The following is a 144,179-nucleotide window of genomic DNA, read 5'->3' as shown; positions in this document are numbered from 1 at the left end:
GACCTCTGAGGTAATATAAAGGAAGTCATGTTACAAGGGGAAAGGGAATAGGGTAAGAGAAATGAAATAGACAGAAAATCATTGTATACATGTATGACATTGTCAGAGATATTGTCATTAAAAAATAAAGAACAACAAATAATAATATCTGGAAAGCTAAATATAGATAACTGGACTATAAACAACACTGTCTAACAAATGTTAGATTAAATTAAAAAGGCACAGTTTTATAAGGCCTTCTCAGAGCCCTGATGTTAACTGGCATTATAAATCTATAAGGGAGTAATGTAGTATAGCCTAGAATTATCATCTTTCCAGGATTATTATTCAATGAATATACATTGCAACATGCTCAGTTAGAATTCAGAAAAAAAAAGTCTGCTTAGGGAATCTAGGCAGAAGATTAAGAGAGCCAAGCTAATGAATTCTGGGCTTTCTTTGTAGAATTCAGAAAATCAAATCAGTAAGGGGAGCCAATGTTTGCCTGTGTAAATTGATTCATTATAGTGTGTATTCAAAACATAGCATTGGTCAATTGGGAGTCATTCTCATTGTAAAGCTTCCTAGCCAGAGGACAACGGAGAGAACTTGCCAATATGCCCATTGTTCAAAAGATTATGAGCCAACATTCTAGATGTGGGTGGGACAATGTGTTTTGGAGACTATAAACAGGAAGCTAAGCCTGAAGGCCTGGCTCAACAGAATTGTTTTCTTATGCCTCTGTGTTTCAACCTATTTCACTTCTACATTTATGTCATGATAACCTAATAAATAAGTACAATGTAGGATATGAGATTTTGCTAGTTCCGTAGATAAAACACACTCTATAGAAACCCATCATTGTAACATTTATTATTTTTCTTCTGTACCACTGGGTTGTCAATAAAAGCAGAACAAATGAGTACTAGCCTTTGATATATTTTACCACAGTATAAGAATGATCAAATTTGTAGGTTAAAGAGGTTAAAGGCAATCATTTTAGGTTTCAAGAACACTCTAAGACAAAAGGACTTGTAAAGATGCCTGAGTCCTTAAAGCAAAGATGTGAGTTGCTTTGCTCACATTTCAAACAAAACTTGGAAAATTAAATTGATTTAAAGAGGAATTGTTTTCTTCCCAGGAGGATCTATTTGCACAGCGTCTTCTTTCATTGCTCTTACACTCTGTGAGTCATCAGGAAGTAACGAGAAGTTACACAAGAACACAGAGTCCTCCTGGGGTTTGGAAACAAATGGCTCTGAAACTGCAGAGTTGAGCCTACCCAGAGGATGATGTACACAGGCATTCAGTGGAAGAGGGGTTGGATCAGTGCAATTAGATGTAAGCATTGCACCTGTGGAATCTGGAACACGATGTTGCATCGGGAAGGACGAGCCAGAGTGGGTGGTTTTTCATCAATTTCAAAGCCTTGCTCTCTTCCTTCATCATGTGGAGAATGTTAGGACGTTAACTCCACTTGCAGGTAATCAGCTATTGAAATAAGCTGTTTCTGCACCTCACAAATGTATTGAGTGCCTAATATCTGTCTGTCTCTGTGGTAACTGTGAGGAGCATTAGGTGGGAATCTGGCTTCTTTAAAATATAAGTCAAATTCATAGAAGCAAGAATGTCTAGATAAGCACATGTGAGTAAGATTATACCTCCAGTACTCAGGGGAGAAAATGGTGGGTTCCAAATATGGTAAGGACCAGCATACCTCTCTGTGCATAACACTGAGCAGAGTTGGGAGTTGATAGAAGTCTTCACTGAGAAAAGTACCCAGTAGGGGCGCTACCAGTAACCTGTCTATTATGATATGTCTAATAATACACTGTTTATGATGAGTTTCGTCTGTCATCATGGAACAAGGCTGTCATCCTCAGATATTTAAAGAGATGACAAAATATTTTAGGCAATATAAAGAAAATATGAACAAAGATAATAGTCACTTCAAGCAAGATAGATGCTTTCTGAATAGGATTCTGGTCTCTCAGGAAATAGGGCCAACTGGCATGTGGCACTTCATAACATAAAAAGACCTTCTGTTTTTCAAAAGAAACTGTTAATTGAATAAAGACAGAGACTACGACAAGCTCCATATCTGACAGAGGATGAATGTCTCAAATATGCAAAGAACTCAAAGCCAAACATCTGTAAAACAACATAATTAAAACAACCAATTGCTGAACAATAACAAAAAAAACCCTGAACACAGAGTTCTCAAAACAAGAAATACAAATGTCTAAATAAATACTTTTAAAAGTGCTTAACATCCCTATCAATCATGAAAATGCAAATTAAGACTACTTTGAAATTGCATCCCATCTCAGTTAGAATGGCTAGCATCAAGTGTTAGGAAGGCTGTAAGGAAAAAGGAATGGTTTTCACTGTTGGTAGAGGTATAGACAGTGTAAACAGATACAACCACTGTGCAAATCAATACAGAAAACCTGCAAAAAAAAGCTAGCAATAGAACTGTCACTGTCTAAGATTCCATCTAAAATAAGCTACACCCTACTTCAGAGATACCAGCAGATTCTTATTTGCTGATTCTCTATGCAGTACCCAGGAAATGGAACCAGCCGCTATGTCCATCAGCTGATGAATGCACAATGAGGATATGGTACATTCACAGAGAAATTTATTGACATGCAAAGAACAATGAAATCATGAATTTTAAATAAAAACTGATAGAACTTGAAAATAATGTGCCAAGTGAATAATTTGCCAAGCCTAGAAAGACAAATGTGACATGTTCTCTCTTACTTGCGGATCTCAGATATGAATTCTTAAAATATTGTATGTAAGTTGTACAAGCAGAGACTAGTAAAGTAGTAAATTAACCATTAGATACAGAGATTGGGGAAGCCCCCAATGGAAGGAAGATAATAATAAAGGTTATATAAAAGTCCAAAGCAGGAACACTAATAAAGGTGTGGGGTTGTTTCAGTTGGCAGGAAAATAAAAGAATTTTGAAAGGGGGATTTATGAGGAATAATGAGCATTAAAAACATAAAGAAAAAAATATGAGCATATTAAAATTGTACTTGAAAGGGAGATTTAAGGGAAGTGTGTTGCACTGGTAGATGATAGTACTTCCAGAATTTCTAAGTTATTAAGCCAAAATCTCAGTGCCAACTGTGAGATTCCTCTGTACTAGTTGTTAATCAGGGAGGCTTTAGAGTACCACAAAGAAATGCAGATTAATGCTATTGCCTTTAGTAACTACCAAAATTTGGACATAGGGCCGATTGCTGAAGATAACAAGCATTGTAACAGAACAAGCAGAAACCCTCCCTGATGAATAGATTTCATAGTGCTCAAGGTGAAGTACAGGTTGTTGGAGAGAAAAGGCACCAACAGTCTTACCTAGATGTGAAAAATAAAAAATTTTTTAGGCAATATGTTCCCACGGCTGCAATAGTGGCATGAATATTGAGGGTAACTAACTACTTTCTCATTGGATCTGAGACCTGCTCCACAAGATACATTTCATGTCCAGCACTGTACACCTGCTGAACCCCAGTGGTGGTCATAAAATTCATAGGTCACAGAGGGGAACCAGTTACCACTGTTATTAGTTTTCAGAGATAAGATTCTTATGGTAGGTGGAAAGTGACAGTTAATAAAAAGATTCATAACTGGTCAGTCCTGAGAATAAGCGACCGTGGAGTGTTCATGCTAAATGGGACATCTGTATCACTGCATCCAAAGCTAGGGGAACATCATAGAACACACGGCTAGATGCTGAATGGGAAGTGTGCCATAGAAGACATCTTTCGCGGGTAACTTTCTTTGCCTTCCAGAATTGTTACCAGCATGAATGATTCCAAGAAGAGGCTAACATTCAGAAATCACAAAGAACTTAAAGAAGTATAATACCGCTGGTATAAAATCGTCAATTAGCAAAGATGCTAATGAATTGAATAGACCTTAAAAAATGGAAAACACGCCGGGCGGTGGTGGCGCATGCCTTTAATCCCAGCACTCGGGAGGCAGAGGCAGGCGGATCTCTGTGAGTTTGAGGCCAGCCTGGTTTACAAGAGCTAGTTCCAGGACAGGCTCTAAAAAAAAAAAAGCTGCAGAGAAACCCTGTCTCGAAAAACAAAAAACAAAAAACAAAAAAAAAAAAGGAAAACAAATGGATGACAACTGTTTTAAGGGTGGTTAATATCCATAGTCATAATAGATAATTCTGGTAGATATGACATAATAGTTTCAGTTATGAATTCACAGAAGCTTTAGTTGCAGTTACACAAGACAAGTGCTGGCAATGTTTCATCCCATGTGGAAGACAGAGCCATGAGCCCCTACTCCTCCCTGGAGGACTATGATAGCTAATGGATGCTGCAAGAGGAGTGACGTGTTTTTCAGCGGTATAGTCAGTAACTAGTTACCCATATTCCAGTAAGTAGCCTTCCATACTTAGTATGCGTTTGAGTGAAACTGTCAAAGGACTTAAAAGTGATAAACTTGGCAGGTAAGCACTTAGAGAGTTTGGTTGATGCAAGTTCAAGTAAATATAGTAAGGAATATAATTAGCAGGGTTTTGTAGTAGGTTAGATATGGGAAGTGAGGAAAAGGTTTAACATACCAGGGTTCTAGAATGGGCTAATATTTCAGTGATACTTGATCCACTGAGCTAGAAAACAAAAATGTGGTAAAGATAAGAAGTTCTCCTTGATGTATATAATCATGGTACATGGGTGTTAAATAATGCACTGATGATTAAATATTCTAGCATAGGGGTAAATCCTGGCATTGCCACTAAAAATCCAGAACCAGATATTATTAACTACTAAGATAAGACTAAAAGAAAAGGAATAGAAATACCTCCAAGAAGTTTCCACATGCATGGAATGAAGATATAGTTAAGAAATTAATGGAAGTTGCATTTAAGGAGACAAAAACTAAAAACCCAAACTTCAAAGAAGCTGACAGTGACCTTAAAGGTAGCCATGTGGAAGCCAATAAGAAAACCAATCATACAAGTAGTAAAAGAGATGGTGGCTGTTGACTGAGATGAACCTAGCATACAGGATACAGCATGAGAGATATGATTAACAGCACCCCAATCAGCAGGAAGTAGTCTAGAGAACTACACCCATATTTCCAAATATTGTTTATAAATGTTTGTTTACATTGAAAGGGAGATATAATATAGAGATGAATATTTGACATTGGTATGGCTTTTGGTTTATTGATACAAATTTAAGGTCAATTTTGTTATACTGAGTATATGTAGTTCTGATCTTGATTAAGTATTGTGTTTGAGAGTTCATTTAAAAGTGTAATATAGGTTAATAGAGAGTCATCTATAATAGTCAAGCTTGGAGTCATGTTAGTTAGATTTTCCAGATATATAGAGATATATTTTACTTAGATAGGTATTCTCAAACCTTTCAAAGACTACAGAGTATGGCATTTAAATATTTTAAAAACTTAGAACTTAGGTAATATCATATCTTTCTTGAGTCTTTGATGGGGTTGAAGAATTTATAGTTATAAATATAGTTTTACTTAGTTATGATAAAATATAAAGTAGATATGAATATTGTAACTGTAATTCTTACTTGATAACTGTTTTGTAGTATGTAATTTTACTGTATTAAAGTTAAAACCTTCCTTTTTATTTAAACACAAAAAGGGAGGTGATGTGGGATTCCCCCCTTAATGCTGTGAATATAATTGGTTATAAAGAAACTTTCTTAAGCCTATGATAGGACAGAATTTAGGTAGGTGGAGGGAAGAGGGAAACTAAACTGAATGCTGGGAGAAAGGATACTGAGTCAGGGAGTGTCCATGGAGTCACAGCCAGGAACAGATGCCAGAACTTTAGCCAGTAAGCCACAGCACATGGTATACACATATTAATAGAAATGCGTTAAATTAAAATGCAGGAGTTAGCCAAGAAGAGGCTAGAGCTAATGGGCCAAGCAATGATTTAATTAATACAGTTTCCATGTGGTTATTTCTGGGCTGAGCTGCCGAGCAGCCTGAAACCAACAAGTTGCCTTCTTAAAACAGGTGGTGGGCAGCTGAGGAGAGGAAGCCCGAAAAGGCCAGTTCCTATAGCCATACTGATGTATTTCTTGCATATCACCATAGAACTTCCACCTGGCGATAGATGAAGAAAATGACTGAGCCCCACATTGGAGCACCGGACTGAGCTCCTAAGGTCCTGATGAGGAGCAGAAGGAGGGAGAACATGAGAAAGAAAGTCAGGACCATGAGGGGTACGTTCACCCATGGAGACGGTGGGACAGAACTAACGGGAGATCACCAACTCCAGTTGGAATGGGACTGATGGAACATGAGACCAAACCGGACTCTGAATATGGCCGACGGTGGAGGCTGACTGAGAAGCCAAGGACAATGGCGCTGGGCTTTGATTCTTCTGCATGGATGGGCTCTGTGGGAGCCTTGTCAGCTTGGTTGATCACCTTCCTGGACCTGGGGGAAGTTGGGAGGACCTTGGTCTTAACATAGAGTAGGGAACCCTGATGGCTCCTTGGCCTGGAGAGGGAAGGGGGGTTATAGGTGGAGGGGAAGGGAGGGAAGGGGGAGGAGGAGAGGAAGAGATGAAAAATTTTAAATATAAAAAAATAAACCATGAAAAAGCAGGTGGTCAGAAATATATGTTACAGATACCTAGATAATATTAAATAATTACTTATTAAAATTAATTGCCAGGTAGTCAGCCATTGTTGCTGACCAATCCTCAAAGTGATGCAGCATAAGATTGTGAATCTTGTTAATTTTAGATTGCTGGAAGAGGATCTGCTTTAGCTTGAACTCATGTGAGGTCACTCAAATATTCTCTGTAATTTCTTATCTTCTTATGGAGATGATAACCTACAATTTTCAGCAAATGTTGGACAGTAAAAAGAGCTTTCAGTATATCAGGTGGAAATAGGCTTTACATTTAGGTAAAATTATATATACTGTCAATCAAGTTGTCTATGACATTTCCTAAGATTTGCTGAATGGCTTTGCCAGTATTGTCTAATATAACTCACTTACTAAGGTATGTTTTTAGAACTATCTTCCATTTCCTGCCTCCAAACTCTCCTATATAGTCCTCATTGCCTTCTTTCAAAATCTTGCCCTCTTGTTTTTCATTAATTGCTGTTGAATATACACAGCCACACCTATTATATGTAAAACATATAATATGTATACATATTACATATAATACACATGCAACCTACATTCTACCCAACTATGATGCCTATGAACTACAACAATAAGCCAGACTATCATGATAATTCTGATGATACAATAATGGCACATATACCTTTGTAATAAGCAACAGCATTCTAATTTGATTTAAGACCCACTCAGCAAGAAAAGAATCATACTCAGTATGATAAACCTAGTCAACTACTCAGATCTAGTGAAATTAGGAATAGAACATGCTTAAATATCTATTTTACCCAACAAGAGATCCACTAATTATATGTAGCTACTTCAAATATACTTAGTATGTGTTTCGATTTTTAAATTATAAGAATTAGATGGCTATATTAATATAACTTATATTTAATTATCATAATTTTCACAATTTGTTCATCTTAATCTTTCTAGATAACCTTTTGTGCAATTCAGTCTGTTAGGTACCCTTTCTCAAAGTTCTTTTGAATGGGACTTGTAACCACACCCCATTGTTGATCTTCTTTCTGAGTCCAAGTTTCTATCATTTAGAGAATTAATCTTCACTCCTAGACTTTGTCTAAGTTAAAGACTCTTCTATTAGGAGAGATGAAAGACATGAATCAAACATTTTACAGACAATATGTTCCATTAAAATTAGGCCCATAATTTGCTTTAGTGTTTTCCTAAACTTCTTTCAGTTTTTTAAAGTTTCTAATAAGAGTAACAGAAATGATAATATGCTTTCAGCATTTTGTCTAGAGTTCAACATCCTACCTAATTCATGTTCTACTTCTTCAGTGTCTATCATTTTGTTATAGACAGCTGTTTTGCTGGTTATGAACTCACAGCGAGTTATTAAGTGTCTAATATGATAATTCCACACATTCAGTTACCTACTTTTATAACAGCTAGTAGTTCAAATAGCAAAATTTATTTTCATAAATTATATTTTTGCTATTAAATAGTTGAGGTTGGTCAGGTTCAACTAGTATATGATCACTAAGCGTAGGTATGTGTTTAATGGTATTTTCTAGATGAGCAGCCTAGTCCAGAAATATTATTCTAATGTAAAGTCAAGGTTACAAGAAGAGAAACCCAATATCATAGAATTTTTAAAGGTTCATTTTTACTTGTTACCTTATAATACTACATCATCAACAACATAATAAACTTCATAGCCAGACAGAGCCAATAGGCAGAGAAACACAGTTCTCATTAGTAACAGGACTCCACAATTATTGAAAAAGTGTATGTCAATAGGTTGGTAAAGAATAAAGATTGTTATTTTGTTACTATCTAACACAGTAAATGGCATTAGAAAAACAAGTTGGATAACAATGGAAGTAAACAGCTAATAAGTGGCTGTCCAGAAAATTGGAAGCTAAAAAATGTAGACAGAAATGCTTTATAGACTATTACTGGGGGTAGGAAGGAAAACAGGACATATTTTGTAATTCCTGTTGTCTATTTTTTTACTTATTGGGGGGTGGGACATGAGTTGTGGAAATTTATCTTTCCTGCCACCCCAGGTTCCAAAGATCACACTCAGATTATGAACCTAAAGAGCAAGTACTTTTTCCACAGATTCTTTGTGGTAGCTTTAAAACCAGCATTTCAAAGTTTTTTTTTTTTTGTAAATGCCTCAGAAAGTACTTTTCCTGTTATTTCTAAACTGCCTCTATCAAGAAAAAGCTTGCCACCTTTACTGGTTATAATAAACATATTCTAAGAAATCTCTTTGTCACATAGTGTGTGAAATCATATATGAAGCAACTTAGGAGTCAGAGAAAGAATTCTGCTTGTGTGTCTCTGGTAGAACCCAGAATTCTTTTTACGTAATAATGACCATACAAGTAAGAACCTTCCTTCACTCAGAAAACAGCATGTAATCTTTGGATTCAATAATAAAGCCCATCAAAAATGGGGTTTTACATAAAACAAAACTGAGACTACTTATCTGTATAATTTAGGCTTTGGGGTATTTCCAAGTTGACTTGAAGAACATAATTAATTCTTTCACTTTTAGAAAGTTTTTCCCTTATTGGAATATTCTATTGTTTTCATAATTGGCTGAAGGTTGGTTAGGGTATATTTATGATGATCTGTGGACCTTATATATAGGACTATTATGGTTATGAAATTTTTTTCAGAGTCTACACTGGAAAGAACCATTCCTGGAACACAGAATTATTTTATTCTTACAAGAGACTGATAAATCATTAAAAGTATGTTTAAACAAACAACAGATCACATTAAATTTAATAGAATTGCTTGTAACTGATGGTAACAGATAACTCAGGTTAACATTGGATTTGTTAGAGAAATAGTATATCAGATGAAAATTAGAAAATAGTTTCTAGTTTGATTTTATGCTGAATGGTATGAATCCAGAAGTGGCAGAAAAAAGGAAGAGAGAGAGGGGGACAGACAAACAGAGAGGCAGAATCTCATCATACATAAGAACAGAATTGAACAGGGAGATACCAAGGTGGATTGCAGGAAATCAGAGCTTTGATTGCTTCTTATTATCAATTATTCACATATTATAGATAATTAATGATGAGTAACAATATTAATGAGCTAAACACTAGAAAGAAATTGCAAATCTAAAGCTGATGGATGTGTGAACTAGTTTGAAGCTGACAAACTAGATCACCGCAACCATGCTCAGATTTGATGGTAACACTTGTTTTCAGGGCTTTTTTTATGATTATCTATCCAGGTAGACAAAGACTTTTTTTTCTCTTTTGAGACAGGGTTTCTCTGCAGCTTTGGAACCAGTCTGGGAACTAACTCTTGTAGACCAGGCTAGCCTAAAACTCCCAGATATTCGCCTGCCTCTGACACCTGAGTGCTGGGATTAAAGGTGTGAGCCACCACCGCCCGGCAGAAAAAGAAATGTTTAAGATTACTAATCTATAATGTCAACGTTTTTTATGAATATATGAACATATTTATTTATAGTCAAAGCCTATAGTAGGGCCTAAGAAAGGAGAATAAGATGAGAATGAGGTCAATACTTTTTAATACTATGAAAAATAAAATATAAGAACCCATCAAAATTGCTTACCAAATGCAAGCTCTTTTCATATTCACATTAATGTCTACATGGGATTCAGCCAATGGAATGTTTAATATTAATTCTATTTCTTAAGAGGGCTATGGATATTTTATAAGGAAATAATACAAGTGTAAATATGCCACCTATAGTTGATACTGTTTTTGCCTGCAAGGTGGAATTTAGTGCCAGCTGTCATGAGCTGCCTTCATTTCTGAGAAACAAGAGAGACATCTTCCCCAGTTCTCGTCATACTCTGCATGTATTGTCATCTAACGTCAAATCCAACTGGGGCCTTATTATTAGCACGCCCCATGCTTTGGTTTTGCTTTTTATGCTAATTTATTCCAAGGCTTCTTGTTTGTCATCTTTTCAAAATGGATAATTTCTAGTAGCCCAACAGGTTTAAGGGCAAATGGAGAAAAAATAGGTCATCACATGAGTCTCAAAACACCCAAAGTGGTCAGAGAGTGATTACAATTGCCCCGTGGTTGCCAATTTAAGCACAACACAGTGATCTTCCTTGGCATGAGTGCATTGAACATTTATGGATGTGCTATTATTAGGCAACCCAAAGGCCCTTGAAAGTTTATCTATGTTCATTTTTCCATAGACATAAATTAATTTATAGGTTTTGTGAAGCTGATAAAAAAAATTACCAAGTCATTCACCAATGGGTCTACAACTACCTGATCCGAATACTAGAGTACATGTTTAATGAGTCAAAAGAGGACATATTTTGTATTTACAGACGTGACTACTGAAAGCATCAGGATTAATTATTCTCAGTATCTAACCAATGTTTATTAAATATACATCATAGTAATTAGCGAGTCATTCAGACTCCCATCCCACAGATTTGCATTCAACAACAACAAAAAGGAAATAAGATTGCTGCCCTTTTGTTATTTAGTTGAAAATATGAGATCATTATGGAAGTGTGTCACACAGTCTGACTAACTGTAGCTACTTGATTTGTAAATAGGAACTGGAGGAATAATGCTGTATTAGTTAGGATTCTCTATAGGAACTAAATGGATAGCATCAGCATATATTACAAGAGGGTTTATTAGATTGGATTACAGAATAAAGTCTTAGTAGTATAACAGTGCCTGACTCACACTGGAAAGGCAGGGAACTAATTAGTTAGTTGCTAAATTCAAAAAAGGCTCATTGTCTCAGCAGTCCCAGTGTGGCACCAAAAGTCTAAAGGATTCTTGGATACCTTTGAGTCTTCAGTCCATGTTGGATTCCAGAATAAGCTTGTTGTAATATCACTGAAGGAATTTGCAGTGGTAGCAGTAAGCCAGATAAACTTAGCAGCAATCCTGAAGGCCAAGCAAACAATAAAAGCAAAGCTTTCTTTCTTCCATCTCCTTTCATCTGGGTCTTTACCAGGAGGTGCCACCATATTTGATGTGAGTCCTGCCATGTCAGTTAATAATTAAGATAACCCCTTATAATCAAGCCCACAGGCTAACATGAACTAGATAATTCTTCCTTAGGACCCCTTTTCTGGATGATTCTTCCTTGTGTCAAACTGACAGTTAAAATCTATCATCATACATAAATAGTATTGCTAGAATTTTACTTCCTAGAATCCAGGGTTCAAAGCATATGATTTTCACAATTGTCATTTTTGAATTTGTGCTAATGTTAGTAATTGGTCCCTGGATTTAATAACTAACAGTGGCATTATCTCAGCCAACTTGACTCAAGTTTTGAGTACGCCATTTCCTAAATGAAAAATTTGGAAGTTTTTTTTTTCCCCCTGAGCTTTGGTTTCCTCATCTTCAAAACATAGATAATAGTAAAGACCTGACTTATTGAGTTCCTCTAAGGAAAATTGAAGTATTTCTTGCCTTAAATATTTATGAATTCTGTGGGGAAATAGATGAAGCTGGGAACAGTAATTCTGAATGAAGTAACCCAGACCCAGAAACTGGCAAAAAGAAAAGCATGTTTTTTTTTTTTTTTCCATTTCATGGTGTTAGCTTTGAAACTTGAGATATGTAAGATCTACTAGTAATAAATAAAGAGAAAAGGAAGTTAGTAATGGGCCATGGAGGAAGGGCTGGCATGTGAAGTGGGGATATAACACACAGGTGTAAAAACTTAAAGGGGGAATAGTGGAACAGGAAAGGGCTCAATTAGAATTAGGAATTGGAGCACAGGGCAGAAGAGGGATGAAGGAAGAATTACTAACACTAAAAACCCTTTTTAAAAACCACATAAAAACATACAACTTTAAAAGCTTCTATATAACAAGTTTAAGTAACTTACCCTATAACAGGAATAAAATGTCCCTTGGATAACAAATACCTAGGCTAACATAAAAAAGTGCAGTGCCTGACTGCCTGGGGCAAGGTAGGCCTTTGTCTGAGAGCTGCTTGGCCTGCAAGGGGACCTGAAAGTCTGCAGGAGGATCCATCATTCTTTGGGGACACCAAACACCTCCGCGCTCCTTTTGAAGGAAGAGATGGGCAGGCGCCAATGCAGGAGCTCCTCCAACAACATGAAAGGCAACATGACATCACCACAAGCCAGACATCCCGAAACAACAAGAATTGAACACCCTACCCCAGAAGATATAGAAGAAACTGACCTTAAACAGTACTTTATGAAAATAATAGAGGACCTTAAACAGGAGGTAAAAAACTGCCATAAAGAAATGGAGATGACAAACAAAAAGGTAGACGAAATAAATAAATCTCTCAAAGATACCCAAGAAAAACAAGAAAAAGCAATCAAACAGGTAAGGGAAACAGTACAAGACCTGATAAATGAAATGGAGGTATTGAAGAAAACACAATCTGAGGGACGACTGGAAATGGAAACTCTGAGTAAACGAACAGAAACTTCAGAGACAAGTATTTCCAACCGAATACAAGAGATGGAAGAAAGAATCTCGGACTCTGAAGATACTATAGAGGAAATAAACTCACAGATTAAAGAACTAAACAAATCTAACAAATTCTTAACACAAAACATTCAGGAAATCTGGGACACCATGAAAAGACCAAACCTAAGAATAATTGGGGTAGAAGAAGGAGAAGAATTACAACTCAAAGGCCCAGAAAACATATTCAACAAAATTATAGAAGAAAACTTCCCCAACCTAAAGAAGGATGTTCCTATGAAGGTACAAGAAGCCTACAGAACACCAAATAGACTGGATCAAAAGAAAGCATCCCCACGCCATATAATAATCAAAACACAAAACATACAGAATAAAGAACAGATATTAAGAGCTGCAAAGGAAAAAGGTCAAGTAACATATAAAAGGAAACCTATCAGAATTACACCTGATTTCTCAATGGAAACCATGAAAGCCAGAAGAGCTTGGATAGATGTGCTACAGACACTTAGGGAACATGGATGCAAGCCTAGACTATTATACCCAGCAAAGCTTGCATTCACCATTGATGGAGAAAACAAGATATTCCAGGACAAAAACAGATTTAAACAATACGCAGCCACAAATCCAGCCTTGCAGAAAGTAATAGAAGGAAAATCACAAACCAAGGAGTCCAACAACGCCGACAATAACTCAGGCATCTAGCGACCCTTCACCAGCACAACTAGAAGAAGGGAAACACACAAACTCTACTACTAAAAATGACTGAAGTTAACAACCACTGGTCATTAATATCACTTAATATCAATGGACTCAATTCACCTATAAAAAGGCACAGGCTAAGAGACTGGATACGAAAACAGAATCCAACATTTTGCTGTTTACAAGAAACACACCTCAACCACAAAGACAGACATCTACTCAGAGTAAAGGGTTGGGAAAAGGTTTATCAAGCAAATGGCCCTAAGAAACAAGCGGGTGTGGCCATACTAATTTCCAACAAAGTTGACTTCAAACTAAAATCAATCAGAAGAGATGGAAAGGGACACTTTATACTCATAACAGGAAAAATCCATCAGAATGAAGTCTCAATCCTGAATATCTATGCCCCTAATATAAAAGCTCCCACTTATGTAAAAGAAACACTTCTAGAACTCAAGGCAGCCATCAAACCACACACACTAATAGTTGGAGACTTCAACACTCCTCTCTCACCAATGGACAGGTCAATCAGACAGAAACCTAACAGAGAATTGAAAGACTTAATGGAGGTAATGAACCAAATGGACTTAACAGACATCTATAGAACATTCCACCCAAATAGGAAAGAATATACCTTCTTCTCTGCGGCTCATGGAACCCTTTCGAAAATTGACCATATACTTGGTAACAAAGCAAACTTCCACAGTTACAAAAAAATATTAGTAACCACCTGTGTCTTATCGGATCACCATGGATTAAAATTAGAATTCAATAACAATGCTACCCCCAGAAAACCCACAAACTCATGGAAACTGAACAGTCAACTACTGACCCACACCTGGGTCAAGGAAGAAATAAAGAAAGAAATTAAAGTCTTTCTTGAATTTAATGAAAACAAAGACACAACATACTCAAACCTATGGGACACAATGAAAGCAGTGATAAGAGGAAAGTTCATAGCACTAGGTGCCCACTTAAAGAAAACGGTGACTTAACAGCACACCTGAAAGCTCTGGAAAAAAAAGAAGCAGACTCACCTAGGAGAAGTAGAAGACTGGAAATAATCAAATTGAGGGCAGAAATCAACAAAATAGAAACACAGAAAACAATCCAAAGAATCAATGAAACAAGAAGCTGGTTCTTGGAGAAAATCAACAAGATTGACAAACCCTTAGCCAAACTAATCAAACGGCAGAGGGAGAACACGCAAATTAACAAGATCAGAAATGAAAAGGGGGACATAACCACAGACACAGAGGAAATTCAGAAAATCATTAGATCTTACTACAAAAGCCTATATGCCACAAAATTGGAAAATGTAAAAGAAATGGACATTTTTTTAGATAAATACCATATACTAAAGTTAAACCAGGACCAGGTAAATGTTCTAAATCGTCCTGTTAGTCGCGAAGAATTAGAAACTGTTATCAGAAACCTCCCTACCAAAAAGAGCCCAGGACCAGATGGTTTCAATGCGGAATTCTACCAGAACTTCCAAGAAGACCTAATACCTATACTCCTTAAGGTATTTCATAATATAGAAACACAAGAGTCACTGCCAAATTCCTTCTATGAAGCTACAGTTACCCTGATACCTAAACCACACAAAGACTCAACCAAGAAAGAGAATTACAGGCCAATCTCACTCATGAACATTGACGCAAAAATTCTCAATAAAATACTGGCAAACCGAATCCAAGAACACATTAGAAAAATTATCCATTACGATCAAGTAGGCTTCATCCCAGAGATGCAGGGCTGGTTCAACATACGAAAATCTATTAATGTAATCCATCATATAAACAAACTGAAGGAAAAAAAACCATATGGTCATCTCATTAGATGCTGAAAAAGCATTTGACAAAATTCAGCACCCTTTTATGATAAAGGTCTTGGAGAGATTAGGGATACAAGGGTCATTCCTAAATATAATAAAAGCTATTTACAGCAAGCCGACAGCTAACATCAAATTAAACGGAGAGAAACTCAAGGCTATCCCACTTAATTCAGGAACACGACAAGGCTGTCCACTCTCTCCTTATCTCTTCAATATAGTGCTTGAAGTTCTAGCAATAGCAATAAGACAACATAAGGGAATCAAGGGGATTCAATTTGGAAAGGAAGAAGTTAAACTTTCATTATTTGCAGATGATATGATAGTATACATAAGCGACCCCAAAAACTCCACCAAAGAACTCCTACAGCTGATAAACTCCTTCAGTAACGTGGCAGGATACAAGATCAACTCCCAAAAATCAGTCGCCCTCCTATACACAAAGGATAAGGAAGCAGAGAGGGAAATCAGAGAAGTTTCACCTTTCACAATAGCCACAAATAGCATAAGATATCTGGGAGTATCGCTAACCAAGGAAGTGAAGGATTTATTTGACAAGAACTTTAAGTCTTTGAAGAAAGAAATTGAAGAGGATACCAGAAAATGGAAGGATCTCCCCTGCTCGTGGATTGGGAGGATCAACATAGTAAAAATGGCAATTCTACCAAAAGCAATCTATAGATTCAATGCAATCCCAATCAAGGTCCCATTAAAATTCTTCACAGAGATTGAGAGGACAATAATCAACTTTATATGGAAAAACAAGAAACCCAGGATAGCCAAAAAAATCTTATACAATAAAGGTTCTTCTGGAGGCATTACCATCCCTGACTTCAAACTCTATTACAAAGCTACAGTATTGAAAACGGCTTGGTATTGGCATAAAAACAGAGAAGTTGACCAATGGAATCGTATAGAAGACCCGGATCTTAAACCACAAACCTATGAACACCTGATTTTTGATAAAGGAGCCAAAAGTACACAATGGAAGAAAGAGGGCATCTTCAACAAATGGTGCTGGCATAACTGGATGTCAACCTGTAGAAGAATGAAAGTAGATCCATATCTATCACCATGCACAAAACTCAAGTCCAAATGGATTAAAGACCTCAATATTAATTTGAACACATTGAGCTTGATAGAGGAGAAAGTGGGAAGTACTCTACAACAAATGGGCACAGGGAACCGTTTCCTATGCATAACCCCAGCTGCACAGACTTTAAGGGCAACATTGAATAAATGGGACCTCCTGAAGTTGAGCAGCTTCTGTAAAGCAAAGGACATTGTCACTAAGACACAAAGGCAGCCTACTGACTGGGAAAAGATCTTCACCAACCCTGCAACTGACAAAGGTCTGATCTCTAAAATATATAAGGAACTCAAGAGACTAGACGGTAAAATGCCAATTAACCCAATTAAAAAATGGGGCGCTGAACTGAACAGAGAATTCTCAACAGAAGAAGTTCGAATGGCCAAAAGACACTTAAGGTCATGCTCAACCTCCCTAGCTATCAGGGAAATGCAAATCAAAACAACTTTGAGATATCATCTTACACCTGTCAGATTGGCTAAAATCCAAAACACCAATAATAACCTTTGCTGGAGAGGTTGTGGGGTAAGGGGCACACTCATCCATTGCTGGTGGGAATGCAAACTTGTGCAACCACTTTGGAAAGCAGTGTGGCGGTTTCTCAGGAAATTCGGGATCAACCTACCCCAGGACCCAGCAATTCCACTATTGGGAATCTACCCAAGAGATGCCCAATCATACAACAAAAGCATATGCTCATCTATGTTCATAGCAGCATTATTTGTAATAGCCAGATCCTGGAGACAGCCTAGATGCCCTTCAGTGGAAGAATGGATGAAGAAACTGTGGAATATATACATGCTAGAATACTACTCAGCGGTAAAAAACAATGACATCTTGAATTTTGCAGGCAAATGGATGGAAATAGAAAACACTATTCTGAGTGAGGTAACCCAGACCCATAAAGATGAACATGGGATGTACTCACTCATATTCGGTTTCTAGCCATAATTAAAGGACATCGAGCCTATAAATTTGGGATCCTTGAGAAGATAATAAGAAGGTGAACTCCCAAAAAAGATATAGTAATCCTCCTGGATATTGGAAGTAGACACGATCGCCAGGCAAAATTGGGAACTTGAGGGTTGGGCAAGACTGGGCCAAGGGAAGATGGGGAGAGAAAAGTGTGAAGGGGAGAGCGGGGGGAGCTCGGAGGAATGGGGTGCTTGGGATATAGGAAGGGTGGATATGAGAGCAGGGAAGCATATATCTTAATTTAAGGAGCTACCTGAGGGTTGTCAAGAGACTTGACCCTAGAGGGGTTCCCAGGTTTCCAGGGAGATGCCCCCAGTTAGTTCCTTGGGCAGCTGAGGAGAGGGAGCCTGAAAAGGCCAGTTCCTATAGCCATACTGATGAATTTCTTGCATATCACCATAGAACCTCCACCTGACGATAGATGAAGAAAATGACAGAGCCCCACCTTGGAGCACCGGACTGAGCTTCCAAGGTCCTGATGAGGAGCAGAAGGAGAGAGAACATGAGAAAGAAAGTCAGGACCGTGAGGGAACCTCCAGCTGGCGACAGATGGGGAAGGTGACTGAGCCCCACATTGGAGCACTGGACTGAGCTCCCAAGGTCCCGATGAGGAGCAGAAGGAGCGAGAACATGAGGGAGAAAGTCAGGAACGAGAGGGGTGCGTTCACTCATGGAAACGGTGGGACAGAACTAATGGGAGATCACCAACTCCAGTTGGAATGGGACTGATGGATCATGCGACCAAACCCGTCTCTCTGAGTGTGGCCAACAGCGGGGACTGACTGAGAAGCAAAGGACAATGGCTCTGGGCTCTGATTGTTCTTCATGGATGGGCTCTGTGGGAGCCTTCTCAGCTTGGTCGATCACCTTCCTGGACCTGGGGGGAGTTGGGAGGACCTTGGTCTTAGCATAGAGTGGGGAACCCTGATGGCTCCTTGGCCTTGAGAGGGAGGGAGGGGAGGTATGGGTGGAGGGGAGGGGAGGGAAGGGGGACAAAGAGGGGAGGGAAGGGGGAGAAGGAAGGGAGGGAGGGGGGAGGAGGAGGGAAGGAGATGGAAATTTTTAAATATAAAAAAAAAAAATAAACCATGAGAAAAAAAAAAGTGCAGTGCCAAGAATGGTTTATCTTTTTAAATTTTTGATCTGGGAGGTCCCACGGACTCCTAAATGTTACAGGCTATTGCCAATGCTATTGGTCATTTCCCCAGACTTGGCAATAAGATTCTACTGCTGAAAACAACATATACATGAGTCACAGAACATGGAGAAATCAAGTTGGTACTGACCTGACAGTACCACCCTCTACTGGCTTTCTACATGGCTTTCTTAGTATAGAGGTGCTATGTACATCACTAGAGGAAAAACATTTTCATGAATATTAACCAGATTTGAACTCTGAGAGTTACTGACCGAGAAAGACATGCCAACAGGAGCAGTAGTGGCATGAAAATCGAAAGAGTAAACAACCTCTTTCTAAATTGGATAAAAGTTTTGTTCCACAAGATGAAAACCACATCTTACATCATTATCAGGACCAAAATAATTGTTGTGGCTATGCTGGTCATAATTCCTAGGAGATAACCAATTACTAACATTCTTTTAAACAAACATAATATTAACCTACTCTTTAAGAATAAATACTATATCTACAGATCATTTCATCTCTCAAGCCCTATCAGAGAAGCTTCTACTTGCAGTAGTGAGAGATTTGCACAGAGACCTACAACTGGTCAAGATGCAGAAAATAAAAGATTGAGAAATTATTTTACTTAGATGGGAAATCAGTTATGCATCTTCTTGAAGGCTCAAGAATTATTGTAGAGTGGAATCAGAAAGTAGAATATCCAGTGGTGGAAGATGATTCCTAAAAGACTGAGCTTCCTGACAAAGTGGGGAAGTGTAGCCATAACAGCATATGCAAATCCTTCACAAGCTCCACACAGACAAAATCCCAGCATGGGCTTAAAGAGCAAACATAAGATCCATTCACCCCAGTTGATGAGTTGTTTGTAATTGAGAGGGATGGTCAGGTTTCTGCTTGTAGCCCCCGTTTTATCAACCAAGCTCCAGGAGACCACACATCTAAGAATATATGGGCAGCAAAACTTGATCTCCATGGCTTTAAATCAAAGAAAGAAGTAACAATGGGAAGGGATGAAAGAGAGGGTGAATCTGTGGGGAGTTGGGGAGGGCTGTGTGAATATGATAAAAATACAGTGTACAAATTCTCAAAGAAGTGGGGAAAACATTGAGAAATGTGCCTGACATATTAGAATCTCTATGAGATGACAGCTTCTTTTATGAGTACTTGGTTCCCAAATCCAGCATTCTTTGTACTGAGTAATGTTTGAACAGATATAATAATGAAAAAAGAATATGAGAAAACCAGGCATGAATTGATATTACATTAGACAAAATTAAAAATAGTACCAGGGATGCAAGGTGGATTACATTCTAGAATTACCTTGAAAGTAGGTAGGAAGGACTTACTGGTTTCTATTGTAATTTGGATATAGCATTGGAAAGGGTAGTGGTTAGGATCCCTTCAAGCAGATGCAGTTGTTTCCTGGAAGGGATGAGGACAAACGGACCTAAGAATTTTGTTTCAGGAATATTACAATCGTTGTATATGTAAGCATTTCCAATGGAGAAGATACATTTGCTATAGGAGCTTATAGTCAAAGAACAGTCTAGAGAGCAGATACAAATCTTGGAGCTGTCTTCTAATAGATAGTAATTTTATATCACAGAACGGCACACTCATGAAACCAAACTACATGAAAGAGAATAGCTGATTGAGATTTTACAAAAGATAAATTAGAAAGAATGAGATAGCCCACTTGTAGGATTTAAGGGTTCACTTGTGAAAATTTTGCAAGTTGAAGCTGAATGTCAAGATCAGAAATGGTAATTTAGCATAACTTCATGACCACTGAAGTCTATTTGCATTGGTAAGAACTCTTAAGTCATAATGGCCTGCTGGAGAGTAATTATTAGCCAGATCAGGTTGGTGATGTGTGCCTCACATACTGAAAGCAGATGAAGATGTGATAGGAAATGATTTTCCCAGGTACCTTGCCATGATTAACATGGATGCCTTATTCAATCAGAATCTACTTGTGGGACTCACCAACGAAGGGTTCTGCACCAAAGGGAAAGATAAAGATGGATAGACTACACACCCTTGATCTTCATAAACCTGAGATTCTGGCCATGCAATTAAACATACAATAGAAGAGTTCTACAGTTTGTGCATACGTTAAAACTACAGATTTTACTCTTACAAAACCTAAGAGTCTAGGAGGGCTACTGATTTTTTTGAGTTGATCCAGTATCCCGCCACATCACTGAAGGTGTTTATCAGCTGTAGGAGTTCTTTGGAAGAGTTTTTGGGGTCACTGATGTACACAATCATATCATCTGCAAATAACAAAAGTTACTTTTATCAATTAAATTAATTTCTTGTCCATATATCAGCATTTTATGAGAGTGGTTAGGAGTCATCAGAACTGCATGTCTAATAACTTCTAAAAGTATAATGCAAGAGTTTATGAGGGTATATTGAACCCCCACATGTAGCAGCTCGATTAAATAAAAACAAACAACAACAACAACAACAACAAATACTAGCTAAGGAAACTCTCTAGCTGCCTGATAGGAGGCCCTCTGTGTGTGTGTGTCACCACACACTAGAGAGTTTTTCCTTTCCTCAGGCCTGGAAAATGAAATAGCTGCCAGTGTCATCAAATGATCCAGCAAGAGCCATTGACATGCTCACTCCCTCACAAATAGAAAAGGAGGTGAAAGCAATAAAAGCAAGAGTTGATTACTTTTTTAACAAAATCATCACTTTTAAACCATGAGTAGCACTTGATTGTCTTATGAAAGTCTCCTGTACAGTCTTATATTTATCCACATAGCTCAATGTCTATTTTGTCTGCCTTCTATTTATTTGACAGGTAATTGGCAGACTAATCTTTCTAAAGCACAGCTCCATGCATATAAATTGTTCCTCAAAGAAAATTTGCTGTGGTCCCTTTAGTTAGATGACTTAGTTATCAACCTGAGGTTGTAACTGATGCCCTTACCCACATCATTAGGCCAACACTGACACACACACACACACACACACACACACACACACACACACACACACACAGTTACTTCCCCCATGTAACATACCTAGTTCTGTTCAGCACTAGTTAGTTTGTTCTAACATCCATATACCTAAGGACCTTTGCAACCTCTCAACTAGACTTTTGTAATCATGCAAGCCTACATAGTCATATTTTTATAAATGGAATGATCAGTATGAATGCACTTTAAGTCCTCTTCTTACTGAGTTTTTATTCAGCAACTCTCACCCTAACCAAAGTAAAGGACATTTCCACCCCTCAGAAATATCAATCATGCTGTTCTCCTGTAAAGCCCTGTGTCTCCCAGGCACATACACATAGAAACATTTTTGTCTATTCTGGAACTTTGTATGCATGAAAGCATGCTATGAATACCCTATTAGATCTATCTCTTCTACTCAACATGTTTTGAAGACTTTCCCATGTTACAATATGCATCAAATGGTTCATTATTTTATTATTTCTGAATACCAGTCTATTGTGTGAGTATAATATTATGCCTCTACTTTAAAATTTTTACTTATTTGCTTATTACTTTGGTGCGAAGAAAATGATGCATGCTAGCATTTGTCTATGTAAGTAATTACTATAATTTGGTTTATAATTCACTGCACTGTGTTATATTTCTTGCAGAAAGGAGTGACAAAGGGGAAAGCTTTGTTTCTGCTATATATACTAAACTTCTTGGGATGTTACCTTCTTTAATGTTCATTGTGGCTTTATAAAGTAGCCTTTATCTTGTTTTACAAATGAGGAAGTAGAGAATGTAAGGTAGTAAGAATCCTTGCCAAGGATTATGTGGGGGAAGCAGAACTTTAATCTACATATTCTTGCTTCCAAAGCACTTATTTTTGTTTCTGTGATGCATTTTGCTTCCTGTGCAAAGTATTAGAACTATGCCTCATATAAAGTTGTTAAATTGAGATTGTATTTTGGTTTCCTTGTTGCTGTTTATTTGTTTGTTTTCATTGTACTTAGGAAGAAGCAATATATTAATAAAAATATAGGAAACAAAACCACATAAAAAATAGATTAGAAGAAGTGTCCACTTTAATCACTGGTACCATCCCAGGGCAGGCACAGTGACAGCTGACCAGATGAGAGAACAGGAAGAAAGCAAGGCTGAGCTATGAGTCTCAGAGGTCCATTCCCAGTGACCCTTCTCCAGAGGCTCAGTCTCATCTCGTACAGATTCTCCAAGACAGTGCCACCAGAGACAAGCCAAGCGTTCAAGCACACAAGCTTCTTGCGGGAGACACTTCATCTTCAAAGCATAACAAAACATGTTCATTTGTTCCCACTTAGTGTCTGTGTTTGGAGTAACTGGCTACCTTTCTTAAATTCTCAATGTCTTTCTTCTCAAAAAGAGTCATTCATAGCTTATCCATATTATTGAGAGACTCTGTGTGGGTCTATATAGTTTTGTTCCCTTCAAACAGTGCTTAGCTCACAGGAAGCATTTCCATAGTCAAGGAATGGGAGCTCTTACCAAACTCTGATTCCCTGAAACCCATATTTAAGATTCAGCCTGAAGTTTGGCGTATAGGGCCCCTGAACTCTACCTATCCAATAAAGATGTAATATAGGGACACCTGATAAAATTGTTAAGGAAAGCAAACGTAGATCCTGAATTATAAAATTTTCCTCTTGGTTTCCTTGAATAAGATTCAAAAGATTGTTATTTAAATGCTGTTGTCAAGTAGCAAATATCATTGAGCTGAAGAAATCTATTAAAATTATCACTTGGAAATGAGCTGCTACATAATAAATGCAGCTGCCCTGGGATATACTGCAACAGCTTCATAGACACTTTTACAGACAGGAACATAAACAACCATGTCTTCATTTCTTTTCCTAAGCTTGTGATAAAATATGCTGGCAAGCTCAACTTATAGGAGAAAGTGTTTATTTTGGCACACAGTTCAAGGTGCGATCCATTACTATGAGAAGTCAAGGTAGCAGGAACTTGAAGCAGCTGGCTGCATTAGATTCATAATGAAGACCACAGAGTTGTAAATTCATTCTCCTTTTTATTACCCTCTCTTTGTTTATACAGTCCAGGGTCCCAGTCAGGAAAGGGTACCACCTGCAGGGCTTAGACTTTTCAACCTCTGTTGATGCAATCAAGAGCATCCTGCCCTGGTATGCCTAGTCACCTGTCTCCTAGGTATTCTAGATTTTGTCTAGTTCATACCTGACACCAAACATCACAAGCAGATTTCTCAGTGAAAACACAAGCAAACATCATTTTTTAAATAACTCATTCCTATTTTGGGAACAGTCCTTGAGATTTCTGCTTAACACTGGAATGATCTGGGAAACCATAAATAAATATACAAATAAACAAATAAATAAATAATTGAATAAATAGAAATTTAAAAGCCCATTACCTCAAGCAAACAAAAAGAGCATCCAAGTCAAGGCCTCTGGAGCAAACTTGAAGGCAGGTGTTTCTGTAAATGTCCAGAAGAAAACTTTTAAAACTTAGAGTTCCCCATGTGTGTCACCCATAGAGATAAACCCAAACTGCATTCAAAGAAAGTCATGACCATCTAGGTGCAGAATTTACCCAGTGCAACTATAAAAAACAGAATGTCTTATGCAAAAAAAGAAAGAAGAAAAAAAAAAAGAAAAGCCGAACGAAGAGTCAATAATACAAAGACAAGGCAGGGATAAATAAGTTCTGCTGAGCATCACTCAACAATATGGATGCGCTTTTGATTAATTTGATTTATCAATTTATTTTTGATACCTTACTTATGGTCTCTGAAGAAATTAGAACATAGGATAAGAAAAATGCTATTACGTGAAACTTTCACTTAAATATGGACAAAAATGATTAGGAACCTAAATACAGTGAACTCTCGCAATGAAAATATTATGATTATGAAAAAAATTATTATGATCAAGGTTGGCAATTAGATAGATAAACACCAAAATAGCTGCCCGGAGAGAAGTCTTACTAAAGCAGTAATGCTTCAGTTTAGACATATATGATGAGCATCATCAATTATGTAAAAATTAGGTGAGTAGACAGAGAGAGAAAAATGAAAGACATACACTAGAAAATGTAATTTCAAAGATGAGAGAAAGTGAACAGGAAAATATGTCTGAAAAAAATAGAGGGGAAGCTCTCTAAGAGAGGTAAAGTCAGAGGTCATTCTTATCAAGATAAGGCCCTGCAATATTTTAGACATAGAAAGAAAAATTATGGTTTGGAAAAACAATTGTTAATAAGTTTGATATAGCTACTACATACAAAAAAAATGGCAAATATGGTCCTTTGGTTTGATGCTTGAATGACTGACTCTTACTTCAAAAAGTAATGGGTGGAGTAGAGAAAGAGTTTCTTTTGATCATCTCAGTGGAAATAACAAGTTGAAGGATAATGACCCCCATTTGCTTACACATTTTAATTCTTGGTCCCCAGTTGAAGGATAACGAACCCCATTTGCTTACATATTTGAATTCTTGGTGCCCATGTTTATGGAACTGCTTCGGAAGGATTGGGAGGTATGGCATTGTTAAAGGATGCATGCCACTAAGGGTGATTTTGAGGTTTCAAAATCCCAAACAATTTGCATTATGCTTGGGGGTCAAAGTATAAGCTCTTAGCTATTGCTCCAGTCCATATCTGCCTGTCTGTTGCCATGTTTCCCACAATAATAGTCATTTACTGTAGCCTGCTGATACTGTGAATCCCAAAATAAATACATTCTTCTATAAGTTGAATTGGCTATGATATCTGACCACAGCAATAGAAAAGTAATTAAGATAGACACACACACATGTCTGTAAGTAAGTTGGCAAGCCATAGGGAAGTTAAAATTGTGAGGCCAGAGTTATAGAATGATATCTAAAACCACAAAGATAGGTTACATCAAGGAAAGGTATGTAATTAGGAAAAAGGAAACTCATTACTAAGCCAAGAGAAAAGGTGTTCATTAGTGACTAAATAGAACAGGAAGAACTCACAAAAGAAATGGAGAAGATGTCATCTGTAGGAAGAAAAGCCAGGTAATAGTGGTACCACATTAATAATAAAAAAGAATAAAAATAGCAAGCTTCCAGCTGTAGAACATACTGAGAGATCAAGCAAGGATAGAGAAGAATGACCTGGATTTAGCCACATGGATTGATTACTTTTCAAAGAGGACCCAGACAAACTATTACGTTTAGTCTGAATGCATGGGGAGGTGGACTATCAGGAAATGAGTACATGAATAATCCATAAACTTTATGTAGAGGAAAGCAAAGAAATCTGAGAGAGACTTAAACAAGGAGTATTGTTCTCTTTTAACATTGAATTGAATGTCATTTGAAATGAAACTTTTTTGATTACTAAATCCCATGATTTGTTTTCTGATTAGTATAGGCAAGGATATACTGTAAATATGTTCCCTGATTCTCTTTGCAAATCATGACAAATTCCTCTGAGATGAAGGCTATTATAACTTCCATCTCATTGCTGAGGATGCTGAATCATAGAGTGGAAAACTGGTGTGCTTCACATAGTGAGTGTCAGAACAAGCAATTGAACTAAAAGAATAAGATTTTACAAGTCACAGTTTGGGTTAGTCCTATGAACTGCCACTTCCTATACATGTTTGCCTCTGCTATACATTTTGTTATTCTGGTGTAGGATACCAGTCAACAGAGAAAAGAAATGACATTACCAGAAAGGAAAATAACATGGCCAGAAGGAAATCTTCAAGAAAATATAAGAAATGAGATAAGAAACGAAATAGCTTAGGAGAAAGTGGGGACAAACTCTACCCAAAAGATGGATGAAATCATCTGTCTTAATGAAGAGAGCCTAACAGATTTGGTGGTAGGAGGATAAAGACATTTACAGATGCATTTTCATTTTCATCAAAAATAAAATTGAGAAAAGGGGCTATTGACATCTGGAACAAAAAGTGAAATGGAAGTTATGGAGACACAAATATCACAAACTAGAGAAGCTTCGTGGGAACTGAATTTCCTTCTGAGATCAGGAATCATGGACTTAGACAATATAAACATAGTTAGATTTTTTTTTTATACGACTCTGATCTGGGATTCTCCTCCGTTTGCTGTGAATATGTTTTATTACCATTGATTAATAAAGAAGTTTCTTTGGCCTATGTCAAGAAATAATATAGCAAGGCAGAAAATCCAAGCAGAGATAGAGGAGGAAAGAAGGCCAAGTCAAACAGACGCCCTGTAGCCAGCCAAGAAGCAAGAGGTAACAAACCTTGAGTCTCATGGTAAAATATAAAATAATCGAAATGGGTTAACTTAAGATATAACAGCTAGCTAGGAATATGCCTATGCCATATGTCAAACAATGTTGCAATTAATATAGTTTTGTGTGATTATTTGGCCTGGGTGGTTAGGAAACCAATGTGCAGTCTCCTTTTTACAAGACTCCATTACCTTCCTGAGAACACAAAAAACATGAGCCAATTGATAGGTTTATAAGGTGATTTATGATACAAGAAAAAAAAAAGAAACAAGGAAGTTAGCAATGGTGTAAGGTGAGGTTTTTTCCCCCTTTGTTTATTTGCTTTTTTTTTCAAAAGCAGATGCAGACATGAAATTGTGGTTTAGAGATTTACTGGGGATCTATACTATGACAAGGAAGGGGGAGGTTATCAATTCAATAGTGAAATGATTCCCCCTGTAATGGTGACCTGAGAAAACACTGGGTCAATCATGGAGGAAACAAATGTAGTTACTAGGAAGAAGAGATGGCTGGGACTCTTTGGTGCTCCTGCTTTGTGGAGTCCAAAAATGGGCTATCCAGGAAGAGAAGAGAATTTTCTCTGTAATTCAGTATATGGAGGTGACCGGCTGTCTGGTTCTTCAGTGCTAAGGAACTATAGATCAGGAGGTTGCCTGATGACAGCTAGTGTTTTCATAAAGGATTACCTCAGAAGCTCATCTCTGCATCTCTCAGAGAGAGTGTTATCACAATAGAGCAAGAATGGAAGCCCAGCTTTTTGTCATACTATGTGGAGCCTGGTGTACATCCACCATATAGAAGGGTACCATAAAAGTGCCAAATCCTGAATGATCCCCATTGATGTATGTTTTGTCTAACCAGTTTTAGTTTGAAAAGCTCAAGGTATCTAAAATCTCAAACAAGTCATAGACCTTCAGATTCATCTTTGCATGTAAGAGTCTTCCTTGAAAACCTATTGTCATATTATCAAAGCCCTGAAAATTCAGATGTTTTCCTGGAAAAAGGCTAAAACTCTTTATTGGGAGGTAAGGGCTATTTAAATTTAAGATGACTTTCTCACCTGAAATGACTTCAGTGTGGGTCTTCAGTAAATAAAAGCAACCAATTAGATGACTTCCTGTTTAAGTCTATGAGAGTACTTTATCTTTTTATTCAGTTCTTTGATATACATATGTTTTCCCCTCCCTTCCTCCTCTCTCTGTTTATGTGATATGGGGGGATGTTTATGCTCGTGTGCCTGCATGTGTGTGTATATGTGAAAGCCAGAGGTCAATGTTAGATGTCTTCTGCTATTACTCTTTATTTTAGTTTTTGGGACAGGGTCTTTCAGTGAGCCTGGAACTCCAGCCAGTGTGCAGCATCCAAGTATCCCTACATTCCCTCAAAACTAGGATTACAGATAACCCCATGATTGGATTCTATACACGTGCACAGATTCAAGTTTAGGGCTTAGGTTCTCATACTGGTGTTGCAAGCACTATGCCAAAAACACTATTGCCACAACTCTGTTCTATCCTTTTAAAAACGTTTCTTATATTTTTATTATCATCTCTGTGTGCCTCAGTGTACTAATGGCCATTTGATAGTGCAGGTGACAGGGAACTTCAGAAGAGGACACTGAAGCCCTTGGAGTTAGAGTTAAAGATGACTGTGAGCTATGCTGGAAACTAGAGTTGGGTCCCCAGAAAAAACTGTAAGCATTTTTAACCAGTGGTGCATGTCTCCTGTCCCAGTAACCTATCTTTTTTCATGAACAAATGTTTAAGGCACTAGAGCAAAGAAATGCATTTGGAGATAATTCAATTATCAATCCAAAATTACCTTTTGAGACCAAAGTGACCAGAATATTTTATGAAAAAGAATTTCAACATTCTATCAAGAAAGCAAGGCTTTTACCTTTCCACATCATACGGAAAAAAATATGTACCACATCACAATGTTCCCCAGATACAGATAACTGCTCTTAAAAGTAGCAGCCGAGACACCTAGCTAGGGACCAGTCACCCAGTACAATTTCTGGTAACTACTCTTTGCATTCCTTTAACTACAGGGTCCTCACATTGTGCTAATGTCATCTGTTAATAAGCAGCAAAAGATTTTGCACTGTCCTGTTAATTTTCTGGAAATTGGTTGGCTAAAAGCAATGGCTTTTGTTGTTCACAAAAGACTTTCATCTCATTATTCGATAGCTATACACACAGGAAAAAAGGACTATTGTAATGGCAAATTTAACAGCATGGGCTATTAGAAGCTAACTTTAGACTATGTCTTTACCCTAGTTACTATGATTAAACATGAAAATGAAAATATTATTTTAACATGGAATATGAATGTTCACTGTGTTTCTCACATGGAAAGAAGCAGTTGCTGGAAAGAATTTGAACTGGCTGTGACTACAATGCATTTATTTTATTGAAAACATTGGCTAGACAGGAAGTGTTCTAAATTTAGGAACTAACTAGACTAGGACTTCAGTAATATTCCTGCTTTCCACAGAGAGAAGCCGACCACCACCCCCCCACACACACACACACGAAGATTGAAGAAATTTGATATTGTCAATTGATCTACTTTAGAAAACTATTGAGTATTGGCTTGATTTTCAAAGGAAGTTAACATGATGAAAGGGGCAGGGGTGACTACAGCCTCATTTATGACATCCAAGAAGCTACTTCTTGCTCTAGGACACTTGATTCTCACCTGTAACCTACAAGGTTTCATTTGACCAATGAAAGTCCTTTCCAGACCAGATATTCTACCATAGTGCTCCTACGGAAATAATACAACCACCTGTAGAGAATCTACTTGTCACTAAGATCATCTGCTGAATGAGTGAAGGATCTATTCAGCAGAGCATGGCCAATAATGAAAAACACATGGAAACTTCAATTTTGAGTGACTGTACAATGCCAGACAATAGTCAAAGCATTTGACAAGTGTGCCTCCTTCAATCTTTATCAAATGAAGGTAAGAATGAGATAAGATGAAGGTTAGATTTTCAAATAACAAACATGTTTTCTACAAAGGCATTTGAACTCTCCACAGAAACACATTGATTTTATGATATAAAGCTCCCTGCAACAAATGCAAATTCCCCTTACTTGGAGAGTAAATTAAACCATAACAATAGCATATGAGAAATGTACTTAAATTTCAAAACTTGCAGACATCTCCTTCAGTAAAATATTTCAAAATTAAAATATAGGTACACTTGAGAGTCAGGGGATGATGGAATTCCAACTCTGTGATAATTCATTTAAATTGTCTAAGACTTAGTGTACTCTATAAAATGAAGAAAACATATATATGTAAATAACATAGTGCAGACTGAGAGTTTTAATTATATATTTAGGAACATATGTAACAACAATTAAAGAAAAAGAAGTCGTGGATTTGAGAAAGAGAGCAAAGGAGGTATACAGATGAAGGGCTAGAGAAAAGACAAGAAATGGCAAATTATGCAATTATATTTTCATTTCAGAAAATAAATAATTATGAATATTAATAAACATTTTCATTACCATAAGTGGCACCTTTAAAGTTGAATGCTAACCTTTTCTTAACTAGTCTTTTATACATTCTATACCTGTTAAATTTTGCTCATTTATTAATTCCTGTATATATTTATTATTCTTGAATATAAACAAAATAAATATTCTGATTTGAAAAGAGCAATGCCACATTGCATTTCAGTTGGAATTCAATAAGCTCAAGTACGTAAGTTATTTGCTGCCCATTCCCATATCTTTCCACTGAATCTACTCTATTTGTTCCCTAACATGAGTTATAAATTTTTATGAGTGTGCAATGTTTATGCACCATGCAAAGACAAATTTCCCGTACATGAGGACTTGACAAGAGCCCAAGTGTCTCACATGTTAAATGTAGACAGCAATGCTTACACAAGCCCATCTATACTTTGACAAGTCCAAGTCTACTCCACTGTTGTAAGGTTGGTAAAATGTCATTATTATGGTCAATAACCAGAAGACATTTTTATTTTGTTTTATTAAATTTTTACCAAAAAAATTTATAGAATATTTTCTGATCATAATTTCACTTCCCCAAACACCTCCCAGATCCTTGCCACCTACCCAACTGCACACCTCCTCTCTCTCTTTTTAGAAAACACACTGGTAAAATGTAATTAATTATTAATTAATTAAAGCAAACAAATCAGAAAATAAAAGTAAGCAAAAGAAGAAAGAAAAATAATAAGAGAAAAGCATAAGAAACATGCAGGCACACAAAGCCAATAAAAACACAAAATCTGAAACCATAATATACCAGCAAAATACCAGTAAGAAAAAAATCATAAACAAAACGATAGGAGACAAAAAGTCTACAAGAATACTATTGAGTTCATTTTATGTTTGTCATCTATTGCTGGGTGTGTGGCCTCCCCTTAAATAAATTAACATAAACCTAATGATATTCCACTTAAGAAAACTAAGTTTTCTCTCACAAGCAGATGCCAGTTGGAGGTAGAGAAGATGTGTTTTGATTAATGGAATTTAGAACAGGAGCAAAGTCTTCTATGTGCTCTCTTTCCTGTCTAGGTAACTCTGAAAACTAATTTTATTTCTGGCACCCAGATAACAAGGAGAGGCCTCTTTCAACCTAGATCACTGAATGCCTGACATTGTGATGGAAAGTACCCACCATTAATTGGCCCGGACGTGTAAGAGAGTGATTAATAAATTGTAAGTTATGTCATCAGGATTTAGGGAACATGTCCTATAATCGATGGATGTTAGTATACCAGATGCCTGCTCATTAGTCAGAGGCAGCAGAGACCAGGGAACAGTGACTGACCTGTAATTCCACTTGAAGTATTTACAAGGAAGGATGCTCTTATTTCAGTTCTGAAAATTAAACAGCTATATTCACCATGAAGCCCTGAGCTTTGGGGGGTTATGGGCTATTATTGTAAGGAAGGATAAGAGCCCAATGAGAAACATGAAGTTATAAATTAGGAGGCCACAGCAAATTGCAAGTTGCTGAGTATAAAATGTCTGCAGTATGTTATCAGCAGAGCACAAATGGGAAATGATGTCTCACAAATATGTGCACTCTTTCCTTCTGAGATGAAAGAATGGAAAGGGATGGGGAAAGCCAATGAACTAAAGAAGTTCCTTGGTTTGGCTTATTTTGTTTCTTAATTAAAACTAAGAGGGTTGTAATTTTATTACCGTATTTTTGTCTGTTTCTTTTGATACTGATATACATTCACACCACGCCTTTTCTCCCAATGCAGGTGGTTTAAAGCACAAACTTCCAATGTTCCAAAATAGTTTCCTAATATACAATGCCCATATTTCACTTGGGGCTCCTGGAACCCATAAAACTCATTTAATGTAGGAACTTAATTACATTGAGATGGATCAAGGGCCTCAGAGGTGAAAGGCTAATAGGGCATTAAACCCTGAACCACTTAACAGCTGCCTGATACTTGGAAGAACAGTATTGTCAAATAGTGTTTGAAATATATTTAAACTCAAATAAATAAAACATACTTTCCTGCAAATGATGCCAACTCTTGCCAATTAAATTCAGATCTATTTTTTTTTAAAAAAAAAAATCTTTAGCTCTCAACAAATGCTGCTGCTTTTTCCCACTAAAAGCAATTCTGAGCATCCAGGCTCTCACTTTTTCCTGTACCATTATGCTGTGTTCCTCTTGTTAATATTTAAAGATTCTGAAACGGTTTTCCTCATGCTTCTGGAGTAGAATGCAAAACTGAAGTTTTCTGTTTTATGGAGCTGTGTAAAAATAATTCCATGATTATTAAGAGAAGATATTAGTAAAAGAGATATATGTGAAATCTTACTAACTACAGAATTTAAAAATAAACTTTGGAAAGCTAAGTCTTTATGCTATTATACAGTGTAGAAAGAAAACTTTTATTAGAAAGATGATACAATGATAATAATACCCTGTGTTTGATATGGCACCTGGGTTTGTAATCACTTTCCACATAGGATTTCATTATGTTCTTAGAAGTATCATACAACAATTTTGTCATTAGGGGAATGCGAGTCAGTGATCACAGAGATTGGCCCATGATGTAAGAGTTTTAAGCATTTGGTTATAATTTGTACTCACCTCCATATGACATTAATTTAAAATGACATGTTATTCTACCTTTAAATTTTATAGTTGGTTTAGTAAATAAGATAGGATAAATGAAATCACAAAGCTTATATTAAATATCTGTTACACATTCAATGAAAAGATCATTATTTCTTCTTTGAATCATAGATTCAAGTTTTTGGAATTAAATTATTTGATAAAGTTAGAACCATCTTCTTGGACTCTAGATGGACCAACATGCGATGTTGAAGACTTTTAAGATTTTTAAGTCCTAAGAAGTTGCAACTTCATTTGGTTGCAGATATAACTTGGTAGTTATGAGCACTGGCTGCTATTCCAGAGGAACCATATTTAATCTCTTGCACCCACATGGTAGCTTGCAACCATCTGTAACTTCAGTTCCAGTGTTTCTGATGTCATCTTCTACTCTAATATAAGTGAAAATAAATAAATCTCAAAAAAATTAAAAATGATGCAATTTTCCAATCTGAAGAGAATAAAGATTCTACTATAATTTACTGTGAGGGTGTTCAGAAGAGGGATTAGCATCTTTGCGACTTTGATGTGAAAATCTCACCTAACTTTAAATTTTGTAGGTACATCCTACAAAGATATCCACAAACATGGGTTGTAATTACAAGCCGGATCATCAGAAGAGAGAACTTGACTAAAGCATGCTGCTTTTTGCATGCAGGTCTAAGAATAGCTACCTTCTTAAACTCACCAGTCAGAGCCACTAAGAACGTGGGTGTTGGGAAGAGGAGAAAGGTCTGGAAGACACAAAACCCTCTGCACATTAAATAAGTTTTGGTGCTCTTATAGCCACTCTCCACTTCAGCGCCAAGTGTTGTGAGGATTTGAGATTGTATCATTTTTTTCCAAATCTAAACAAATTCATTTTCTTCATTAACTGTTATCTACAACTCCAAGATTCTTTCTTTTTCTCTATCCTTCATGTCCAACTAACTTGTTTTGACTTTTGTCTATGCTTACATCTATTCTCTCTATATTCTCCTATGTAACTTTGGACCTTCAGGCTTCCATTGCCTTTCTCTAAGTTTCTCCAAAAATTTCTTTCTAGATGGTATTTGGATACAACCATATGGTACATACATTTTAAATGACTCTAAGGGGTTTTTAAAAATTGAAAATACAACCATATGATATTCCATGTTAGTATGCCCGTATGTCTTTGAGGAAAGCCATTTTTAAAAATTAACATAGTTCCCAGCACCCTTCCAAACCCGACTTTGGTATTTTTCCGTATTTCAGTTCTCTACAATATTCTCCACTCAAGAAATAGACCTATAATTCTTCACACTTCTCACATTTATGAATGAAGCATGTGCTCACATTCTTTTTCAGTTTTTGAGTCTTTTAAGCAGGTGATTCTACTGAGTCATAAAGATCTGTCTCAAAATTTGATTTATCAAGAAAAAAGTATCTATATTACTTCCCCCTTCCACCAGATAGGCCCTTACCAATATGTATTCCATCACAGTGATCCACATAATTTGGAATATTTTTGTCATATCAGTTATGAACACATTTGCAGGAATTATGAGATATGAGGCCCTTGAAGTATCATGAGACCCATGAGGATGAGTTCTGTCTACTATTACATACTCACTGCTGGGTGGCTATCGTTCTCAAAACCTGTGCCATCACTAACAATGATATCTCTTTATTTCTCTGTACTTTTAGCTGTCTTAAAATTGTAACATATTGTTAATCTTTAATAAAATCAAGGTAAAATAATGAATTAATATAAATTCTTAATTGAGAAGATTCAAAATTAATGGAAAATCTTACCTGTTCTTGACCTTATTTAAAATAATTCTGCTCAATCATCTAGTGAAAGTTGATAGTATAAGGAAACTCAAGCAGCTTTTAACAGATATAAAAATGTATGGTGGCCTTGAGGCCTTGGGTACCCCCTCAAGAATACTACTTGTGAGCATTCATTTTGCATTATAATAAAACTTAAGCTGTTTTGGGATTGCTGAGTTCAGAACAATTTTATACATGTAATAAAGTTAACTTTTATTATTTTTTTGGAAGGCCTTTTGTAAAGGAAAAGAACATCATATTGAAGATACTTAGATTGTCTAGTATTCCTTTTCATTAAGTGTATATTCCCTTTAATAATACTTTGCTCTAATATGATCACATGGCAAATATTTAAAAATGCACAGACTTTCACTTGAACTTAGGAACAATGCATTTGTATATGACATCAAGTCTCATTTCTATGTGCCTACAAAGACAGAGAAAAATAATCTATATTGATATTTTCCATTTTCTTGAATATTTGTCCACAAATTAAGAAATAACTAAGAAAATGTACAATAAAATAATCATAATTTTAAATAATGCCTCAATAAGTCTTTTCAAGACTTCTTTCTCTTGTCAACACCGTTAAGAAAATAATTTGGTGTAAACAGCAAAAATTAATAGTTTATAAATTTTCTGATGACCTTATAGTAACTAAGATAGAATTCTATTTCAACTGCAGCTCTCTGTAGTACATAAAGAAAAGTGAACGTAGATAGAAAATAAAAAGCTGGTTATCTCATAGTATTGAAAATTTATTTCAGTTTCAAGAAACTAATTCAAATAAGGGTTTCAGTACTTACTAGTCATAAAATAATGAACAATAACAAGACATTTGTTTTCTCTGAATTTTATTTCTGTCATGAATAGTATATAAAATCCTCCACATCTATTTTAAGAGGCATTTCACACTATATTTAATCGCACAACACAGTACCTGGGATAAAACAAGTTCTTGCTAGCTGGAATTTAACCAAGTGTAAACAATTCCTTCATGCCCAAGATATGTGAAAATGTTTTTGTTATCCTGTTCTTTCCACTGTACAGTTCATTTGTGAACTAATTAAGATGCATCAGTGAGATGACCAAAAACATGGTCCATCTCTAGAATGAAAATAGTCTCAATTACTCTGGAGCAAGTGAAAATCCTAGAAGGCTACGATTACAGAATAACACTGATCCTCTCCCCACAATGGAATTTGTGTGAGAGAGCATATTAATACTTCCTTATATTGTATTTCCTTAAAGAATTAAAGTTTCTACAGGGAAACCCTGTCTCATAAAACCAAAAAAAGGAATTATAATTTTTTGTCACTTTAAAATCTGACATTAAGGGGTTTATGAATCTGAATTAAAATTAAATGTATAATGCCGGTACTTTCCTGAGAAGCCAAATAGTGCAACCTCATTACAAGTGGAGACGTAGCTCCTTGAGTTCATGGTTTTAAAATATCTTCTTTCAGTGCATAAGAAGGCAAAAGTAATGGCAGTGAATACATGGAGGATACAGATGAGGGAGTAAAATGATTGCCAAGATTAATGTCCACATCAACTCTATGGCCAAAGATAGTTTGCTCAATTCTTCAGAACATCAAAGAATCCTCAAGTTACCTTACACACAAAATAACTGAGTTTGGAACTGCCCTTCACCTTAGGCATTAGGATACTTTTCAAATAAATGAAGGCTTATCACCAAATGTCACTAATGGCAATGCATTTGACAAGCACACTAAATTCAACTTAAAATAAAATTGCAGTGCATCAATTCTAGATTCACTTTAGCTGAATATCTCAGCGGTAGAAAAACTACTTTATATTTATAGTGATGAATGAGCTAGCAAAGCACTGACCCACAGTGTGTAAATACCTTTAGTAGCCTAGGGATGATATGTTGTGACTGGCTATCTTCTAGTATGCCATACCTTAGCTGTGAAAATTAACCATGCAAATAGAGGGCAGTCACGGTCACCTACGTGATGCATTATGAAAACACAGGAAAAGTCTGTAGTGCCTGAATCCTTATTTGAGTACTATTTTTTTTAAAAAAATGTATTATATGCCATCAAATCTATATAAGACATCTCCATCTTCTTAAAACTGCAGTAGAATTAAAACAATTTCTTTAAGTTTATTCAACTGTTAAATTATCATATATTTATTCTTGATAAGTAAACCTTTCTGACTCTGGTGATATAGTAACACAGAAGGAAATCAATGCTTGCCAGTATCCCCTTGAATTCAACTGAGCATTTTGAGGGATAAGTGCTATTAGAATAAGCCCCTAGGAACACAAAGGGAAAGCAGAGAATCGTTTGGAATAAATTAAAGAAACAAGGATGCCGTGATGACCTTAAACACCTATTCTACCTGTTTCAAATATCTCAAAATATCACCAGATTTTAAGAAACACAACTTCTCTACACAGTTTACACATTTTTAACTGAGAGAATAGTTTCTTTTTTAATTTTACATTTTGACTCATTTTTCTGTATGCAGATGTATAAAGCAATCATGGCTTGGCACACAAAGTAGAGATCAGAAAACAGCTGGCATAAGTTATATGCCTTCAAAAGAATGGAGTCACGTTTTTAGGCTAGTTTCAGATACTTTTTCCAAGAAGCCATCTCATGAATCGGCAGAGATTAATTTCTTACCATTGCTGATGAATGTTCACTATCTTCAGATTTGTGGCTTTGTTGTAACTTCTACTGGTAGTTTTATATTTATTTTTAAATTTTATAAGCATAATGAATATAAAGAAGTATTTCTATAGACCACCAATATTTCCATGTCACTGAGAATATTATCACTAATATTTTCCTCTAAACAATGTCTTTCTTTCTTTGATGAAGCATAGTAGCAGTTGTATGCTCATTCTTTATTGTAAACTTTGCATCCTTTTCTTCCTATTCATGAATACTATTCTATAGCTGGTTTGTCCCTTTACTCATTGGAGAAATATTTTGCTATCAGACATTACTCTGAATTTGCCATTTAACTAAAGACAAAAGTCAAAGTCTCTCTAGACCATTTTACATTTTAAAAGGGACAGATAGAATATAATTGGGAAATATAATTTTTTTTCTCTGCTGTATGTTTTGTTTTTTTTTTCTCATGGTTTATTTTTTTTTATATTTAAAAATTTCCATCTCCTTCCCTCCTCCTCCCCCCTCCCTCCGCTCCTCCTCCCCCTTCCCTCCCCTCCTTCTCCCCCTTCCCTCCCCTTCCCTCCACCCATACCTCCCCTCCCTCCCTCTCAAGGCCAAGGAGCCATCAGGGTTCCCTACTCTATGCTAAGTCCAAGGTCCTCCCAACTCCCCCCAGGTCCAGGAAGGTGATCGACCAAGCTGAGAAGGCTCCCACAGAGCCCGACAGAACTAAAGGGAGATCACCAACTTCAGTTGGAATGGGACTGATGGATCATGCGACCAAACCCGTCTCTCTGAATGTGGCCAACAGCGGGGGCTGACTGAGAAGCAAAGGACAATGGCGCTGGGCTCTGATTCTTCTGCATGGACGGGCTCTGTGGGAGCCTTCTCAGCTTGGGAAATATAATTATTAAGAAAATTTTGTATTAGCTTGTTAAATACAGAAGCAATAGAGACAAATAATGTGACCACGAACTGTGAGCTTAGAGGTGGTGAAATTACAAACTGAAAAATGGAAGAAAAAAGCAAACGTTTGAAATAGTTGAGAAAGTAAGGAAGTTAGCTTAATGGATATTTAATGGATTTCTTGCTTTCTAGGTGGAAAGAACAGGAACTATGAAAAGAGAATAGCTTTAGGAGCAAGTGAGGAGTGTAACAGAGGAAGAAAGAAATGAAGTTAGACATGAAGAAATGAGCCTGAGAGGTTACTGAAACTGAATCCTGTGTTCTTAGATCAGCCACAAAGCATCATCTTAATGACACGAGGACTCATTGGAGGGTGCAAAGCATACATGGAATATTGTCTAACGTATATTAAATAAAACTTTGTGATGCTAAGAAGAGATTCTTAAAGAACAACAAAAGTGAATGAGTGCAAGAAAGTCATCCATGAAGAAGCAGAAAGAATGACAGCATGATGATGCTTTCCCCAGATGAGGTTATAAAATTGTCAATAATGCAGACATGTTGACGACCAGACCAGAGACGTTCTCAGTGGAAAGTCCTCAAATATAAGAAAAACAAGACTCGGGATAACTCAAAATTTAGATATTAGTAACCAAAGACATTATCTGATGAATTTAAATTTTTTTCCTTAAAATTTGTGTTGTAAGCTTAATTGTTTATATTAATTTCTAATATCTAAATGCCAAAATAAGAGAGATTACAATGGACATTTGCATTTTATGGTGTATTTTTTAATATTTATCTACAATGATCTGTGTAGATGTTCATTAGTATAGTAGTTCTCAAACTGTGAGTTGTAATCCTTTGGGGATCAAATGACCCTTTTACAGGGGCCACCTAAAACTATCAGAAAAGTCATATATTCACATTGTGATTTATAGCAGTAGCAAAATTAAAGTTATGAAGTAGAGCAAGGAAAATAATTCTATGGTTGGAGTTAATTACAACATGAAAAACTATACTAAAGGGTAGCAACACCATTTAAGTTTTTCGTGGCAGGACCTCTTAAAAGAGCTGCAGGGTTTTGCAGCTAAAACTGAGTCAGGAAACCTCTCTTAGATGAGAGCACTTACTTGCCTCTAGCAAGCAGAGCAGACCCGAGAAATTGCTGCTACCAAGAAAACATACTTTTCTCTATTCTTTCCCAAGCTTTCTCAAGCTAACAACAGAGAGGAGCTATGATTTGAGACACAATGGAGTTGTAGTGCATGTACATGCTCAAATATCACATGGGACCCTATAAATAATCAGTAAAATATTAAATAAAAACTTAAAAGTTCCAAAATTATTAGTGGGATTTCAAACCCCTTTAGATGACCAGTCTTGCAAATAAGTTCCATGATTCTTTCTCTTCTAATGCTATTTTTTTATATTATTCATCTTTGGTAATATTTATATAATACACAAAATTCTTCATCTGTTACATAGAATCAAACATTTCCAAATTCTCTAGTTTAAATTTTGTTTAGTTGCATTTATATTTTTATGCACATATATGTATATACATGTGTATGCACATATATGCATTGGAGAAGAAGAGGTTATCAATTTGAGAGTAGGGGTCCATGGAGGGAATTGGAGAGAGGGAAATTGGGAGGGTTTGGAAGTAGGAAAGAGAAGGAAAGAGTGTTAAAACTATATTTTAATTAAGATGTATAAAGAACTTTAATAAAATTAACTAAGTTTTCTGAATCAAAAAGTCATTCTGATCTGCCACAAAGATTGAAGTATCACATACTATTTTTCTCTCCCATACAAGGTAATTTAACTGGGCCTGACAATCACCTGGACATGAAACCACATCTAAGGAAAGACAATTTACCTGGAGACACACTGCAATTAGAAACAGAAAAGGAGTTTGTAGAAATGTTTGAAGGACAAACACTCTTAGGGAGACCAAATTAGCTTCTGACTTTCTGCTTCCATCTTTTTTTCCCCACTAATCCTGTAGCGTTGCCACTACAAGCACTAAAGTATGTTGTTGCCCGAAGTATGCAACAAAAGAGAGAAAAAAATGAGTATGAGTGCCCTGCTCCAAATGACAACTATTCTAAAGTATTAGACATAGAAATGAATCAATTGAAGCAGGAAGTTTAGATATATAAAATCCAAAAGATTGTGGAAAACATTGACCTACCATAAAAGCCACATATGGAATTATTTATATAGAACTTTGACCCCTGCTTAATCTTTGGAATGTGTCACCAAAAGAACATAGAGAAACCATGGGTTCTGAAAGGAAGAAAGAAAAAAGAAAGAAAGGAAGGAAGGAAGGAAGGAAGGAAGGAAGGAAGGAAGGAAAGAAAGAAAGAGGCAGGCAGGCAGGCAGGCAGGCAGGCAGACAGACAGACAGACAGACAGACAGACAGACAGACAGACAGAAAGAAAGAAAGAAAGAAAGAAAGAAAGAAAGAGAAAGAAAAAAGAAAGAACTACAGTCATAAATATAAGAAATATCTTCCATTGATCTATGTTAAAATGCAAGACTGCAAAACTAAGGAACTGTACAGACAGGTCCTCTGAAAACCTATTCTTCTTCTATTATAGGACCTCCCCCACCTTAGGGCTCAGTATATGTGAAGTTGCTCAATTCTGCTTGTCACTAACATGAAAAAATCATATTTTTAGTCAACACATATAAATTTTATAAAAACCTATAGTCTGTTGTCTGTAACTTAAAAAAGAGAACAAAGACAAGATATAAACTTGCATAAAATTAATATGTAAATGTGGTGATAATATTTTACATCATTTTAAACATAGATGTTGTCCATTCAAGACAACCTAAAATAGAAACATCATTCTTAATCATTGCTTGAACAGCTGAATTTTAATTAGCCATGATCACTATATTATAGGAACTAGAGCACATGATATGTGCTTGTTAATGAGGTGTGTATCTGCTAAAAGATTGTGCCCTGTATGCTTTGCAGCTGTGAAATGGGAATTTGCTAAAGACAAATTAGAGAGATTAATCACATTGTCAGGTATCATTCAAACACCTATGAATACTACTCTACCAAATAAAAAGATAGATTTGAATGCAGAATTGTAATTTACATGATAATCTAATACCTGCCATACAATATCCAAACTCCATTTGTGACTCAGCATCACTTTCTTCAATTTGACAGCAGCAATACAAAGTTTTATCAGGCAAAAGAAGAGTTTTGAAGAAAATATATTGCTAGCAGCTTGGGCATTTTCACATCTAAAATATGTTAGATCAGAGAACACAGCCATTTCTATCCTTCAGAAATCTAGTAAATTGATACTTCCTATATATCATGATTTTCATTCTTTCTTAAGCGATTTTCAAGGGTTTTCATCACCCACCACGGTATGCCTAGGATGTGACAACAAACTGATAAAGGCATTTTTCCAACATAATAATAATTCCACCAATTCTTTTGAGTGCTCTCTGTCTCTCCCCAATCTCTCACCAATATGTGTCCCCTGGCAGATGAACAACATAAAGATATTTATTCTATATAATATCATGTGTAATGTCTTATTCAACAGCACAGATATGTAAAACTCTCAGGACTTCTTAAGTCTTTACAACATCAAAAATACACATTAAATTACTTTAAGGTCCAAGGAAAAATTAATGACTATTTCTTTGGGAATAATTGTCATATCTGATATAGTTTATGAGATAAAACATCCAAAAATTCGATAAAATCACAGAGGATTTAAGTGATAAAATAAAGTCCAAACCAAGTCAAACAATTCACAATTAATATTATATGGGAAACACCAAATGGAGATATTCTGCAAGTTGCGGGCAATACCCCAGTTATCCCTTTTTTCATTTATCTGTCTACCTACAAACAACAGACAAATGAGCTCACCAACAATAAAGAAGCCTCTGAACCTCAAGCAGTGAAATTCAGTAGAATCAAATTAGAAAACACTAAGATAAAGGAGAGAAAACTAAACAACCCCAAAAAGGAGAGAAATCCCACCTTCCAGCTTCTATCTAGGGAGAGACATACACAAAGAAATCAGAATTTTGGAAGAAGAAGGCTTCCATATGAACTAACTCCTATCTTATATATATATTTGGGCAATAACAGGTAAAGGTGCCAGGGTGAGTGGTACCAGAATTAAAAAGAATGGGATAGTATATCTTTACATGCCCTGGGCTATTCTTCTGCCAGCTAAATTCAGTAGAATGTCCAAATCCTATATTCTTTCTGAGCAAGTGAAAAATTTCAAACATATATTCAGCACTATAGCTTTTCAGAGGTCTCTATGAAAGATGTCCTTCTGTCTCTCTTGCCTCAATGATAATAGAATTTGTCATTGCCAAGACTCCACCTTCCATCTTGACTCATTTTGAGAATCCATGAAATTTAGGCTAATTTCATATCTCAATGACTACTGATGAGAGGGGGAAATTGGATATCTACAGAAAGCCTGAATAGTAGAAAAATGTAATGGGGGAGGGGGAGAGATTTGAGTTCCTGAAGAAAACACCTAGCAAATCACTTTTAGTAGGAAAGTACACAAGCAAGCCCATAGAAAAGCCAGTCACAGACAATATACAAAAGGATCCAGAATCTGAACTTGGTGATTGGTGAAAGTTGTGAAGCCAGTGCACACATATTGATAGTGGTGGCTATTTATCAAAGGCATAGATCATAATGCAAAGTATAAGGCAAATATAAAAACAAGGAATCATGATCCAAATAAAGGCACAAAGTACATCTCTAAAAAGAAACCTTTAAAAAATGATGGTACGGGACTATGAATAAAGTAACAAGCAGATATTCAATGATATTAGCAACAGAGAAACAGAATAAAATCAAATAGAAAGTTCAAGAGTTTAAAACATTAACAACTGTTCAACAATGTGCCCACATAAGTAAACAGTAGTGATATAAGATTCCCTTGTATGTGCTATGAATAGGCTGTATTACCATTGGTTAATAAAGAAGCAGCTTTGGTCTATGGCAGGACAGCTTACAGCAAGGTGGGAAATTGAAGCAGAGATAGGGGAGAAAAGAAGGCTAAGAAGGCTGAATCATAAAGATGCCATGTAGCTGCTGAAGGAAAAAGACACTAGAATCTTACTGGTAAGCCACAGCATTGTGGCAATACACAGATTAATAGTAATTGGTTAATTTAAGATATAAGCTAGCTAGAAATATCAGTGAGCCATCAGCCAAACAGTGTTAGGATTAATATAGTTTCTGTGTGATTATTCAGGTCTGGGCAGCTGGGAAATGAAAGTGCATTCTCTATTTACACAGCAGAATTTTGACAAAAGGAGAAAGTTACTATCTTCTTAAAGCAGACTGTCAAAATTCACTATATATATAAGCCTCTTTATCGTAAAATGAAAAAATGTAGATGATATAAAATGGAAAGAATAAATAAATCTAATTATATTATGAATATATATGAAAGGTCAATGAAATATAAAAAGATAATAGAAAGGGAAAAGAGTAAAGAAGGTTGCAAGTTATAAAATAATTCAGAAATCAAAATAGTTTTTTCTTCCTTACCAATAATAATATTTAATATAAATAAATTAAACTCCCTTGGCAAAACACAAGATAGCTGAATAGAATTTAAAAAATGTATAACCCAAATAAATTGTCAACAAAATAATAACATTTAAAAATTCACATATACTGGAAGAGAAAAACATGGGAAACATACTCCCTGCAAACTATAACCAAAAGATGATTGATATCATGCTTAAATTGTCTCAAGATACAAGAGACATTAATAATATAACATTATAAGTCAAATCCCCACAAATATGTTTGAACCAACATTAAAATATCAAAGTAAATAATGACAGCAGTAACTGGAAAAATAAATAGCAACAATCAGTGATTTTAATATTCTAATTTCAACAAATTATATTCCTTAACAGATCTTTAAAGGAATGTAGCAATTGAACAACAAAATCTCACAGAAATATGTGGAACAACCCTTTCAATAGCCATTAGATACATTATTTTCAAATATGTATAAATATTTCTTAAAATAGGCAAATTAACTCATAAAATAATTTATAATGCATTTGAGAAAAATGAAATTACATGCAATATCTTTTACAGCCACAAAAGAATGAAAGTAGAGGTGGGTTGTGGTATAGGCCTTTAAACCTAGCACCTGGGAGGCAGAGGCAGGAGAATCTCTGTGAATTTGAGGTCAGGTCTAAAGAGCGAGTTCCAGGACAGGCTTCAAAGCTATTCATGGAAATTCTGTCTTCAATAATAATAATAATAATAATAATAATAATAACAATAATAAAAGCAGGAGTCAAATGTCTATGGAAAGATTGAAAATTCATGAATATGTAGGAATGAACTAGATAAGAACTCCAAACAGGAACTAGAAAATATCTTATAAGGAATGAGAGCACAATTTTTTAATACCAATGAGATACCAGAGAAAAAGTCTTATATAGAGAGTTTAGAGAGTTATGTGTTCAAGAAATGAAAGATTCCAAATAGACATTCTAGCCTTACAACTGAAATAGCTAGAAAAAAAAGTAAATCATTTGAACTGAGCAGACTAGGTTTTAAATGAAATAGAGACAAAGTAGGGAAAAAGAAGATTTAAGACTTAGTTATTTTGTATAATGCACACTTGTATCTATGTATGTGTGCATGTACTATATATGTATGGAAAACAGCCTTTAATGTCATCCTCATGAATGCAGTTCATCTTCTTTGAGACATGATCTATCATTGACCTTGTGCCATCAATGAGGCTAAACTGCAGACTGTGTAGAATCGAGACTCAATGGAATTACTGTACTCAGCTTTGAAAACAAGAACTCTAATGTACAGCACCAAGATGGGCCCGTGAATGGAGAGGATGTCCCTTAGGAATGTCCCTGGTTGGAGTTAAAGGAAAAAAGGAAAAAGGCTTGGAGTTTGGAAGGATTTGTTCTTGATTTCCTAACACTATAGTGATGTGGGAGTTCCCTCTGTGTGCTATGATTACCATTAATGAATAAACAAACTCCTTTGGACCTATAGCAAGGAAGAACTTAGGTAGGCAGGAAAAGCTAGAGTGGATGCTGGGAAATAGAAAAGTGGTGTCAGAGACACCACGGATCTGCTGCCAGAGATAGACCTGATGAAACTTTGCTGGTAGGCCTTGACCTCGTGATGAGACACAGATTAATGGAAATGGGTTAAACTAAGATGTAAAAGTTAACCAATAAGAAGTTAGTGCTAATGGGACAACAAGAATTTAATTAATACTGTTTCTGTGTGATTATTTCAGGTAGGTGTGAACTAGCCAGGTGGCTGAGAAGAAAAAGTGGCCTCCCTGCCTTGCAACACTGTAGAGATAAGACAGGCAGATAAAAACTCTAGATGCCAGGGAACGTGCTAATAGAAACTGTAGCAGTGTTCATGAAGGTAGAGAGCAGGTCCTTCATCACATGGGCAGGCTGCCGAGAAGCCCAGGACAGGACGTGTGTTCAGTGCTAAGGAAGTTGCACAGGAGGGAGGGAGTGATGGGGACACATGAATGACTACTGCGGCTTGGAAGTCCAGCTCCCAGAACTGCAGCAGAGTTGCAGGAAAACTGCCTTTAAAGCAGTGAGGACTCAGAAACCTTTCCCATCTATCTAAAGGGGAAAGACATAGATGATTTGAAGGTCATGTTCTTTTTATTCCCAGCTATCATTCTCCAGTTTCAGTTCTTTAATTTTTTGCTCTAATTTCTCCTGTTCTAATTCTCTTGTTCCAATTCTCTTTAGTTTCTTTGTTCACCTAGCTTCTATATACAAATTTAAAAATCAACTTCTTTCAATAAAATATTACAAAAACCTTTATCTGGGGGGAGTGAGTAACCCTGGCTTTAAGGTTCTTGGTGTATAGGCTATGAACTGAGGCAAGGGCATAGTGCCCAGTGAGACAAGATGCTGATGCAATTGCCCATGGAGCAGGTCTTTATCATCCAGAGTTGGCCACAGAACTTTGTATTTTTAGAATGCTTTGTGCTAATAACATTAGTCCAGACATCTATAACTCTGTCCTTGTGCATATCTGCAAAGTTTTTAACTTATGATCCATTTACAGTGACAGTCACTCCAATTTGAAATTATTCTGAGATTTTAACTAACTGTATGTAGCTTGTCTTAGATTGGTGAGAAAGTGTTGTTTTCTTATGTTAGCCTGAGTAAAGAAACAAAACAGGATTTTAAGTGTCTTACAATCCTCGTGGAACAATAGACTTATTTATGAAGCATTTCCTAGAATATATCTGTTCATCAGAAGTATACAGATAATGAGATGTCATCTTTCTATCCACAGATATACTTGTCTATAAGATTGAGATGCAATCATGAGATTACATGTACAAATTACATGAAAACATAAAGTAATAGGAAAATTCCACAACTGTTTTTGAAAGTGTGAATTTATAAACAGAAGCAGTCAATTTTCAGAGTCAATGGTTCTGTAACCCTTGATTAAATGGGGTTCTCTCCATCATAGATTTATTCATCTGGTGGACTGACAGACATCTGAATTATCAATTGCCATTTTCTGTATTCGAGTCATGGCCCACATAAGCTCGTGAAAAATGGCTCTGGAAGCAGGCATCTATTCATGCAGTAGCAGCTGTTTAAAGAACTAGTGGAAGTTCACAGTCGAACCCTCTGATACTATTCAGGAACCACCCAGCTTCCTTCGATGAACTGAAGTTCCTGGAAAAGAAAAAGCTAAAAATTCTGCAAGGCTGATTGATTGATTAGAATTTCCTAAGTGTGGAGAGTTGGAATGTTGTTGATCTAGGACCAATTTATCGTGGGTTATTGCTATTCTCTTAAGACTTATTTCATTGTCCAGCTTTGTCAGGCCTGATATGTCTTTAATATCAAGCAATCCTTCCACTAATTCCAACGATAAGAATGGTGTCAGGTAATAGAGCATATATTTCTCCACGTTAAGTACTTCATCAACCTGGTATTTCCACCCAAGAAATTTGCATCATACAATCATGTGTGCATAAATGAGTGCATGCACACATACATGCATGGATGCATACATACAGTTCTAATGACAAAGAACAATCTTAAATACAAAGCAAGTTACATTGAATAAATATCAAGTTGAATTTTCAAAACCTCAGTATATTCACGAATCAACAACCTTAGTAAACTCAGTAGAACCCTAGTTGAATTCAGAATCCATAAAACATTTGATTTAGTTTTCAAATTATTTTCTGGTTCATGGCAGAAAATAATCTCTGTTGTGTCAAAATAATAGTAGTTAGTTAGTAGTTAGCAGTCAGTAGTAGTAGTTAGATAAGTTATGTATATGCATATACAATGTGACACTGTATTTCTTTCTTTTATCTCCCAAAGTAGAACAGAGTAATAGAAGGGGCTATGACGACACAGAATGATTATGTTGTTTTGCACGTGAATGTCCTCTGATTTGGGGAACCTCATATAAACATCACTACTTTATTCTGAACATAAATATCTACCACTGACTGTTTATTCATTCATTTACTAATTCAAATTGAAATAAAAAATTATACAATAAAAAGAGTTGGTTATTTTGAAAGGATGATCAATTTTAGCAATTTTTCAACCTAAAGCAGGGAAAAAGAAAAAAGAATGAATTGTAAAAAATCACTCACAGAGGAGACACAACACAATTGATATCATGGAAATAGGATTATGAGCATAGACATAAATAGTAACAGGCTAACATGTTGGGTACCTTAGGAAAATGAATAATTTTTGGAGATACATAAGAACAAAATCTTTACAGACTTGTAACTGATAAGAACATCAAATCAGCAATTTGTGTGTGTGTGAGTGTGTGTGTGTATGTATGTATGTACGTATGTTTGTATGTATGTGTATGGGCATGATCACAGAAAAGCCCAGAAACACTTGGACGACTGCCAATTACTTACAAAAGAAATAATACCAAACATTCCCAAATTCTTCCAAAACTTTGAAGGGAGTGGAATATGCAACTCATTTTAGGAACTAAGCAACTTCCTAAATAAAATCAAGATAAAGTCACTAAAAAGAAATTCTAGACTAATCTCCTGGATGAATATTCATAAAACATACCTTAATTACTACAAAATTGATTTCAACTAAATATTAAAATAATCATGCATGGTGACCAAGTAGGATTTCTCCCAGGCATGCAAGGATATCTACCTGAAAATACAAAGAATGCTACTGGACCTATCAAAAAAAATTACAATAGATTAAATACCTACATATAAGAAACAAACTCTAATACTCTTAGAATAAAACAGAATAAACCGTTAGAGCATTGATGTTAACAGTGAATGCCTTGAAATGACCCCAAAAACATAGCACACAAAAGCAAAAATACATAAATGGCACTTCATTGAGGTAAAGACAGACTCGCAGCACAAAAAAAAAAAAAAAACAAAAAACAAAGGTAGATATCAAAGGATATAGTGGAGCAAACTACTTATAAATGGTGTCTAAAAACAAGTCAATGTCTAAAATACATAAGCGGCTCCTGCAACAGCTCAATAGCAGCAAACAATGTAACAAAATAGGGTCAAAGGATTTTAATGAACATAAATTGCAATTGCAAGAAGACACACACATAGCAAAGAAATATATACAAAAGAATCCAACATCTCCTGACAGAGAAATAAAAATAAAAAAATGCTGTGTTACTTCATGCTTGGTAAAAGCCAATATTAGAAACCATAACAACATCTCACAAGAAAAGGAGAGAAAAATAAGGAATTAGAGTAGCGAGTAGCAAAGTACAAAATGTGAAACCATTATGCAAAATATTTTTATGGATCTCAAAAAAATAAAAATAATCCTGTCATGTAAATAATCAACTATCTTCTGGGTGTTTACCGAAAGAAAATAAAACATGATCTTTATTGGGAAATTTGGACTGCCATGTTTATTTCTGCAATGCTCACAATGAGAAGGGAAGAATTCTACATGAGATATAAAGTGCAAGAGATGTTAATATTATTCAGACTTTTAAGAAATGAATTCTTATTATATAACAGACATGAACCATGAGAGCATAATGCAAATAAGACAGTCAGAAAGGGGAAATAATGCATGATTTCACATAGATAGGACAGCAGACCTTTTCAAGCTCACAGAAGCAGAAAGTAAAATGAATTGTGGTTTCCTGGTCCTAGAAGAAACAGGATATCAGGATTTGATCAAACACATACAGAGTTTTAGTTAAGCAAAGGGGAAAAAGATGCTCATTTCTGCTGTGAAACATTGTGCATGAACCTATCAAAATTGCTTGAAGCCTGTTAAGTGATTATATCTCATGTGTTTTTCTTTCTATATTCATTACACAAACACACCTGCATGTGTAGTATTAAGAAGATGAGTTTCAAGTAAGAGACTTTTTGTAGTTCTGAGACCAAACTGTCATGCTAAATGACTTTATACGCCTGTCTTCATTCTGTATGTCCTTCAGAATAAAATAAATGATTATGAGTCTAGTATTTACCTTTGTAAAGAGCATCATAAAGGAAATGAAAGAAAACAGGGATGGGGCAAACATACAAAAAATATAGACAGATGTGGGATAGGCATTGGGTTTGGGATGCCAGAATGGTTTTCACTTCATATCATAACCAGTTATACTTCAGCTAACTTTTCCCAGGTAATTTTCTCATTTTGAGGGATGACCCATTATTGAAACTCATCTCCATACACAGCAGTGGGAGAAACCCAGGCTCACTGTTGTTCAGTCTTAAATGTGAACAGTATTTATGGATTACAGATAATACAGGAAAACCAAGAGTTTAGAGTAAGCAAACAATAAGAGACCTCAGAGGAAACAGCTAAATACACAATTTATGCTGCTGTTATGCCTCTTAAAAAATTTGAATCTCATAAAGCAACAAAAGTCTTAGTATGGAAACTGTAGCATGCCCCAGTTAGTCACACAGTATTCCCATTAATCTATACATCTTCACCTGCAAGTTTTCATTGCAAGAAGTCATTGGTCTGGTTAGAGGCTTTTGACTTCTGCTATACTATTGAAACTGGGCCCTCACTGGAACTCCTCTTACACAGCTTGTTGTTGTGTATGTGTGTGTGTGTGTGTTGTGTTGTGTTGTGTGTGTGTTCTTTGTTTGTATGCTTGTTTGGTTGGTTGGTTGGCTCGGTTTGGGGAGTACTTTATTTTAAATTTTATAATATTTTTGGGGGGGAAGGTTGCAAGGGCAGAGGGTAGTTACAAAGGCTTGGGGAGATTAAGGAGATCAGGATGCATGATGTGAAATCTACTAAGAATCAATGAAAAGTTTAAAAAAATTCAATGTCATGACACTGACTAAATACAAACACAAGACAAAAACTAGTGAACCAGAAAAGAAAATGATCTTTCAGGTGTTAATAGAATAGTTACAAAATATGAAAAGATCTGGATTCTGAATCTGACTTTAAAATATTTCTATTTTTAAGGCAAATATATAATAATAAAAATCATGGAAGTTTTTGAGGGAAAAGTAAAAGACATAAAAGATCATTTTGAAAGATCCTCCTGACATGCCAACAGGACACAACAAAGAGGGTATATACTATTATATCTCATATACAAATCCTCCTGTAGAAATATCCCTGGAACACACCAGGGGAAAAAAATCTCCATTCTGCACAAAACTCACCAAAAAGCTTATGAAAATAGCAAGAATCACAACAGTTGCAGAGAAACTTGGTGCTTTGATCTGGGAATGTGTGGCATAGACTCACAACTTAAAAAGAAAAATTGCGAGAGTGAATTCATCATAGGGAGCCTAACCATCCATGAGAAGGCTACAAGGAAATGTCTAAAGATTGAGGTTTCGGAATGCCTAACAAATACCTTTTAGAAACAGAGAAATCAGTAATGTTGGCAATGAGACAGTATACCTATTAACAAAGCTGATCAATGAGTCCCAACCTTCAAATCATTTCCTCTAGTATGTTTAATTATATAGCCTAATCGATAAGGACCAAAGTCATTTGAAATTGGAAAATCCATAAAGGATTATATGGTAAAAAAATTTTAAAAAGATATATTTTTCTCTTATCTAATGACAAAAAATACACTTGATAAAAATAATGCTTAGTTTTAATTTGATTTAATTGAAATTCTAGAAAACAATGGACACTTGTGAACACAATGTTGTAAAGCCATGGCTAATATAACACTGAAACTCTGGAGTTTTTCCTAGGAGCATCAAAAGTGGGCATTGACATAGGCTGCTTCTATTATTAGCATTTTCCAGGAATATACATCCAAATCTAATGAAATGTTAAAAATACAAGGGTATAGAATTATTGCTTAAGGGTTATTTGATAATATGATAATAATTCCAAGAAAATAAGCTGAAACTTCCTGAAATCGGGGAGAGTTGAGGAAGAATATTTTAAATCAATGCTTATTTGCATTCTCAAATAAAACACAAAAAGAAATTTTAAAAAATTGCAGTATATTCTCCCACAGTAGTTACAGAAATAATCTAGAGGCAGTATCAAGAACAAATACAAAAGAGCTTTGAAAGGAAGACTATCAAACTTTACAGAGATACAGGAAAACTTAACTTTTAATTATGAATTACAGTTATGCTCATTCTGGGTGGGTGACTAAATATTTTAAAAAGCACATATGGAATTTTACCCTTTTAATATGGAAGTATTTTCCACTTTTTATATTATGAAGATAAAACTTTTAAATAAAAATGAAATAAGTAAGCTGGAGTGGGAGAAAGGTTAGATGAGACATAATTATGATCTAGCATGCTCTTTGTCAAAGATAAATGATGAACTAAAATGTAGGGATGTTGGCAGATCATCTAAGAGTGTCTGTGGGTGGAGATGAGAGAGAAAAGACAGAGAAAGAACACAATGTTGGGGTTATGCGCAAGAAGAAAGATCCTGGAGGAACATTACAGGAGAACCGAGAGACTGTACTAAAAAAGACAAGCTGCTAACATGAATATAAATCTTTTGTCCTTGGCTGTCGACTACAGAGCAGGAGAAAACCAATATAAAGACAGGATATAAGGAATTCCATTTAGTCCTCAATACATTTTGAAGCAGCCCTGCTCTCACAATGACAGGGTCTTCATTTTGTCCCTCAGGTAGAAATTTTGCGGACGACATTGTTGGGGATACTCTGAATACAAACATTATATAGCAAATGAATATCAACAAGGGCAGGAAGCAATAAACACAATGAGGAGTAAATGGTTGTGTTGACAAATATTCCAAGTTTCAGAGTAAAATGAAAGGGATGTGTTATTTAATACAGTTGAGAGCTACTGTTTAGTTAAATAAACAACATTGTCATTTCAAATGCTTTTGCATTTTTTCTTTCTTTCGTACGTAAATTATTCCATTTGTTACAGGCTGTTTATGTCTTCTTCTGCTCTGCCATTCCTTCTGTCTTCTAACAGACTTGGCTGTGATAGCAGAAGTGGTGTTGTAGCTCCAAGCCTAACTAGCCTGTTTTCATGCAAGAACCACATGTCAGATGCCGGTCACTTGTCTCTTCTTCTTGGTCTTGCCACCGAAGGAATAAGTGAGCTGATTTCATGCTGGCTGCTGACTTCAATTTTCTTCACCATTTTCTGGAAGGAAGCACCGTAGTGGGTCTCATATTTCCCGGACCTCATGTTACAAACCCCAGCCTTCTTTACATGTTTAGCCATGTCACTAGGACCTATGCCTGAGCCTGGGGAGTATTTTTATATTTTCGATATCATGAATTTAATAGAAAATAGTCTTATAATTTCTTTTCTTTAAATATGTAGTCTTCATGTGGCCCATATAAAATATTAATGTGAAAATTGGTTAGTTTCATGGTTTTACTAAATCCAAAGCTCTTTAAGGGATAGACATAATTATATATCAGTAAGCTCCTGATTCTGGCCCAGTACTAGGTTTTCTTTTGCATCCTATAAAGAAACACCAGCAATGTAAAGATGACACATAGTTACAAAACCTTTGAGTCATTACAGAAGATAGGCACAAATATATTTAGCTCAAATGTTTCCAAAGATGGGGCACATTTGGGAAATTGAAGGTTCCTATGCTTCTCATAGGACGACTCCTGGTTTTCTTTTGTGCTAATGTTAGTACACGGATACACAACACAAATAGGCCATGTTTCTGGGTGAGTCATTAGATGGTAAGGATTTGTAATATAAGAGCCCAAACTTTCCAACCTATTTTTAGTAGTTTCTATATTTGTGTTTCCTCATTTAGAGAACCATCTAGAGAATATGGAAACATATGGTAATCATAAGAGTGGCTGCAACTTTTATACATCAGACAATATTTTGATACACCCTTGTAAGGGAAAACAGAAACTATCTTGTCTGTGTTTTCCCAAATATATACCTATCTATGCATCTAGATGAACTGTGGTTCTGCAGGAAATCTTCATCAACATTTGGTGTGATTCCTGGCACACAGATCAGGAACTTGCTGAGCTCATCCACATCAATCATTAATCAAGAAAAGGTCCCACCGTCTAGCCCAGAGGCCAACCTAGTAGGGACATTTTCTTAATAAGGTTGTCTCTTTCCAAATAACCTATCTGTGTCACATTGACATAAAGACTAGCCAATAAAGCATGTATGACACATGAATTGTGCCCACACATATATACGCACAATAATAATAAAGTAAACAGAGATTTAAAAATGAACTATAAGGAAATATCCCTAAAGCTCTTTATATTGTACCTGGCATAGTGAGGCCATCTGACAGTGCTATCTATAACGAGTTATGGTTTTATGTGATACTGAAAGGATTGTTATTGACAAGAAAGTTGTTATCTCTTTGTAGGATTAGGGTTTAGGGATTAAATCAAGCAGGGAGTGAATTACATCCCCTGGGGAAGTGATACAACTATAAAAGATTGGCAGATCACAGAGAGCTCTGTATAAACATTAATTTTTTTCCAATTTACTAGCTATGAGAGCCCATAAATTCTGAGACTGAATTCTGACCAATAAAATGGAAGTTGCAATATATACCTCATGGAAATATAATAAGGATTTAAAAAGGTTATTTAGGTGTGAATATTGCATAGAATGTAGCATACAATCCAAGGGAAGAAAAGAAAAGAGGATAAGAAAATATACAAAAATGAAAACTGTAAGGGAGAATGGGACAGGATGCTGAAGACTGATAGTGTATTATGCCAACTATATGCTGTGTAGAAAAAATAGTCCCAAGTTAGAGACTTACTCCATTCATTTGTTCTATTTTTTGTTGGGTCAGTAGTTCAGCTATAATAACTTCCTCTGCTTCAGATTCTCTCATAAACCAGCAGTACAAATAATAACTGAGATTCTAGTCCTAGTATGGCTCATGTGGGGAAGGATCCATGCCCAGGTACAGTCACAGTTGCTGTCCTCAATTCCTGGATGTCTATCTTCTGTAAGTGGTCCTCAGTTCCTTGCCATGTCTGTCCCATGGGATAGATGGCAGTATGGTTGGCCACTTCATCAGGAAAGATAGGCAAAAAGAACATGTTTACATTTAAAACCTAATCTTGAAATGATATCACATTTGTTGCCTTATGTCAGAAACAACTCATACATTCAGTCATGTACAGGGAGTGTGATGAACCAAGTGGTATTCTAGAAGCTTCCTACCACCCTTTTAATCACTAATGATGACATTTATAAGAATGTAGGGTATGGAGCCATAGTGCGTCCCTTAACATCTTAGAAATATACCAATCAGAACTACTTACTTGACCTCTCTATTTCCTTAGTTTCTTTAGGTTAAAATAATTTTAAACATGAGTAAAGAAACTAACAGCTTTCAACATGTAAAATACTGAAAATACCCAAATTAAATCCTAAATAAATTTAGTTGCCATTGTCACCATCATTCTTAGTTGTAAACTGCTAAAAACATGAACAAACCCACCTAGTCACAGTGACAGAGATAAAAGAGATTTCAGGCAAATGTTGCAAGTTAGAATATTCGACCTCCCTCCTCCAACTTTTGCAATAGCAAACCCTGAAATATTGAAGAAGTAACCCTAGTTATTATAAATGATAAAAGCTGTGGATTTTGCAGTGAATTTTATACATTTATTCACAGCAGAGAAATTGTGTTATTTCTAGCTCCTCATTTTTATTGCTAGTAAGCCTCACAGAATTACTCCTGGTGAATTATTTCCCTTTTCTTTTGGGTGGTAGTTCATTTCCCAGTGGAAATTGAGCAGTTTTGTGATTTACATAATAACTAAAATATTTGATCATGTTGTAGAATAATATTTTATTGTCTAATCGACAAAATGTTGATATAAAAATTTAAAATTCAGGTGTAAAATTACTCAATGTTTCTGAATAATTGCATAGGTAAATGAGACTCCTGAAATAGCCTGAAGGTCTCATTTTAAGAATGAATTAATGATGCCAGAATACCAATAAACATATAATTCATAAAATTTATAGAGTATCACAGAGTAATAGCACATGGAGTTTTAACAATAATGTCATTGTTGAGTCAAGTACTCTGTCAAATCCTCCTCATTTCCAACTCATGTAATCTTACATCAACTCATTACAGTTAATATATAGAATGAGTATGTGTGTGTTATAAAGAAACAGAACCTGGAAGAACAAGTCAGTTTTGAGCAGAAGACTATAACACATCCCAAGAAAGGAATTAGAGAAGACAAAACCTACAACAGGAAAGAACCAAAGCCAAACATGGTGGCTCATACCTGCAATTCCTATACTTGGACATCTGATATAGGAGAAATACCACAAGTTCTGGGTCAACCTAAACTATGTTAAAACTCTGTCCATGGAAGGAAGGAAGGAAGGAAGGAAGGAAGGAAGGAAGGGAGGAAGGAAGGAAGGAAGGAAGAAAGAAATGGAGGGAGTGAGGGAGGGAGGAAGAAGGAAGAAAGGAGAGAATAAATGCCAGGGTCCAGCTTCAGCTTGGGTTAAGGTCCTGAGATGAGGAAGGGGCATTGGTGAAAGAAAGAAAGAAATGTGACCATTCAAGTGGCTTGTACTAAAGTGCAGTGAATAGCTTGAGCCATTGTATTTATACTTTAACTGAATTCTCCAACCAGATTTACATAAACAGCTTTATTTTTGGCTCCTATTTTGACTTTTAAGAAATACATTGTAATCATTATAAAAGTGACCATTATTCCCCTTTTTTCCCACTCCCATATGACCTCATTCTAGACAGAGGGTTCTATATTTTTGCAAGCTTAACTAAATATTGAGACAGACAAATCCTGCCCCTGCAGCATTTATGTCAACTGACAGCTACCTATAGTTACAAAGTTAAAAAGTAGTAGATGTGCATACATTGTTTTATGAACAACAGTGTTTGTATCCAACCAATACTTTCATGTTTATAAGATATGCTTTTATACAGTTCTTTTTCCTCAAAAGGTTACCTGTTGTATGAAAGCCTCTAATTCATTTCCTCGCCTCCCAGACTCCCTAAATAATCACTCAGAAACTACATTATTTAAATAACTGCTTGGCCCATTAGCTCTAACTTCTTATTTGCTATCACTTACATTTTAATTTAACCCATCTCCATTAATCAGTGTATCACCACTAGGTCACAGCCTACCAGCAAAGTTTCAGCAAGTTTGTCTCCAGCAGCAGCTCCATGGCTTCTCTTGACTCTGCCTTCTTCTTCTCCCAGCATTCAGTTTAGTTTTCTCTGCCTATCTCTATTCTTTTTCCCTATCATAGGCCAAGGCAGTTGTTTTTATTAATCACTGGTATTCACAGCATACAGAGGTGAATCGCACATCACCTCCCCTTTTCTGTTTAATTTAAAAAAAGGTTTTAACCTTAACATAGTAAAATTATGTATAACAAAACAGTTATCAAGCAAGAATTATAGTTGTAATATTTGTATCTATTTTATCTTTTATTATGACTAAGGAAAACTATATCTACTCTTCAACTATATAAAGATTCCAGAAGGATACAATATTACCTAAGTAAACAGGAAGTGCATTGTAAACAACTTCCAAAACTATAAATGACAGAGACATCTTGCTACATAGACAGTCACTCAAATTTCTTTTGTATCATTGGGGCATCCAATCTTCATATCACAGGCCAATAATATATAGAAGACTTTTCCATGAAGCAGGAAATTTCAAAGACAGTTCCACATATATTGGTAGTTTTTAGTCACTTTCTTCTGTGTCCTATGGAATGTCTGGAAGTCTCTTTTATGAAGCAGAAACCCTGAAGGACCGTCTCATCTTTAGGCAAGTTCAGCAGTCATTTCTCTATGGGTCCTGCATGTCCACTTCATACATCATACCATTAAGCAGTCCAGTCATGAGCAGTTTCTTGCCCAAATGACTAACAAACTCCATAAGGAGCATCTTCAATGCCCATCTTCCTCTTGAAGTAGCTTGGTGTTGCCAGGAGCAGATGTGTCTCAATGTCATGAAAAGTCCTAAGTTCTTAAATATTTTTATGCCATATTCTGAAGGTCTCTGAAAGATTTGAAGAATACCTAACTGAAATATATTTCTATATATTTAGAAAATCTAACTAACATGGCTACAAGTTTGACTATTATAAATTAGTATCTATTAACCTATATTTTTAAATTATACACTACATTTAAATGAGCTACACAAACACAATACCTTAATCAAAAGCAGAAATATACATATCACAAAATTGACTTTAAATTTGTATCCATAAAGCAAGATCCATACCAATATAAAGTATTTATCACTTTAGCATATCCCTCTTTAAATGTAAGCAAATATTTATAAACAATATTAGTAAATATGGGTGTAGTTCTCTCCAAACTGCTTTCTAATATTTATTTGGTGAAGTAATTTTTGGGGGATGTTCAAGGTGACCTTTCAGGGGGTCTTGATCCATCAAACCACATTAGTCTGGAAAGATTCCACAGGTTTTCATCCTCTGGGGAAACAAAAGAGGAACCTCTTTTCCAAAGTAACATACCTCTTGACTTAAATTTTGAAGTCAAGTCATTTTCAAAATATAGTTCTCATTTCTCAATCTCTGTATAAAAGACTGATTTTGATAAGGCACTTTTACCTATCCCACTACGCCATTCTTCTTTTACTATGGTATGATTAAAGTAGATCTATCCATCCCACATTTTTAATTGCATTTTTTTAATTTTTGGAGTATATCAGATCCTACTATTGATTCTATATACATGGTGTCTAGGGAACCTACTCTTAACAGTGGCACTTTGTGTATTTTTGTAGCTTTTTCCCTCTTCATTGCATGCATGCCTTACTCTCTTTTCCAGAACTGTGATACATGGTTAATATTCCAAGTGTTGTTTTCTCATATGTACCTGATACTTCCTACCACTACTGTTCTGTGAGTCTCTTTCTTTATGAGGTGGTTCTATCTACCTTTTCTTTAGGACAATTATGATCCATTAATTTTAATTGCCTCTATTGAGTCAGAAAAGTTCCCAGAATTTGGAGTTGTAGTTAGTAATTCCTGATAAGAAATTTGAGAAGCATTATTACCCTGCTGATACTAAGGGGAAAATACTTGAGAAACAACAGATTTTCCAGGAAAAATTACAGATGTTGCATGCATGCTTGACAAAGTAATGCTCAAAGCTGCCAAAAGATCAACATTATAATGAGAGAGAAAAGAACCTGCAAACTTTGTGAAATCAGCAAAGTCGTGCACTTTCCCATGGTGCACTGGTCCTTGCCAGGTGAGAGACCATCTCTATGGGTCTTGGCTGGCTGCAATCTGTTGGACAGGCATTCATATGCTGATCCAAGACTAGGCTGCATGGCTCCTCACAAAGGAGAGAAGAAAGAGACAGAGGAAAAGAGGAAGAATAAGAGCTATGGATTCTGCAGTCAATTTTACTATAGAATTACAAGTTGACTATGAGCTGTATAACTTTGAAGTCACTAAAGATATGGCAGAGAGTGTTATTTTCAAGGCAGGCAGCTCTAATATCCTGTCTTGTCCCTTCATTTTCACTGAACTCCCAGGTGACCTAGGAAGTAGAACCTTGATAAAATGTTAACACCTGAACATCTGAGTGCCGTTAAAATACACTCCTTGCATGAGCCTTCAGCAGTGACAGAAATCTCAACAGAAATCTTTACCTTGACATATAATTATGATTAGGCAGAGACAATACCACCATTTATGTAATTTCGTCTTAAATATAAACCCTGAACTTGTAAAAGAGCACAAGATAAAAAGGTCTGCTCTCTCCACACCTCAAAATTTACACTCTCCAAGAGCCAAATCAAGCAATATAAACTCCTACTATCCTTAAAATGGCATCAATAGACAGTCAGGCTATCTTCTTACAATCTGTGGTTGAGATGGGTACTTGGAATTTGGAGGTCATCCTATTCAGAGTTTTTTCTTCACTTCTAACAATGCTTTATTTTTTCTTATATTTTTATTAAAAATTTCCATCTCCTCCCCTCCTCCCCCTTCCCTTCCCTCCCCTCTAACCATACCTCCACTCCCTCCCTCTCCAGGCCAAAGAGCCATCAGGGTGGAAGAATGGATGAAGAAACAGTTTTAACAATAAGAGAATTGAGTAAGTCTTGTGTTAGCATTGAAGGGAGAGAATATGCTTCTTGAAAATTCCTACAATCCAAAGAACTTTCTGGGCCTTCTGCTTATATTAACTCATTATTTCCCCTGAGATGTAGGTATTTTTTAAAGTAGCTATTTGAAAAACTTTCAAAAAGAAAGGTTTATACTGAAACTCAAAGAAGTGAAAAAATTTAAGACTACTCCAAATTCATTCCAGATTATAGTTCTTACCATGCTCTAGTACAGATTTTTTTCAGTTAAATATTGGGGTAGGGAATGAATTCATAGCATTTTTGGGGAATGGGTCTACTGAATTCATGGTACACAAATAACCTTGGTTTATTATTGCAATTACCAGAGAGAGGAACAACACGAGGCTAGTAATACATTACACTGCATCTAATCAGCAAACATCAAGACTCTTTGGATTCCTCCTTGTCACCAGCAGGTCATTCTATTTGAGCAGTTATCAATAAACTGTAGAGAAAATCTGTGCTAGAATTTGGTCTCTTAAGTTTCCCTGGATTCCAATCTGTAAGGCAAGGCAGGTTCAGCAAATCTTTTAGGACAGCCTCTGGTCTAAGGCAAACAATTTGGCATCAAATGCAAACACCCCCATACATCCCACTTGTGTGTGCTGAGTCAAAATGTTATAGGAATATAAATTCCTGCCCAGCCGACTCCAGAGCTCCTTGCTTGTTTTCAGAGATTCTTTTGTGAGGTGCCATCCCGACTGCCCCTAGTCTGTACTAATGGGCAGAATGCCTTACAAGTGCAAATCATTATCCAGATAGACCTGGGATGTGAGAGTGCCTTTCATCAGCAGTTTCAAATGCACTAGGCTGGAGGATAAGGCAAAAGAATCAACCTGTTCTAAAAGCAGGTAAGCTAAGCTGAAAGTTAGCTTCTAGAAAAGGCAAGTGCAAATGAGGCCCCGCAGTCCTCTGAACAGGAGAAAAAAGTTTCACTGTAGAAAGGTGTTATTTTCTCCATGTCTGTAAGCAGCTCTTAAGATTTAAGTTTCCTTTTTTGCCCCCTCTTCCAGCTTTCTTGTTCATTTAAAAAGTACCAGAATATGAATGTTAGCTTTAAATATACCCTTAAAAGTTATGTAAGTAATTGCACTACAGGAATGCCCAAGGAACTTTTACAGTCAAAAAGAAAATGATTAATCAAAGATCATAGTTCTGAACACCATAGTGTATTTAGATATGATCCTGGATATGAAATGACCTGTTTCTTGTTATTTTCACATTTTAACTAAGTTGCAAATCTATAAACATTGGGAGTTAACACTCTCTGTATTCTAAATAAACAGCCAATGGATTGTCATTAACTAGGCATATCAGAAGCACTAGAAGTGACTGTATCTCAAAGCCTCAGCTTCTCACTCTATTGAACTCATACAGCATCACACAGACAAGCTGGTGAGCTTAGTCTAGATTTTATCCACTATTCAGTGATTTGAAAGTCAGTTGATTCTTCACTGGCAACAATTCAAGAGATGGGAGACACCAAAATAAGAACCCATAGACACATGGAGTGCCTGACAGAAATTCCACAGGAACAATATAAGGTTTCTTTGAAAGATCAGTATAGAAAGAGATGGTTTTAGATCTTATATGTCTCTTCTAGGGTTGTAATTGAGATTACTACTTTATTTCTACTAGAAAATTCTGATAACGGTAAATCCATAGTACAGATGCGTAAAGACGATTCCTGTTTAAGAGAGGTAGGAGGAATTGTACAAGTCAAGGAGGGTAAATGTCATGACAGGAAAATCCATAGAGACAGCTGACCTGAGGAGCTAGTGCACGTGGACTCTGGAACAACAGTTAGGGAACCTGCATGGGACCCACCTAGGCCCTCTGCATGTGTGTGATAGTTGTGTAGCTTTGTTTGCTTGCAGGGCTCTTGGCTGTGGGATCAGGACCTGTCCTTGGTGCTTAAGCCTGCTCTTTGGAACTTACTTCTCATGCTGTGTTGCCTTGTTCAAACTTGATGCAGGAGATGAGCTTGGTCCTGCCTTACTTTGTTGCCATGCTTTGTTGACAGCCATGGGACACCCTCCCTTTTCTGATGGAGGAGGAGTGGATGAGGGGGTAGAGGGAAAGTGGGGAGGGGAAATTATGATAGATATGTAAAATAAATGAAAATTTTTAGTTAACAAAAATTATAAGCACACATTCTTACAGAAAAGATAGATATAGGGGTCTCTCTGGGCCTTAAGGTTTCCACAAAATAAAACCTAAATTGAATTTTTTGATACACCTCTAGGTAAAAAGTGTGAGATAAATTCAATTGGCTGGTTAGCAGATTCACTAAGCCATGTATAAAAGAAATGCTGAATATAGCCAGTATAGAGGATAGCAAGCATTAAACCAATTCACATATGTATTCAAAAATGTGAACATCCTAATACTTGCCAAAGCAAAGGGCATAGAAGAAAACATGAGCCTAGATAGAATCTCAAACAGAACAAGTAATAATAATAATAAAATAACCTAGGCCCTTTTCTGTTGTTTTTTTCTTGGCTCTAAAGAAACTAAAAGGGTAAATAAAAATAGAAATAGAGGAGAAAAGAGGTACTGAAGGAGGCTATTTAGTAAAGGTACAACACAATTAATACCAAAGTTCATGAATGAAATGTAGACCAAACAATCTGTGTGTGGAATTAGTCTCATTAAAGTCACCGTAGCTCACAAATCTACTCTGAATATTATTAGTGTGGAAAAGATAGCACAACATGGTAAAGGGAGGCAGACTACTTCTGCTCTGAACTGCAGTAAGCTTAGTCTGCGTAGTAAATTGGCCGCAGACTGACTTTGCATTATCCCAAATAAATGAAGTCAAGTTCAGTAGTTCAGAGATGATCACATATCTGTCTTGACTGTTTGAGGTTCATACTATGATAAATCTGGTAGTGGAGTCTTTGTTGTCCCAGGTTGTGTGGTATAATGCAGAAAAGGAAGTAGGACTTAACCACCCAGGTCCATCTGCAAGTTAGGTTACTGTGAGTGAGGAGTTGTTTAGGCGAGGGAACTAGAAAGCCTCTTGGGAACACAAAGGTCACAATCAACACAGGAATTTTGTTTTAGTATCTTCCAATGCTTTTGACTTTTTAAATAAATCAAGGATATTCTACCTGATCTGGAAAAGGAATATATAAGAACATTGTGAAGCAGTCTTGGGGACACCCCCAGAAGAACAAGAGTAAGACACACACAGTTTTTTTTTTTTTTTTTATCCACACAGACCCTTTCTCCTCAGTTAAATGTTCACACTTAGAATTCACATTTACATGGGTGCTCATCCCTCCCCCGGATAGAACCTCTCTCTGATTTGACAGTTCAGAGGATTTAACTTATGCCCCATCAGAGTCCTGGAGTGCCATTTTATGTCCCCTTTTCTTTCATTATTTTAAATTCTGGTTAAAGGATAGGGACTATTTAACCAACTTAATTTTCATATCTTGTACCTGGAAGACATCTGGAAAATAGTGTATGTGCATTTTTTAGCTATGAGGATGAATAGGGCAGGTAAAAAAAGAGACTACTAGAATTTAAAACTATCAAGGAAATCAAATTTGCCTGCAAGAGGCAAAAATTTCCTTTACAACTAATAAATTCTTAAAACCCCAGGTATTACAGATGCATTCTGTTTTGGTTTTGGTTTTTGAAGAAAGCTGTAAATAAAATTTAGTTAGATGGTAAATTGGTAAATTAAGTTTTTATAAATCACAGACTAAGTTGACGATGCCCACATACAGTTCAAGGTTTGGATGGCATGGTTTTCTTTGTTCAGGATAAATCTAAGTGAAGTGTAAATGTAAATATGTGAATTTAATATTAGGAAGAATGCTATCCATGCCAAAACACTTCAATACCCTAATCTCTACAATCTATGATACTTATTAAATATAAGGGAAATTAAAGTTTCATTAAATTAACGCTCCAATACAATGTGTCCTGGATTATCCTAACAAACCCGATGTAACTGCAGGGGCCCTTTAAAATAGATTAAAATGATAAGAATGGAGGTCAAAATTTGAACTGAGCCTCTCTGCTCCTGGCCTTGAAGAGAGAGGGAGGCCTTATATCTCAAGGAAAGCAGCTGATCTCTAGAAACTAAAAATGGCCAATAAACCAGTTCTCCGCCAGAACATCCTTAAGGAATAGTCTTTCCAATATATTCAATTTATCTGAGAAATATTCCATTTCAAATTTTTGATTTTCAGAATGGAAAGACAGAAAATTCTTATAACCATTGAAGTGTAGTAACTTGTTACAACAGCGTTAAGAAACTAATACAGACATCAAAGTCTACATTAGTACAACTGAATTACAACATTCTGTAAGGAACATCACGAACCAAAAACAATGCCATCCTACTTAGGAGGTTGTACTGGGTGTTTCTGTGTGTCACCTTAATTCAAGTTAGAATCACCAGAGGAAGCAGTCTCGGTTGACAAGTTGCCCCATTGAGATCCCACTGCAAGGTATTTTCTCATTTAGTAATCAATGGTAAAAAGCCCAGCCCAAAATGGGTTTTGCCATTCCTGGGATGGTGGTCCTGGGGTCTATAAGAAGATGGGCTGAGTAAGCCATGGAAACACTCCATTGAGTGGCATCCCTCCAGGGATTCTGTGTCAACTCCTGCCTCTGGGATCCTACCCTGTTTGAGTTCCTGTCCTGAATGCCTTCAGTGATGAACAGCAATGCTGAAGTATAAGACTAATAAATCCTTTCCTACCCAACTTTCCTTTTGGTCATGGTATTTCATTACAGCAATAGAAACCTTAACTAAGACAGAGGTTTATTGACAGTGGCTCAAATTCTAAACATGAAGTTTGTATGTATATCACCTTCCTGAGATCTTTGTTATGTGCTTATATGTTGTTTCTGTGTTATGTGTGTATGTGTGTGTGTGTGTGTGTGTGTGTGTGTGTGTGTGTTGTATCCTTAATCAGTGACTAGTCACTTCCTATATGAAAACCTCCTCTCTCTTTATCTGTGGTACTGGCTACAGAATAAACCACAGGGATCTTGCTGATCAGCCTCCAGACGGTGATGGTTTTCTCTACTGTGTGAATTACCAAGTCACTTCCTGGTTCTGGATGATATTTTCATTGTTTCTGAATCAAAATCAGTATTTTTGGCTGAATATAAAAGCAGGTTTGGGTCTTTCTCTTGTTTGGCTTTAGTAAACAGTTACTGGATTTACTAAAATATATTATATACATAGAGAATACTGAGAAATGGCCTCAATAAGCTGGTACTTTATTGTTATGTGCATCAGGTGAAGTATGCTGGGCTGTTTGCCTTCCATCCCAAGATAACAAACATGACGGAGCTTAGAGCAAAGCTTTAAAGTGGAATTGAATTTGTTGAGTGAACAGCAAAGCAAATGCTCTTGCTACTGTTATAAAGAACCTAGGAGAACTATCAGGGCCACATTGTTTCCACAATAATATGTAGGAACCGAATGTATTTCTAATTGTTCTGATCACCTAAAATCCAAACTATCCCAACACAAAGAGGCTATCTTGAGAAAAAACATGTAGACCCATTTCTTCTTATGTTCATTGCTTCACTGGTGTCATTTAAAGGAATCCGTAATATTTCTTGTTGTCATTATAGCCCTCTGAGGACGTGTGCTTTTACACTAGACCATAACCTGTAACATTCTGTTGTGGCTCAGTTTGGTTTGTAGTCCTGTTGGGGAGCCTTATTAATCATTTAGTTTCTGCAGAGTGCCATCTCTCAAGTTGGGTTGAACATAAAGGTGGGCAGGAAATGACCTGAACAGAAACATTTTGTCCCATTCTTGTCTCTCACTTCCCACTCATGCCCACTCCTTTTTCTTATAAACATTTATAATGTGCAAGCTAAAACTGTCCCATCTCTTTCCACCAATGAAAAGCATGTCAAATTTGGAATGTCTGTATCTTTCATAAGTGAGCACCCACACTCATTCTATAAGCAATAATAAGGACCACTCATACAGTATCTGATCTAGAGTCTGCAGGAAGGGAACAGTTTCCTGACAGCTGAATATATGAGATTTTTCTCCCACATGCCTCTGACCTTTACAGGGAGACAGACATTTCAGTGGTAATGAAATCCGTAGTCTCTGTTGACAGGGAAAGCATTTACGAATGACAATTTTTATCACATAGTAAATTGTCCCAAATGCAGCCAAGAGAGTAGTACTTTTGTCAACTAGAACTTTCAGCATTGAGCTTAAGCCACCAATAAAATCTGTAAAAACAAAATAAAGTAAAAACTGAAAAGCTTTCCTTGTCTTTGTGTCTTCTCTGAAGTTCAAATATCGACAGATTCTTTCTGCTCAAAGAAACGTTCCCTTCCTGGACTTGGACAATCTCAGTTCCTAAATCTGTAAATTTGTATTGAGATAATAAGATAAGTATAGATTAGAAAGTAGAGGGGGAGTTAGTGAAGTTATAGCTTTGGAATGGAGTAAACATGAACTTAGAGTGCTATATGCATGTAGGAAAGTGTCACAAAGAAATCCATAATTCTCTACAAACATAGGACCATTAAAAATAACTCACTATAATATTTTACATATAAAAATATTATTGTCTGGTTATTTATATACATAGTGTGTCTCCCCTAATAAAGTGAAAGTTTTCTCTTTAGTTTGAGAATCACATGTGATGGTAGTGACAAACAATGAAGTTGAATCATGTATTTGGAGACCTAGGATAAACAACATGCCCTGACCACTATTTTTGCCCTCTAGAGAGCATTTTAACCTCTTCTTTTTATAGATGGTTTAAGTAGGAACTGGAAGATATAGCCTGATATCCTTTCCCACCAATGATAATTTACATTTATTTTTCATTAGACTATTTTACCTTAAATATTTTTGTAGTATACATACTGTATTTGATACTGGCTCTATTCTTCAATTGCTAGTTGAAGATAGGGAAACAAAAGTATGGACGGGCTCTGTGTGAGCCTTGTCAGTTTGGTTGCTCACCTTCCTGGACCTGGGGAGAGTTGGGAGGACCTTGGACTCAACATAGTGTAGAGAACCCTGATGGCTGTTTGGCCTCAAGAGGGAGGGAGTGGGGGTGTGGGTGGAGGGGAGGGGAGGGAAGGGGGAGGAGGAGGGGAGGAGATGGCAATTTTTAATAAAAAATAAATAAACTGGAAAAAAAAGAAATATTGATCAAATATAGGATCCTTGATATTTAGGGGTCTGTGTTTGTTATGATAAGATGCCAAGGGTCTACAAAGAGACAGAAAAAGAGTAGTTATATATGGACAAACGTCTCAAAACTAGTCACAGACAGCTCTGAGACATGTCTTTGCTCCTTTAATCTATGATCATAAATAGTGAGTGTCAGAGGTAAAACTCCAAGACCGAAGGATGAACATTAGTAAAAAAACAAAGTCGCTGTTCTATCATTTTGTTAGTAATTACATGGACTAGCTCAAAACTGAGACTTCCAGTCTCAACAATGAAACTTAGTTCCTGAAGTTCAACTAACACTTGATAAAATGAAGGAAGTCTTTGTTTTTATTTAATACCCTCAGGTTTCTCAAAAGCCACATTTCTTGAAAGTAAAGTTCTGGTGTCCTCAGTGTAAGATAAATTGACGAACCTCCATTTGCTGCCTAACACTTTGTGGAATTGGCAAAAGCATCAATTTTGAATAAAATGGTTTATTCAAAATTAAATGCAAGACGAATTACAGAAATAGTTTTACCTCATCTCTAGCTTTTCTATTTTATTCCACAGTTCTTCATATCTTATAGGACTTCACATGTTGGATAAACAAGTGAGCAGACGTATACAAAGGCTCTTACATTGGCCTTCGAAAACCAAGCATTTTCACACACCCCAAAGAGCATATCTCATCACATGACATAATTGCCTTTCAGTTCAGTTACCTCCCTGATTAGGTTAAGGTCATCATTTTGATTGTTGTCTTGGTAACCTGTATTGCTTTCTTTTACCTCTATGTAATAACTATGTTTTTTTATCATTACTTTAAGGACTGATAGATTATTCACAAATCAAATGCAAATTCATCTCACTAAAACAACAATGTGACCATATATTGTTAACATTTTGTAAAGTGAATATATACATGTGTAATTAAATGCTTTACAAAGTATTCCCAAATGATATGGCATATTATGTCTCGTTTTGTTTAGAGACTTTCATAGTATTTTGAATCCAATTAATACACATGTATTTGACAATATCTTCTGTCATATCTGTATAAAATTCTGGAAATGTTAAGCTTCCCCATATGGCAAATAAGTCCCAACAGATACATACTGAACAGTCCTTGTCAAATATTGATTCCCCATCATGCATCTCTTCTTCTAGCCACATTAGAGAGCTTGGTATTCTCCAAACTTTTCAAACATTTTTAAACTCTGTGAATGATTTCAAATTGCTTATGAGAGGAGGAGTGGAAATAAAGAAGTGATGTTACTGATTTTAATCTTTTGGTACACTTGCTAGGCAGTTTGCTCTATTTCCTCTTCTCCTCTAAGGTCGAGCTCAAATGCTGCTTATCTGTGAAACTCTCCTGACATTTAGCCCACACTACCTCTGGAAAAAAACACCAAAATGAATCACTCGCTTTTCCACACTTAGCCAGATAAAAAGTCTTGTGCATTTCATCACATTGTGCTCTACCACAGTTTGTTGTTCATCTGTCTCTCTCTTTTCTGTATCTCAAGGCCTAAGAAACTCATGACCAGGAATGTATAGTATACATTCCAGGACACCTAAGATGTCACATGATTGTTGGCATATTTAAGTGCCCAGGCAAAGCTGCTTGAGTCTTCTGGATTCGCCACCACAAAGTATCAGTTAGAGCTCTTTTGCATCTGGGAGTCATATAGAACATAAGCATTATGATTATTAGCAAAACTTTGCGCTCTGTAGGCTACTTGATAGACTATCTCAGATTTTTTGTTGTTTGTCAGCTGGAGGCTGCCCTTGATCATCGGTCATGAGTTCCTCTCTACCAATCAAACACAACTATGACAATTGATTCTTCATAACCAGGCAAGGACAACCTTACAGAATATGATCACAAATATCTAATATATGTGTGTATTATATAAATATATACACACACATATACACATGTGTATCCACTACATGACACTGGTTAGAAAGGGCTCATCTTCTCCAATAACTGATTGCAACTGTCAATTTGATCTAATCTAGAAACACCTACCTGGGAAGGCAGTCTCAGTGAAGGCTTGTCTAGATTCTGTTAACATATATAAGTTGGTAGCACTTATTCCTTGGGTTTGGATCGTACTATATACAGAAGGAGAGAATGAGCTGAACACTGGAAATTCTGAATGCATTCATTGCCCCTCTTCTCTTAACTGTGGAGGTATCTAGCTGCTTTAAGTTCCTTCTTTCACTACCCTGAAATGATGGTGTATATCTTGGAATTTATAACCCCAAATAAACAAATGAAAAACTTTATTCTTTTAGTGACCCTGGCAACGGTGTTTTATCACAGCGACAGAAGATGGAGCTAAGACTTGTCCTCCGCTAGCAAAAGGAAAAAAAAGGACTGTGAAAGGGAACAAACACCAGGAGGCATGGGTCTTGGGAACCACAGGGAGTGCTGGAGCAAATACTGCAATGAGATAATTCTAAAGAGTGAAACACCGTGAATGCAAACCAGAGACCCAGAAGCAAAGGCATTAAGAGGTTCTCAAGAGCATTACGAAACATTCACATGTATGCCGATAATCATGCTTCCTTCATTTATAACACTATGGTTTTTTTTTTACTATTTAATGAAGGGAGAACAGTTATTTAATTAGTTGTTTCATTATTTAATCACTAATAATAAGTTATTAATATTAGTTTTTAATATTTGCAATTAAATTTATGAATTTAAAAAACTGCTACTATAGAAACCAAAGGCCAAAAATGAGGTGGAACTCGTGAAATCCTGTGGAATAAGGGGAGGAAAAGTTTAGAGAGATGGGATGAGGACACTACAAAGTCCCACGTAGTCAACTAATCTGAACTCATAGCAACCCAAAGAGACTGAACCACCAATCAGAGAATCTGGATGGGATGCACCTGTTGTACATATCTTACAATTGTGTAGCTTAGTCATCTTGTAGGGTCCCTAACTGTGGGAGCAGGGTTTCCCTCTGACTCTGGTACCTACTTTTGGGACCTTTCCCTCCTACTGGGTTGCTTTGTCCAGCCTTAATAGGAGAGGAAGTACCTAGTCTTATTGCAACTTAATATGCCATAGCTGGATAATATTCATAGAAGGCCTTCCCTTTTCTGGAGAAATGGAAGAAGAGTCAACCGGAGTAGGGTATAGTGGAGGAAGAGACTTGAAGGAGAGGAGGGAGGGAAACTGTGGTCAGGCTGGAAAAAATTAATAATTTAATCTTTAAAAAACTGTTCATTTAATTAAGAAGAATCCCTACTTCTAGAAGTAGAGCTATAAGCAGGTATTTTTAATTCATTAACGAAAGTGACTTATTTGTTGAGAACAAAGAGTAGGCTTACTCGCTAAATAATTAAACAAGTATGTATTTAATTATTTAGCTCTGTTTTCATGGGTCCAAATAAGTGTAGTTCATAGGTGGCCTGCCATTTTAGGAATGGACCACCTAGGCAAAAGAAACTCAGAATCCTTAAAAATTACATGGCTGTAGTTGTACTGAATCATACCTTTCAAACAAAGCATTGATGTTTAAATACAATCTCTGGTGAGATAATCAAGTTGCAACTGCCAGGTTTTATTCTAAATTCCAAAATTGTCAAATACTTCGGGATAGAATTCGAAGACCGAGCTTTAGTTTAAATATAATTTCTTAAGAAAGGATTTTTGGTTCAATAATTCTAAAGATGTACTTGTCCCTGTTAGCCTTGGACTATGGTAGGCACTATGTGATACAATGTCTAGTTATCTCTATGAACAGACATAAATAGAAACTCATTCATAAGTAACTATATAAGTAGAGGTGAGCCTGCTGTGTGTGTGCTTGAATGCCAAACTTAAGGGGTTCATTTTAATTTAGATATACTATGTTAAATCTAATTTGCTTATTCTTGATATTCCATAGAAATTTAAATATAGAAAGTGTTCTTCCCCTTGGTTCCTGGAATTCCTTTGCTATTGGAATGATGTTTTATTTCAAAGAATGAGTTGGATGTGAAAATGCACTGGGCTTAAGAAGAAATCATCCTGGATTTATTTCTCAGTCTGTAAACTGCACTTCTGACTTCATTCAACTTCTCCTCTGACAAGTGGGGGCAAAGGATTTAACTTGAAAAATTCCAAAGCCATTTTCTGCACTAAAAGCTTTGTTTCAGACTGTTGGTATATTTTATGCCTATAGTTATCTTGGAAATACCCAAACACAATCATTTAAAATATGTAAATGTTTATGAGACTTCAAAAGGTACCCCACACATACACATCTTAAAACCCTTCCACTTGATGAATTTCATGACATACACTTGCCATAATAGCCTAGCAGTAAGAAATGTTTGTATTTATTTTTTCTTTTCCCTAAGTAAAAATATTTTTCTTTGTTGCTCACCCTCCCTTTCAAATAAAGTATCATAAATGCTGTTACCCTTAAAACCAGCTGAGAAACATATTTGGCGTCCATTATTTTAGAACATGTGTAATGTAGTGTTATAGATTGTCTCTTCTCTTGCCCAAACCATTCCAATATAATTCAGCAGAACATAGTCACCACTGCTAGTGTTGGGATGAGGAATATCTTCCCGGCATTTGAGCTGTCTGAAATAAAAATTTGAATATACATAGTAGCTGTCTTAGGAATAAGTGTCCAATAACAGTATTTATTTATCAGAAACTTGTCTATTTTACCCCCTAAAGAAGAAAACAATTTTTGTGCTTGTCATTTGCTTCAAAACACAAAGCCAAAAAGTGGAACTTGACATTAAGCCAGAAAAAATTAGTCCTGCTAATTGAATGGTCTTTGTCTCACAGAGGAAGAGCAATGTTTGATGCTCAATTTATAAATGAGACAATTATATGCACCACTGGTGGATTCACAACCTAATTTTTCCACAATTTAATATTATTTAAAGTGTGTGTTCATAAAGATAAAAAGAATTTAGTGGACGCACTAACAGTAACATTGCTGAGTCAAAATAGTTACATAACTATTGATCATACATTCTCATGGTTTGTCCTCAAACACTTAATATGAAGTCAATTTGAAAAAGTCAACTCCTGTTTAGCCTAAAAAGAACTGAATTCATGAGGCCTAAATAGGAAAGTTCGGCATTAATACCATGTGGATAATACATTGCCAGGTAAAGCAAACTAAATTTTATTTTGTTCATCTTTCTAAATGCACCAGTTATAACTTCAAACATGCCCATGTAGGATGCTGAAATATATAACCACCCTTGTTAAGCAGTCAAAGGCTTACCTGTCAGCACCTAGCAAAGGTCACAGAGCATTCTTGAGCAGAGATGAAAACACTTCTGTTTTTGTAAGCTATGTTTTAATTTTTTTTCAATTGCCAGCCTTTAAATAGAATAGCACAAAATGTCAAAATTACTCATCAAGGTGTCTGTGAGGAGAAGGACTCATGAATATGGAAATGAAGATCATAATAGTAAGTCCAGCCAGCCACCCTCCTGGCCAGAGATTGTTCCTGTCATGGCTTCTGAGACAGAAGCTACAGCCTGGCAGCCTGTGGGCTGAAAAATCCCGTTGGTACTTCTCAAGCGTCCTTAAACATTTTTAAATTGGCAGAATTCATATAAAAATATAGTTTCAGCTTTTCTTGAAAAAGCCAAATATCTGGCAACATTGACCCAAATTCTCACAAGGCAATAATAGGAAAGACCTAGATAGCTACTGCCTCTTTTATGCACAATTCTCTCAGACATGTGACAATCCCCCATCATTATATCACACCCAAGCTTCTCTACTCCTTAACTTACCTGCCTCACTCCTATCTGAGTTTGTCACTTTAGGGTCAGGGAATGAAAGCAGAAATTGCCAAAATATGTCCTACACATCTTAAAGGTGTCTTCCAATTTCTATTTTACCAGACCATAAGCCCCTCTCCAGCACATCTTAGATACTTCAGTGCTATCTCTTCCATTTATTTTTAATTTTTTTCCTCTTAATATGCAGTGTTCTCTAGGTCCCCATCATAAACCCTTTAACTTTTCCTATTTTTTCTCAGAAAAATCAAATCACATTTATGATGCCAATTCTTTTTGGATGTCCCTTAAGTATGTATCCTTATCCCAGATCTCTAGACAAACTGTATGGGTACATTTACTTGAAGATACCCAATAGACACCAGTAAGTAAGTTCAGAAATTGACTAATTATCTTTTTTCAATATCTTTTTATCAACATTCTCAATTGTAGTGGCTTTCTTATAATTTACCTGAATTAAGGAGCCAGCTTATTTCTCTGCCAAAAATAAAATCACAACATTGTTCATATCACACCAAACATTTTTCTAATTCAATACATATTTCTATGGTTCTTCTTCTGATATTTCTGTGAATCATTATCTCTACTACCTAGTAAAGAGATAGGGATTTTTTTTCTATTTCTGCTCTTTAATCATTTTTATTTAATCAATTTTATTTCTGATAATTATTATATTACCTGTAGTCTAATTCACTGAATTCAGTATAAAAATCAAATTTTCTAATCTGGTATAAAATTAATGCAAAACTTTCTGTTGAACATTGTTTTATCCAACCCTCTCTACTATCTAGCCAGTTTTGCTGGAAAAATTATTCCATTCTATTAATTTAAGCGTTATGTGAACCCTTACTTTCTTCACAAAGGCACATGTATTTCTTTGAGATATTATGCAGTTGGACTTTCCTGTGGGACCTATTTTTGGACCACAAAATAATGACATAAATATTTTTTTATTAATTATGAAAGCTAGGCCTTTAGCTTATGCTTACTCCTAACTAGCTCTTATAACTTAAATTAACCTGTTTCTATTAATCTAGATTCAACTACATGATGTGAGATACCTTGCTGTGTGCTGTGAATATGTTTTATTACCATTGGTTAATAAAGAAGCTGATTTGGTCAATAGCAAGGCAGGAAATCCAAGCAAAGGTAAAGGGAAAAAAGGGGAGATGCCAGTAGCAACCAGAGAAGCAAGATATGAGGTTACAAGCCATGAGCCTCATGGTAAAAATATAGAATAAAATATTATGTATATTATTGTGTTTTCTTTGAATTTTTGTCTGTTAATAAGCTAACTGCAGAGAGATGTTTGATTTGGGGAGATGCTGAACTAAATCAACATGAAGGTATTTTGACTTTAAAACTTGAGTCTAATGATATGTGGCTTTGGAAAGGAGGTTCTGTTTTTGCTTTCACAGAATATGAAAAGCTATGGATTCCTTCAAGGTTGATATTTTTTGATCAAGTAAGAGGCCCCTGAAGACCTATGATAGGAGTGATGACTTATGTATTTCAACATCACAACGGCTTAAAGGGTACTGGATGAGATGGACCAGCCACAGAAAATACTCTAGTCAGGGCTTGGCCACAGTTCTAAATAATTTCAAGATCCCCATAAAATTACCAGTGCCCCCAATCAGCAGGAAGTAGCATAGAAAACTATTCCCAAAATATTGTTTATAATTATTTATTTTCATTTAAGAGGGGTTGGTTATAAATGATTAATTGGTATAGGAGATCCTTCTGTTTATGTGTTGCTTTCACTGGTTAACCAATAAAGAAACTGCTTTGGGCCTGATAGGTCAGAACTTAGGTAGGCAGAGGAGACAGAACTGAATGCTGGGAGAAAGAAGGGCAGAGTGGCAGACACTATGATTTTCCTACCTGAGACAGATGGACGCTGGTTAGAATCTTGCCAGTAAGCCACAGTCACATGGTGATACACAGACTTAATAGATAGAGTTAAATTAAGATGTAAAAATTAGCCAATAAGAAGTTAGAGCTAATGGGCCAGGCAGTGTTTAAATGAATACAGTTTCTGTGTGATTATTTTGGGTGTAAGCTAGCTAGGCAACCAGGACAAACAAAGGGACCTGCTTCATGCAACAATTAATGGTCATATACAACCAGTTTCTACAGAAAAAAGAATATGATAATGAAATGATGAAAAACCCCAGATTATTAAATTTACTTTAATAAAAAAAACTGTTAATCTTAAAATACTTTATATTGGTATGAATTTTTGTTTATTGATTTAAGGTCAATTTTGTTATACTATATGTTTATTTCTACTCTTATTTAAGGTATTATGTTTATGTAACTCATTAAAAATGTAATCTATAGTTAAAAAACAAATTGATAGTCATCTATGATAGTCAAACTTATAGTCAGAGTATGTTTTTCTACATAAGGAAAATATGTATTTCAAAAGGATAGGTAATCTTCAATCACTTTAAAGTCCTACAGAGTATAACATAGAAAATGTTTTAAGAACTTAGATTGTAAGTACAGCTATTGTTTGAAGCACAGTAAACATTTAGCAAACACTATTATTTTTACATATCTCAGCATGTAGGTACTTAAACAGTAAATGTTTAATTCATAAGTAATTTAAAGTGTGTGAAACTAATTCTTACTATTTAAGCAAATTTTTACATTGTTGGAATTTTTTACTTTCTGGGTGAAAAAAATACAACTTTCCTGAAATTTCTCCTTTTAAGTCTAATGCAATAAGGTTGCTCTCTAAAATGTATAAAGAACTTAATAAATTTGACATCAAAAAACACCAAATAATCCAATTAAAAACAGGTATTGACCTAAACAAAAATTCTCAATAGAAGAATCTCAAATGGCAGAGAAACTCTTAAAGAAATGCTCATCATCCTTAGCCATTAAGGAAATATAATATCAAAAGGACTCTGATATTTCAACTTATATCTGTCAGGATTTAAGATCATGAACACAAAGATAGCTTATGTTAGAGAGTATGTGGAGCAAAGGGGACACTCCTCCACTGCTGGTGGAAGTGAAAACTTGTACAGTAACTTTGAAAATCAATATGGTAGTTCTCAGAAAATTGACAATCAATCTACCTAAAGATCCAACAGTATCACCCTTGGGCATATACCCAAAATGATGCTCAATCATACCACAAGGACAAATGTTCAACTATGATCATAGCGACTTTATTTGTAATAGCCAGAACCTGGAAATAACATGAATGTTCCTCAATAACAACAACAACAACAAAATGCATAAAGAATATATATATATATATATATATATATATATATATATATATATATATATATATGAGTGTTACTCAGCTGGTAAAAACAAGGATGTCAAAAATTTCCAGGCAAATAGAGACAAATACAAGAAAATCATCCTGAGTGAGGTAATGCAGACCCAGAAAGACAAACATGGTATGTACTCACTCATAAGTGGATATTGACTATAAAGTAATGGATAACCATGCTACAATCCACAAACCCAGAGAGGTTTGGTCTCAAGGAAGACACAATGGAGTGGAGATGCATGGATGCCTCTGGGAAGGGGAAATAGAGCCGATTGCCTGGATGCAGTGAGAGCAGGTGGGCATGGGAACTTGAGGGATCTGGTTGGGGTTGAGAGGGAGAGGAGTGCTGAAAGAGATGACTAGAAAGGGGAGCTTTTTGGAGTCCAGTAGATGCCAGATACAATTGAAACTTAAGAGTCTACAGGATGGCCCCAGCTAAGACTCCTGACAGCAGTGGATGCATATCCTGAACTGGCCATCTCCTGTGATTGAATTGTGATTACCCTGGTTGTCATGGCTAGATCCATCTGTCCTTCCCTCCTCTTTGTGTCTCTTTATCATTATTGTTTCTTGTTTTATTTTGATTTGTTTGTTTTAAGACGTTATTTCACAGCAGCTGTCTTGGTTCTCTGACTTATAATCTTTCTACTCTTTCTTTGGCAATGTTCCCTGAGACTTTAGTATAGGAGTTGTATTGTATATGTAAAAACTGGGCCTAGGGATCCCAGAGTTCAGTTGAACTATACATTATGACCAGCTGTAACTTTCTGTAATGATCTCTGTATACTGAAAAAGAAAGCTTCTTTGATGAGGGGTGAGAACTACATTTACCTGTAACATAAGAATAAATATTTTGAAAGCTGTTAGAGATTATAATGGTTTAGGAAACTAAAAGTTGTAGGTTCTCCACTAGTTTCCATGGCCACTAGCTTAGGCATTTGGCTAAATTACATTGCCAGATATGGATTCCCTCCTATTTAATAAGTATTAAGTTTAATTATGTAACTATTGATCTCCCTTAATATATAAATGTCACTAGTTTGAACACCTTGAAAAGATGTAGTCTCTCAGTTTTTCTTAAGGAAAGTAAAGCAAAAGCAGAATTTGAAAACATCCAAGTAAGTAGACAAGCTAGTTACCTCTGTGTGAACTGATGGAGGAAAGGGTCAGAATGGGGGTGTTGGGTATCTATTTATTCTGAATAGAGAAAGCAAGGAAGAACTTCAGAAACCCACAGAAGTCACAGAAAGTTCTCTGAAACATTTAGAGAAAAAGGCAGGCATTGCACTGATAAGAAGTGAACAGAACAGAGCACAAGATGGAGAAGCGTGCAAAGGGTGAAAGCTGCTTCCTATAGGTGGCACAGTCTAGAGGCAGGTCTTACCACGTGTCCAAGCCCACAGCCCCCACATCACAAGCCTCACATTCAGCTCCTAGGCATACTTTAGATTAAAACATCCATTGGACTTATTTACTTATTCTACTGTTTAGTACCTGTACTATTGATTAGCCTTCTTAAATCCTACATTCCCTATCTATAAAATTATATTATTACTCAAAGTAATGTGAAAATTATGTTATCATCTTGAAAAATATACTTAATTTTTTGTTACCGAGGAAAAGTGAAGTAATCTCTGTGAACTTTTATCTTCAAAAATTATCTTAGGTAGATATTATTATTAATCATATCATAAAGATAAGAAATCTGAGGAATTTAATTATTCATCAAGAATCATATAGTTATTAGCAAAACAATGATTTCAGTCTGGACTCATTATTGTTATAACCCAAACACTTAAAACATTGCATTTAATTTTGGCCAGTGAAAATAGATATCTCATTATTAAAATACCTTGCATTTGAATTTAAGAGCCCTTAACAATTTTTTTCTTTAATCTTTCACCCCCTTCAAGGAATAATCCCTGGCAGATCAATATCTAAGGTCCTACAGGCTGAGAGGATCTAGGAAATTGTTATTCTTGATCTCCACCAAAACATTAAACAATCAAGTTCCTTCTGTAGGTGAAAAAAAAAGGATCTATTCTGGTATTTTAGTTAACTGACCACAGCTCTCTTGTTCCAGGCTATCAAATCTATAAATAAACTACACTACACAGGATAAACAGGTTCAGAAAGAACTAAGCTAAAAAATAATCTTCTTTTAAGGGATAAAGATGACTGTTATTGGAAAAATACTTAATTGTGAATTAATCTCAACCTGACCCTTCTGGGAAAGCGTTTATCATAATATACATCCAGGTTTTACTGCAATACATAGCTGAGGACTGAAAGGCACAGCAGCCCTGAGAAGGTTGTAATGGGATTGCTGGCATTTTATTTTTATCTTCAAAAGAACTAAGCAAACATTTCTAAGGAAAGCCATAAAAATGACTTCCCTTCTATCCAAAGCATTTGGATTGTCAGAGTGGCCCTTTATTTGGCCCTCTGTGTTCATATTCATTTTCAGTGCTCTGAGCAACCATGGCTGCATTTGTTATCACCTGATCTATAAAGGGAACACTGAGGCCTCACTCAAACTATTAGTCACGGCACCTTGGGAACACCCTTGTGCTTCTGTAAGGCTTAGGGTGGAGGGATAGGCATGTACTTATTAACGAAACATGTATTCATTCCTGATTCCAGCCAATGCGCAGAATCCAACTACTTTTCTCAAATGGGCTTTCTAGCCACACACAGCTTCATTTTTTTTTTGTTATTGTTGTTTTTCCATTACCAATAGTCTCTCACATATTAAACACCCTTTTCAAAGGAGAATGGCAATATGAAGGAAATACTTATTTTTTAAATTTTTTTGCCTGCTTATCACACTTATCAATACTTTGTCCCTAATGTTTTTGAAAGTTTCGGTTTGCAACAAAACTTTGAAAACCTAAGTTTGGGTTACTTTTCTCTCTGACCTTCAACTGTACCTTTCTTTCTCCAGAGTCTAGTGCAACCCTCAACTCCTCATCAAGGAAACTTCTCTTTGCAACTATCTAGACAATTACAGAAAGGCAGAACCAACTACAAGGCAGAGTTGTATAGCCTAGCCCAAGGGATATATTTACAACACAATGCCCACACCTAAGGGATTGGGGGAGGAAGAGTTTAAGAATCTGGGGATCAGGCAAACAATCAATTTGCTATAAAACTATGTCTCCTAGAAATACTAAAAGCTGCACCTGTAAAGTCTCACCAACATAGCTGCAGAACATGTGCTGAAGAAAGGACACCAAAGGTTTGCTAATATGGAGGAGTGAAAGATTATGAGTCTTCAACCCTATACAAAAACTACATGTAATGAAGGAAAATTGAGGACAGTAGAAAAAGTCTTCTGTAGAGAAAATACACCAGTATAAAGTGGTCATATCGGAAAACACACAAACAAGTAACATTATACAAAATAGACAGATTGTATTTATATATCTAGCATGTGTTTTATATATATACACATAACAATAGAAGAAAAAATATGTCATGGACATGAAAGAGAGTAAAGGGGAGTAACACATGAGAAGATTTGGAGGGTGAACAGATAAGTGAAAATGTAATTACAATGTAACTTAATAAAGTAAATATAAAAACTGGACCTTATTCTCTGTGATATTAAGAGTTTAAATACGGGGTTAACACAGTAGTTTTTTGAACAATATTGTATGAACAAAAACACGAGACACTACTTAATTGATGCATGACTCCAGAAGAATTAGTAATTGTCTTATTTTCCTCTTTTATCTAATGGAAATATAAAGCTTCTTAAGGTGGAGTAGGGGTGCAGGTCAATGGTCAAGCACTTACCTAGTGTATGCAAGGACCAGACTTTATCCTCAATACCAAAAATTAAAATAAATAAATAAATAAGGAAAAGAAAGGAAGGAGAAAAGAAAGAGAGAGAGACAGAGACAGAGAGAAAGGAAAGAAGGGTGGAAGGAAGAAAGAAAGAAGTGAATCCCTTGGGGGTAGGCTTTGAGATTTGATATCCTGTCCTCACTTCCTATCTGTTCTCTGCTTCCTGGCTGTGAATACAATGAGATCAGAGACTTTTCTCTACTGCTTGTCATACTTTTCCCACCACCGTGAACTATGCTCCTTGCTAAACGACAAGCCTCTCTTCCATTAACTTACTTCTTGTCAGATATTTGGTTACACACTGACAAAAGTAACTAATAAAGTCCACTCCTGCTGTAGGATAATGCTTTGTACACAGTAAAGATTTGTCACTCAATTCTGGTTTAATAAAATGCTGATTGGCCAGTAGTCAGTCTGAAAGTATAGGTGGGGCAACCAGACTAGGAGAATTCTGGGAAGAGGAAAGGTAGAGATGCAGTTGCAAGTCAGACATGAAGAAAGCAAGATGAGAATGCCTTACTGAGAAAAGGTACCAAGCCACATGACTAAATATAGAAAAGAATTATGAGTTAATTTAAGTTGTAAAAGCCAGTTAGCAATAAGCCTGAACAATAGGCCAAACAGTTTATAATTAATATAAGCCTCCATGTTTTTATTTGGGACCTAAAGGCTACAGGATCAGGTGGGACAGAAACTTCCATCTACACACTCCACAGCAGTTTTGTGATTATTATATTTAACGTGAAGATTTGAATTCTTCAAGGTATGATTAAGGGAAAGGTTTTTATTGGAGATAGGAGGGAGAGCACAGATAGAGGCATCTAGAACAGATCAGAGCATACAGATAAAAGAGTAGTCTAAATTTGGTCAATAGAATGGACCAGGTCCTGAGAGGATGGCCTTCAGGGAGAAAGAGAGGAAAGGAAGACAAAAGAGAGAGCAAAAAGCCCAGAATGCATCATTGAAATGTCAGGGCTACATAGGAATGAGAAGCTGGTGGATGGAAGCAGGTTAACTAGAGAAGTTTACCATCGCCGCCATACCAATATGCACTATAACCCTTCTTAATCTGTAAGTCGAAAAATCCTTCCTCCATAAGTGTCTTCTTGTCAGCATTAACTCTCAATAATGAGGGGAAAAAAAGAAAATTATATCCTGCTATTTTCAACAAAGCTTCACACTGTATTGCAGTGGATTACTGACTGCTTCCAACTTTCTATTTTCCTCTTAAAGAGGCTGACACTTTTAAATACACATCCCATGCAGTGAAAGGCTTGCTGAATTTACAATCAGAGATTACTAGGTGGGACTTTCCAAAAATATATCTGAAGTGACTATCATTAAAGAACGCCTTTCCAGTTTTCTCTTTCATCTTTTTTTCTGTCTCAAATATGGACATGACCTCTGAATAGATCGGCCACAGGACAAATGCTTCATTCTAGGAAATAGAATGGCATAAGATACTCAAAAGTATGTTAGTGTCAGAGAGCTTTGTTCCGGCACGAAATTGTCATTACCACTCTGACTAGAGTTTACTTCTTAGCCAGTAAAGACTAATTTAATGTCAATATGAATGTCTCCAAGTTTAACCTTTACTTCAGGCATATTACTCAGATTGAACTAATTTTTTCTGAGGCCAGAAGATATTTCCAATATAGGCATATTCCTGTTTGGGGCCATATTATTCATCATTGTCAAGTCATCTAAATTTTAGTTCATTTTCCCATTCATATAATTTAACTTAGGATGTCTAACTTTATTAATTTTTATAAAATAATCTAAACTTATTGTATTTAGTGTATGTAATTTGTAACCTCCTGCTAGTCTGGAGGTTTCGGGACCAAGTTGAGGGAGTCAATTCTCTACTTTCATCATGTGAATCCCAGGAATCAAACTTAGGTCAACAGGCTTGGCAGCAAGAACCTTTACCCAGTGAACCATCTTATCAGCCCTAGTGTTTATTTTTGTCTGTTTCTTTTTATCACCATGTATAGTTCAGGATTTCAGGTTCACCTTTTATAATCCCTCAGTATATCTGACTTTTTGTTGCTCTTTGAATTTCCAAAGTCCTGCTGTTTGGACCTTTAGGTCGGCATGTCTTCTCCCCAGCACAGGGAGAAAGCACATGAAATAGAACACTGGCACATTTGAACCACCTGTGACTTCAGTCCTAAATTGGATTTCCTGACTTTCCTCAGGTTCCACTTCCTGTTTTATCCCAAACCTTTGTAAACGCACATGCTATGAGCTGTCTATATCCAATTGTATTCCATTCTTATAAGTCTGATCATTGTTCGGTACTTTTGACATTTGCTTTATGACTCATCTATAACCTAGAAGTTCTGTTTAGTTGTGTTTCACATAAATATCCAAGTCATACATCCCCCCTCTCTAGTTAAGCACCAGAGATTTGGGGTTTCTTTAGGTCCACCTAGGTATGACAAACCTGTGACTATAAATCAAGAATGCTTTTTCTGAGTTTCAAAGTACTTCTCTCGTTATATAAGTTACATATTAGTTATGCTGATTAACTTCATAATAAAAGATTGCACTGATGATCCCGAGTAAACCATTACTCCTAGCAATAATAAAAATCTGAAAAGCTGACCACTTAAATGACAATATTAAAAACATTCTTTCTATGCAGTCCTTTAAACAGTCAAGACTATCAGAGAATGTCTTTACTGAGTATTCCTCACCTCTAGAGCCAGACTTCCATAACAAAATCCTTAAGTTGTGCAGGACAACATGAAATCAACACTAAAACAATGACACCACATGCAAAGATGTCATCTCACCAAAGAATGAAAAAGGAAAGAAAATAAAAAATTCAATAATATTCTTACCAAGAAATATCAGCTACGCTAAAAAGAATGTACTATGGCTAGTGCTCGTATCATTCATTTGGTTTCTGTGAAAGCAAAATAAACTAGGTCATATGAAAAAGCGTATGACAGAATTGATATGAGATGACAGGCATACTCAGGCTTATGTTTTGAATCATTGTGCACTTAGCTACATTGAATGCTAACAATTGTATGTTTCTGAATTACTAATTTACCAATTTCTTCAGCTAATATTAAGTACCATTGTAGTTGTTAAGCATACCGAAATGAAGAATATAGTACCATGGAAAATTCACTGTAGCTCCCGAAAGGTAATGAAAACCAGTGGGAAGCATTATGTAGTGACAGTGGAATTATAGTAATTTACCCAGTTGACATTGTGAAGGAGCCCTCCTGCCTGCTTACCTGACATTAACTCTGCCCAGAAACATTTAAACTTAACATTTCTCTTCACTGCTGCCACGAAATTTTAGATAACACTAAAAAGAAAGAATTAGGTATGTAATAAATGTTGCTGTGTGAAGAATAGTTGTGTATTATTTGTGAAAAAAATCTCTTTAGTTACCTACTTCCTTACTATTGTTCTCAACTTCTCCTAAAATGTCTTGGGGTCAGGATCATCTTGTATCAGGTTTAAGTGCAAAAATGTTTCTAATACTACTGTTTCCATTTTTGTCATTTCTTCTAACAAACAATCTGTTACCTCCCTTGAGGTATTGAAATCGTAGGAATAATTTTACATAGCAATGTAGCAGAAGAAATATTTTGTATGTACCATGACTTCTTTATAAATACATATATCATGAGTCCATTAATATAATGGCTCATATCCTAGAATGAAGATGTCCTGATTACCTTCTTTTAATAATTGGTTTTTTTTTTGTATGACATGACCTGTCTTCTGGAAGTTACATATCTTGAATTAGAACAGTGAAGATTTAGTTATTACTGTTTGTAAGAAAACCTTTTGAGGACAGTTGAGCATTATTGGTTATCTCCAAAACAAAAAAGGTTTGTGATTTTATAACCATGACAAATTTGACCTTTTCCATAAAGCTTGCCAGAACACCGTAGTTCCAATGTTCTCTCTTCTCTCAAATCAGAGCACAAATCATCTATTAGGCCTTGTCAACAACCATAGTTAGTAACCCTCCTTCCAGTTTATTTCAAATAAAATACATACATACATATGCATATGTACATACATTGTTGGTTTGGGCCATGGCAGCATGTGCCTAGGCATTTGGAAAAATATAGGAATGATTAATATATGGGTGTCATAATGAAGATAGAAAACAACAGATTCTTGCAAATTAGCATTGATGAAAAGCACTCAACTGTGTAAGAAAAATAGAAAAAAATTGAAGAGCAAAAGTACATGCTTTTTGATACATGCCACAAGATTGTATCATGTTGATACAAGAGATTCTATTTCATGAGAACTTTACTTGAAGCATATTTAATCACACTTAAAACCTATCAGTAAATGTTTAAACTATGTAAAATATAATACCTGAAACTGAAAGTATATAAATACTTAAAGTATTAAGTATTTCTATCTTAATAAGTAGATAAATGTTATCAATTATAATTGGCACTGCAATTAGTACCTAGGTACCTCTGAAAGGGTTGAACATTTAAGTACCTTTAAAGACATATGGACCAAGTGACAAATGAAACATTTATAAATGGTTGATAGAAATATTAAGATAATGAGAAGTAGGAAGATCAGTTACTCAAATTTACCAAGCTTCTAGAAAAATCTTATGCTTAGAAAGTCTTGGAAACTCGGTCCTGAGATTTGCTCTGTAACCTGGGTAGCATTCTAGTTGTTAAACCACTTCCTAGTCACATTTGATTATCATCTAGTTCCTCGAGGCATGATAATTTGGGAGACGTATCTACTTGCATTACTTCATTACTTCATCCTAAAATAAATGCCTTCAATATCTTAGCCTGGGCAAGCATTTATGTTCTTTGACTGAATCTGAAACACACACACACACATACACATACATACATACATACATACACACACACACACACACACACACACACACACACCAATTTCCTCGTTAAAAAAAAAAACAAGAAACTAGCTGGGGGCATCTTCCTGAACACCTGAGAACCCCTCTAGAGTCAAGTCTCTGCCAACCCTAGAATGGCTCCCTTAACTAAGATATATAATTCCTTGTTCCCATATCCACCCTTCCTATATCCCAACCATCCTATTCCCCCAAGCTCTTTGCCAGAAATGTCCAGATCCTATTGTCATACTTATGAATATCTTGCATATCACCATAGAACCTTCACCTGGCATTGGATGGAGAAAATGACAGAGCCCCACATAGGAGCACCAGACTGAGCTCTCAAGGTCCTGATGAGGAGCAAAAAGAGGGAGATCATGAGCAAGGAAGCCAGGACCGCGAGGAGTGCCTTTACCCATTGAGACGGTGGGACAGATCTAACGGGAGACCACCAAGTCCAGTTGGAATGGGACTGATGGAACAGGGGACCAAACCAGACTCTCTGAATGTGGCTGATGGTGGAGGAGGACTGAGAAACCAAGGACAATGGCAATGAACATGAACTCTACAGCATGGACAGGCTCACTGTGAGCCTTGTCAGTTTGGTTGCTCACCTTCCTGGACATAGGGGGAGCTGGGAGGACCTTGGACTTAACATAGTGAAGGGAACCCTGATGGCTCTTTGTCTTGGAGAAGGGTGGAGTGGGGGTATGGGTGGAAGGGAGGGGAGGGAAGGGGGAGGAGGAGGGGAGGAGATAGAAATCTTGAATAAAAAAATGAGGAAAAAAAACAAGAATAAGTTAAAAATAGGTGAAGATAATATTTTGCAGGTACAGATTTAAGAACTTCACTAACGTTTAATAAATTTCAAATATATTTTTGAATTTCATATTTTAAACACTATAAGCATTTATAATATGGGATCACTAAGAAAACTATAATGTGGTTATTTATATAGTTAAAAGTAACAAAGAGCTATAAAACTTAAGCTATATTGTCATCAAAATTAGAAATTAAGAATGCTTTGGTTATTGTAATGAGTATCACTTAAAATTTTGAAAATATTCTCATCTAAATTTTTCTATGATAAAATGAAATCTCAAAAACAAAACAAATGTCTATTTTATAATATTATTTGGAATGTTTAATGATTTCCTGTGCTGTTGCCCATTAGAACCTGTCCTTATCCCGTCTTTCCCAGATACTTTGTGCTCCCTGGATAAATTTAATATAAATGTATACCACCCCCTTTGAGAATATATAGAAATATCTGCTTTTAATGCAAAATGTAAAATCATTGTATTATTTTAAAGCATATAATTTAGAAATAAGCTCTACCTCAGATACAACAGAACACATCTTAACCGTTAAATTAAGCCTTTTTATTGTCAGTGACATGAAAAGAGGAAGTAGAATATCATTAAGTCAATGATTTACATAGAGAATAGTAATTTGCATTTCAAGTGTGGAGCACATTTCATTCAAAAAGAGGATGAATAACCGTATTTGTTTTCTTTCCCCATAAATTACTAGAATTCAAGATGCATGGTAATTATGAGGGGTCTGATTGCATTCCCTGTTTTCAGTCTTGGTTGTTCAGAAACACAGCATTTGATCTAGCATTTAAACAAGCTTGTCTATTTGGTTTTCAATAGTACATACAAAATCTAACTTCAATTCAGTTGTACAAAAAAATATTTTATCAGTTGTGAGGCTCATGAGGGCCTTAGTTATGAAATAGTTTATGAAGTAGATTCTCTCCAACCCCAAATAGTTGTGAGTAGACAAAAATAAGTTTTCTTTAGTGAGAAGATAAAATACAAACACATATACATTTTGATAGCTACTTCTCCAAAAATATTATAATACTGTTATTTTTCTGATAATACACTTGGATAAAATATCTTATATAGTTTATATACCATAAGTGTGACCCAGAGAATATACTTATGCATATAAGCACACCAGACACACATGCATAAGCATGTATATGTATGTACATGTATGTATATGTGTGTAAATCATACATATTATTAATCTGATTAAACCAGAGACACATCAATAAGTGATTTAATTATTGTGAAATTTTCATACAGTAGACATACACAACTATCATGAATAAACTATCACTATATGGTGCAATCTATGAGATCATTGTTTTAACATGTGTGGCATATATTCTTATCTGTACACATGTACTATCTGAAAATAGAGTTAAGATAGTTATTTTAGAGAGAAAAACTAGTAGCATCTAACACAAAATAAAGAAATAGAATAGTGAGAAAACTTTTATAAGGTACTCAGAAGAATCACTGCAGCATAGAAAATATTATCTCTCTTAACTAAAATATATTAATTTTGACACAAATACTATATTTCTAGACAGGAGCTCTGATTGTTTTCAGTATCAATTACATTTTATTTCAAGGTAAAGAATAATAACCTCAAAGATGCTTCTGAAAGATAATTGAGTACAGTTTACCATAAGCTGTTGAATAGCTATAAGCTAAATAATATATCATTAACATGCATAACTGTAAAATAGGTAAATATAAGAGAAACAGTTAAGAGAATATAAATATTTTATATCAGTCAGATAAAATGTAAGTGAAAATCATCAACTATTAGAATACATAATATAGCGATATTATACAAATAAAAACCATTAAGTGTCAACAAATATATATAAAATTCTAAAAATGAATATTTTTAGCAATTTTAAAGGATATCAGCTACAAAATTATGAACCAAAGAAAAAATGTAATTTCAAAAGTTTTAAACAACATTTAATATATTAAAATATAAATTTAAAATTATGTACTATTCCAAGCTAATTAAAATAAATGATACTTTATACATGAATTATAGATAGTATATGAAAACATTTCATGACCTTTATCAGATAAAATATTTAATAAAGGATAATATCAAATAAGTAGGTACTTAATTCAGGAGTTTTCAATAGAGGAACTTAATAAAGCCAGAAAAAATGTAGTATCATAAATCACATAAAAAAAGAAGTAAAGAAATATAAAATATACGGGGCCTAATAATCTTCTAGAAATACTTTTTCTACCCTCATATAAAATGTATAACAATACATAAAGTAGTAGTAATAATAATAATTAATAATAATAAATTTTAATTTAAGAATGAGTGACAGTGTGATGGTTTAAAAGAAAATGGCCTCCCACGTGGTATGGCCTTATTGAAGGAAGTATGTCACTTTGGGAGTGGGTTTTGAGGTCTCCTTTACTCAAGCTTCCCTCAGTGTGATAGTCAGTCTACTTCTTTCCTGCAAAATATAGAACTCTCATCTCCTGGACAATATCTGCTGCATGCCATCATGGTCCTCATCATGATAACAATGGACTGAACCTCTGAAACTGTAAGCAAGCCATCCCAATTAAATGATTTTTATAAGAGTTGCTGTGGCCTGGCGGTGGTGGCGCACGCCTTTAATGCCAGCACTCGGGAGGCAGAGGCAGGCAGATCTCTGAGTTCGAGGCCAGCCTGGTCTACAAGAGCTAGTTCCAGGACAGGCTCTAGAAACTACAGGGAAACCCTGTCTCGAAAAAAACCAAAAAAAAAAAAAAAAAAAAAAAAAAAAAAAAAAAAAAAAAAGATTTGCTGTGGTCATGGTATCTCTTTATAGGAATAAGAACTAAGACAGGCAGCAAGGTTTTTAATAGGTGCTTCTAGTATATATCTCCTAACTGAAATATCAGTTTGAACAACCATCCATAACTCAAAACTATCTTCATAAGAATTAAGAAATTTCTCACCATTTAATTTGATATTAGCTGTTGGCTTGCTATATATTGCTTTTATAATATTTAGGTATGATCCTTTTATCCCTAACCAGACTTGACTCTAGAGGAGATGTCCTCAGCTAGTTCCTTGGGCAGCTGAGGAAAGGGAGCCTGAAATGGCTCTATTCTATAGCCACACTGATGAATATCTTACATACCACCATAGAACCTTCATCTGGCAATGGATGGAGATAGAGACAGACCCACATTAGAGCACTGGACTGAGCTCCCAAGGTCCAAATGAGGAGCAGAAGGAGAGAGAACATGAGCAAGGAAGTCAGGACCGCCAGGGATGTGTCCACCCACTGAGACTGTGGGGCTGATCTAATGGGAGCTCACCAAGGCCAACTGGAGTGGGACTGATGGAGCATGGGATCAAACTGGACTCTCTGAACGTGGCTGACAATGAGGGCTAACTGAGAAGCCAAGGACAATGGCACTGGGTTTTGATTCTACTGCATGTACTGGCTTTGTGGGAACCTAGTCTGTTTGGATGCTCACCTTCCTAGACCTGGATGGAGTGTGGAGGACCTTGGACTTCCCACAGGGCAGGGAACCCTGACTGCTCTTTGGACTGGAGAGGGAGTGGGAGGGGGAAGTGGGAGAGGAGGAAGAAAATGGAAGGAGGGGAGGAGGTGGAAAATTTTAATGAATAAAAAAGAATTAAGGAATTTATCCCAGAACTCAGGAGGCAGAGGCACCAGATCTCTGTGCGTTCGAGGCCAGCATAGTCTACAACAGCTAGTTCCAAGTCACATTCCAAGGCTACAGAGAAACCCTGTCTCGAAAAACCAAAAAAAAAAAAAAAAAAAAAAAAAAAAAGATAGGAAGGACTATCTAAAATACCCACATCTACTCTCCCCTAAATCCAGTTACCCACAAAACCAATGCACCAATACCTTTCATGGGAAGAAAGGATACTTTCTATAATCCCCAGTACTATGCCAGGGATGGGTCACAGGAGAGAGCATATAGTTGACCTTTCTAATCTTTCTCTTTCAATCAATTCTAGCATTAAACTAGATTAAACTAGTCTACACAGCCACACAGTCAGTTCAGTCTCCAAAGCAGACTTCAAGCCATCCCCAGCAAAGAATGACTCCAGGCAGATATAGCTTCAGTCCTATTAATGGGCCAGACCATCCTGGTGGCCCCAAGTAACAAAGAGGTCCCTGGGGACCAGGCCAAAGGATACTTGCCTGATCAGTCAACCCTGCCCAAAACACCTCAGCAATAAACACAGTAAAAGTTTTCATAGGGACTGCCTCATGAAGAGCTTTCTCTACTTAGGAGAGTTTGTAAAGACTAGAAGTTTCTGTTTTGATTCAGACACAGAGAACTAAAGCAGGTTACAAAATAATGCCAATATTGGAACAAACAAAAACATCAATAACAGGCTCTAAAGAAATAAATATCTATATACTTCCTGATGAAAGAGTAAAATTAATTGTTGCAAAGAAGCTTAGTAAAATAAAACAGAATAAATATAAGAAACAAATTAGGAAAAACCATGTATAAACAAATCAAAATAGAACATATAAACAAAATCATAAAAGCACAAGTTTTAAATCTGAAAAATACCATGAATGAAATAAAAATTTCAAAGATGGCTTTAACAGTAGGCATAATCTTTGGGGACAAGAGGAGTGTCAACCAGTTTAAAGATAGATTATTTGGAATATGCATTCAGAGAAATAAAAACAATGAAGAAGAAAGAAGAAAACATAAGAAACAATTTGACATCATTGAAGAAGCTAAAATACAAAATTGTGAAATATCAAATGCCAAAAACTAGGGAAGAAAAGAAAATTTAAAGAAATAAAGACCTGAGTTCAATTCCCAGAACCCACATCAGGAAGTTCACTTTGGTTTTAAGTCCAGATCCAGAGGATGCCACTAACCTCAAGTTTATGCATATATACAGATAAGACACATAAACAAAAATAAATAGAATAAGGTATTTGTTAAAAGTAAAGACTAAAAACTTCCCAAAATTAGAGATGAAAGGGAACCTTAATATGTCACTCTCCTCAAATTTACAGCAGTGCCCATTGCTGAGAACAACTCTTTGAATTTGGAGAAGTTGAGCTGATTCCTACATGGAGCCTTCATCCTTCATTCTAGTATCTTTGGTCCAGGAAGGTACTCTGCAGGCTACCAAAAAAGAAACATAAACACCAACCCAATCACAAAAACTTTGACCTACAATCCATCCTGCCTGAAAGGTATGCTATGGCACAGGGAGTATGGGAGTAGCCAATCAATGTCTGATTGACTTGAGACCTACTCCACAAGATGAAACCCATACCCAATACAGTTTAAATGGCTAAGAACCAGAGACAAGAAAGCCCAGAGTCCTATAATAAACTCAAACACTACTGTCCCCAAAAGTAATAATTTTCTGATACACTAGATCAGAGCCATATTCAGTCATCATCAAAGAATCTTCCTCCGGCTATAGATGGGAACATTTACAAAGAACTCACAGTCAGACATTATGCAGAGAGAGATTCTAAATGATTCATTGTCATCAAAGCCTTGTACTCAGAGCTCAGGAAATTCTGCAGAAGAGGAAGCAGAAAGTTTGAGAGTCAGAAAGAGTGGTGGACACTGGGAGAACAAGACCCTCTGAATTAAGCAAGGTTTATATAAACTCATAGAGACAGAAGCAGCAAGCATAAAATCTCTACATGGATCTACAGAAGGTCCTCTGTGTATATATTTTAGCTATAAGCTTATTTTTTTTATTGGATTCTTGAGTGTGTGAATGAGTGGGTTTCTTTTCTCGGGACTGCTCTTGGAATTATTTTCCTTCTGTTGGGTTTCCATGTCCAGGCTCAATGCAATGGTTTTTGCTTATCTTGTTATATTTGATTATGCTGTTTGGTTGGTGTATCTTAGAAGCCTGTTCTTTTCTAATGAGAAGAGTACATGGGGGTCATCTGGAAGGAAGGTGAGCTGGACAGGAACTGGGAGGAGTGGTGGAAGGGGACACCAAAATCAGGATATAGTGTACGAGGAAAAGAATGTCTTTTCAATAAAGTGAAAAAATAATGATATGCACATCTCAAAGAATTTCAAATAAATTAAGCATAAAATATTTTTATCAAAAATAGGATAATTGAACATTTAAAAATGAAAGACAGATGATTTTGAAAACAACAAAAAAATAATTTTAAGGATACTCCATAAGATAATAAAGCATATTTTACAGCCGAAACCTTACAGGGCAGCATAAACAAAGGACATTGAGCCTAAAATTTGTGATCCTAGAGAAGCTAAATAAGAAGGTGAACCCAAAGAAAAATATATAGTTTCCTCCTGGATATTGGATGGAAACAAGATTTCCAGGCAAAAATTAGTAGGTTGGGGGTGGGGGTGGAGTGGGGGTAAGGGGAGATGGGGAGAGAAAGTGAAAAGGGGAGGGAGGATGGGGAGAACATGAGGGAATGGGATGAATGGGATGGAAGAAAGGTGGATATAGGAGCAGGGAAGCATATATCTTAATTAAGGGAGCCATTTTAGGGTTGGCAAGAGACTTGACTCTAGAGAGGTTCCCAGGTGTCCAAGGAGATGTCCCAGCTTTTTCCTTGGGCAGCTGAGGAAAGGGAGCTTGAAATGACCCTATCCTATAGCCATACTGATGAATATCTTGTATATCACCATAAAACCTTCATCTGGCAATGGATGGAGATAGAGACAGAGCCCCACATTGGAGCACCGGACTGAGCTCCCAAGGTCCAAATGAGGAGCAGAAGGAGAGAGAACATGAGCAAGGAAGTCAGGACCGCCAGGGATGTGTCCACCCACTGAGACTGTGGGGCTGATCTAATGGGAGCTCACCAAGGCCAACTGGAGTGGGACTGATGGAGCATGGGATCAAACTGGACTCTCTGAACGTGGTTGATAATGAGGGCTGACTGAGAAGCCAAGGACAATGGCACTGGGTTTTGATTTTACTGCATGTACTGGCTTTGTGGGAGCCTAGTCTGTTTGGATCCTCACCTTCCTCACCTGGATGGAGTGTGGAGGACCTTGGACTTCCCACAGGGCAGGGAACCCTGACTGCTCTTTGGACTGGAGAAGGAGATGGGGGAAGTGGGGGGAGGGGGAGGGAAATGGGAGGAGGTGGAAATTTTTAATAAAAAAATAAAATAAAAAGGAAATAAAAGAAAAAAGAATACTGCCTCAGTAAATGGGGGGAAGCAGAAAACATTATCCTGCTCCAGAGCCAGAAACAAACATGGTATATACTCACTCATAAATGGATATTAGCTATAAAGTACAGGATAACCATCCATGCTACAATCCACAGCCCCAGAGAGGCTGGGTAACAAGGAGTGCACAAACGGACACATGGATTTCCATGGGAAAGAGAAACAGAAGAGATCTCCTGAGCACACTGGGAACCAATGGAGATGAGAACGTGAGGGATTTGGGGGCCAGGAGGAGGGTAAAGTAATGAAAGAGACATTTTAATGGGGGGCTTTTTGGGGTTAGGTAGAAACCTGGTACAAGAAAAATTCCCATAAATCTACAAGGATGGCCCCAGATAAGGCAGACTTCTAGCAATAGTGGATAGGTAGCCTGGATAGGATAGCTCTTGTAATCAGATTGTTAACTACCTTGTCATCAGAGAGCCTTCACTCAGTAACTGATGAAAAGATGCAGAGATCCACAGCCAACACTGGACTAAGCTCAGGAAATCCTGCTGAAGAGAGGTTTCAAAGCCATCACAAAGGAACCCACAGGTTCGTAGGAGCTCACAGTCTCTGGACTGACAGCTCGGGATCCTGAATGAGAGTGACCTAGGCCTGCTACATATGTGTGACAGTTGTGTAGCTTGAAGGAACTTCCCCTAACACTTTGGCTGACATCCATATATGACTTCCTCATATTGTATTTTTTTTGCCCAGCCTTCATACAAGGAGAGGTGCTTAGTCCTACCTCAACTTTATATATCATGTTTTGTTGGTACCCATGGGAATCCTGTTCCTTTCTGAACAGAAACAGAGGAGGAGTAGATTGGGGAGCAGAGATGAGGATGGGAATAGGAGGAGAGGAGGGAGAAGAAATTTTATTTAGCTGGTAAAAAATGTAATAAGTTTAATTAATGAACCCCCCCCCAAAAAAAACAGGAAAAACCAAACAACATCAAAATTGTTAAATAAAAATTTTTTTCTCAGAAAAATTATTCTTTCAAAAAATAGAAGAGAGGGGAGAAGATTTTCCAAGCCAGCAAAAGAATGACCAAATTTATAAAATCTAATTCTTCTTCACTAGAAATGCAAAAGAAGTTGAAGTTGAAGGGTGATTGCTAGAAAACATGTGAGAATTAAAAGCTCACTCATGTTAAAAACATAGTTGATTGCAGATACACTGATACTGCCCCGGTACTAAAAATAACTGTGACTGTGATAATTCACTAAAAAATAGATAATACAAAGTGACAAATGACGTAGATTAGGACATAGATAGCACATAATGTGAAAGTAGTAGGATTCAAACTGCAGAGTTTTAATGGGTGGCCCAAAGTAGTTCGGTTATTAAAATAGATATGTGAGTCAGGTCTGGTAGTGTTTGTCAGGATTAGGGAAGCAAGGACAGAAAGATCACAAGGGTAATAGAATTCTAACCTATAGAATGAGTTCTAGAACACCCTGAGCTACATATATTGAGATCCTGTCTTAACACTAACACTGATCAAAATAAACAAAAACAAACAACAGTAACAAAGGGGGGGATAGAACATGATAAGAATAAAATGTGCATGTAAGCTTCATGGTAACTACAAAGAGAAACTTGTAGGAGACATACAAAACAAAAAGGAATCAATGCATAAAACCAAAAGTTAATCAAATCCCTAAGGAAAATGCTGTGAGACAAGCTAAACATCAGAAAGTAATTTAAGAAGTAACAATATAGCCGGGCGGTGGTGGCGCACGCCTTTAATCCCAGCACTCGGGAGGCAGAGGCAGGTGGATCTCTGTGAGTTCGAGGCCAGCCTGGTCTACAAGAGCTAGTTCCAGGACAGGCTCTAAAAAAAAAAAAAAAAAAAAAAAAAAAAAAAAGCTGCAGAGAAACCCTGTCTTGAAAAACCAAAAAAAAAAAAAAAAAAGTAACAATATAAGGATGTTGCTTTGAGGTTATAATCTCCTAGTAACATCAGAAGTCATACCCATAAAATCTCACCATTGTGACCACTCAAATATGAGCCTAATAAGGCCTGAACCCTACTCAAAGAACTATAGGCAACAGAGTAAATCTGGGAGTGGGAAAAGTAGTTTTCTCCAGATCATACCAATTGGTTTCCTAGTGTTAAACAGTCATCCATGGAAATATACGTAAAGGAAAGATTGTATGAATTTGAGAGGTTATATTCACATTATTTATGCATATACATATATTCATATAATAACAATAAAAAAAACCACGATTTTCAAAAAGAGCAGGGAGAAATAGATAGGAGGGTTTGGAGGGCTGAAAGGAAGGGAGAAACAAAATTAAATTATTGTAAAAATAAAAATAAATTAAATTTTAAAATAAATAATAATTGAGTGTCTTTATCTATGGATGGTTGTTTGAAAGATAAATGGATTAAATTCTTTAATTAAAAGAAATGCTAGGTAAAGAACTTAAAGATGAGCTACAAGTTCCAATTATATATTGTCCCTAAAAAAAATATTGTAGCTGTAAAACCATATGTAGGTTAAAAAACAGAGAAGTGGGATGATTATTCCAAGAAAACTACAGACTACCTGAGGCAGTACATATCCTAATAAGCAGAAATGTATTATTCATAATTTCAGGGGCTAGGAAAATCAGTATCAAGGAGTTGGCATCTCTTAAGCGTCTCCTGGGTACATCATGACATAGTGGAAAGCACTTTTTAACATCTGCCAAAAGAATAGGTTTTGAACACCTCCCACAGGAGACTGGCAAGAAAGATCAGCAATTGAGTATATTTACCACTCTTGCAGAGGAACTGATTTGGTTCCTAGCACCCAAGTCAAATCGCTCACAAACCTCACAACCACCTCAAATATAGTTCTTGGGAGTCTGACACCATCAGGCAATGCACACATGTGATAGACACATAGAAAGGAAAACATAATCATGAAGAAAAGTAAAAATTAATTTTAAAAACAGATCTCATTAGAAAGCAAGAAAACAATGGGAAATAATATGTGTTAATTATCTCCACAGTGATGGTTAGCATTTTGTAATGTATATACTTGTTAAAACATCATATTTTATACCACATATGTAATTTTGTCAAAAAATAATTTTAAGCACATAAAAAGAATGTTACCTGTCTTTCTTTAAATATCCATAAGGAATGATATAAAAAATGTATTGTTCTATGAGATGTGGTGAAGAACAATATATAAATAATGTTGAGTTTGTTCTTGTACTATATATACATATTTAATATATACATAGGAATGAAGTTGGAAGAAATATAAAAGGAAAAGGAAAAAAGGCATTGTAAATCGCTTTTGATTATTTTAGGATTTATTTATCATATATTTTAATGACAATTAAAAATAATTTATTGAAACATGCAAAAAAGAAAATATTTACCAATTTAAACTAATAATACTTGGCTAAGCAATATTCAACTTTAAGTAAGCATTTTCTCATTCATGAAACAACTCTGAGCTCTACAGATACTTCCATACTTCCAATGATTAAAAAAAGATAAAGTATATGATTCCTGAGAATGAAAAGTGTATAAATATATTATTAAAACACATATTTAATGTCTTAATGGAATTGATTTTTAAATAATTATTTTTTTGAGTTTTACAAATGTAATGAACAACAGTCAATGCAACAAGTCTAATTTCAAGTAAACTAAAATTAATTTCAGGTTTCCACCCTGAGTTAAACTCTGTGAGCATGTCTATTTTATTACATGTATTCTCTGTATACACATGTGCATGTGGTGCACACATGGGCTGTGTATGGCTTGTGTACATGTGCATGTATCAGTATGGATATGAACCAAAGAACATCACGTGTCTTCCTCTATTACTCTCTGATTAGTTCCTTAATTTATTAATTTTTGCCTAAAATGTCAGTTATTGACCAATTTTTATTGGATGCACTGATTATTTAATTTTCTTGTTTCATTTTTTCCTATAATTTTCTTCTATGTCAGTTACCATGTATTAAATTCATTTTACCATCTCATTTTTCTCCTGATTTAATGATAATTCTACCCAGAGACCTTACTTCAGTGTATTCATTATTCTTGAGACAAGTATCTAGTATATAACAGATAGCCACCAAGTAGTTATCTTTTTGTTTAAAAAAATATTATTGATGTGTGTACTCCTGTGTACATACATAACATATATATTTATATGTGTATGCAGACATTTGGAGGTCAGAGATACTTTGTGTTCTCAGTTCTCTCTTTTTATCTTTAGATGGGTTCTGGGTTTCTAACTTAGGTGACCAGGTTTGTAAGACAAGCACTTTTACTTACTAAGCTATCTTGCTAGGCCCCAACCAAGCATTTCTTAAATAATGAACAATTTAATGAACAGGTTAATGAACAATTTAATTGCTGAAACTCTAGTCCCCAAAAATGTTATGAGATATATTAAAAGACAAAATTTAAAAAGTTGAGAGCTAGCTTGGATCCCCAAACCCAACAAACACTGTATTAAAGTTTATCATTACCTACACTCTCTATGAAATTCCATGCTTCCAGTCTATTATCTAAGTAGTTCCTGAGCAGTCTGTGTTAGTCTTCATCCTCTTCAACCCCAAGTGCACATGCACAGTGCTTGCTTTGATGTAGTACACTAACTGCTCAGTAACTACTGGTGGAAAGAAAACTAGTACCATCAGTTTGTTACTGGAGTTGTGACAATTCCTGGGGGTAACTGCATAAAATGATTGCATATGAGATGGAAATTTTGTGTGTTTTCCCTCTTGAAGGTGCTTGTATTGTAATTCCTACACACAGGTTGGGAAGCTGATCAAGAAACATTGACTTTGTTGTATGTTGTCAGTATATCTATAGGCAAACAAACTACAGGAGGATACAAATTGTGTTGTAAGGCCAATGCATCCTCCTCACCTCCTTTACTTATGAAAAGAAAATTAGGAAAGAACAGAATTAGATTCTGGGCTACCACAGCAGGCAGAGTAAAGATTCATGTTCTAACCAGCTTTTTACTGTATGACAAAGAGAAAAGCGCATCCCACTAGTACCCAGGTGTTCCATTTAGCAAGAGGCACAGTTATAGTTACCCTTCTCAAAGATTCTATTATCAAATTTTAATTAGTTCCGTGATCCCTGATGACTCACCAGATTTTTGTTGGGTGTCCATGTGATGAACTGGAAGGAATTCCAATTTACTTCTTACATATTATAATTATAATATCCATCATTAACACAGAATATTATTTTTGTTTTTTAATTCTCCCCATCAAACGTGCACAGTCTCCTCTTTTCAAGAATTGAGAACATAGTTCATAGAACCTCCTGAGTGTTTCTCCTTGTATTTAATAAACTCCACCCAGAGTTAACAGCTAGTAGGTCAGAGTATATAAGGTACAATAACTTGAAGGGAGATATATAAAGAGAATTTGGGCAGAAATGTCTAAAACAAAGGTGTTCGGAATGGCTATCGACTTGGAAAGAAAACATTACATGTCGAATGTCCTATCCAAGGGATATTGGAACAAAAATGAGATTTCTCTTTCTTCAAAGTGTCTTATTCTTGATTGTTGGAACACAATTCAAATGACTTTTATAAAAATTCTCCCTGTGGTTTGAATTTTAAAGCATGTAACACCAGCATAATTATCTGCCCAGTCATGAGACTGGAGTTTTTTGTCAGCTCAGGGTTCTTGAGACTCAGTAACTGACTTGGTCATATTACCAGAGTTGGGAACTTCAAAATTGAGTAAACAACATATTTTATATTCCAGAGAGCTATCACATTTCTGAAATATGATGCTAGAAGCAGGCACTTGGTAAGTGTTGATTTGATATATAATTTAGACATGCCATCTCTAACCATAGAGTTTATGTTTTGCCAGAATCCCCAAAACATATCTCTAGCCAACGTTCCACAGAAAAATCATTTCCACAGCACATTGACTGAGAAATGTGACATGAATATCTGCATAAGCTGAGAAGATCACTTTAAAAGGAGACTGATATACAAAGTCAAAACTATGTGTGAGGACACTTGAGGTTAAGCCAATGCATGTGCTGTTTGAAAGCATCCAGGGCTGGAGGAGCACCTTCATTGCACTAGGGATGTCATGTGGGATACAGCTCGGAATGTCTGTCCTCAAGAAACATGTCTCAGATGGAAAGTTATGTAATTTCTACAAATAAACTCGCATGTAGTTTCCCATCAAGAAGGGATCATGTAGCTGAACTACTATGGGAGTCCTTTCCTCTCTATCAAACTTGATCCATTTACTTATTTTTTACTTACCAATGTCAAGCCAAATCTCTCTGTCAGATCAACTCTTAATAAACCAAAAACATCTTTTTTTCAATGATTTGGAGTTTACTAAAATTTATGATGTTTTTATTGTCTATACTAAGATGTCTAACATTTTAGTTATTCCTATACTTAAAGGAGATTCTGCCATATGTCATGTTTGTTTAGAAAATAAAGCCTTAAATGAAAAAAAGAATTCAAAATTGGTTTTCTTTTAGGAAAAAATAATAATGCAGTAGGGGCCTCACTTTTAGTACATATTATTTGCATTGCCAATTAGTTTGAAGACAGGGGTTTATAGTGAATACGTGAGCTTTACCACGTGATGGCTGGCAAACCCATCCTGAAGAGATGATAAGGAGACTACAGTGCCCCATTCTCCCAACAGAGCTATTGAAGGGAAGCAGGATAGGGAGACCGAAATGAACTATGGGCAAATCTTTTGTGCTTGAAAGTCCTCTCCAAGTAGTCATGCTCTTAAAGAACTAGGATTGTTAATTTGGCAATTATGACACCCTGGATCAGATGGCTGAAAAGAATTGGGAGTGCTCAGTGATTTGGCTAGAAGTAAACCACATGGTACCTAGTGTAATAGAAATAATACTGTCACATGTCTACTGTGGTCTTGAAGGATAGCCTAGGGAAACTCGATGGTGGTATGTGTTTCCAAGAGGAGTAAGCAGATTTGCTCCAAAGTGGTTTTCAACCTCTACCCTCATCATATTTCATAATAATCCTTTGACCAATCCCACATGTGCAGACCCATATTTAGAAAGAAGGGAAGTAAAAAATAGAAATTATAAGAAAGGGATATTATTTGCCATCAGAGATTAAATGCTAGGATTTATTGAGTACCAATATTATCCTAATTGACTTAACTTGCCATGCTTGAAAAACAAACAAGCAATCAAGCAAATAGATAGATAATCTAAATAACCCTGTGATTTCTCATAATTCCCCCTTTGACTTTCCCTTCTCCTCTCGCTTCTCTATTATTAGTATACTAAATATTACTCTTGCACTGACACTACTCCAGCAGAATAGTTTTTGACATTCCTCAGAACACTTTATCTGGTAGATGGCTTTACGCCTAAATGTTCAACCCATGGCCAGGTGTTCCTCTATTAGCAAACAGGTTTGTGCAGAAAGAAGCCATTTGTTTCTTCTCTGACTTGTGCCCAACTTATTGTTCCCATCCTAGCTGCTCCCTACAAAAGCTCTAGCCAATAGAAAAATTGTGTCAGATAATACACAAAGCAGTTAGCTGGATAAAATACATGTGAGAACAGATACAATTTATTACTCACAAATCCAATATAAGGAATGCTCCCAAGGGCTGACAGGAGACCCAAGAACTGCAGGATGCTCAACCAATAAGAAGGAAGTCAGAGAGAAAGAAGACATGGGACTCCCTATTTATAAGGTTTCACGGACAGACATTATCACTAACATTTTCCTCAGGGGTTATAGATCTGCTAGCTTAAAGAAAACCCAAGTCTCAGCTTTGTCATCTTGAGCACCCGTAGGGTGTATTGGGTGGGTGAGATAAGAAACAAATAGGGTAGGTCACAAACAACACAGAGAGGAAAGCAGTACCCCAAACATGGCAACAGATTTGATTAGATTTCAAGTAATTGACGCCACTACTCAAACGAGATTCCAAGGGAGTAATTGTATTATAAAAATTATAACAACCCACCTGTGTTAGTTTGAATATAATTAACCCCCATAATCTTATAAGGAGTGACAGGACTAGGAGGAATGGCTTTTTCAGAGTGGGGATGGCCTTCTTGGAGGAAGTGTGTCACTGTGGGGGTAGCTTTTGAGGTTTCCTATGCTCAGGATACTGCCTACTGTCTCAGTCAACTTTCTGTTGCCTGAAAAATATAGGACTCTCAGTTATTTCTCTAGTATCATGTCTGCCTGCCTACTTGCTGCTAAGCTCCCTGCCATGATGATGATGGAGCAACCTTTTGGAGTTGGTAGCAGGAGTGGATTATTGCTGTGATAGGCCTGATCATGTGTTTGTCTGGAAATTTGGATATTGGTACTTTGGGTTTGGGAGACAGTAGAATGCTTTAAGTACAGCTTAATAGGCCATATTATTAGAAATGAGGAAGACAATATCGCTGAGTGTGATTTGATTAACTGTGGAGGGCTACCTCAAGAGGTTCCAGAGGAAAAGAATTTTAGTACGCTGCCTAGAGATTGTTTTGTGATATACTGGTGAAGAAAGTGGCTGCCTTTTACCCTTGTCCAAAGAATCTGACTGAGGCTAAAGTGAAAAATTTGGGATTAATTCCGTTGTCAGAGGAAATCTCAAAAAAGCCTAATATAGACTCTGTCACGTGGATATTATTGGTAACTCTAATGAAGATTTATAAAGAAAAGGAACAAGCTGAACAGAGTAAATTACAAAATGTAAATTTTGAGGTGCAAAACTGCACTAGGAGGAAGTAGACTGTAGCTAAATCCTATGTTCAAGGAGGTAAACGGATTAACAAATGAAGGAGTGCTGACTTCAGGGCATGATACCTCCCAGTTAAATTTCCAGTTTCTGAAAAGGAAATTGGTGGCACACACCTTTAATCCCAGCACTGGGAAGACAGAGACTGGCAGATCTCTGAGTTTGAGGCCAGCCTGGTTTAAAGAGCGCATTCAAGGACAGCCAAACTTAGGCAGTGAAGGAAAGCAGAAGGTTGCTGAAGATGTCATGAAACAAGGGGGCCAGGTTACAATCCCAGTAAGCATAGAATTTGGTAGCATTAGTCTTGTGCTTTAGAGTTCAGGATAGAAGAAAGGAGTTACAGAATAAAGACACCAAGGTCAGGCGTGTGTCAGGGTTATTCCTGAACGGGGCCTAGAGAGGCCGTTGTTTGAAGCTGTAGAGTTGAAGTCTGAATTATCGGGGAGACCCCAAGATGTTTGAGATGCTGGAGTTGAGACACTTGCCGAGGAAAATTGCCATCAAGGAGTGGAACCAGCCCAAGAGAAAGAAGTGTGTTGCAGTCAACAAAGCTGAAAGGAGTTGGAGATGCAGAATTGAAGCTTGCCCAGCTGGTTTTTGGTCTTCCTTTGGTTTCATATTTCCTCTCGTGCACCCTTCCCTATATTTGGTATGACAATGTGTATCCTATGCCATTATATGTTGGAAGTATGTGATCTGTTTCTTCATTCTAATTTTACAGGGGATTTCATGAATCTCAAAAGAGACTTTGAACTTTAGAGTTTTAAACATTGTTGAAAGTATTATAGATTAGGATGACTTTTGAAGTTGGACTAAATGAGTTTTTGCATTATAATGTTACAAGTTTATGGGGGCTATGGAGTACAATGTGGTAGTTTGAATAGAATTGGCTCCATAATCTCATAGGGAATGGCACTATTAGAAGGCATACCTTTTTTTGGAGTGGGTATGACCTTGTTGGAGGAAATGTGTCGCTGTGCAGAAAGACTTTCAGGTTTCCTATACTCAGGATACAGACTATTATCTCAGTCAACTTCCTGTTGCCTAAAAGATGTAGGATACTCAGCTATTTCTCCAGTCCATGTCTGCCTGCCTGCTGTCATGATGATGATGATGGACTGAACCTCTGAAACTGTAAGAAAAACACCTCAACTAAAATGTTTTTCTAATAAGAGTAGCCATAGTCACAATCTCTCTTCACAGCAATAAAAACTCTTACTAAGACGTCACTACTGAAATAGATTAGTAAACAAAAAACAGGAGAAAAAGAAAATTCTTATTTTATAATAACAGCCAGCTTTAGATTTAAGAACATATATCCTATTAAAATCTAGGATAGAGTTCAGAGAAATCTAGGTATTTTAACAAGATATTGAAATAATAGTTCTTTTGGTATTAACAGTATAGCCCATACCCAAAGATACTTTCTTTAATATGTGTGTATATATTAAAGAATACATATGATACATACATATTTATTTATCAACATTAGAATTGATAGTTATGAGCCTCAGGCAAATATTTTCTTTTATAATATTAATGCCATCACAACTCTCTTGGATTAAGAGCAGAGGATAAACAATGAATTTCAAAATGGAGTGGTGTACCTTCAAGATCAGTGTTTGTGTGTCTGTGTGTGCATGCGTGCACGCACATATCTATGTGTCTGTGTGTATGAGTGTGTGTATGAGTGTGTGTGTGTGTCTTTGTATATGTAGGTCAGAGGACAACCCATGGCAATTGGTTCTTTCTTTTCACCATTTTGGTCTTGGGGATCATGGAGACCGAACCCAGTTCCTCGGGTTTGGTAGTAAACACTGCTACCCACTTTGCCATATTGCCTGCCCAAATTCTTCATTTTAAAGACTACTATTAATGAGAGGGGAAAATGCTTGCACAAAATCATTTTGCTTCTCAATCATCTTTGTTCTAAAAGACCATCATTACTTCCAAAGTAATATTTCTTTTGTTAAAAGAAAACATTCTTTATGTTTTATCTGATCATTATCAGCTCTCAGCTACTTTAAGGGTTCTTTCCGGAGTCCTAGTATGCTCAGAAATCAATTCCTAGTCAGAGTCATCTATTGAGATCCACTCCCCCAAACTATAGATGTTGAGATGTTCCCGTGTAAAACTGTGCCTCAGAACAATTTAGTGAGCCAGGGTTTGCTAATAATATGTCTGTTGTAGGACTTAGAATCTTCCATTGGTAGCATGAAGAAAATGTGGCAGAAGAACTAATCCTCATCACAGCTGCTGCCTTGTAGCTGTCTGTACTTGCTGCTTCTTGGCTGTAACTCCTATTTACCAAGCCTTGGCCCACCAGCTGAAATGTCAGTTCTGATAGCTTTCCCATGCACATATTTATTGTTGTTGTCAAGGTCATACATAGGTTCTTTTGTTCACTTCTGGAAGACAGCGCATCAACTGTCAAAAGCCAGTAGGGGTAAAACAGAGCTCTCCTCAGAGAACGGTACACTTGCATTTCCAACACCCTCAAAATAAAAACTGATTCAAAACTCAGAAATTAAACACTAGAGAAATGACCATGTGACCACAGCCATGACACACCTAGTAGAAAGGCACGGCCAGGCAGTGATGTTTACTCTGTTAACTATGTCTCAAATTTCAGACACATTATCTTACGCTTCCCGTGCCAACACAAGAAAAGCGAAAACAAAATAGAAAATTGGAAGCAAGTCTTGATTTTACCCATCTGCCATGAAGGACAAGAGAAAATTCTTTCTTTTTATTTCTGCCCTGCTCTCTTCAAAATGTGCCCGATCTACTGACTATAATTTGCAATCAAATTAAAGAGTAGCATATACTTCTGTGATGTGGTAATGGTTTATAGACTTCTTTCAGCTAAAATCTAAGGATCCTGTAAAATTTTACGATGTAAAAAGTTTCTATTAATTTACATGCTGCAAGCCTTATACCCAAGGCCTACTGCACACCAGCTGTCAGGAGGGAGAGGTGTGAGGACATGCTGTCCTGGAAACTCACTATGTACTTCCATCACCCTGACATCACTCGGGGCCAGCCCAGAGGCATATATCACCCTTCCTGCGTGCTTACATTAGTAGTCCATTTATAAAGAAACGTCCTTTGATCCTCCTGTGTTCATTTATGAAAAATGCCACACTAAGAGATTTCTTCTTAGTTTCCCTTCCTGTTCCATGCAGGATCTATGTGTAATCTGTAAGGCAGTCTGAGCAGAATGGCACAAGCAGTCAAAATATTTACATATTTCCCTGTAAAATATTTCATAGAAAGATTTAACAGGCATAAGTGAGCTATGACAAGCATGTTCACTTATCTGAAGAAAAATACTTTGAGCTGATTTCCTGGCATGAAGAGAAAAGCAGCTGAAGTGACATCTCTCCTTGTGGAATGCAGAGATTAAAGGAGGTAGGCTGTCTTTACCTTCCCCAGGAAGGTCAGTATGACCTGAGAGGAGGGGGCATGCTTTCAGTAGAAGTCAATGTATCATATTTACTCTGGCATTGTCTCCCACTAATGTGGAGCCTTACCAGTAACGGTCGAGCAAGCACTGAAGTAGAGGAGTGTGCAAAATAAAAGCAAAACAAGAGTGTGCTTGGATGTAAGTATTTCTTATAAAGAGATCAAACAACTTTGGGAATGAGTGTTCAAGGATTAAATCCTAAAATACTTATCTTGTGCTTATCTTTAGACACTTACAGTGAGCTTTCTCAAAATCACGTTTGAGAAAATCTTGGATGTATAGAATAAACTCAGATTTTATTACAATGTTTTTTCCTTGTAACTTGAGAAAAGAATTCTTCAGATGGATGTCTTCTCCAGTTATTGAAGAAGGGGAAACAGTAATGCAAGAACTGATACATGGCAAAGCTCAGAAGTCCTAGCTAGCCTCATAGAAGAAAAAGTTCTAACTTCCAAGCAATGAAGAAGTCCTGTAGATTTTCCTGTGATGAAAGCCTGAGCATTTCACATCAAAAGTACTAAGCTGAGGGGTGAATAATTAATCCTGGGCTCTCAGACCGCATTCCAGCCCAAATCCCTGTACCATCATGATGACCCCAGCATAACCTTTATTTCCCAGTCTCTCTTACCTGGAAATTGAAAGAAAAAAAATTCCTTTCCCTTTATGTAATTACTAAATTGGAATGAGTAAGAAGTTTATAGCATATGAAAAAAACCATGATTTGGACTAGAGTTTTAACAGGAAATGTTAACTCTCTATCTACTTCTTGTGAGTCAGGAAAAAAAAAATGGAGCAAGCTACTACAAACTCCATGTCCAGACTAATGTAATCTACTGTCTATTGGTCCCAGACCTTCTTAACAGCCTTCACTCTAATCTACCTTAATTGCCCAACATGGAAACAACACAAGCAATAGACTCATAAATTCTACTTTAGAAAAATATATTCAAACCAAGACATCTCATTCATATTTTTTACCACTACTTACTCATTTGTATGGAATGAGAAACCAATGGGAGTCAATTCTTAGAAGACACATTTCTGGTTATTCACCAGCTATAATCTTATTCTTTATCAGGAAAACATGTGAACGGTCAAAAAAATCATGACCTCTATCTTTACCAACTGGTTTGGTTGCAAAATTTAACAACATACTCAGTTTAAAGTGAGTCTCTACAGAGATTTAGATGCTGTCAACATTCTCTTTCAGTGTAATAGATTTAGAAATATACATTTATTTAAACCAAATGAAACTGGAATCATTTTAGAAATTTAAACATATTTTATCTTGACTTAGAAATGCAGAATTTACGTGATTTTTTTAATAAAATATGAAATATTTCCAAAGAAGTAATAAGATAGATTGGCTAGATGAGAATGCAAAAGAGATTGACTTTTAGAAGACATATCAACCCTTCATTTGTACCAGGTAAAATAGAATTTGCATAAAGAATAGGAAAAAAGTAACTACATCCTTCTGAAAAGGTGACTATGGAGATAGCATTTAAAATTAGACAGGTCAGAGTTTAAGCTCAATTCAAGCAATTTGTGGCAGTTAGTGCTTTGAGCTTCTTTCTTCATTAGTAAAATAGAGTACAATCTATTACATGAGTCTCCTGTGATTAAATAAGAAGTTAAATATAAAGTTACTATTAAATGTTGTTACACGAATATGACATAGCTACCTAACAAATAGCTAAAGAAGAAAGTAAGTGTTATTTAGTCATCTAGTTCATGGCTATGTACTTACTTCCTAAATTTATGGGCCCATAGGATGCTTGGGACATTTTCCCTGGATTGTACCTCTTGCAGCATGTTCTCTTACTCTTACTCATTTTGGTATTTGTTGAAGCTCTTTCTATACCCAGTACAGTGAAATATTTTCAACAGGTAAAACCTCAAAATATTCTGTGTCCTCTGTCTACAAACAGCCACTTTTTGTGTGGTGATGGTGAAATGCTAGCAATACTTACACTGATGTATTAAGATTGACATATATACATGTTGCCAATCTGCATTACTTTGAGGTGGAGTCAGGCAGGAGAAGAAGAAGGAGGAAGAGGAGAAGGAGGAAAGAGGAGAAGAAAGAGAAGAATAAGAAAAAGGAGGAGGAGGAGGAGGAGGAGGAGGAGAAGGAGAAGGAGAAGAAGGAGAAGGAGAAGAAAAAGAAGAAGAATTTTTGCCTAACTACATGTTGCTCCATAATTGTGAACATCAAAATGAGTAATGACTAAAGACAGTGGCCTCTGTATAAACAAGGTCTTCAGTATGCTATGAAGCCAGGAAGGGTGCATGAAAAAGCAGTGAAGGAAGCATACCATCCTCTATTGTCATTCAGTCGCAAAGCTTGAACTTATTCTGAAAAAGGTAAGAATTACTAATAGTAGTAACATTTGTTATGGGACAGGATTTTTGCATATTAACCTATGGATGCTAGGAAACACTCTGTTGATGTAAAATTTATTATCAACCTCATTATACAAATTAAAAATCCTGAGTTATCAATGCTTAAGCAGCTTGATCAAGGATACCCATTAGTAAAAATCAAAGCTCAGGTTCATACCTCCATCTCTCTCATGTTGTGGGATAATCTTTTAATACAATGTGAAAATATACTTCCCCAAACACCTTCCAATTGATTGAATAAAGAGTTTGAATAGCCAATAGCTAGGTAGGAAATAATAGGTGGGACATCCAGGTAGAGAGAGGAACTCAGGAAGAATGAGTGGCACATGGTAGTTCCCCAGGCAGACACAGAGAAACTCAAATGTACCGAATGGAAGAGAGGTAAAGAGGCACATGTTAGAACATAGATTAATAGAAATAAGTTAATTAAGTTATAAGAAATAGTTGGGAACAAGCATAAGTAATGGGACCAGCTTTCATAATTAATAACAAGTCTCCGTGTCATTATTTAGGAGCTGGGGACTCAAAAGAAAGTTTGACAGCAGTCTGGTCCTGAAGTGGAATGTCATTACTATGCTTTGCCTATTTCCATTTTGTGATTTCAGTTAAGAAAGACTGAACCTGGAAAGGCAAGCCATTGGAGACTTTGGTGAGCATGTGACCTTAAGGAACAGTGGCTTCATCATCACTCCATTGCCATCTGCCACTAGAGAAATAAAATTACCTAATGGCCTCACCATCTGTAGTTAAAATTATTTTAATTCCTGTGGCTAAAATTAGGCGAGTGTGTTATGATGGTTTGGGAACAGACAGGAAAGCAAAGCCAAAATAAAACCAGAGAAGAAAGAAGTTGTGAGGAGTTTGAAGTAGCTCCATCTTCAATGCATGAATGACAAATTGGAATTAAGTATTTTTTCTATGGGTTCCACATAACTACATAAATAAAACATGGAAAGGCTCTACCCCAGTTACAGTGTAGAAGCAATGACATGTGTAAGTTATAATCCGGAAGAATAATAAGAAATTGCTCCTTATATTTCCTTTCTTTATTCTTGCTTCCTTTTGGGGGGTAGAGGGATTCCCTCCCTCTCTCCATTCTCTCTTTTTCTTCTTGCCTTCACTCATTTCTCCTGTCTTTCATCCATCTTTCCTTACACTTTTCAATATCACTTGTCTCATAAAATACTCAAGGTTGAAAGGTATTATTATTAAGGAAATGCATTTCTAACACTTAGCTCAAATTTTCTCTGTTTAATAGACCAACTAAGTAATAATTTAACACTACAGAAACACACATTTCACCTAAGATGTTAAGTTTGTATTTGAAAAGTATATATGAATTTCGGTAGGAGGAAAAAAGCAACACTTGTGCAATACCATCATCTTTCTTTCATGCATCCTTTATGTACAATTCTTGTTTATTTAATAATTCCTGTATGTACACCTTGTGTTTATTTTTCATTTATATACACACCTTACACACTGGTATGAATTTTCCTGAGGAAACACCAAAAATCCTCAAAAAACATTTTATCTCAATTCGTGCTCTAATTTTCTTATTTCTTTTATATTCTATCTATTAGCTGTTTGCCTTATGAATGAAAGCATGAGACAATTAAGTAATGTGCTCATATACCATCTCCTTGGATGTCTAAAGGTTAAAGAAAATTGATTACAAACAAATGAGATCTGTGACAAAGGCAGAGGAATAGGTGACTGGCCCCCCAAATTAATCAGCATATAAATTAATCCTACTTCCAAAAAAAGAAGCAGGACAGGAGCATTGTCATCAATAATGTGTTATGCCAAGACTTTCCACGGATGAATATTAATGAGTGTAAACCACTAGTAACTGCCACTGAAGAAAATATTTTAAAAATTGAAAGACCCAGTCTGAATATTTTTAACCCAAGCCATCTGTGTGCTAAATGTCTTACTATCAGCATTAGTGTTGTGGGAGTAATGGATAGAGTACCTGACTGAGTACCCATGCTATGCATAGAATTTTCTACAAGTTATCTCTGGTTTTCACATTTCTGTTTTGAATTAACTATTATCTCTATTTTACAGTTTTAGCAAGTGAGCTGCGTTAAGATTGAGTGATGTCATAGGTCAATCTGTAACTATAAAGCTAGATTCTTTTGACAATCTGGAATAACAACAACTGATAAATACTTTTTTTCAAAACATAAAATTGAGTGATATAGCCTATATTTCTATAGCCCTAGTTCTTTTTCAATAATAGCTAATAGCTCTTTTTCAATTTATATCAGAAGTCACACACATTCCTTATGAAAAGGTCCATGCTATTCTTTGACTACCTAATTTTTGGTATGTTCATGAAATGACCTTCCATGGAAGAATCTAGATGAATAAGGACAGAGACAATCATCTAAGTTGAGTCAGAAGGAAAAATTATTTGAGAGTGATCTTCTCTTGTTTTACTTACTCTACACAGCATGCTTCTGGAAGTCACTCTTGTCCCTAATTACTTCTAGTTGTCCCCAAGTTTCTTTTTCAGTTCATAAGAGGCTATGCACATAAATCAATGTCAACTATCATATACTATTATAAAATTCTGAAGAAACATTATTAGCCACATGTGACTGATAATTCTTTAATAGACTAGAAAAAAAGTATTAGAAAGTTATTTAATATTTTTGACTCCCAGTTTCTTTAAATAAATATTAAGGAAATTAATTTATTTAACTTAAAAACAGCATAAACAAATTTTAAAAGAAAGTAATGAGCAAAGAAACACGCACAAATCAAGAGCAAACCAAAAATATAACTGAATCAACACTGTGGCTCCATTATTAACCCACTTTAGTCTATTGAAATTTTAGAATGTTCAACACATTTTGTTCTGCAAAGAATGTGGGAAAGCAGTAATTATATATTGCTAGAGAGAGAATAAAAGCATTGTTTAAAGTAATGTAGTAGTAGCTAATAACCTTTAAAACATATGCACTTTGACTCACAATTTCTATTTTGGCAAAACAGCATTACAGTTTAAAGGATATGACCATTATAACTATCATGTCATTGTAAGAGGTCTTTTCTCTATCATCTATCTGTTTTTACAACAATTATATGTTACTTTCATTTAAAAAAAATTAACAGGCTCCTTGGAGAATCTAGTGAAAGGCTCAGTGGATAAGAATGCTAACAGAAAGCATGAGAACCTGAGTTCAAATCCTTGGTACTCGTGTTTAAATGTGGGTTTGGCTGCACACACCACTTGAGGGGACAGAAACAAAAGGATCCCTGAGATTAGTTGGTCACCATCCTGGCTTCAAATTTAGCAAGATGCCTTGTCTCAATGGAATAAAACAAAGAAGGATAGAACAGGGCACCCAACATCCTCTCTGGACTGAGTACACACACATGGGCACACACCTGTACACCTATGTGCACATACATCACAAGCCTGTGTGTGCACATATGTGTGTGAGCACACAAATACACAGAAATAAAATAAATAAATAAAAAGGGACATATTGCTTTGGAAGTGGAGGTCGGATTTCAGAGCTTCCGAAGGAACAGGTAGTTGATAAAATGGAGAGGACCAAAGAACTGCAGTCACCTATCCCCGTCTCAACTGCAGACACCTAAAAGTGCTTAAGTGTATTCTTTTTTCTACAATATATGTAACAAAAAAAGAGAATATAGAAAGACTAAGTAAAATTTATGAGACAAAAGCTAAACTTTAATCTTTACCAAACTGGAAAAAAATTGCAAACAGCACATTATTTCTCAAGGGAGACTCAGAAAGTGTGGCTCTAAAATCAGCGTAACACCTCCTCCAGCAGTGAGGAGAATGTCTAGATATGGGAGCAAACCCTAAGTGAATCTTTTCTACCAGTATTTATAAACAAGTCTCAACAGAACAATGGTAACCTGCCAGCAATCTGAATGGGAAAAGATCACCCCTTAGAGAAATTGACACTGTTAAGATTTACAGGGCTTCATTTGTCAATTAAAAGACTGTCAGATTTAAAAATAAATGTGAAAGCAACTTATTACAAAGTAAAAAGTAAAACCAGACCTATGGATGATTCCCAAAGTTTTCTGGGGCCCAAGAAAAATAGCCTCGGAAATTGAAGACATGTCAGGTAAAGTTAAAGAAAAAAATAGATGGTTATAATTTATGAAAATAAGTAAATGGGAATTCCAATATTGAAAACTGGAAGCTGGCTGGGTGGTGGTGGCGCCAAATTCAGAGACAGTTTGGAGGCAGAGGCAGGTGGATCTCTTTGAGTTTGAGGCCAGACTGACCAACAAAGCACGCTCTAGGATACCCAGCTAGAAGCTGAAAAAAGAAGATCTTGAGATCAGAATTCATTTGTTAAATCTTTGAATTATGCGATTGTTCCTAAGCACTGCTGTAGAAGGAAATGATGGAGCAGAAAACAAAATAAAACATCCTCCCCTGTAGAACCCATGATATTATGATAAAATAGAAATTAGGCTGTTTTTTTAAAGGACCCTGAAATATTTTATTGACAAGAATAGAGCAACACAAAATCTGGAACTGAGTTTTTTCCTGTCAGTCAACAACACATAACACCAGACCCAAATCTGGTGATTTATCTTCTAAAGGAAGCATCAGTAACTAATGTGCCTTAAACAGTATGAGTTGAGATTGTCAACAAGAAGTTTGAGGGTTTACTGACATGAGAAGGTATTGGAAATCTTTTTTATGTTAAAAGATCTGACACACATTTTCAGATGAGATGAAACTACATCAACCAAGAGCAATACCAAAAAGAATGTTCTGGAGTCTAGGGTAATAATCTATATAGAAGGTATTCATGATCATTGAAACAAGATACAATAATTTCAGAAAGTAATATTCTGTATTAATTTTAGTCAAGGGACTAAAAGTGATCTAAGATTAAAGCAAATGTACTGATGGATAGAAAGAAGGAAGGGGAAGAAAGGAGAAAATGGAAAGCAAGTAAGGTGTTTCATCATATTTTCCCAACTCACTCAAAAACAACAAATTCTATCCAAATTCCACCTATATTTAGGTTCATAGCCATGCAAAATCAAGTTCTTAATATAATCATATAAAAGAAATTTGTGTTAATTCTAGATAGAGTTGTTTTTCATTTTCCCGCTTGCCAGTCTTTCCTGTCAACTGAAGATGTGTTTGGTGAGAACTCTGTTTCAGAAAAAGAATGCTGCCCCTGCATGTGGTGTCAACCATCAGTGTTAGGGGCTAGACTACAGTAGAAATGGTTCAAGAATCGAAAATCACCTTTTAGTACAGTGCACAATTTGAGGAAGTATAAGACTCCTACACTTCTTTCTGGGAAGTCTTCTCAACATATTTAATACTGATGCTGGCACATTTTAAAATATGACCTGACCTGTACTAGTGATATCATCTTTAATTAAGAAAGAAATTAATTAAACTCTGAACTTTCATTGTTTTCCAGACTGGGGACACAGGAAAGCCATGCAATTGATAGGGCCTAGCAAGCCAATTGGAAAGAGAAGAAAGGAGCCAGTAGAAATGATCAAACTAAAAGGTATGATCCCCTAAAAAGACAAACATGTTTAAGAAGTTTAAGAATTGCATGGATTTGGTCAAATGAGATGGTTCAATAGGTAAAGGTGTCTGCCATCAAGCTTGATTCTGCAGGTTCCATGAATCCCTGTGCCCACAGTGGAAGGAGAGAACTAGTTCCCACAACTTGTCCTCAGTTCTCTGCATGTAACCCCCATCATACTCACATAATAAGCTAAAATATAATAAAAATTAGTAAAACAGAAAATCATATGGGCTTGATAAAAAAATTAAAGACCTTGATCTTAAATTCTTAGTAGAAAGAGGCTAAAATAGGATTTATGGGTCAAAATAGGGTTACCTAGTGTTGATTCTTATTGAATATAGACAGACACATTTCAAGGAAGGGTATGAACACTTGTAAACTGAAGAACAGAACCAATCTCTGTTCAGGGAAATCGTGTCAGAGCCAAGGGTAATACTGAGATCCAGTGGCCTGGAATAAAATAGATCAGATTCAGTAGAGAAATAGGATGTAGAGCTCAAAAGGAACACAGGACACCACAAAATCCTTGAGCCAGCAAATATACCGAGAACCCATTGTATGTTTGTATGAGAAAAGCAGTTTTCTGACTTAAAGAGGCAATGCCAGAGTAATTTCTGAAATTTGGATGTCTTTTTTTAATATATATGCCTAAATTTTGTGCATTGTTCATATTCCTTACCCTTGTGTATCTGCATAGATTTGGTGAGAAGGAATTCCTTGGACAGGCTATTTCTATAATGAGAAATTGCTCATGGATAGATGCAGTGTCTTCTCTGCTGGAGGCACCATACAATTCATTCATTTGGCAGATAGCAACAGGGTGCCCTCCTGGTTAGATTTTTGTCAACTTGACACAACTTATAGTTATCTCTTAAGAGAAACCTCAGTTGAGAAAAAGGTTCATCAGAGTGCCTACAGGAAAATATGTAAGTGCATTTTCTTGAAAATGATTTCTGTGGGAAGGCTCAGCTCATTAGGAACGACACCCCTAGGCCCATGGTCCTGGGTAATATAAAGAGCAGGGTGAGCAAGTCACAGGAAGCATGCCAGTAAGCTGCATTCCCTCATGCCTTCTGCTTCAATTTCTATCTTCAGGTTCCTACCCTGAATTCTCTTAGTGATTGTATTGTTAACTCTAAGTCCAAGCTGAAATAAACCATTTCTTCCCCAAGTAGCTTTTTAGTCATGCTGCTTTATCACAGCAATAGGAACCCCAGCTTGCATAGCCTTTGAAAGCTCTGGTACAACTGTGTTCTTATGAAGTACATTCTGGTAAGAATTCGTGACAAATTCTCCAGAGTCCTGTGGTAGGGATGTGTTAGGGACAGTTTGACAGCTATAGATATGGGTGGGAAAGAAATATCTTTGAAGAAACAGCATCAAGTTTCATCTTAGATTTTTAGAAGTAGCATCCTGAGAATACTGCGGGCCAGCTTCTAGATGTAGGTCAGGGAATACAAACAGGAAATCTGATACCTGACAGCATGTTTGGAAAAATCCCTGGGTTTCAAGCCTAATTGCATGTAGACTTTGAGCCTTTCTTTTTATAAGCGACTCAAAAAGAGCAATGGCTAGAGGAGATGTTTCAAATATCAGAATCTTCCCTGAGAGAGACACTCAGAAAATTCCTACCAATCTTAAGGAAAAACACAGGTTTCTATAGGGAAAAAGACATAATGCTAAGTTTTTCTTTTATCAGCTAAGTTTCATGGGGTAAATTTGACATATGCCATAGCTACCAAACACCTGAATGAAATAAGCAAGGAATGTGAGTCTGAAGGCACACATCCAATCTCCCCTTTGCAAAAGACAATTAGTAATATTTTTCTGATTTTTTTCCCATTTTTTTATCCATATTTTATCCTCCTTCATAGATAGTGTTTAGAAAAATCTAATGAATAATGGAGTTGAAAATACATTTTAGAGGTCATCTTGTATAAACCCCTTTGCTTGAGGCAAAAGTACATTCATGCCCACCCAAGAAGCAGTGTGCTCTTCTATCAGGTTTTGTTTAGGAGGAAGTTTATTCTTTCCAGGCGTGGGGGTGGGGGGAGTTAGGGCAGAGAAGAAAGTAATGAAGAGCATGTTTTTCTTAAAGCATAAGCAGAGTTATTTTTGATGTAAGTGCCCTCGCCTCTCTAATGTCAAGGCAGGGTAGTCTTCCAACGCCTTGTACACTAACTTTCAGCACAAAGTGTATTTGTGCATATCTCATGAATCATCAAGGCTTTTGAAAATATTTATAGGAAGAGAAACTCTACCCTTTTCATCAGAGTAAGTAAAACTCACATTTGTATCTCCCTATTGTTTAAGGAGAACAATGGATGGGTGGATGAAAGAAAATGTCAGCTGGATCAACAAGCAGCTGTTCCAACAGGGATCCTGCTGTCCCACTGTTAATTGTTGCTTTCTGCCTATAGATTTTCAATAAGTACAGAGTATCCTGATTAACCACAGACAAAGGTGAGGGCTGCTGCCTGGTCTGTATCACAGCAGACACCTGACTTGCAGAGAACGAGCTGGAAACCTTGAAAGCTTTCTTTCATTCGTAAAGATGATTTCAGCCTTCCAAGGCAATCTGCACTTGTCCCTTCTTCAAAGGTTCTCACCGAAGCTTCTGTCATGGTAACAGAATCCTGTGTCTTCTCTAGTGGAAGGAGGGACTCTCGTCTTGCACATGAATATGGTTTTTGTAATTGACCTCTTGAAATATCAGTTTCTCTAGCTTACAAAAAAAAATCTTTCAAAGTAGTCTGATATTCTGTAACAGTTACAGTAGTTGGGGACACGGATCTAGATGACAATCTAATTAGTAAATTGGAAGTTAGCAAACAAATTTTAAACAAATTAGTAAACCAATTGCCCAATTTGCTTGCTCATTGTGTTGTTCAGTTACTCTACTTTCTCAAAAGGTTGTGGTGAGTGTTTAACATGGTTATGTGTAAAATCATTAATGGGAACATGCCTAATACATCTTAGAGGATAGTTTTTTTGAATGCCACTGAACTTCCATTTTATTAGTGGAGTTTTCCCATTTTTCTCTGTTTTAATATTCTTTAATTAAAGATTCACTTGTCTAAGAATGATACATGCTACAACTTCCTGAAAGGTAAGCTATGTTATAGCTAATAACTAACAAACACATATAACTAACTCTTCACCAACAATAATGCATAAATATTCTGATTTCACTTTTTACGATCCAAAATAATCCACATTCTACTTTTCCGAAAATTTTTAAGCATTATCTTATGTAAAATACATTCAAGAATGAATTTTCTTTTCTTTAGATAGCAGTTACAAACACTAATTATGATTTTGTTTCTCAAGTGCCAAGTTATTTTAGATGTTGATCTTCAGGTTAGATAAAATGTTGTTGGCTATGGCGTAGAGAATGTTTATTTTATGCAGAAGTCAGTTTTCTTTCAGTTTAGCTTTTGGAAGAGTTCTCTGGTAATGAGGAAGGGAAACTAACTTTATCAGGGAGGACTGAGAGATGAGATGACTTCAGATGAGGACAGATAAAGGCCTGAAACAAATTATGTCATATCAGCATTTTAATTACAGTATTGATGCAGCTATATATAACCACCAAATCAACTTTATGACTCTCCACAAAGCTTCATTCCAGTTCTTAGAGGCCATGTTTTCTTCCTCTCTATTTGAGATGTCAGGTTTCCTAAGCAAACATAGATTAAATAATGATCTTTTTGGATTTAACATCAAGTTGGTACAGAATGGGAGTAAATTTTCTTAAGAATCCCTATAACCATGCTTGGCAGTGGTGGCACAAGCCTTTAGTCCCAGCACTCAGGAAGCAGAGGCAGGTGGAACTCTGTGCATTTGAGGCCAGCCTGTTCTAAAAGACCTAGTTCCAAGACAGGCTCCAATGCTACGAGAAACCCTGTCTTGAAAAAAAAAAAAATCCCCAAAACCACTGTAGTAGCTTGAACAATGATGTTAATTGTGTGAGATGTTATTAAGTCCTTTTTAAGGAAATGTATCACTATAGATGTAGCAAGTCCCAATTCTTACAATTAAACTTGATCCTGTTATAACAGTTAGGACTTTCCATTCAGTTTCAAATATCTAATCTTTGATGGCAGATGGCCTGCCTACACGAAGACTGAGGAACCAAGCTGCTTTTCAGATCCTTACAGGCTATTGTGGAGGTACTGCTATCTTTGCTTGGTTTAGAGTGCATGACTATTACACACCACAGGAGTCAAGAACCTGGGACTCCACTCAGAAAAAGAGAACAACTTTAAGGCTGCTCTCTCCAAGGTTTTGTCAGTTGCTGATAAAGCTAAGAGGATATAAAGATCACCGTAGGCATTTCACTCTCCCCGAGGTAACAGTCAAGCATTGTCTAACAATAGGAAGCTGGGATTAAGCGGTAGGTGACTTGCTGAGATGGACTTCCTGGCCTGACCTTGTCAACATCTCTTTCAGCAGCTTAACAGCAGTTTTAGCAGAGCATTGCATGACTGCATTAAAATTTACAATGATATTTATTCTTTGCTGTCTTTTAAATAAAAGCCCCCTTTATACCTTAGGTGAGAGGCAGTATCTCCTAAGAAAACACCCACACATTCCTCGCGAACAATGGTAGATTTAACATTTTCCACCAGCAACCTTTACAACAGCTACGGATGTTTGACAGCATGCAACTTAAACGTTTCAACATATTTCCCCGAGATGCAGTTGGAGATAGTAAAAGGGGAACAGCACTCTGGATCCAACTGTCTGTTTCTTTCTTCCTTCCCTACCTGAGATGCTGCTATGGAGTCAAATCACTTGTGTTGTGCGAGCTGCTATTGACAGTTTACACTAAAGTCTACAGTTGTTTTAGAAAGTCTGTGGGGAGAATGTAGAAGGAGCAAGAGAAAAGCCAATCTAAAATAAATCAACAGAGATTCTTTTAGAAAAGCCCCATAGAGTTTTCCTATGAATAAAAGTTTTCAGATTTGCTTGATTCTTGTTTGGCTTTAATGTGTTTATTCTAATATAATCTATACTAACTTGTTTTAGTCAAGAATAATTTAAAAGTAAATCTCAACAGCCGAAATAAAATTACGTTCAGAGAAGACAATTTACTCTTTCCTGTAACATGGTAAAATGTGTGCAGTGTGTATCATTTTCTTCTTGTTGCCCCCGAATCCCTTTCAAAGTTGGTATAAGAAACTATTACTGACATTCCTAAAATTATAAGTGAGTAAATAACAACTCATTCCTGTTAGCATTCTCTTGGTCTTCCCTGTCACCTGGGTATCCTGTCCCTTTAAGAGACAAGCTCTGCCAACCCCTAATTTCTCCCCACTTCCCATCAAGACAAGCTGATCTCCTTCTTCTTTATCTCCTCGCTCTCTTTCTGTCCTTATTCCCTCCTTTTCCCGTCTCTCCTATCTATCTATCTATCTATCTATCTATCTATCTATCTATCTATCTATCTATCTCTTCCCTCCATAATCCCCTTACCCTAAATGTTTAATTATTAAAAGCCTTTTCATAACAGAGAAACAGGTTGGCTCCTAGCAGCAGCACCTTATCTCCTCCAAAGAAAACAGAAGACAAATGGGCACAAAATGGACACAGAACAGCATCCACCTGCAATTCGCTTCATCAAGTGAAAGCACTAACCTGGGAGGAACTGCCTTTCATCTAAACCGAAGATCTCCAGACAATGGATGGAATCACTAGAATCCATGCCAAGCTGCTCAGTGTGAAGTAGGCTTGTCTTCCTACAGACTTCCTAACCCATAGGATACTCTAAAGCCTGGCAGGCCCTGTGCTAACAGAAGGCAAATACAGTCCTGATGCCCCTGCTCTCAACGACCATGGAGGGTCCTGAGGAGTGGCTCTAGGTAGCCAATCGAGTAAGTTCTCTTCATTTTTTAAATCAATAACTCAAGTAAAATTTTATCCTTCTCAAAGATCTCTGATATAGTTTGACAGCAAAGGTTTTGTTAGTTTAAAAAGGAAAACCTCACAAATTTCAGTGTAACTTCTTACCATGTTTTAAATAAAAGGTGTTTTAAGCTACACAAATGGAAGTTATTAAGGTGTGTACCTGTAATTTATACAGGTCTGAGGACAAATGCAAGTTATCAAATTTATCTCTCATGCTGCCGCTCATTGTCTTAACATTATCCACAAAATTCTCAGCTGTTATCCAACTCTGGCAGAGTACAACTACTACCATTACTGCAAGATCAAGATTTTAAATTCTCTTTGGTCATTTTCTAAAGATACTTTTCATCGTGCAAAAACATCTGTCACAGCCATTCTGGCATAAATATGCTACTATTTATACAATGTAAGTGTCTAAAACTTAGGTTTTACAAACTCAAAGAATTCTTGTGAGTTCCAGGGAGCCGAGCTGAAGAATTCATCTTAATCACCTCTCTCTATTCCCTGGTTCGAATACCCTCTCTCCTCCTTAATTACCAGGACCTAAAGAATTTTTTTTCTTCCTAAACTTAACCTTGTCCTCTGCTCTGCCAACATCTTGCCAGGTCCAAGAGACACTGGACAGTTTGACACCACAAATCGTGGACAGGAGTGAAGCAACCAGCTACCCCAGGATGTGGCCAGCACTAAGCTTTCTCAGGTCCCCCAAGACTCTGATGTCCACAAACCAGCAGGAAGCAGTCTTGAGAACTTGAGGGCACCATCCCTTTAGCTTCTCATGCCTAACTCCTCGCCTTTTTATTATAAGAGAAAGATGAAAATGCTATCATTCAGCTGGCCTTCCCTGTCACCTGGGTACCCTGTCCTTTTAAGAGATAAGCTCTGCCCACCCCGAATCTTCTCCCCACATTCTGCTGAGGCAAGCAAGCTGAAGCTGATCTCTCTCTCGCTCTCTCTCTCTCTCTCTCTCTCTCTCTCTCTCTCTCTCTCTCTCTCTCTCTCTCTCTCTCTCTCTCTCTCATCTCCTCTCCATGATCCCCTTACTCTTTACCCTTACACCTTTTCTGATATCCACTAATAAGTTCTATACCAAAGCTCTTTACACATGGTGTCTCCCACTCACCTTGGCCTCCCACCCTCCCTCCAGGGGACCTGCCAGGGTGGCACCACCATAAATCTTTCAATTCCCCCTCCCCAAAAACAGACATGGTGTTTTCAAAATTGCTGCCAAGAGGAAGAATGGAGAGCTAAAAGGAACACATGACTATTTATCAAAATTATAGACTACTAATAATAAATAAGAAAGCTTTTATTTTACAATAAGAGAATTTCTTTTTTCCTCATTTTTTTATTAACAATTTCCATCTCCTCCCCTCCTCCTCCCACTTCCCTCCCCTCCCTTCCACCCATACCCCCACTCCGCCCCTCTCCAAGACAAAGAGCCATCAGGGTTCCCTTCACTATGTTAAGTCCAAGGTCCTCCCAGCTCCCCCTAAGACCAGGAAGGTGAGCAACCAAACTGACAAGGCTCACAGTGAGCCCGTCCATGCTGTAGAGTTCATGCTCATCGCCGTTGTCCTTGGTTTCTCAGTCCTCCTCCACCGTCAGCCACATTCAGAGAGTCCGGTTTGGTCCCCTGTTCCATCAGTCCCATTCCAACTGGACTTGGTGGTCTCCCGTGAGGAGTGTGTTTACCCATTGAGACGGTAGGACAATAAGAGAATTTCATGAAGTATTTTTTTGCCAAAAAAACTGTTTTATTAATAGCCTTGTCTCTACAAGACTAACTCAGAGTCCCATGAAAGCCACCGTGATCCCTTTGGGGAGCATTCTACCATGCAGTCTAATGCTCTCCCACTAGGCCAGAACTCTGGTAGCACAAGCTAACACTGACCCACAGATACAACCTACTAACACATGCATCATTGGACAACATATCATGTCCATATCCTCAGCATGGAATCACACAGTACGCACTCCTGTATGTCTGGTTTCTTTCACTCAGCATTATGCTTCAGATTTGTCCACGCTGATTGTACCAGGACGTACATTGGGATATCATTCAACATGAGGAACAGACTCCTGGTACAATCATGAAGTATTTTGAAAACACAACTCTGCCAATCTTAGAAAGCTTTTTGGTCATCTTTTCTAATGCTTCAGCTATAAATTACTACATTAATGAACATAAATACAACAGATAAAGATGCATGTCATTGATGTGTTGAGGTAAAACAAACAAATAGATCATATGGTTCAGTTATTCACCTACTAAGTGGTAAATAAAAGTTCACATGTGGATTAATCTTATACTCGAGACTTAAATTCCTACCATTTTTCATATTCTACATAATCTTATTTCATGTGGATTTTTTTAAAGATTTAAGATCATTTTCTATATATGTAATTGCTGGGCCCCAAGTGTGCATTCCTTGGTATCACTGAAACAGTGTATTAAAGATTACAGATTCTTGATGCTTGCATGGCTAGTAAGTATACATGAGTATTAATTATCCAGATGCTTACTTTGTATCTGCTCTCATATTTACAGTTGTTAATACTAAGTACAGTGTCTAGTCTAAGAAATGTATGCAAAAAAATTTTTCTCCATGGTGAATGAAGAAGACGGCTGAGAGTCTGGGAATGTTCTTCTTTCTATATTTAGGATCAAGGAGGGAAAAGAAAATTCTCTAATATATAATCAGGACACTGAGTATAAATTACTGAGAGAGGGTAGAAACTCATCGTGTTCACTGACTCTAAAGGATAGTTTAAGTTTTTCCTGCCAGTTTTTAGATGACTGGGGATTAACCTACTCGATATATGCAAAGTGGATTGAGCAAACCAGGGTTTATGGAAAGAAACTACTTGACACACAGTGGGGGAAAGCTTCGGCTCTGGAGTGTTGAGACCTATGTTCCAGAGGTGCATAACCTCTCAGCTGTTAGTTACCTTTTCTGACCCACGCAATAAGATCGCCTGCTGCACTCCTGCTTGAAGCCACTCTGAGCGAAGCTTATCTTACTGCGTGAGCAACTTCTTTATATCTTATAGGATTCCCCACAAGCAGATTAGACTCACTGTCATTATTCCAATTCTCAAATGATGAGTTTCAACGATTTGACACTGTAGGGTTCTTTGAAAGTATAATTCTATTTTGAGCTTGCTTCAGAAAAAGAAAAATGCACACGTTTAAAATCGCATATAGTTGAAATGAATGAAAGAAATTTCTGAATGCAGGAGTACATAATCCTAAGGTTGAAAATTTGCAACCAAAATATTGTGATATTTTAAAATTGCAAGCCTTTTAAAATTTGATAAAATTGTGTCATGTGTTCCTGAATGCCCATCACTGACATTTCATAAATAATTAATATTGTCACATATTTCTGTAAACATCATTATAGATACAGCAAATGCTTATAAGACGATTCACTTTGGAGAGTTAAGTGAAAATTTAAATGTTTCTGCATAGAAGCTACCTGTACACTAATTGGGAAGATATAAACTAGATGTGGGGGAGCAAAATAAGAATAGGAAGTAGTAATTATGATGGTCTACAAAGATAGGTTAATGGAAAGCTAAAAAAACATGAGATCATCATGTGGGTTTCACGTAACACACCTACTAAGAAAGGGCAGGATATATACAGGCAATTAATGGCCAACATGCAATGGGAATTCTAGCAATATGTGCTATATGATTATTTTTTTAAAAAGTAAATGGAAGTGGCTCGGTGACTAAAGTGCTAGTCACACAGGATGAGGACCTGAATGTGAATCCCCTCCACTGATGGTAAAAATAGGGCCTGCTTCCATTTAGTTGTGACTCCAGCACTGGTGAGTGGAGGCAAGGGAATTGAGAGTTCTTTAGTCAGTCCAAGCAGTTGGTGAGCTCTGGGCTTAATGAGAGACACTATCTCAAAAATATAAGCTATATAACAATAGAAGATGATATCAGATAGAGACCTCTGACCTCAACATTCATGTTCACACATATACATGTACAACCACGTGCATACATGCACAGGCACACAAATATAAATATGAATGTATGAATAGATACTTTTCTTGAATCTCTAGCTGTGGTATGCACTTAACTATGCTAGGTCTTAGACACAAAAATGCAAAGTATACACATTTGCTAATCTTTAGAAGACCTGCTATAGAATAACAGTAAAGAACCAAAGAAGTAAAAAGGTAAGATAATGTCTATTGTTTCTTCCAGGAGCAAAAAAAAAAAAAAAAAAAAAAAAAAAAAAAAAAAAAAAAAAAAAAAACAAACCTTTCCAGTGAATGTGTTGATAGGGTAGATTTTGAAGCATGATCACTATCCAGGTGGAGAAGACAGCATTTGGATAGAAGCAAAGGTTTGTAACAGTGTGCTAGCAATTCTAAAACAAATCCTGGAGGCGTAACAAATGAGTCCAGAATTAGGAGCAGACCTGCAGTGAATTCCTCAGGAAAAGGACATTGTCTTCAAAATACAGTCATACTTGTTTGCTAAGAGTAACTGAGTGTTTTATTAAAACATCAATTTCCAGGTTCTACTTCTCAAGTTTCCCACTTAGTCGATAAGTTGGTGTTTCTATTATTTGTCAATGTCTTAGAGAACTTGGATGTAGGTGAAGTTTAGAAACTAATATCCAACAGAGATCTAGGGAGGAACTCTAGGCTATAGAGAGGTTTAAACAGCAGTTCTGGAACTCACACTCTTCATGACTCCAATGAGCACAGACTCAGTAGATGCTGTATAAGTCAAAAAAAATTGATATACCACTTACCGCTCAGTAACTCATAACGAGAGGTAAGAACTTTTGCACATCTGCCTTAAACCTTCTTCATAGCTCTTTGGAGAGAGAATGATGGCTGGTCTTTTCTGAAGTCTGCTTTGATTTCCTGAAGCCTAATTAAACAGCAATGATTCTAGCTAATACTTTTCTTCTCTCCAATTCTCATAATGAGCCCTGGAGAAGTGGTCGTAGAGGAAACAGCTTTTTGACTTGCAGCCTTCAGTCAGTTTCTATCTCTTCCCTTTTTCATGGCTCAGCATTATGTTTACATTCACTTTTTAAACAGCTAAGCCACAGTGATGATCCATAATCAACCAATTTTGTCATGTGCAGCAAATATCAATTGCCTATCACAGGATAGGCACTATACAGTATATGAAACACAGCAATGAATGCAAACCAAACTTTCTGAGTTGTCTTTAAGAATTTGGAGCAGTGGAACAGACCAAAAGTGCCAGAAAAGTTATTGTTTTATAATAAAATATATTTAGGGACAATGAAGGAATGAAACCCATGCATTGCCTATAAATGGGGTCATGGAAGATTTCACAGAGAAGGTGATGTTTGACTTGAATGACACAAAGAGTAGAGATTCTAAGTGCTAAGTGCAGAGAAGCAGAAAACAGCTCCACTTATTTATCTAGGAAATACCGGCATTTATCCACTTCTTATTGTACCCCTAATACTTGTTACAATTTCCTCAAGATATTTATCACTATCTTTGTTTCATACTTTTAATGTACATTGAGTAGGATCAATAACAACCCCCTTAGGTTATGCCAGGAGAATTATAGCAACTTGCCCAGGTTCACCTGAATATTCTCTAACTATTGTCTGAGTCTTGCTTTGGAAACCAACCCTGAAACCAGATAATTTTCATGTAGCTTCATGTTTCACCATCAACAATTCATACGATACCAGGCACGATTCATGTATAATATAAGCAGGTGTAAAATTTCAGCCACGAGTCACTATAGACATATGTCTTATGGGGCTTGAACTTGGCTTCACAAGAATACTTTGATCTTTCCACAGAGAAAGTGGCTCCATTTGTCATCACTCCTGGCACCCTTGTCACCAACACACTCTCTGGGAGTCATTGGTTTAACTGTGAAAAACAAAACAAAAAGCAAAACCAACACTTCATGATTTATAAAACCCAGACAACAAATGCATCATCTCCTACCTGGCAGTTTAATATGTTGAGGCATTTGTGGTCAGCCACAAATCTTAGTGAAAATGAACACAACATTTGAGAATAATGGGAGATGATAAATTAGAAACACAGCCAGGACTTAATATGTGATTTTTAAAAGCCAGTCACATGGGTATAAAGTTTCCAACTTACAGCAATGTGGGAAGTTATTGCCATGGTATGTTTGATTAGAAAGTATTTCAGGATATATTAATGTAAGCACTAGCAAGTATCTCAAACAAACCAGCCTGCAAGGAGCATATAGGTTTTTCAAATGTATCCATTTCCACTTAACTCATGATAGATCCAATGGCTCCCAACCATGCCACTTTACAAACTCTTTTATCTTCTGTATAGTAGATTGAATTCTCTTGTTTTTATTCTTTTTCTGATATATTTAGGTTAAAAAGAAATTGATATACCTTTATTTTTTCATAAACCACATTACCCTCATTCCTAAAGAATTTTTTTCTCTTTCACTCCTAGCAAACGAGTAAGCTAACATGATACCCTTCTTTCTCTCTTGGGATACTGATTCACTTCAAATTCACTGAGGCAAAACCTTGAATCAACTAGCAAATAATAGTTGACCTGGAAAGCAGTGTTTTTACTTAGTTTGACAGTATTTGAGCTCAGTCATTTTGTTACAGGGAGTACTTGAAAGTTTGGAATAAAGGGAAGCTAACACCCAGAGAAGAAAAGAGCCAAATGCTTCTTTCTTTAAACAAAAGTGGTAGGGAAGTATAACAAGCCTCAGAAGTTTGTTTTTTTCTCTTTTTCCATTCAAAAATTTACACTTCTTCCCCTCCTCCCAAGACTGACTACCATGAATGAATTGTTGGAAATAAAAGTGAACATAACAAGAAGACCAATTTGCAACATTGTGTTAGACATGGGCTTTTTATGCATGGCTATTATTATTCAGAAATCGAGCCAAAGAAAGACAGCTTACTACGTTATCTCAGTGAAGCTATTGATCACACACACACACACACACACACACACACACACACACACACACACACACACACACACGCGCGCGCGCGCACGCACACACACGAGTGGACTATTCCAAGGAATGCAGCTTGAAACAGCATGCACAGCTAAAGAAAACACCAGTATTACAGAGTCACTGATTAGTACACACAACAAGTCACCTGAAGGTATTTGTATAACAATATACACACCCAGACACTAACCTTGAATTTTAAAAATGAATACTAGCTCCAACATTCTTGTCAAAGGATCAGTGTCTTTGCCAAGTTCCCACCGTAATTTTATCAAGTTTGAAGGTTGGCCATGATTCTTATGAATCTGCTTTCCCTTTGTCCACCACAATTATCATTAAAAGTCATTGAAGTCCTCTTACATATTCATCTCAGCCTCTGGCAGTGATGAAGTATCCAAATTGTCCCTACTTGTATTGATCTCTTAAGAAACTGAGTGACTGAGAACAATAAAAATATATTATCTCACAGCTTGATAGACTAGAAATCTTGGACCAATGGCAAGTGCGAATGTTTTCAAGGCCATGAAGGAGAACCAATTCCAGGATATTTTCCAGCTTCTGAAAATATTTTCTCCTTTATACCCTCACAATTTAGTGCTCAAACAGCATTCTCACTCTCTCTCTCTCTCTCTCTCTCTCTCTCTCTGTCTCTCTCTCTCTCTCTCTCTCTCTCCCTTTCTCTCTCTCTCTCTCTCTGTGTGTGTGTGTGTGTGTGTGTGTGTGTGTAGTTGCTTTCTGTGTCTAGGTAACATTTATCATGTAGTCATTTTGGAATAGGCCCATCCGGTCAAATTTTTCTTCTCTTCATCATCTTCAAAGCCACTTTTTCCAAACTTATTTGGTATTAGGGGCTCAGGATTTCTACTTCTTTGGAGACAAATTCTACCATTAGTTCTAGGCTTCTTCATTGAAACAAGCATTTATAAATGAAAGTCTATGAGCTAGTGAAAATTTCAGGCCATGGGTATGTTAAAATGAACAGGGCCATGTCAGAATAAGCATGGTTTTCTGAAGATTGTTCTGTTAATATATGAGTAATAAGCACATATTACATCTAGAAAAAAATGCTTCACAGATTCATTCACTGATAATGTCCATCATATAGAGTAATATGCTAGGAGCATAAAAGAAATTGAATCTACCTAAAGCCAGGGGAGAAAGGAGTTATCACCAAGGAAGGGGATAGATATCTTTAAAGACCTCTGGGAGTTGGGCTAAAGATCTAGAAATTATTAAGAGCAGTATAGTCCCTGAAAACAAGTACAACTGAAGACAAGGAGACAGGAAATCATGGGCTATCTGGAGAAGTGTGAGTGAGTCTGTGAGTCTCTGTGAAGCATAAGTGTAGACTGAGGGATGTGGCAGGAGAGAATGTTCTCAGCAGAGATGTGGAGTCTTCACTTTATCTAGTAATCAGTGGAGTAAATCTAAAGAAGAGAGGATTGCAAGCAAGTTTCAAGAAACTCCTTCTGAGAACCCAGAGGTAGGAGGATGGAATGAGGCAGGTCTGTGGCACACAGTACAGTAGACAAAAGGAAGGGCAGAGCTTCAAAAGAAATTGGGAGGAAGGTTCAAATTTACAGAGTCAAGTTAAGTGTTGGGAGAGGGGACAAGTGAAGATGAGAAAATATGTTATCAGAGAAAGTAAGATTTGCTCTGACTTACAGATGCTTCCAGAACCTGTTTTCTGCCTAAAAGTGTTTGCTTTCATGAAGAAGAAAGAGCTCTTCTTTAAACCCAGTCTTATGTTGTGTCTGGCCCAGTCTGTCTCCCGTGCTCTGTCCTCATGCTACCTTTTCAGGTCTGTATTCATGTGAACTTCCTGTATACATTCTTTGATGCACGGTACCCTCATCCTTAGTGCAGCCCGAATCACAGACACATTTGCAAACATGCTGGTTGCTTTAAATATATCCTACTAAGTATACTAAGGAGCATAATTTAGATGGCTTTCCATTAAAGTAAATAAATGTTTAACTACAATGATTAAAAAAGAGAATACTATTCTCCTCCATCTGCCTCAGCTTCTCTGGACAGTAAGTAGGCAAGCTTCCTGCAGGTAGGCTGCTCCAATACTCCCACTCCATTGATGGGACCCTTTAAGCTACGAGTCCCACTCTGCCCCAAACACTCCTATCCCCCTTGACCTCAGAGGAACTCTGAACCACAGGCTGCGACTGTAGAGAGGATCAAGATGTGAGTTACACCCCACACTCTCTAGGCCCTCCATACTGAGGCAATACCCAGAGCCCCTCCCCCACCTGCCTCAGCTTCCCTAGCCCGCCAGCAGGTATGCTGATCCAACACCTGCAGCCCATTCATTCATCAGACCCTGTAAGCTACAAGTTCCACTCTGTCCCCAAACCCCATGACCTCAGAGGAACTCTGAAGCACAGGCTGGTACTGCACAGAATGAAAAAGAGAGTGGACCAGGGGAGATGGCCAAGAGAGACCTCAGTGGCTCCCTGAGGCACAAATAGTGACAGTACAGAGCAGACCAAAAACAATTCCCAGTGACACAGACAGACACTGCAAGGACTGGTTCAAGAGGCAGAGACACTGCTAGCACCAAGGGAAGAAGAAATGGGTAAGAACCAATGTAAGAATTCATTCAACAACCTAAAAAGCAACATGGAAACATGAGAAGCCAGTAGTCATACAACAGCAAGACTTGATCATCCTAACCCAGGAGAAGCAGAAGAAAATGATTTTAAATGAAACTTTATGAGGATGATGGAGAACTTTAAAGAGGAAATGAAAAGTCCCTTTAATGAAATTGGAAGAAATCAATAAATCTCTTCAAGGAACCCAAGGGGGAAAAAATCGAACTGGTGAAGCAAAGAGTTCAAGATTTAAAAACTAAAATAGAGGCAATAAAGAAAACACGAACTGAGGGAATTCTGAAAATGGAAAATCTGGGTAATCAAATGGGAACTACAGAGGTAAGCATAGCCAACAGAATACAAGGGATAGAAGAGAGAATCTCAGGTGTTTAAGATACTATGTAGGAAATTGACTTATCTGTCAAAGAAAATGCTAAATCCAACAATTTCTTAACACAAATCATCTAGGAAATCTGGGATGCCATGAAAAGATCAAAACTAAGAATATTAGAGATAGAAGAAGGAGAAAAACTCTAGCTTAAAAACACAGAAAAAAATTCAACAAAGCCACAGAAGAAAACTTTCCCAACCTAAAGAAGGATATCCCTATGAAGTTAAAAGAAGCTTACAGAACACCAAATAGACAGAACAAAATTTTTTAAAAAGTCCCCTTGCCATATAATAAGCAAAATGCAAAACATACAGAATAAAGAAACAGCATTAATAACTGCAAAGGAAAAAGGTCAAGTAACATATAAAGGCAAACCTATCAGAATTACACCCAACTTCTCAATGGAAATCATGAAAGCCAGAAGGTCTTGGACAGATGTGGTGCAGACACTAAGAGATCATGGATGCAAGCACAGACTACTATACCCAGCAAAGTTTTCAATCACCATTGATGGAGAAAATAAGATATTCCATTACAAAACCAGATTTAAACAATACATATCCACAAACCCAGTTCTAGAGAAAGTACTAAAAGGAAAACTCCAATCCAAAGAAGCTAACTGCACCCACAAAAACACAGACAACAGATAACCTCACATCAGTAAACCCCAAAGAAAGGAAATACATAAACAGAACCACCAAAAATTACAGAAATTAACAATAACTGGTCATTAATATCTCTTAATATCAATGGACTCAATTCACCCATAAAAAGACACTGGCTAAGAGAATGAATACAAAAGCAATATCGATCCTTCTGCTCTATGCAAGAAACACACCTCAATCTCTATGAGAGTAAAGGAATGTGAAAAGATTTTTAAATCAAATGGACCTAAGAAACAAGAGGATGTAGTTATCCTAATATCTAACAAATTAGATTTCTAACTAAAATCAATAAGAAGAGATGGAAAAGGACACTTTATACTGATCACAGGAACAATCCATCAAAGTGAAGACTCAATTCTGAAAATCTATGCCCTAAATACAAGAGCAACCACATGTGTAAAAGAAATAATGCTAAAACTTAAATCACACATCAAACCCCACACACTAAGAGTAGGAGACTTCAACACTCCACTCTTCATAATGGACAGGTCAACCAGACAGAAACTTAACAGAGAAATAAGAGAACTAAAAGATGTTATGACTCAAATGGACTTAACAGAAATCTACAGAACATTCCATCAAAACACAAAAGAGTAGACCTTCTTCTCAGCACCTCATAGAACCTTCTCTAAACCTGAGCACATACTCAGTAAGAAAGAAAACCTCCACAGATACAAAAATATGGAATAACTACCTGTATCTTATTGGCTCACCATGGTTTAAAATTAGTATTGTTATTTAATAGCAGTACTAAATGTAGAAAGCCTACAAACACATGAAAATTGAACAGTGCTCAACTGAACCACTCCTTGGCCAAGGAAAAAATAAGCAAAGAAATTAAAGACTACCTAAAATTCAATGAAAAGGAAGGTACGTCCCCAAACCTATAAGACACTATAGCACTTAGGTGCCTACATAAGCAAAGTGGGGAAATCTTACACTAGTGACTTAACAGCACAGCTGAAAGCTGTAAAACAAAAAGAAGCAGACTTACCCAGGAGGAGTAGACAACAGGAAATTCTCAAATTGAGGGCTGAAATCAATAAGTGGAAACAAAGGAAACAGTACAAAGAATCAATGAAAAAAGGAGTCGATTATTTGAGAAAATCAACAAAGTTGACAAACCCTTATCCAAACTAATCAAAAGGCAGAGAGAGAACATCTAAATTAACAAAATTAGAAATGAAAAGGGGGACATAACAACAGACACTGAGGAAATTCAGAGAATGATTAGTCATACTACAAAAACCTATACTCTAAAAAATTGGAAAACGTAAAAGAAAGGACAATTTTCTGGATAGTTACCACAAACCAAAATTAAATCAATACAAAGTGAACAATTCAAATAAACCTATAATCTGAAAGGAAATAGAAGCAGTCATTAAAATCCTACCAACCAACCAAAAAAAAAAAAAAAAAAAAAGCCCACGGCTACATGGCTTCAGTATTACAGAACTTCAAAGAAGAGCTAATACCTATATTCTTCAAAGTGTTCCACATAATAGAAAAAGAACAAACATTGCCAAACTCTTTTTATGAGGCTACAGTTACCCTGATGCCAAAACCACACAATGACTCAACTAAGAAATAGAATTACAGACCAATCTCACTCATGAACCTAAATGCAAAAATATTCAATAAAATATTGGCAAACCTAATCCATGAACACATCAAAAAATCATCCACCATGATCAAATCAGCTTCATCCCAGAGATGCAGGGATGTTTTAACAAATGAAAATCTATCAATGTAATCCACCATATAAATAAACTGAAATAAAAAATGATATGATCATCTCATTAGATGCTGAAAAAGCATTCAACAAAATCCAACACCCCTGTATGATAAAAGCATTGTAGAGATCAGGGATACAAGGAACATATCTAAACATATTAAAAGCAATATACAGCAAGCTAACAACCAACATCAAAATAAACGGAGAGACACTCAAAGTAATTCCACTAAAATCAGAAACAAGTCAAGGCTGTTCACTCCATATCTATTCAACACAGTTCTTAAAGTTCTAGCTAGAGCAATAAAGACAACAAAAGTAGATCAAGTGGATACAAATTGGAAAGGAAGAAATCAAACTTTTGTTCATTGCAGGTGATATGGTAGTATATATTAGTGATCCCAAAAAACTACCAGAGAACACCTACAACTGAAAAATACAGTAATGTTCAGTATACAAGAACAACTCAAAAAACTCAGTAGACCTTCTATATACAAACAATAAATAAGCTGAAAAAGAAATCAGAGACACATCACCCTTCAAAATAGACACAAATAACACAAAATATCTTGGGGTAACACTAATGAAAGAAATGAAAGACCTGTTTGCCCAGAACTTTTAGTCTTTCAAGAAAGAAACTGAAGAAGATACCAGAAAATGGAAAGATCTCCCATGCTCTTGTATAGGTAGGATCAACATAATAAAAATGATGATCCTACCAAAAGCAATCTATAATTCCATGCAATCCCCATCAAAATCCCAACACAATTCTTTTCAGACCTTGACGGAAAAAAATCAACTTCACAGAGAAAAACAAAATTTCCAGAATAGCCAAAACAATCCTGCACAATAACAGAACTTTCAGAGGTATCACCATCCCTGACATCAAGCTCTATTATAGAGATACAGTAATAAAAACAGTATTGACATAAACACAGACAGGTTGACCAATGGAATTAAATGGAAGACCTTGATATTAATCCACACAGCTATGAACGCTTGATATTTGACAAAGAAGCTAAAATTATACAATGGAAAAAAGAAAGCACCTTCAACAAATGCTGCTGACATAACTGGATGTTAACATGTAGAAAAATGAAAATAGATCCATATCTATCACCATGCACAAGACTTAAGTCCAAATTGATTAAAGAGCTCAATATAAATCTGATGACATTGAACCTGATAGAAGAGAAAGTTGGGAGTATCCTTAAAAGCATGGGCATAGGAGACTACTTCCTATATATAACCCCAGTAGCACAGACACTGAGAGCAACAATAAATAAATGGGACCTCCTGAAACTGAAAAGCTCTGGAAAGCAAAGGACACAATCAATAAGACAAAAAGGCAGCCTACTTAATGGGAAAAGATCTTCACCAACCCCATGTCAGAGAGAGGACTGTTCTACAAAATATATAAAGAACTCAAGAAATTAGACATCAAAATACCAAATAATCCAATTTTTAAAAATGGGGTACAAATCTAAAGTGAATTCTCAACAGAAGAATTTCAAATGGCTGAAAGACATTTAAAGAAATGTTCAAACATCCTTAACCATCAGAAAAATGCAAATCAAAACAACTTTGAGATACCATCTTACACCTGTCAGAATGGCTAAGATCAAAAACACCAATGCTAGCTTATGCTGGAAAGGATGTAGAGTAAGGAGAACACTCTTCCGTTGCTGGTGGGAATGCAAACATGTACAATCACTCATGAAATCTGCATGGTGGTTTCTTGGAAAACTTGGAATCAACCTACCTCCGGACCCAGCAATACCTCTTTTGGGTATAAACCCAAAGGATGTTCAATCATCTGTTTAATCTTTATAGCAGCATTATTTGTAATAGCTAGAGCCTGGAAACAACCTAGATGCCCCTCAATTGAAGAATGGATAAAGAAAAAGTAACACATTTGCACATTAGAGAACTACTCAACAAGAAAAAAAAAATGACATCTTGAAATTTGCCTGCAAATGGATGGAACTAGAAAAAGAATCCTGCTTGAGCTAACCCAGACCCAGAAAAATGAGCATGGTGTGTACTCACTTATAAGTGGATACTAGCTGTAAGGCAAAGGATAATGAGCCTATAGTCCAGGACCCCAAAGAAGCTAAGTAACAAGGATTCCCCCTAAGAGAACATACCCCCACGGTGTAGGAGGTCCATCTGTATTTGTGTTGCTTTCATTGGTTGAATAAAGAGAGTGCCTTGGCCTTTTGATAGGCAGAACTTAGATAGGCGAGGTAGACAGAACACGATGCTGGGAAGAAGAGCAGTGTAGCAGATGCCATGGTTCTCTTGCCCCAGATGGACGCTGGTTAGACTCATGCCAGTAAGCCACAGTCAAGTGGCGATATATGTTAATGGAGATGGGTTAAACTAATATGTGAGAGTTAGCCAATAAGAGGCTAGAGATAATGGGCCAGGCAGTGTTTAAATAAATATAGTTTCTGTGTGATTATTTGGGTGTAAGCTAGTAGAGTGGCCGGGACCAAAAGCAGGCCCTCTCTCCTTCAACACCCCCAGGAAGGGGAAATAAACAAGCTCTCCTGAGAAAATTGGGATCATGAGGGTCAAGGGTTAAGGGAGTGTAGAAGGGGAGGAGAAGGGGCAAATGAAAGAGGGGAGAACTTGAGGGAATGGGATAGTCAAGATGGGGGAAGAACAGAGACTGAGAGCAAGGAAAGAGATATCTTAATTGAGGGAGCCATTATGGGGCTCTAGAAATTTGGCACTAGAGAAATTCCAAGAAATCCACAAGGATGACCTTAGCTAAGACCCTAAGCAGTAGAGGAGAGGGTGCTTGATCTGACCTTGCCCTCTTGTCAGATTGTTGACTATCTTACATATCAATATAGAAACTTCATCTATCAACTGATGGAAGAAGAGGTAGAGAGCCACAGCAGAGCACGGGGCTCCATTTGAAGAGAGGGAAGAGTGAAAATATGATTGAAGAGGTCAAGACTATGATGGGGATGTCCACTGAAACCACTCACCTGAGCAAATGAGAGCTCACCAGCTCTGGCCAAACAAGGTCATAACCAGCATAGGACCAAACTAAGCCCTCAGAATGCACGTGACAGTTGTATGGCTGGGGCAGACTGTGGGGGCACTGGCAGTGGGACCAGGATTTATCCCTACTGCTTGTACTGACTTTATGGAACCAATTCTCTTTGGATGGATACCTTGCTCAGTCTAGATATAATAGGGATGGCCTTGGTCCTTCCTCAAAGCAATGTGCCTTACCTTTTCTGAGGAGTGTGTGGAGGGTAGGGTGAGGTGGAAGAAGGAGGAAATGAGAGGAGGGGAGGAAGTAGGGAGTGGGATCAGCATGTAAAATAAAAAAAGGTAGTGTTTTTAAAAAAGAAAATAAAACAAAAAAGAAAAAACAAAACAAAACAAAAAGACAGGAAGACTGTGAACTTGTGGGAGAGCATGGCAGTGATGGGGGAAGAGAAGGAGAGCAGAAATCCTGTAATTATATTTAGATTATAATTAATAAAAGTAGTGTAGCCTATGTTACTGGAAGAGTTGGGTTATAGTCATATGTAAATTTTGGTAATTCTAACTAACAGTAGGATTCTTTCTTATGTTTGATTGAAGCTAGTCCTCCTGGTTAGGGTTCAGTTGGCAGGAATGTTAGGCTTGATTGTAGCAGCACTCCCATCTCTCAGTCCCATAATCTTCTTCAAGTTGGATAAGCACTCACACGGAAGCTAGTTGAACACACACACTCTAAACCATAGCAGAAACATCACCATTTCTTCTGCATTAATATTTCCACTTGGGGTGCCACCCATGGGAGGGTACCTTTACCTGTGGACCAATGTCCACTGGGCTTCTATGCATTAGGGCTAGGTGTTAGCTGTGGGAGAAACTGCAGCAGTCTCCCTATAGCTCAAGCTGAAGTGCATTCAAAGCAACTTCTTTAAGCTTTGGTTCTAAAAGCATTACTGGAATCTATGAATGAAATGAAAATGTTTTGAAACCCAAGTCCCTTTAATAGCCCAAGCAATCATCAGTAAATTGCCGACTTTACAGGTATCATTTTCAGTAAGGGTCAGGAAAATTCATTCATTAGAATTACGGGAGATAAAAATTTAAACGTCTCTGTAATATTTATAGGAAAAGTGTCATCAGCATAAAGCGGCCTTAAATCACACTCATTCATTATTAACCACTCCTCTACATTTCTGAGTGAAGTTTCTAATGGGCTGAAATCTCCTCAGCTGCAATAACATCATGATATCTATTTATAGCCAGCTGGACTTTGGTTATGGAAGGGCCTTTTCAGGTTGGGTATTAAAACAGGTTTCTCCTTTTGGAGGGACACATCAAACTTTAAATGAATTTAAGTCATTATTTAATAAGTAGGAGGGCTTGCTGCATTTTGGAAAAATCTACTAATTATAAGTCTATGGTACTTGGCTTTAGTGTACAATCACACAATTTGTCTAAAGCCATCCTTTGGTTTTTTTTTTTATTTTGTTTTGTTTTAATTTTAAAACAATTCTCTCTGTGTGCATGCAAAGCAGGGGGGATGAGATGGGTAACAGCGGATTGATGCTTGCAGAGAAAAACAGGATTAATATGGTTCCCTGCTACTATTAAGCACTCTGGAGATCAAGTACTCCATCCTCTCTTGTAAAATCAATCTTCGTCCTGTTAATGGCTATTACCTTCCTACCAGTATCTTTCATAATGATAGTTCCCCTTATAACTATCATTCGGATATCATTGAGGGCATGCATTTAAACACACAGACTGAAGAGAAGCCAGGGTTTTGTGTTCATTTACTATTCATATATGACAACACCTACGTAATTACTTACTTCTCAATTTGCAAATTTGTACTTTTTTTTCTAAGAAGGCCTCAGGGTACAACCAAATCATTAATTATGATACTTAAAATATTTAAAAATAGTGATGGCCCTAGTGAAACAACTGTGAAGCAGAAAACGAACTTAAAATAGCAACAGGCATGAGCCTTTGCCTGCCCTTCACTGTCCCAGTTACAAGGTAATCTCAGGCATGAGCAGGATAATTGAATCATTCCTCCAAGTCTCTCTCAAATTACAGATATGTTGTAATAGTGGCAGCTAACAGAATTGATATTCTTCCTTGAAATATTCACAAAATGGCATAACTATAATGAAATATATCCTTGTCAGTCGATAGGAAACATTCGATTGTGTACTTATCCATTCGTGGTATGTATTGATTATTAGATGAATTTAGCGTATTTGTTAAACTTTTATGGACATGTTTAAGAGCTAACATTGTAATCAAAGAACTTCCAGGAGGCATTGACATAAAAACAGGAAAATGACATGTGAATGTCAGGTCAAAGTTAGGAAATCGAAATAGGGAATCTCAACTCTTAAGTTTTGAAGAAATGGGATGAATAAATAATAAGAGTCTAATGACACCGTTGAGCATTATTGGTCTATGGAAATTCAAATGACTACACTGCAAAAGTTCTGGTGACAGGCTAGAATTTCAATACCTATTAACAACATCAGCTCAGAAGTTAGATCAAGTCGTATGAGAGCCTGATAGGTGGACTAGGGAACAAAGGCTGCAAGTGTTGCAAATCAAACATATCTTTGTAAGGTTTTCTTCCTTAAAATTGGTAGACATAGACAACACGATAACTTTCCTCAGGTAACATTTTACCATTTTCACTGGAAATTTTCTCAAAACTAAACTCATAGGCATTCTCACCAAACCCAAACAAGTAATTTTAGAAATAATGATTGTCCAAGGAGGGCAATCACTTCGTATGTGCTGAGCACTTACTGGGTGTAGCATCGGTGTCTTATGTAGACTCAAAAACTCCCTGGGTGGTGGGTCTGAACACTGGGAAGTGAATGTGATTAGGGTGTATTATGTGAACTCCCAAATAATCGATAAAAATACTATGTTTAAAAAAATGACCTATCAGAGACGAGGACGTAAAGACGATTTAAACCAAATTCTGATCCCAGAGCCCTGAATATTTAAAGAAAAAAATTTAAAATTCCTCTTTTTTAATCCAATATCTGATATCATATTTTAATTGAAAGTAATTCCCCTAGCAAGGGATTATATGAACATATTAAATCGGTAATTGAGACGCAGAACTCGGTGGGAAGATGTTCATTGCACTTAGCACTGGCTTTCCATCACAGTCTGCCGTCTTCTTGTCCAGCGTAAACAGACACTCGGGCCCCCATGCCTACCTCTGCTTAGCCCCTTTCTGCGCCCCCATGCCTACCTCTGCTTAGCCCCTTTCTGCACCCCCATGCCTACCTCTGCTTAGCCCCTTTCCGCACATGCAGCAGTCTCTCACACGCATCTCAGTCTCCTAAGACCTTATCACACTAACACTTGAGTAATTTCGCTTTTTGGTCTCTGCTCAGATCTGTGAGGTCACCCTCCCTTTCTCTCAGACTTTCCTTTAACATCTCCACCCTCGACTCTCCTGCCTGGTCCTCTCTCTTCTTATGAGAAGCTTTGTACTCACTATTCAAGGCTCCACTATGAATTTTACACAGCGGTGTGCCCTGCTTTATAATCTGAAGTTACTTGCGGTGAAGTATGTGAAGTATGTGAAGTTATGTGAAGACTTGAGAAGGACCCTGAAGTTTTATTTTATATAACAGAAAAGAGAATCAAAACATTGCTACAGACTGGGGATTCTATTTCCTTATTTGTGCTTTGTCCAGTGTTTACTAAATTTTTACACAAGTCACATAATTGTATATCTATTCCAATATGAAGTCACAAAGTAATTAATAAGCCAATTCCCCTTCGTATCTTAGTCTTCACTTATGAATTCATATCTTGATAGAGTTCCTCATACAACAGTTACTTTGTGAATTCTGCACCGTTTTTAAAAAACAAAATTTGAAAAAACCACATAGAACATAGTAAGCCCAGGAACACTGTGTTTTGGAGAACAAGTACTTGTAACTCAGAGTATTACCATCATAGCTACAGTAACACATCATGCAAAATAGCCTGACATTTACATTAGGAAATTCAAGATTTGAGTATGCCTGGAAAAATGGGATAGAGGGATGGTTTCTGATGATGAATACACTGGTTAGAAATGAGACAAAGATGTTTGGCAGTATAGATATAAAATAATCAAAAATTTAGTTTCTAGAGGGGTGTTCAGAAAACATTCATTTTTGAAAATATCGCAAAAAAATCATATTAATCTCTCACCAGTAAGGAACAAGCTTCTGAGGTTGGCACTGACTGGAAACCTTTGACAGAATTTTGTCAATCAGGCTAAAATTGATCAGAATTAATTTCTCTCAAAAAGATGATAATTTAAAAAAGGATATCTAGGCAGAAAGTTAGGTTCACTTTCTCTGTACTTGAAAACAAATAGGCCACTGTAGGCACTTATCAGATTTAAAACTAGAAATTAATGTGAGATAAGCCAATAAATACTCATTTATAAACATTTGCAGAAAAACAACTAGGGCAAGGAGTAGGAGTCTCTTTGGAAATGATGTTGAGTATAATGAAGACATATACTAATTTCCTTCTTAGTATTTATTTTATAGCTTTTATATGTATATTATATAATACAGCATACTAACTTTATTTACTCTGGAATTAGAAATCTGGATTCAAACATTGATTCTACTAAATTATCTTAGCAAGCACTTAATTTCTGTGGCTGCTTTATTTTCTCTCTGAGCTAAATAGAAACAGTAATGCTCACTGTGTTCCACTAACCTCTACCAGTGCTGCATGAACAACTACCTGGAGAGTCCAGCTGTGAAGGCTCAGTCAAGGACTAAATTCATCCTGGCCAGAGAGATATGAGACCAACACAGTCTACAGATATGGAAGATGAAGTGGGGTGAATATGCCAAAAGTAACTCTCTAGGGCATGTGAGAGAGTCCCGTCACTGCCCTGGTATATGACAGCTATGGGACTAAGAAAGGTCCTGCTGAATGCAATAAAATTATGATAGAAAATCCACCCAAGTGACATTTGTTTAGCTTGAATGGGACGCTATTCAAATATTGTTTTACAGGTTTGAACTGGTCTCATAAATTGCATCTGCATCATAAGAATGGTAGTGCAACATTACAGTAAGGTAGGGAAACCTGAGAGCCTCCTTCTCAAATCAGAAGTGAGACAAAAGTAGCCACTTTCCCCACTTACTCAATAGACATTAAAGTTTTTGAGAAAGCATTAAAACAAGAAAAGGGAAAAAAAGAAGTGCAATAATAAAGAAAAATTCAAAGTATCTTAATTTGAATATTACATGATTTTATATATAAGAGATTCTAAAGACTGCCAAAACCACCTAAAACTAAAAATACTTTCAGTAAAGTGGTAGAATACAAGATGAAAACATAAAAATTAGTAATCTTCTTATACACAATAGATAAGATGTTGAGAAATAAATTAAGGAATTATTTCTATTCCTTGTATCTTCAAAAGGAATAAATTATCTTGGAATAAGCATAGCTTGAAGGGGAAGCCTAGCCCAAAACCTTGTTTTGTAAGGCGTGTCCCCCTTGGTCTAAAGGCGTGTCCCCCTTGGTCTAAAGGCGTGTCCCTCTTAGGCGTGTCCCCCTTAGGCTAATATTGACTTATAAAATCTTGCGGGCCTGCGGCCTGCCTGCTTTTTGTTTTCCTGCCCTCCTCGCTGGAACCTTGGATTTGTAAGTTCCCTTTCCTTTCCTTTATTAAAACTGAATTATATATATTAAAGCTTGTCTGGTGAATCATAACTGCCGATCAACCACGCACCTTCAATAGCTAATATGATAAAAGATCTCTACAGTGAAAATTATAAAATAGTGAACACACCTATCCTCCTTCAACCTTGGTGGAACTCTGAAACAAAGCTGGCTCCAATACTGAGGGGACTTACTAGGTGAATGCAAAGCCACATGGTGGGACACCACACTCTCTAGGACCTCCACAGTGGGACAATACACAGCCCCCACAACTCCCTAGGATTTTCTAGCCAGCCAGCAGGGGAGTTTTGCACGTAGGCTCCCCCAAAACCCAAACCCATCCACTGGACCCCCCCAAACTACTAGACACACCCTACCTAAGAGCTGAGAGCTTGCTATAATACTGAGGGGATTAAGAGAGAGCACCAAGAGAGCAAACAAGGAGAGAAGATCAAGAGAGCAGGTGTATAGAGACCTCAGAGGCTTTCTGAGACACACACTGACAGTACAGAGAAGACCAAGAAAAATTCCCAAACAATCAGACAGTCACTGCAAGGATTGGACCGAGATACAAAGACACTGATGGCCTCATTTGAAGGAAGAGATGAGAAGGTGCCAATGCAAGATTTCCTCCGACAAATTAAAAAGCACCATGGTAACACCAGAACCCAGTAGTCACACAAAAAGACTCTATCATCCTAACCCAGAAGAAATAGAAGAAAAAGGCTTTAAACATAACTTTATGAAAATGATGGAGACCTTACCTTTAAAAAGGAAATGAAAAATCCCCTTAAAGAAATGGAGGAAAGGACAAACAAAAATTGGAAGAAATTAATAAATCCCTCAAAGAAAGCAAAGAAAACCAAGAAAAAAAAACATTAAACAAATGAAGCAAACTGTTCAAGACTTGAAGACTGAAATAGAGGCAATAAACAAAATACAAACCAAGGGAGTTCTGGATATGGAAAATCTGGGTAAATAATCAGGAACTACAGAGGCAAGATTAACCAACAGAATACAAGAGATAGAAGAAAGAATCTCAGGGGCCGAAGATACTATAGAGGAGATAGACTAACTGGTCAAAGAAAACATTAAATCCAACAAATTCTTAACACAAAATATCAAGGAAATCAGGGACACCATGAAAAGACCAAACATAACACTCAGGTTAGAAAAGGGAGAAAAACTCTATCTCAAAGGCAAAGAAAATATATTGAACAAAATCATAGAAGAAAACTTTCCCAACCTAAAAAAGGATATTTCTATGAAGGTACAAGAAGTTTACAGAACACCAAATAGACGAGATCAAAAAAAAAAAAAATCCATCACCATATAATAATCAAAACACAAAACATACAGAATAAAGAAAGAATATTAAGAGATGCAAAAGAAAAAAGGTCAAGTAACATATAAAGATAAATTACATCAGAATTATACCCAAGTTCTCTATTGAAACCATGAAAGCTAAAAGGTTCTGGATAGATGTGCTACAGACACTAAGAGACCATGAATGCAAGCCCAGTCCAAGCAAAGGTTTCAATCACCATCAATGGAGAAAACAAGATATTCCGTGACCAAAACAGATTTAACCAATATATATCCACAAACCCAGCCCTACAGAAATTACTAGAAGGAAAACCCCAACCCAAGGAAACTAACTGCACCCACAAAACACAGGCATCTGGTAAACCCCCACCAGCATAACCCAAAAAGGGAAACACACAAAACTACTACCAAAAAAAGAAAAAAAAACAGAATTAACAACCACTGGTTATTAATAGCACTTAATATCAATGGACTCAATTTACCTATAAAAAGACATAGGCTAAGAGAGTGGATATGAAAACATGATCCAGCTTTCTGATGTATACAAGAAACATACCTCAACCTCAAAGACAGTTACTACCTCAGAGTAAAGGGTTGGGAAAAGGTTTTCCAATCAAATGGACCTAAGAAATAAGCAGGTGTAGCTATCTTAATATCTAAAAATATTAATTTCAAACAATATATGCAAACCAAAGGACACTATGAGAGTAAAGTTTACAGCACTAAGTGCCCACATAGAGAAAGTGGAGAAGGCTGACACTTGTGACTTAGCAGCACACCTGAAAGCTCTAGAACAAAAAGAAGCAGACTCACCCAAGAGGAGTAGAAGACAGGAAATAATAAAATTGAGGGCTGAAATCAATAAAACAGAAACAAAGAAAACAATACAAAGAATTAATGAAACAAAGAGCTGGTTCTTTGAGAAAATCAAAAAGTTAGAAAAAAACCTTTATCCAAACTAATCAAAAGGCAGAGAGCAAACGTCCAAATCAAGAAAATCAGAAATGAAAAGGGGACATAATAACAGACACATTGAGGATACCAGAGAATCATTAGGTCATACTCCAAAAATCTGTACTTTAGAAATTTGGAAATTGTAAAAGAAATGGACAATTTTGGGTAGATACCATATACCAAAATTAAATCAAGAACAGGTGAGCAATTTAAATAGAACCTATAAACCACAAGGAAATAGAAGCTGTCATCAAAACCTTCCCAACCAAAAAAAGCCCAGGGCCAGATAGTTTTAGTGAAAAATTCTACCAGAACTTCCAAGAAGAACTAATACGTATACTCCTCAAAGTGTTCCACATAATAGAAACAGAAAGAACGTTGCTAATATAACCCCAGTAGCACAGACAATGAGAGCATCAATAAATAAATGGGACCTCCTGAAACTGAGAATCTTCTGAAAAGCGAAGGACATAGTCAATAAGACAAAAAGGCAGCCTACTAAATGGGAAAAGATCTTCACCAACCCCCCATCAGACAAAGGTCTGATCTCCAAAATATATAAATAACTGAAAAAATTAGACAATAAAATTCAAAATAACCCAATTAAAAATGAGGTACTGAACTAAACTGAGAATTTTCAGCAGAAGAATCTCAAATGGCTAAAAGATACTTAAGGAAATGTTCAACATCTTTAACAATCAGGGAAATGCAGAGGGTAGAAGGGGAAGAGGATAGGAGAAGGGGAGAGTTGAGGAGAACTTGAGGGAATGGGATAGTTCAGATGGAGTAAGGACAGGGATGAGAGCAAGGAAAGCGATCTCTTGATTGAGGGAGCCATTATAAAGTTAGCAGAAACCTAGCTCTAGAGAAATTCCCAGAAATCCACAAGGATGACCCTGGCTAAGACCCTAAACAACAGAGGAGAGAGGCCCCAATCTTGATTTGCCCTGTAGTCAGACTGATGAATATCTTACATATCACCATTGAACCTTCATTCAGCAACTGATGGAAACAGAGGCAGAGACCCACATTAGAGCACTGGTCTGAGCTCTCAAAGTCCAGTTGAAGAATGGAAGGAATGAGCAAAGTGGCAGAATATGAGCAAAAAAGTTAAGACCATGATGGGTTCACCCATTGAAACAGTCTACCTGAGCAAATAGGATCTCACCAACTCCAGCCGAACTGGGAAGGAACAAGCATAGAATCAAACTAATCCCTCTGAATGTGGTTGACAGTTGAATTGCTGGGGCAGACTGGCAGTAGCACCAGGACATCCTTACTGCATGCACTGGCTTTTTAGGATCTTATTCTCTTTGAATGGATACCTTTCTCAGCCCAGATATAATAGGGAGGTCCTTGGACCTTCCAGAAAGCAATATGCCTTACCCTCTCTGAGGATTAGATGGGGGTGGGCTGGGAGGGTGTGTGGACGGAATGGGAGGAAAGGAAGGAAATGGGAACTTGGATTGGTATTTTTTAATGTAATAAATTAAAAAATTATAAAAGGGTAAAGAGAGAAATTGAAGAGAATATAAAATCCAAACAAGAATTAACAACTAAAATTGTATTAGATTGAAATCCATCTACAAAACAGTCAACT

Source organism: Arvicola amphibius, chromosome 5 (genome assembly GCF_903992535.2).
Source record: "Arvicola amphibius chromosome 5, mArvAmp1.2, whole genome shotgun sequence".
NCBI classification, from domain to species: Eukaryota; Metazoa; Chordata; class Mammalia; order Rodentia; family Cricetidae; genus Arvicola; species Arvicola amphibius.
This window is presented reverse-complemented; position numbering follows the sequence as displayed.